At 42.2% G+C, this 144,179-nt stretch overlaps 3 protein-coding genes across 5 annotated transcripts; 2 read left to right on the top strand and 1 right to left on the bottom strand.

Moving 5' to 3' along the window:
- Positions 1 to 13,751: 13,751 nt before the first annotated feature.
- Positions 13,752 to 25,487, bottom strand: HAUS1 (HAUS augmin like complex subunit 1). 2 transcript variants are annotated; one of them, XM_052660533.1, is made up of 9 exons: positions 25,430 to 25,487; positions 24,272 to 24,446; positions 20,211 to 20,346; positions 18,532 to 18,666; positions 17,217 to 17,340; positions 16,645 to 16,710; positions 15,822 to 15,893; positions 15,428 to 15,475; positions 13,752 to 13,873 (listed from the first exon to the last, which is right to left on the bottom strand). In XM_052660533.1, the coding sequence occupies exons 1-9, from the start codon at positions 25,457 to 25,459 to the stop codon at positions 13,823 to 13,825; spliced, it is 837 nt and encodes a 278-aa protein (XP_052516493.1). In that variant the 5' UTR covers positions 25,460 to 25,487; the 3' UTR covers positions 13,752 to 13,822. The 2 variants fall into 2 exon arrangements, with proteins under 2 accessions (XP_052516493.1, XP_052516495.1); XM_052660535.1 differs by having other exon boundaries at positions 20,274 to 20,346.
- Positions 25,488 to 29,651: 4,164 nt separating this feature from the next.
- Positions 29,652 to 38,259, top strand: ATP5F1A (ATP synthase F1 subunit alpha). The gene is made up of 12 exons (XM_052660235.1): positions 29,652 to 29,778; positions 31,251 to 31,329; positions 32,545 to 32,714; positions 34,352 to 34,525; positions 34,614 to 34,780; positions 34,981 to 35,129; positions 35,467 to 35,618; positions 35,718 to 35,942; positions 36,455 to 36,562; positions 36,673 to 36,817; positions 37,752 to 37,902; positions 38,042 to 38,259. Exons 1-12 carry the CDS (start codon positions 29,719 to 29,721, stop codon positions 38,121 to 38,123), a joined length of 1,662 nt encoding a protein of 553 aa, XP_052516195.1. The 5' UTR covers positions 29,652 to 29,718; the 3' UTR covers positions 38,124 to 38,259.
- A 9,583-nt stretch (positions 38,260 to 47,842) lies between these two features.
- PSTPIP2 (proline-serine-threonine phosphatase interacting protein 2) lies at positions 47,843 to 143,716 on the top strand. 2 transcript variants are annotated; one of them, XM_052660240.1, is made up of 15 exons: positions 47,843 to 47,978; positions 90,094 to 90,194; positions 105,852 to 105,929; positions 112,500 to 112,534; positions 113,967 to 114,073; positions 119,632 to 119,694; positions 132,868 to 132,966; positions 133,484 to 133,529; positions 134,411 to 134,490; positions 135,871 to 135,969; positions 136,899 to 136,995; positions 137,117 to 137,198; positions 138,799 to 138,833; positions 139,869 to 139,929; positions 142,144 to 143,716. In XM_052660240.1, exons 1-14 carry the CDS (start codon positions 47,946 to 47,948, stop codon positions 139,919 to 139,921), a joined length of 1,008 nt encoding a protein of 335 aa, XP_052516200.1. In that variant the 5' UTR covers positions 47,843 to 47,945; the 3' UTR covers positions 139,922 to 139,929; positions 142,144 to 143,716. The 2 variants fall into 2 exon arrangements, with proteins under 2 accessions (XP_052516200.1, XP_052516199.1); XM_052660239.1 differs by having other exon boundaries at positions 134,411 to 134,568.
- Positions 143,717 to 144,179: the final 463 nt, after the last annotated feature.

Genomic DNA, 144,179 nt, shown 5'->3' with positions numbered 1-144,179 from the left:
GAAGCAACACATCAACCGTAGAATGGGTAAGTGAAGCAATGCAGCACTCTAAAGGAGAGCACTATTGACAGTCTGAGCGAGATAATTTTTTGTCGTGAGGGTTACAGTGTTTTTCTATTTTTAAAAAATTTTTAAAATCTATTTTTGGTTGCGTCAGGTCTTAATTGTGGCTTGTGGGACCTTTCGTGGCTGTGCAAGGGCTCAGTGTTTGCAGTGTGTGGGCTTAGCTGCCCCACAGCACATGGACCTTAGTTCCCTGAACAGGGATCCGACCCATGCCCCCTGCAGTGGAACCAGGATGTCTTAAGCACTGGATGCCAGGGAAGTCCAGGATTGTAGTATATTTAACAGCACCCTGGGCCTTTGCCCACTAGATGACCACGGCGCTCTCCTAGTTGTGGCAACCAAAAATGTCTGCAGATATTGCCAAATGCCTCTGGGAAGGACTACTCCCCCACTCTCCCCAGCTGAGACTCACTGCTCTATGCTCTAAAGCACTCAAAATAAGCAAATTTATGCAATACAATGACATTGTAGACAAATGTTAAATATGTAATGTGTCAAAACAGCCAAACACAAGGGTCCATGCTGTGTGACTTGCAAGACAGGGTGAATTCAATCTGTGACAGAAGCTGGGATTTTTGTTACCTTTGTGAGAGTAATGACTGGAACGGGGTACACAGAAGGGGTTCCTTGGTGATGGTCCATATATATCCTGATCTGGGTGACGTGCAAGTGAGTGTATGTTACTTTGAAAATTCATCAAGTTATAAAGCCTTATGATTTTGCTATATGCGCTCTGCTTCCAGAAAAGTTGCTTAACAGAAATACATATTTGCAAACCTAGAGATGAAGAGAAATAATTCTAGAATATACAGCAAATGTTAAGAAGAGTTACTTTAAAAATACAAACAAGGACTTCCCTGGTGGTCTAGTGGTTAAGACTCTGAGCTTCCACTGTAATGAGCAGGGCCCATTCCCTGGTCAGGGAACTAAAATTCCCACAGCCGAAACAAATGAGAAACAAAAAATAGAAGGGAGCCTGATGTCTTTAATTGGAAGGGAAAGAATAACTGGGCTTCGTTAGAACAAAACTGGCTGAATTAAAAAAAAAAAAAACAAACAAAGGAAATCTTATTTCCACAAAGAAGAGAATGGGAGCTAAAAGAAAATTCAGCCCAGGACTGGTAGGTAAAAGAGTTTCCTCCCTGGTAGGGGCTTCTAGTTATCCACTTGTTAATTCTCATTTTCCTTTTCACTCTTTCTTAACTAATAGAAACTCAAATTTATCCTGTGCAACAATGTTCCCCTGAAAATATTACATTTTCCAGCTCCCTACTGCTTGCAGCTAGGGTTGTCCAAAGTGATGTAGACATGAAAGTCGGTGCCACAGCAACCATCATATGACTGTGAGGTGACGCTGAGGATAGAAACCAGCACTAAAACATCGTGGACCACAAAGAAGAAGCCAGATTCCCTGCTAACCAGAAAAGTCCCCATCTCTACCCTGAAATGCCTGCCTCTGGCATTTTACAAGAAAGAAAGGTAAGTCATACCTTTGTGTTTTCTGTTATATGCAGCTAAATGCAAATCAAAAATAATACAATGGCTCAGAGGGACCTGCTGATCTATAGTTTACAGTATAAACTTGTGCTAATGATCCTTGGCAGCGCTAGAGCAGTGCTTACCTGCTTAGTCATGCCTGACTCTTTGTGACCCTCTTAACAAAGGAACAGGGGATGGGCCGGGGACAACAAAGTTATCAGAAGGACCCTGATGTATACACACAAACCGGAAAAACTGCAGGCCGCATATATACCCCGTCACACACACACGACAAATATTTTTCAAATATCTAGAGCTACTGATTGATGAATAAATTCAAACCGATATAAAAAGTCTTGGTTTCTGAATTCATGTTACCTTTCGTCACTGTATATTTTCTCAAGTATACAAATTTTACAACCCTAAAGGGTAATAGAGTATCTGTTAATTTTTGATGTTTATAAAGTATTTCAAATTGGAGCCATCTATCAGCGCTGGGATTTCTTTGGAAGGAATGATGCTAAAGCTGAGATTCCAGTACTTTGGCCACCTCATGCGAAGAGTTGACTCATTGGAGAAGACTCTGATGATGGAAGAGATTGGGGGCAGGAGGAGAAGGGGACGACAGAGGATGAGATGGCTGGATGGCATCACTGACTCGATGGATGTGAGTCTGAGTGAACTCCGGGAGTTGGTGATGGACAGGGAGGCCTGGTGTGCTGCGATTCATGGGGTCGCAAAGAGTCAGACACGACTGAGTGACTGAACTGGACTGAACTGAACTGAAAAGTCATAAAGTATAATATATCTGTATGTTGAACTACTACTGGTTTATGAAGAATATAAAAATATGTGTACATGTTTAAGTCTATGAAAATGATTGTAGACAGTAGTTGGTTACTCTTGGGAAGTATATTTGGGGACAGGAATATGAGAGAGCTTAGACTTTAAATTTTATATATTTTTGATAGTTGAATTATTTGTAATAAAGAAGTATTACTTTTGTGGTTAAAAGTACTTTGGAGCTGTTTGTTATTTTCTTTCTTTTTGTGTGTGTGTAATAAAGTTTTATTAAAGTATACAGGAGATAGAGAAAGCTTCTGACATAGGCATCAGAAGGGGGCAGAAAGAGTACCCCCTTGTTAGTGTTAGCAATGAAGTTATATACTCTCCAATGAATCCAAAGAATGTCTGGAGGTTGTAAAGACCTCACCAGACCTACTCCCATAATTTACATTTTAAGATAACAGAATTATCCAAAAGGTTTAATCCAGAGACTGTCATGCTATTTTCTTAAGGAAAAAACTTTCCCTAACCTTTAAAGAACTTGGGCACCCCCAATCTAGATTTCTAAAGTACTTAAAAGCTAAGCAGGGAGGCAGAAACATTACAGTTTAGCCAAAAGTAGGTGATACGGTGGAAAGATCTTTGGGTCAGGAAATAAGCAATCTGGGTTCACAGCCCAACTCCATCAGTGGCTGGGTGTGACATCTGGGCAATTATTTCATTTCTTTGGGCCTCAGTTTCCTTGTCTATAAGACTAAAATTTGGGCTGAACAGTCACTTCCAGTCTAATATACTGTGAATGCATAAACTGCCTCTCTGAGATTGAGGGGAAACTTATTTATCTTTGTAGTCTCACTACCTAACACACAGTATTAAATAAAACTTGATAATAAATAAGTGAATGAGGGCCTTCCTGGTGGCTCAGTGGAAAAGAGTGTGCCTGGCAATACAGGAGAAGTGGGTTCGATCCCTAGTCCTGGGAAGACCCCACATGCCTGTGCTCTAGAGCCCGGGGGCTGCTGCTACTGAAGCCCACGTGCCCTGGAGCCTGTGCTCAGCAACAAGAGAGGCCACCTCAGTGAGAAGTCTATGCACCACAACAAAGAGTAGCCCCCGCGCTCTGCACCTAGAGAAAAGCCTGTGCAGCAGAAAGGACTCAGCACAGCCATTAATAAATAAAATAAAAACCATTTTAAAAAGATAAATGAGTGAATGAAAGAAAAACAGGGAAGCTAGGGCAACTGTTACATCCATTCAATACCTGAGTTACATGATGTCTTTAAGACCACATTGCTAGGCAGTAGACGAATTAGGTTTTATGCTCAGTGTCTGAAGATGTGATAGAAAATAGAGCAATTCTTCCTCTCAGTGCAGTGGAGGCCGGCAGTCAGCCCACAGCCGCCACTGCAGAATGGAAAGGAAACTATAAATATGAGGTCTGAGCACTGTAAGATAAACCTGAAAATAAAAACCTGCGCAACATGAGGGGAAGCTGTGCCGATATGAAAAGCACATCCATGCATCAGAGCACTAAATAAAGCTGGCAGAGGCGCCCCTCTGGGTGGTGTGTCATCAAACCTGGACATCAGCAGTCCTGGCACAGGGTCGGAGCCAGGCTATGGGGAGCAGGCTCTTACGTGCTCCTGGGATAACACAAGAAAAAGCTCCCCTGGCAACCAGACAGGCTCCAAGGACAACCCCACACAATGCTCAGTCTTCTCTTAAAATAGCTTCAGACACTTTTAACAAGGGACATCTCTTCATTCAAGCTGACTTCTTACCCAATATTCAGTTTCACATTTTCCCCAAGGAGCAGAAGTTGTAATAGCTAATTCCATTCTACTGGTAACTCAAGCCCCAGCCGAGGTCATGAGTTCTTAATTTAGTATAGGCAAAGGCAGCTCTATGGACAGCACAGCCCCTCCAGCAGGGCAGAACTCCGGGCAAAGGAGAGTGATGCTGCAGGGCTTGGACCTCTACGTGCAATGGTCCCTACATTTGTGCCACCCTGACTGAACTCACTCAGATGAATTGGGAGGGAGGGATGGGAAGTTTCACAGACCTAGAAATGGGGGTCTAATAAAACAGTAAAGACAAGATGGTCAAAATCAGGTATCAGAAACTTCTGGACCCAGGATACCTGGCTTCCTAACCAGTTTTTATTTTTGTTTTTTTTTTTTTAATCACGAATCTTATTGCAACAAATAACCAAAGGGGATTCACTTTAGATTCTGGAAACAAGAGAATATTAATAGCAATGCTATATCTCTTAAGACAGACACAACTACATACAATGTATGATCTTGGATTGGAAAAACAATTTTTATGAAGCACATAAAGACAACTGGAGAAATTAGAGTATGAACTACATGTTAGATAATAAAATCAAAGTTAAATTTTCTAAATTTGATCATTTTGCTGTGATAATCCTAGAAAGTCTCTGTGCTTTGGAGATAAATGCAGAAGTATGTAGGGGTGGGGTTCTCATAGGCAGACACGCAGTCAGTATCAGAGATGAAAGAGCAGAGGGCCCCTCTCATTGACACACACCCACACATATAGGTATATTTGATATTTCCAAGAAGTATGCGGTAAGAGACCAAGAAATGGAATTAGAGCAAGAAGGCTTAATTAGGGACTGCTTTAGATGCTTGCTTGCCCACACCTCACATCACTCTTGCATATCTACAGATGGACAGGCTGTCGGCCTGAGCCAGGCCCCTGACCCCGGCCCCTGACCCCTCCAGGACCTCGTCCATTTTGCCCTCTGGACTTGGGTTTCCTGACTTCCTAACCAGCCTTTGTTTTTATTTTTTTAATTTTTATTTTTACTTTATTTTGCTTTACAATACTGTGTTGGTTTTGCCATACACTGACATGAATCAGCCACGGGTGTACATGAGTTCCCAATCCTGAACCCCCCTCCCACCTCCCAACCCATATCATCTCTCTGGATCATCCCCGTGCCAGCCTTTGTTTTTAAACCACTAATCTTATTGAAACAAAAAACCAAAGGGGATTCACTTTAGATTCTGAAAACAGTGGCTATTAATAACAATGCTATATCTCTATACTTAAAGATTTAGATGAGAGACTTTCCTGGAGGTCCAGTAGTTAAGCCTCTGCACTTTTAACGCAGGGGATGCACATGCAATCCCTGCTCTGGGAACTAAGATCCTATGAGCCACACAGTGCTGCCAAATTAAAAAAAATCAGATGACAAGCTAAATTTCCTAGTTGTTTTTTTTTTTTTTTTTTTTTAAAGAACCAGCTCTTGGCTTTTTGTTGTTCTTCTCTATTGTATTCATTTTCTGTTTTGTTCTTTTTTGCTCATATCTTCATTATTTGTTCCTGATAGCTTTGGGGGGTTTATTTTCCTGTTTTCCTATCTTTCTGGCATGGATGCTCACTTGACTATCTCCATCTGCAAATAAAAATAGTTTTATTCTTCCTTTATAATCTCTGTATCTTTTCTTCAACATCTTTATTGAGATATAATTCATACACCATACAAAATTCACCTATTTAAAGTACATATAATTCAGTGGTTTTCTATATATTCATGGACATTTGCAACAATTACTTTGAAAGGAACTCTGTACCCTTTAGCTATTACCCCCTACCCTTCATCCCTCAGCCCTCAGTTTGATTTCTGTCTCTATGTCTCAGTTCAGTTCAGTTCAGTCGCTCAGTCGTGTCCAGCTCTTTGCAACCCCATGAATTGCAGCACACCAGGCCTCCCTGTCCATCACCAACTCCCGGGGTCTACCCAAACCCATGTCCATTGAGTCGGTGATGCCATCCAACCATTTCATCCTCTGTCATCCCCTTCTCCTGCGTTCAATCTTTCCCAGCATCAGGGTCTTTTGGCCAAAGTATTGGAGTTTCAGCTTCAATATCAGTCCTTCCAATGAACACCCAGGACCCATCTCCTTTAGGATGGACGATTGGATCTCCTTGCAGTGCAAGGGACTCTCAAGGGTCTTCTCCAACACCACAGTTCAAAAGCATCAATTCTTTGGTGCTCAGCTTTCTTTATAGTCCAAATCTCACATCCATACATGACTACTGGAAAAACCATAGCCTTGACTAGAGGGACCTTTGTTGACAAAGTAATGTCTCTGCTTTTTAATATGCTGTCTAGTTTGGTCATAACTTTCCTTCCAAGGTGATTTCATGGCTGCAATCACCATCTGCAGTGATTTTTGAGCCCCCCCAAATAAAGTCTGACACTGTTTCCACTGTTTCCCCATCTATTTGCCATGAAGTCATGGGGCCGGATGCCATGATTTTAGTTTTCTGAATGTTGAGCTTTAAGCCAACTTTTTCACTCTCCTCTTTCACTTTCATCAAGAGGCTCCTTAGCTTTTCTTCACTTTCTGCCATAAGGGTGGTGTCATCTGCATATCTGAGGTTATCGATATTTCTCCCAGCAATCTTGATTCCAACTTGTGCTTCCTCCAGCCCAGCATTTCTCATGATGTATTTGGCATATAAGTTAAATAATCAGGGTGACAATATACAGCCTTAATGTACTCCTTTTCCTATTTGGAACCAGGCTGTTGTTCCATGTCCAGGTCTAACTGTTGCTTCCTGACCTGCTACAGATTTCTTAAGAGGCAGGTCAGGTGGTCTGGTATTCCCATCTCTCTCAGAATTTTCCACAGTTTATTGTGATCCACACAGTCAAAGGCTTTGGCATAGTCAATAAAGGAGAAATAGATGTTTTTCTGGAACTCTCTTGCTTTTTCGATGATCCAGCGGATGTTGGCAATTTGATCTCTGGTTCCTCTGCCTTTTCTAAAACCAGCTTGAATATATCTCTATATATTTCTGGATATTTCATATGAATGGAATTCTATAATACATGATCCTCTGTGACTGGCTTCTTTCACTTACCATAAAGGTTTCTGTTTTTCTAAGTATGTATTTTTGGCTGCTCTGGGTCTTGGTTGCTGCATGCAGGCTTTGTCTAGTTGTGGCGAGTTGGGGGTGCTCTCTAGTTAGAGTTAATGGGTTTCTTATTGAAGTGGCTTCTCTTGCTGCAGAGCATAGGCTCTAGGGTGCACAATCTTCAGTATTTACAGTGCCTGGACTCAGTGCTTGCGGCTCGGTGGCTCTACCTAGAGTTCTAGATCAGTAGTTGTGCCGAATGGCTTAGTTGTCCCATGGAATCTAGAATTGCCCCAGATCGGGGGTTGAACCCATGTCACCTGCATGGGCAGGTAGATTCTTAACCACTGGACCACCGGAGGAGTCGAGCAGAATGGTTTCGAGATTCATCCATATTGTAGCATGTCTGGGTACATCATTCCTTTTTATGACTCAATAATACTCCATTGTATGGATGAATGTTTTGTTTGTCCATTCGTCAGTTGGTAGGGATTTCGGTTGTTTTAAATAATGCAGATGGAAACATCCATGTATTATTTTTGTATGGATGTATTTAATATAATTGCTTTACAATGGTGTGTCAGTTTCTGCTGTACAACAATGTGAATCAGCCATATGTATACATATATCCCCTCCCTCTTGAGCTTCCTCCCAAACCCCATCCCACCCCTCTAGGTTATCGTGGAGCACCGAGCTGAGCTCCCTCTGCTATACAGCAGCTTCCCACTAGCTATGTTTTACATATGGTAGTGTATACATCAGAGAAGGCAATGGCACCCCATTCCAGTCCTCTTGCCTGGAAAATCCCATGGATGGAGGAGCCTGGTAGGCTGCAGTCCATGGGGTCGTTAAGAGTAGGACACGACTGAGCGACTTCACTTTCACTTTTTCACTTTCATGCATTGGAGAAGGAAATGGCAACCACTTCAGTGCTCTTGCCTGGAAAATCCCAGGGACAGGGGAGCCTGGTGGGCTGCCATCTATGGGGTCGCACAGAGTTGGATAGGACTGAAGCGACTTAGCAGCAGCAGCAGTGTATACATGTCAATGTCCTACACTCAGTCCCCCCAACCCCGCCATGTCCACAGGTTTGTTCTCTATGTCTGCATCTCTATTCCTGCCTTGACATATGTTTTCATTCCTCTTGGATATACAGCTGGGACTTAATTTGCTGGGTCATATGGTAACTCAATATTTAGTCATTTGAGACCCTGCCAAACTGTTTTCCAAGATGATTGTACCATATTACAAGCCTACCATTAGTGTATGAGGGTTCCACATGCTCACCAACACTTGTCATTATCTGTCTCTTTTATCCTTCTTAGTGAGTATGAGACAGTATCTCATTGTGGTTTTGAATTTTATTTTCCTGATAATCAATGATGTCAAGCATCTTTTCATGTGCTTATTGGGCATTCATATATATATATATACACACACACACACTGGAGAAATGTCTTTTCAAATCCTTTACCTATTTTTAATGGGGTTATTTGTCTTTTATTATTGAGCTGGGTTTTATAGATTCTGGATAGAAGTCCCTTATCCGACATATGATTTGCAAATATTTCCCCACATTCAGTAGATTGTCTACTCATTGTCTCGGTGGTGTCCTTTGAAACACTAAAGTTTTTGATTTTCAGGAAGTCCAATTTAACTATGTTTTCTTTTGTTGCTTGTGCTGTTGGTTTCATATCCAAGAATCCTTTGTCAAATCCAAGATCATGATTTGTCTCTAACTTTTCTTCTAAAAATTTTATAGTTTTCATTCATATCGAATGTTTTATTTTGAGCTAGTTTTTGTATATAATGCGAGCTAAGGGTCTGACTTTATTTTTTGCATCTAATTGTCCCAGCAAAATTTGTTAAAAACTGTTCTTTCCCCCAAATCATCTTCGGATGATTTTGGCTTTTTTATTACCATGCACTGTCCATCTTTATCTCCTGTTCTAACATCTATTTTGATAATACTGTAAACTTTCTTTTAAATCGTGCTTTTTAAATTTTTGCTTATTTACTTATTTTTATTTTGCTGTCTGGGTCTTTGTTGCTGCACACTGGCTTTCTCTAGTTGTGGTGAGCAGGGAGGGGCTACTCTCTAGTTGTGGTGTGTTGTGGTTTGTTGTTCAGTCGCTCAGTCATGTCCAACTCTTTGTGACCCCATGGACTGCACCATGCCAGGCTTCCCTGTCCTTCACTATCTCCCAGAACTTGCTCAAACTCATGTCCATTGTGTTAGTGATGCCATCCAACAATCTCATCCTCTGTCACCCCCTTCTCCTCCTGCCCTCAATCTTTCCTAGCATCAGGGTCTTTTCCAATGAGTTGACTCTTCGCATCAGGTGGCCAAAGTATTGGAGCTTCAACATCAGCATCAGTCCTTCTAATGAATATTCAGGGTTGATTTCCTTTAGGATTGACTAGTTCGATCTCCCTGCAGTTCAAGGGCTTCTCGAGTCTTCTCCAGCACAATTAGAAAGCATTGGTTCTTCGGTGTTCAGCCTTCTTTACGGTCCAACTCTCATATCCATACATGACTACTGGAAAAACCATAGCTTTGACTATCTGGACCTATGTCAGCAAAATGAAGTCTCTGCTTTTTAATACGTTGTCCAGGTGTGTCACAGCTTTTCTTCCAAGGAGCAAGTGATTGCAGACACCATCTGGAGTGATTTTGGAGCAGAAGAAAATAAAGTCTGTCACTGTTTTCATTTTTTCCCCATCTACTTGCCATGCAGTGATGGGGGCTTCTCACTGAGGTGGCTTCTCTTGTTGTGGAGCACAGGCTCTAGGACACTTGGGCTTCGGTAGTTGCAGTGTGTGGGCTCAGTAGTTACAGCTTGTGGGCTCAGGAGCTCAGACTCAGTAGCTGTGGCGCACGGGCTTAGTTGCCCCACTGGCTTAGTTGCTCCACAGCATGTGGGATCTTCCCAGACCAGGAATAGAACAGGTGTCCCCTGCAAGACGGATTCTTAACCACTGGATCACCAGGGAAGTTGTACTGTAAACTTTTAATGGCTGTTTACATGTATACATTTTCCATGATTTTACTTTTAATCTATCTGTATCTTTATATTTAAAGTGGGTTGGGACTTTCCTGGTGGTCCAGAGGCTAAGACTTCAAGCTTCCAATGCAGGAGGCCCAGGTTCAATCCCTGATCAGGGACCTATATCCTACAGGCCACAGCTAAGGGTGTCCATGCCGAAACTAGGACATGATGCAGCCATGTCGGTAAATAAATAAATATTTTTAAAAGAATAGCATTTAACTCTTTTTTAAATTAAGCTGAAAATCTCATTTGGAGTACTTATATCATTTGCATTTAATGCCATTATTGATATGGCTATGTGTAAATCTACCATCTTGCTTTCTCTTTGTCTCTTCTTTTTATTTCCTGCCTTCTTTTGGGCTGAGCATTTTTTATGAGTCCATGCTAACTCCACAACTGATTTACTAGCTATACCTTTTTGTTTTATAGCTATTGTTGTAGGATAGGAGTTTGCAAACTACTGTATGTGGGCCAAATCTGACTTGCCATCTGTCTTTGTAAATTGTTTTATTGGAATACAGCCATTTCCATTTGTTTATGTATAGTCTATGGCTGCCTTTATGTTGGTATGGGTTTTGAGCTAATTCTCACCACCAAGGCAAATAATCTTCTGAGGACACTACTGGTGTTCTATGGAGCAGGAAGTAGCTCCACCCTGCCTCACAGGAACATGAGATAATCTGTCTTTTGCATGTTCCAGGAATTTTTCAGCCTGCTCCTTTCCAGTGGCTCTTTCAGTGGCTCCAGGTGATTTCCTCCTATGTGTGCAAATCAGTTTAGACAAAGATTTGAATAAATACCTCTGCAGACCTGCAGAACCCTCTGATGTTTTCTGACATTTTCCTTTGATTTTCTCAATTCTCATCTCTCTCTCTTCAACTAGGCAAGATCACCAGGCTGTTTGGGTTCTCCTTCTCTGAGCTATGAACTTGAAAACCCTGTCCATCACTAAGCTGGGTCTATCACAAGGCTCACCTTGTTTCTTTCTCTTATGAGTTAATGTCCTAGGCTTCTTTGCTACTCAATGTCTGGACACTATAGTTTCCTGTTTTCGTTTATCTATTTAAAGCCATCTAGTCAGTGTGATCACTCTTATTTCAACATGGCCAAAAGCAGAAACCTTTAAGTTTGGATATATAGAATTTTCATCATTGCCAGTTCTAAATATTTTCTAATTTGCAATTTTCGATTCACAGTTTTAGACTGTATTCCTTAAATTCTAAACATGCAAGTTTTCAGTTATTTATCTAACTGCATTGTATTGAGAGAGCATGCTGTGTATGGTTTCAGTCCTTCTGTAATGGCTGAGATTTCTTTTACTGACCACTCTTTGGATGACTTTTGTAAATGTTCTGGAGGCACTTGAAAAGAACATGTATCTGTGGCAGTCTGTAACAGGATTCCTTATATATCCATTATCAAGTTTGTTAATTGTGCTGTTTAAATAGCCTGTATCCTTGCTGATTGGTATTTTTTTTTGCCTATTCTATCAATTACTAAGAGAAGATGTAATCCATCTTCTATGATTGTGAATCTACCTATCCTTACTTTTAAGACATTTTGTTCAAGTACATTAAATAACTGGAGGTGTTCTAAAAACCTATTCTTTCAATCTTTGTCTTTTATCTAAAACAATTTTCTTACTTACATGGAATATGGTTATTATCTATAAAATTATGTAGGTTTTAGGTTTCTTTTTGATTCTCATATTGTACATGTTTTGCTTTTTTCTCTGAACATAAATTTCAGGTGTTAAGTGTTAGTCGCTCAGTCATTGCTGACTCTTTGTGACCCTTGGACTGTAGCCAGCCAGGCTCCTCTGTCCATGGGATTTTCCAGGCAAGAATACTGGAGTGGGTTGGCATTGCCTCCTTCAGGGGATCTTCCCAACCCAGAGATTGAACCCATGTCTCCTACACTGCAAGCAGATTCTTTACCTGCTGAGCCATCGGGGAAGCCAAAAAATAAATTTCAAAGGTTACTTTTATCAACTAGCTGCTACAGCCAACAACCAGCCCCCAGTTTAAAATAAGCTTCAAACAACAATCATTTATTACTTCGTATGATTCTACAGGTTGACTCTGTGAGCTTCCATACTGGGACAGCATGGTTGATCTATGTAGTCTGCTAGTAGGGCTGGACAGTATAAGACCTCATTCATGTATCTGGCAGTTGGCAGCCTGGTGGTCTTGGGGTGGGAGCAGGGCTCAGCTGGAATTACCTTTCTTTGCTCATCCTCCAATGGTCCAGGATTCTTCACATGGTAGTCTCAGTGAGAGATGGCAAGCTCCAACGCATAACAAGTTTTTAGTCCTTGGTTTTGTCCTATTTGCTATTTGTCTCAGTGGCCAAAACAAATCATAGGGCCAAACCAGATACAGCAGGTGAAGAGAGACTCCACCTCTTGATGAGAGAAGTAGCGAGATTAGAGTAGAAAGAGGGAGAGCACAAGGGTGGCAGGGATTTTGGTGGTTATTTCCACAGCTGACCCATCAAGTCACCTTACCAAAAGCACTGCAGTTAAGAAACTAATGGCAACCTTGGAAAATATTCACAACTCCAAACTGTAAAACATTAATTTAGCTAACACACCAGAAGCACCCATAAACTGTTAAGAAACAGATGAAACAATCATACCTAAATGGCTAAAGGATATGGACAGTCTCCAAAAAAGGAAATACAAATGTCTTTTGCATTATATTTAGCCACATATTTGTGGGAAAGGAGAGGGAAATTTTTAAGGTCAATTAGGTAATCTTTAAAAAACTAATTGATTCTTGATCCCATGGTACAAAATTTTTAAAAGTACAAAAGGTACAAAGTGAAAAATCTCTCTTCTTCTTTAGACTACATTTATCATGCTTTGATTTTATTTATAAGAGATATTCCCATACAGGAAGTTTTAGTATTTCAAAATTTTCAAACATTCAGTCATAAGTTTCTGACTCTGATTATTTAAAAATCAGAATATTAAAATTCCTCTATGATTTCTTTTACTACATTAAAAAAAATATTTAAATCTTTGATCCCTTGAAATTATCCTGATATAACGGGTAAAGCATAGATTTAGCACCATGTATTAACTTATCCATCTCTCTATTACTGATTTAAAAGGTCATCTTTTTCATAAACCAAATTCCTGCATATATTAACATTTGGAATTGAGCAGGTAAATGGATCAGAAAAAACAATAGCAAATCCCAGCAGAAGGGGGCGTGGGAGGAACATAACTGAAGCTGCAGAATCTTTCCCTTTCATTTAGCTGACCTCGTGAGTGACTACATGATGACTGTCATGAGTTCACCTAAGAGAGCTACTGAAGGACATCAAGCCACTAACAACATCGAAAACCAATGTTTCTTCATATGAAAACTAGGCATTTGCACATAAAAATTCAATACACAACCGGACACCACTATTTCATCAATAATGACATTATTTCATCTAAGAACACAGCAATTAAGTTATAAGGAATGTCACAAGGAAAAAATTCTTTAAAGTCTATTCAATCTACTTTGTTAAGAAAGGTGAAATTTATTTGGCTCTGGTCACAGTTCCATCATGTTTACTTTCTTTGTAAGTTCAGCTTCAATAGTATCCTAAAGGAAGAAAGAAACACCATAAATATTATAACTAAGGACATAAAAAAAAACTGCTCTAACTTCTAAAGCTATTTAAAATAAGGGAAACAAAAAGGAAAACCACTAAAGCAGAAATTTTTAAAAATATCATTTTAAATGAGATTTTCCTTGCTTTTGTATCTTTCCCACTTCCCACACTCCAAGTTTTCAGACTCCTAATAAACATCTAAGGAGGGGGGGTGGGGAAAACCCTTTAGAGAGGTGAATGACATGCCACATGAATAGATTTTCCTGCCCTGTACGCCTTAAGCAACGTACTTTCACAATGTCTCTCGTATCGCTCTTTTCCAGTCTCACCATCACTGTTCTCATTACTTCTCATCTGGCCTAAACAGGCCAACTTGTTTCTGCAATTTTCTTTCTCTATCCTCCAATCCACCTTATACACTGATTCCAGAAAAATCTTCCTAAATGACTGCCCTGATCAAAAAGCATAACCTTGATCACGCATCACTTTAGCTTACAAAGCAAGGCAACTCAGAGCAACTTTCAGTGGTCCCCTGCAGCAGCAGTCCTCAATCTTTCTGGCACTAGGGACCAGTGGAAGACATTCATGGAAGACGTTTTTTCCATGGACAGGAGGTAGGGGGATGGTTTTGGGATGATCCAAGTGCATGACACTTACTGTGTACTTTATTTTTATTTTGTGGCAATCTCAGCATATTCTGCCTGCCTTTAGGGTTGGCGCTCATACTCCTATGAGAGTCGGATGCTGATGTGACGGGGGCAGAGCTCAGGAGGTGATGCGAGCGGCTGTAAATACACATGAAGCTTCTCTTGCTCGCTCACTTGGTGCTCACCTCCTGCTGTGAGGCCTGGCTCCTAACAGGCCAAGGACCAGTCCTGGGGACCCCTGCCCTACAGGCTCTACAGGCTCTAAGTTCAACCTTCTTTATATTTAAGGCCCTTCACCTCCTAAACCAACTGACCTACTTCAGTCCTATCTTCCACAGCATACCCCTAAGCAGGCAGATTGCCTTACTTGCAAAAGCTTGGAAAAGTCCTCCATTCTTCAGCTCTTATGTTTTTGTTATTTCCTGACTTCCCTGGTGGCTCAGACGGTAAAGCGTCTGCCTACAATACGGGAGACCTGGGTTAAATCCCTGGGTCGGGAAGATCTCCTGGAGAAGGAAATGGCAACCCACTCCAGTACTCTTGCCTGGAAAATCCCATAGACGGAGGAGCCTGGTAGGCTGCAATCCATGGGGTTGCAAAGAGTCGGACACAACTGAGTGACTTCACTTTCACTTTGTCTAGAATATTCTATGCCTCTCAACTCTCCTTTTCCATCCAGGAAAATCTATACAAAAATTTAAAAGACCACTATGCATTTTTTATTTAAAAAAATTACATATATGCCCCCCCCCCCAAAGTATTAACGATATACCTCAAGTTTGGGACTGTGCTTTACCTTTACCTCTGAGTAGAAAGGAAAGAAAGAGGAAGAAGGGAGTTTTGGCTTTATCAGCATTTATTTTTTAAAGTCTGAAGGAAAAAAATGGAACTACTTACTAATTCTCGCTTTGCTTCTTCAATTTTTACCTGAGCAAGAGATGGATTCTTTTAAAGAAAAATAGAATAAGGAAAGGTTATATTATCTCGGCTAGGAAACAAGGGGAAAAAAAATAAAACAATCCTTTTCAAAAGGTAAAAAAACTTATAGAAAGTATATCCCAAGTACATACAATACTGAAATTCAATAGAGACTTTTAACACAGACCCTTATACAACCTAAAACCCCAGAATTGCATTCTATAAGAACTTGGAGCTTATATTTTACTGAAAGAGAAGAAAGAGGAGGACCTAGGTCCTTAGACATGGACCCAGTATTTTCATGATATTTAGTGCCCTTAGAGAAAGCTGGAGGAGATAAACATTTTTTTTTTTAATTCATAGAAATAATTACCGGCATTAAATCTAAATAGGACTCCAATTTTTTCTTCAAAGGTACAGTCTGTCGTTTTAGTTCTGCCAATTTCTGAGGGTGAAAAAAAGCATACAGAATAATAAAGATATTCACAATGCAATTAAACACTGCCTATTTCTGAAAAAAAATGTGACAAAGCATTAACACTAGGACATTTTAAATAATGTAACAAATAAAAGAGCTTCAAAGGTAAATGGATAACAAATGGACACAATCCTTACAAGATGTTAAAACAGGAAAGTAATACTCCCATTTATTAAGACTAATATGCTGTCTGGGAATACAAAATAATGTGATTAAGAGGCATCAGAACATCAGGAAACAAGAGTCTCAAACACATATTTATGAACTGTCAATTTTAGATTCCAAAAGTCAAAGTACCAAAAAATCTTAAGAATAAAACCATAAAACAAATCTCCCCATTTCTCCCTCTTCCCACGAAAATAGATAAAACTCTTATAGAACCTAAACCCCAGAATTGCATTGTATAGGAGTTGGGAGCCGGTATTTTACTGAAAGGGAAGAAAGATGAATATTTAGGTGGTTTAGCACATAATACCTCAATACACTTATTCAATAGATAAATCAATAATCATTGACTCCATCAAATAAAGAAAAAAACAAACAAATGTAAAAATACATATAGATAAATAAGTAATAAAGATATAAATACTGGTAAACATAAAATACAGAGGTAAAGGAAAAGAAATCGGGTCAATAGTGAAAAAAGCTCTATAAAAAGAAACAAGTACATTGCACACTGACATTTTAAAGGAAGCTAAGCTGGGTAAAGTAAGCGAACCTCTGAAAGTGCCACCAGTGACTGATGAGACAGAGAAGCATCCATTCCTCGGGCTGCAAGCTGCTCCTACAATGACAAAAAAGGGAGTTCAGTTTAAACAACTATTTTGCAAGTGACCATCATTGAATATTTTCAATATACAACATAGTAAAGACCTATGTAAAGAGCTATAACATAAAATAGAGCTTTTGTAAAAGCTACCAAACAAATCATAGATGAAGAACAATACTTGCTTCTAAGCACTTTTATGTTGCATGTGAGTCATTTCAGACAGTCTGAGATTTGTGACAAGATGGCGACAATATGGGTGCAGGGCTTAAGAGCTTGAGCTTTGGGGCCTGCATGTGAACTGGGATCTGCTGCTAGACGGCTGTGCAATGGTGATGGACAGGGAGGGCTAGCGTGCTGCGGTTCATGGGGTCGCAAAGACATGACTGAGCAACTGAACTGAACTGAACTATCTTCACAGTATCCTTGTAGTGAAAAGACAATAACAATACTGCCTAGTTGTGAGGATGAAAGTTGAAAACAAGTCTGAAGAGAGCTAAATGTATTGAGTCTTTCATGCAAACCTCCGCAGTTCTAATTCCAGATCTGAACTCCTCCGACTTGGCTTTTAGGAAGTCCATGTTCTGAAGACGACTGTCAACTCTGGCCCTTTCCGTACACAGATGTAACTCTGCCTTCTTGAGATCCCTTAAAAAGGAAAGTTGAGAACATTTTCTTCTTGGTGAAATTATTATGAAAAGCAAACTACTACTTCTTTGATTCAAAGAGTAGATAACATACTTGCTGGATTTTCTAGCTTAAATTTTATATTCCAGACTGGCTACTACCACGCATTCTTCCAGGTCATCTTTCTCTCCATGTTGCCATCTGGGATTTTTCTCAAGGAATACTGAATAACTTTAAGATTAATCTATGCTGATTATTCTTGGAGAAAGTAGATCAGCTGCTCAAAAAAGTGACTTAATGGATCTAAAGACAATTTGAATTATGGAGGTCACAAAGGCCTCTCTTCTAAATGTAACATGGCAAGGTGCTTTGCATACACAGAGTTAGTATTTATTGGATAAATTTATACAACATCATATTACTTGTGCATATACATACTCCTGCTTCACAGCATCTAACCTCTGGGGCCATTGGGACCTAAAGAAGAGCCAGAACATCAAGAGGGATACCAGAGTTCTAGTAAGAAAGGGCAATAAAATGGAACACGACTTTAAGTTGTACCATAGTTTGTGACGCAGTGGTGGAAGGAGAGAGTGGGACAAATTGAGAGAACAGTATGGAAACATACACATTACCATGTGAAAAACAGACAGCAAGTGAGAATTGGCTGTGTGACACAGTGAGCTCAACCCAGCGTTCTGTGACAACCCGAGGGATGGGATGGGATGGGAGGTGGGACCAGGGGTTCAGGAGGGAGGGGACATATGTGCAGCTGCGGCTGGTTCGTGGTGATGTGTGGCAGAGGCCAACACAATATTGTAGAGCAACTGTGCTCCCATAATTGTATTTTGTTCTGTATTTCTCCATATTGTATAATTATAATCTTTGATAATTATTAGTTACTCAAGAACAGTTATGAGTATTGTTCAATTGTCATCACCAATAGAATGATATGCAGATGTATTCTTTCTGTAAAACTTTGTAAGTAATTTAAAAAAATAGGGAAAAAAGAAGCTACTATATAAAAGATAAAAGTATGTACCCAACCACTCCTATCTTCATCCAAGTCATTTTCTACCGAAAAACGCATTTTATCTTACCATTTCCTAATGTGTTGTTTTAAATTATATCTATCGGCCAAAACTAAATCTTACAATGTCCTGTTATTGCCTTTATAGTAAAAATTGTCACAACTTCAAACTAATTACTTACTCTCGCAGACATTTTTCTAATACTAAAGTTGCTGTTAGATTTTTCTCAAGTTTTGCCAATTCAAGCTTGATTTCTTCATTTTTGGATTTGGTGCGAAAAAGATCAGAGGTCAAATCATTCACTGCAGGGATAAAACTAAAAGAAGAATCTGGTCATGTAAACGGACATTAAGGACAATAATTACAATTATCACAATTATTCCTCACCTCTAAAAATGATTTTACTTCTATGTAAATTCTTCCTTAATCACGCTCTTTCATACCTCTGTACTACTTTACACACTGTGCTCATTGGAATACCCTTCCTCAGCTGGCAAATTTCCTTAAAAACTATATTTATTCCCATTCTGGAATTCACTACCCCTTTCTCTGTGCTTTCTATGTACAACTTGTACATTCCTATAATGTTGCAGCTGTCATACTATGTTATAATTTTACAAGTCCACCTCCTTCAATTTACCATGAGTGGAGACTGTCCTTGCCGGCATTCATTGTTCTATTCACTTCATTTCTGCTTCCCCAGTGCCTACATAGGTAGCTATACACACATATATATATATATATATAGGGAGGGAGGGAGGGAAGGAGAGGGGAACAGAGATATAGAGAGAACTAACATATATTTAGTATTTGGCGTCTGCTGAATTGGCTTAATTCAAGACAATTGATTGAATTAAGATTCCTACTGCTATACAGCTTATATGATCTCCTAGCTAAAACTCTTCTGCTTAAATATATATTTTCCAAGCTTTTGCATTAGCAGCTGAACAGAACAGCTATACAGTTCTCTGATTATAATCTGTAATGGTAGTCCCTAGCTAAGATTCATCCAGCAGGGATAGTCCTAGGACTCTGAAGTGGGGTTTGAAACCCACCTCTGTCATTTACTAGCTCAGAGAAATTATCTAACCCACCCCTCTGAGCCTCGGTTTCTTCTTAAGGTTGTTAGAAGAATAATGTCTTTATACAGGTAAAATGCATGTCAGAAGGAAACCTACTCTATCCAACAGGGTAGGAACATGACTGAAAATCATTACACTCAACAGTAGGCGATTTAGCCTACTGCTTTTCTTACTGTTTAAGGGAATAATCAGTCCTGAACATTCACTGGAAGGACTGATGCTGAAGATGAAGCTACAATCCTCTGGCCACCTGATGTGAAGAACTTACTCACTGGAAAAGACCCTCAAGTTGGGAAAGATTGAAGGTGGGAGGAGAAGGGGACGACAGAGGATGAGGTGGTTGGATGGCATCACCCATTCAATGGCCATGAGTTTGAGCAAGCTCTGGGAGTTGGTAATGGAAAGGGAAGCCTGGGGTGCTGCAGTTCATGGGGTTACAGAGTCAGACATGACTGAGTGACTGAACTGACTGACTGAGGGGAATAATGTGATACCTAATCCCTTTTCAAATATACATGAGAACCAACCTTCACAAACCTAATCCTGAAAGAAGAATACATTATAAATTTAACCAAGTTTATCTGAAATAATCAAACATACTCACTAGCAATGATAAGGAGTTGACTAAATTTAGTGTTTCTGCATATATTTCCTATATAATTATAAACATAAAATTATTTCCTATAATTTCTTATATTACCCTGACATACAAAAGCTCCTTAGGTTAACACCTCATAGCATACATGACTGCAGAAATTAAAACAATCACAAGAATTACCTAGCTAGAGAGGTATCCTTTGTTTCAAGGGCCACTGCACTGTCAACCAAAGCATTCAGATACCTGGAACCAGTGCTGGAGAGACTGGCAGGGGAAAAATTCACACTCTCCATGAGAAGGTCTTGAAGATGCTTGGCTGAAAAGAAATAAGAGTTCTATGGTGACTAAGATCTTTGTTTTGCTTTATTTAAATTTTTCAACAGCTTTATTGCAATCACCCACCTAAAACATATAATTCAATGGCTTTTACTATATTCAGAGTTGTGTACCCATCCTTGTAGGTGTGGAGTGGAATGCGGTTTTGATTTGCATTTTCTTGATGGTTACTGATGCTGTGCTTACTGGCAGTCCCTCTGATTTGCTAATATTTTCTCCCATTCTGTGTGTTGTCTTCTCATTTACTTGATGATGAGAAGAAAAACATTTTGAGATCAAAAGTTTTTAATTTTGATGATTTCCAGTTCGCCTACTTTTTCTTTTGCTGCTGCTGTTTTTGCTATCATAGCTAAGAAACCATAGCCAAATCCAAAGCATGAAGATGAACATTTATGCTGTCTTTTGAGTTTTAGATTAGCTCTTACTTTTAGGTTTTTTATTCATTTTGAGTTAGTTCTTGGTTTTTTTTTAAACTCTTTTTTAAAAAACTCATATATATATGTTTTATATATATATATATTCCACTTTCTCATATATATATATGAGTGTATATATATATATGTATATATGTATTTATTCATTTATTTGGCTGCATCCGGTCTCAGTGGCAGCACTCGGGATCTTTGCTGCTCCAGAGCGTGTGGACTTCAACATTTGTAGCGCACAGGCTCTCTAGCTGTGGCACTCGGGCTTAGCTGGCCGGTGGCACGTGGGATCTTAGTTCCCTGACCAGGGACTGAAACTGTGTCCCCGGCATTGCAAGGCAGATTCTTAACCACTGGACCACACAGAAGTCCCTTAAGTTCATTCTTATATATATTATGAGGCAGGCTCCAACTTCATTCTTCTACCTGCGGATATTCAGCCATCTACTCAGCAGACACCAACTTATAATTGTTGTTGCTTAGTCGCTCAGTCATGTCTGACTCTTTGCAACTCCATGGACTGCTGCATACCAGGCTTCCCTGTCCATCACCAACTCCCGGAGCTTGCTCAAACTCATGTCCATGAATTGATGATGCCATACAACCATCTCTGCCTCTGTCACCCCCTTCTCCTGCCCTCAATCTTTCCCAGCATCAGGGTCTTTTCCAATAACTCAGCTCTTCACATCAGGGGACCAAAGTATCGGAACTTCAGCTTCAGCATCAGTCCTTCCTATGAATATTCAGGGTTAATTTCCTTTAGGATTGACTGGTATGGTCTCTTTGCTGTCTAAGGGACTCTCAGGAGTCTCCTCTAGCACCACAGTTCGAAGCATCAATTCTTCGGCCCTCAGCTTTCCTTATGGTTCAACTCTCACATCCACATGATTACAAGAAAAACCATAACTTTGACTATACAGACCTTTCCCTTTGTCAGCAAAGTGATGTCTCTGCTTTTTAATATGGTGTCTAGGTGTGTCACAGCTTTTCTTCCAAGGAGCAAGTGTCTTTTAATTTCATGACTGCAGTCACAGTCTGCAGTGATTTTGGAGCCCAAGAAAATAAAGTGTGTCACTGTTTCCACTTTCTCCCCATCTATTTGCCATGAAGTGATGGATGTTATGATCTTAGCTTTTTGAATCTTGAGTTTTAAGCCAGTTTTTTCACTTTTTCACCTTCATCAAGAGGCTCTTAGCTCCTCTTCATTTTCTGCCATGAAAGTGGTGTTTTCTGCATATCTGAGGTTATTGATATTTCTCCTGGCAATCTTGATTGCAGCTTGTGCTTCATCCAACCCAGTATTTCACATGATGTACTCTGCATACAAGTTAAATAAGCAGGGTGACAACATACAGCCTTGACGTACTCCTTTCCCAATTTTGAACCAGTCTGTTGTTCCATGTCTGGTTCTAACTGTTGCTTCTTGACCTGCATACAGGTTTCTCAAGAGGCAGGTAAGGTGGTCTGGTATTCCCATCTCTTTAAGGGTTTTTCATAGTTTGTTGTGATCCACACAGTCAAAAGCTTTAGCATGATCAGTGAAGCAGAAGTAGATGTTTATTGGATAATTTAGTATGGAAAATTGTGTCAAAATTTTGTATATATTAGTAGAAATATTTGCAATTTAATACATCACCCTAAAAGGTGCTTTAGGACAGACATAAATAATCTTAACTTTTAAAATCCTTAGAATTTTTGTTACATATTAGTATAGACAAAAAAATAGCTTTTGCAAAATAAGATTTTTCTGGACTCAAAGCCCCTTTCTTCATACTGTATTTTATTTATTTTTCTAAAATTAATTAATTTATTTTAATTGGAGGCTAATTACTTTACAATATTGTAGTGGGTTATTGCCATACATTGACATGAATCAGCCATGGGTGTACATACTGTATTTTAATAACTACTAAAATAAGACTTCTTTGGTCCACCTGCCAATGCAGCGGACATGGATTCCATCCCTGGTCTGAGAAGATTCCACATGCTGTGGGGCAACTAAGCTCCTGCATCACAACTACAGAGCCTGCACGCCCTAGAGCCCATGCTCCACAACAAGAGAAGCCACCACAGTGCAAAGCCCATGCGCCACACCTAGAGAGTAGTCCCTGCCCACGGAAACTAGAGAAAGCCCAAGTGCCTCAAGCAAGACCCAGGGCAGCCATAAACAAACAGATTAATTAAAAACCACAGGTATCTTAGATGCTTCTTGGAAGAAAAGCTATGACCAACCTAGACAGCATATTAAAAAGCAGAGACATTACGTTGCTGACAAAGGTCCATCTAGTCAAAGCTATGATTTTTCCAGTAGTCATGTATGGATATGAAAGTTGGACTATAACAAAAGCTGAGCACCAAAGAATTGATGCTTTTGAACTGTGGTGTTGGAGAAGACTCTTGAGAGTCCCTTGGACTGCAAGGAGATCAAACCAGTCAAGCCTAAAGGAAATCAGTCCTGAATGTCCATTGGAAGGACGTATGCTAAAGCTGAAACTCCAATCCTTTGGCCACCTGATGCAAAGAACTGACTCATTTGAAAAGACCCTGATGCTGGGAAAGATTGAAGGCGGGAGGAGAAGGGAATGTCAGAGGATGAGATGGTTGGATGGCATCATCGACTTGATGGACATGAGTTTGAGCAAGCTCTGGGAGTTGGTGATGGACAGGGAAGACTGGTGTGCTGCAGTCCATGGGGTTGCAAAGACTGGACACGACTGAGTGACTGAACTGAACTGAACTGATCTTTTTTTTTTTTTTGAACTGATCTTATATGTCAGGCTAATAAGTTTAGACTTGTATTTTAGGGGTCAGTGTTTTACCATCCGAGTACCAATAAAATATACTAAATGACACTTACAATGTATTGTTATTGTTCTTTAGTCACTTAGTTGTGTCCAACTCTTTGCAATCCCATGGACTGTAGCCCGCCAGGCTCCTCTGTCCATGGATTTCCTATGCAAGAATACTGGAGTGGGTTGCCATTTCCTCCTCCAGGGGATCTTTCCGACCCAGGGATCTAACCTGTGTCTCCAGCATTGGCAGGCAGATTCTTTACTGCTGAGCTACCAGGCAAGCCCTGTAATATATTAGGTTGCTATAACAACGCAGTTTAAGACAAGTCTGGGTAAAATGAAGAAGCAATGCTAAAAAGCTGTCTACAGTAAATCAATCTTGTATACTCGACTGTTAGGGCTTTCTAGGTGGCACTAGTAATAAAGAACTCCTGCTAATGCAGGAGACATAATGAGATGTGGGTTTGATCCCCGGGTTAGGAAGATCTCCTGGAGGAGGGCATGCAACTCCCTCCAGTATTCTTACCTGGAGAATCCCATGGACAGGAGAGCCTGGCGGGCTACAGTCCATAGGGTCACAAAGAGCTGGACATGACTGAAGGGACTTAGCAGGCATGCATACTTTACTCTTTTAAAATCTGGTTACCTCTAGGTAGTATCTCATTCAAAATTCTGTAATTGATCTCACCTTCTGATTCATATTCCTTTGCTTTCTGTTTCAAGTCCTCTGTTACCAGGTAGACATCCCTGTCTCGGACCCTGTTGCGTTCTGAAAGGTTATATAAAATCTCTGTTGTCCGAGCATTCACTTCATATTGTGGAATGGGATGATCTCCAAATATTTTTTTCAGCCATGCAGCGACCTAACCATTACAAGGGACACGAATTTAATAATCCTTGTTTATTTCAATGGCATGAAGCAAATAAGACCAAGTCAAGTAATGATCAATAGCAAACAAAATGCTTTCTATGAATATTCTGGCATCCTACTTACTTCACATCCTAATTTGTCTTTAGGCAGAGAGATATCAGATGTCAGGAGATTAAAAAGTGAGCAGGCACAGCACCATCAACAAAATTACCAGAAAACAATCTGTTCTTCCCCAAAGCTACGAAAGCAGTACTAGGCAAGTATTTTCATAGGAAGCTCAATATGCAAGTGCTAACCATTATTATGGGCTCAAAGTCTGAAAAAAGAGTTGTCTCCAACACATCAGAAGTTCCTCAGAGCCGGAAAGCTCCTAGAGTTGGGATGCGAGATGCGGAAAACAGGTTGTGTGTGCTAAGTCGCTTCAGTCCTGCCCGCCTCTTTGAGACCCCATGGACTGTAGCCCTCCAGGCGCCTCTGTCCATGGGGTTCTCCAGGCAAGAAAACTGGAGTGGGTGCCATGCCCTCCTCCAGGCGATCTTCCCGACCCAGGGATCGAAGCCGTGTCTCTTACACCTCCTGCATTGGCAGGCAGGTTCTTTACCACTTGGTTAAGAGTGATAAATCCAGTAAAAAGCAGCGGTGAACGGCGAGGCCTGATTGGAAGCTGAGTTTGGGATCAGAAGTCCCCCTCCAGTGTCCAGGGAGAGGGTTCACACGAGAGGGCTCCTCAACCCCTCTCCAAGCCTGAGTCCCAACAGGGAAGGCCGGGAAAAGAAGGGAAACTCCCTTTTCAGCGTTGGGGTGGGGTTGGGAGGCAGACGGGGGGGAGCTCACAGATGGTGAAAGCCGGACTAAAGATGGATCATTAGAGAAACACAGTAAAAGTGCCTCGCCCAGGAGATCCGCCGGCGGGGCGGGTGTGTCAAAAAGACGCGGTTTCCCGGAGGCCGCAAAGCCCAGCTCCCGCCCCATCACCTGCGCCTCTTTCTCCTCTAGAGCTTCCATCGCCACCAGTCCCGCCACTTCTCCGGCAGCTCCTCGCGGAAGAAGCGCCCCGCTTGCTCTGACGGCCCCGCCCACACACCGTTAGGCCCACCCGCTTCTGGGTCCGGGATGTGTGGGAGTTGTAGTTTTTACTAGGACTTCAGGGCGCGGAGCTGTTGAACGAAGCTGGTCCAAGTCTTCAGCCCTGCAAGCCCTTGTTCCCTTGTGGCTTTCTTCGCTCTCCATGGTTATCACCTCCAGGAGAAGTAAGGCCGCATGGAACCAGGCTGTGTTTTCTTTCTTTTATATTTTTATATCTCACTTGAATCACTCATCTTAAAAAAAAAACCAAAACAACCTGGAACTTTTTATTTGATAGTGGATGTTTATTTCTTCCTCACTTAAAATTTTAATTTTACCTTGGCAATATGAGCTGGGGCAGTCTCACTCTTTTTATCCCTTAGTTTCCATTACTAAAGAGCTAAATGTGCTGGAAACTGTTTTTAAAAGGTTTACAGCATACAACTCCTACACAGTCACTGCCACTCAGCCATTCTTTCATTCATTTCTTTGCCTTTCCTAAAGTTCTCTCCTCCTTCCATCATTCTGTAGTTAACACCTTGAGAGGCTCTCTATATTTCTCTATATTTCTATAGTTTTCTGTGTTTTCCTATTTTTGTTTCATTCTTACAGGAACCCTGCAAAGTAGATGGGCACACATTATTTTACCTATTTTCACATTAAAACCACATGCATGGAGTATATGGCTTGATCAAGATTAGGTGGTGGACCTGGAATCTGACCATGGTGTTCTGACTCCAACTGGGTGTTTCAGCCTCCTCAGGTCACACCATACTGCTGTACACAACCTCCTGTAGTATACTATAACATTAGGAAAAATAGGCCATGTACTCAACTTTCTGTGGTGGCAGTGGTGTTCAGTCGCTGAGCTGTGTCTTACTCTTTGCAACCCCATGGACTGCAGCACCCCAGGCTACCCTGTCCTTCACTATCTCCTGGAGTTTGCTCAAACTGTGTGCATTGAGTCGGTGATGCTATCTAACCATCTTACCCTCTGCTGCCCCCTTCTCCTTTTGCTCTCAGTCTTTCTGTGACAGGTTTCAATATCAAATTGTGAATCACTTAGCACCAAATATCTTTCTCTTAAGTAATATGCATATTTTAAATGATTAAACTTTTCGAAGAAATTTTAGTAAGTAGCCTATATCATATTGTGTGGCTTTCTTATCTTTTTCTTTTTTGTTTCAGTCATATATGTATCTGCTCATTTACTAAATTCCAGATAAGGGTAGGGAAGTTATCTTTATGCCCTTTTCCCACTTTCATCACTACAAATTTTACAAAATATCCTTGAACTTTATTTTTACAAACCCAAATTTTACCTATTCTTACCCCTAATTCCCAGGAGGACTGTCATATTTACTCAAGGCTCACCTTGAAAAGGAAGTAGGATATTAGATAAAGGGATGGGTGATCATATATTTGCAAACTGTTTTAGGACATGACTGTTTTTAACCCAGATATTCATATGCCCAACCCAAATTAAGATTTGGGGTATAAGCCAGAATTTGGTGAATGAAGCTATAAGATCCTTCTCAAAACAGCTACAAGTAAAGTTAATGTAAATACTCTCCACTATCATAAAATGCCATAAAATGGCACAGTGGTAAAAAAAAAAAAAAATCCACCTGCCAATGCAGGAGACACAAAAGACACGGGGTTTGATCCCTGGGTTGGGAAGATCCTTGGGTCGGGAAGATTCCCAGGTCAGGAAGACACCCTGGAGGAGGAAATGACAACCCATTCCAGTATTCTTGCTTGGAAAAATTCCACGGACAGAGGAGCCTGGTGGGATACAGGCCATGGGGTTGCAGTCCGTTAGGACTGAACAAGCATCACAAAATACCTAACATTTTCCTTCCCAACCCAAATTCTGCACATTTCACAATTATCTCAGTATCTCTCTCTCTCTCTCTCTTCACACACACACACACACACACACACAGACACACACACACACACAGAGTCTCCTTGGGGGGAGCAAAAGTCCTGCCCTGATTTCATCAAGTAGGTATAGAAAGTTATTTTCATCATAGCCATTTTACTTCAAATGAAAAAGTAGTGTCTATACTATTATGAAAATAGCTACTTTTAAAGGAAAAATTGAGCCCTAGCTCACTCTGGAGTGATTCTGGACCATTCTTCCCAAGATTAGCAACCACTCTATTCGAATTTTTCCTTGTTAAACATTTTAATGTTAAACATTGCCCTAATTGGTGGGCATAATTCTTTCAGATCGAATCTAAAAGAACTACGATTCCTCAATTTGAGTGCTTATCACAGTGAGGGTGCTTTTCAAACGTTCAGCTTGCCCCCAGTGTTTGACTCAGTCTCTGGGGGTGTGGCTAGAGATCTGAAGATTCAGTTCAGTTCAGTTCAGTCGCTCAGTCACGTACGACTCTTTGCAACCCCATGAATTGCAGCATGCCAGGCCTCCCTGTCCGTCACCAACTCCTGGAGTTCATTCAAACTCACGTCCATCGAGTCGGGGATGCCTTCCAGCCATCTCATCCTCTGTCATCTCCTTCTCTTCTTGCCCCCAATCCCTCTCAGCATCAGAGTCTTTTCCAATGAGTCAACACTGCGCACGAGGTAGCCAAAGTATTGGAGTTTCAGCTTTAGCATCATTTCTTGCAAAGAAATCCCAGGACTGATCTCCTTTAGAATGGACTGGTTGGATCTCCTTGCAGTCCAAGGGACTCTCAAGAGTCTTCTCCAACACCACAGTTCAAAAGCATCAATTCTTCGGCACTCAGCTTTCTTCACAGTCCAACTCTCACATCCATATGTGACCACTGGACAAACCATAGCCTTGACTAGACGGACCTTTGTTGACAAAGTAATGTCTCTGCTTTTTAATATGCTGTCTAGGTTGGTCATAACTTTCCTTCCAAGGAGTAAGCGTCTTTTAATTTCATGGCTGCAGTCACCACCTGCAGTGATTTTGGAGCCCCCCAAAATAAAGTCTGATACTGTTTCCACTGTTTCCCCATCTATTTGCCATGAAGTGATGGGACCGGATGCCATGATCTTCGTTTTCTGAATGTTGAGCTTTAAGCCAACTTTTTCACTCTCCTCTTTCACTTTCATCAAGAGGTGTTTTAGTTCCTCTTCACTTTGTGCGATAAGGGTGGTGTCATCTGCATATCTGAGGTTATTGATATTTCTCCCAGCAATCTTGATTCCAGCTTGTGCTTCATCCAGCCCAGTATTTCACATGATGTACTCTGCATATAAGTTAAATAACCAAGGTGACAATATGCAGCCTTGATGCACTCCTTTTCCTATTTGGAACCAGTCTGTTGTTCCATGTCCAGGTCTAACTGTTGCTTCCTGACCTGCATATAGGTTTCTCAAGAGGCACGTCAGGTGGTCTGGTATTCCCATCTCTTTCAGAATTTTCCACAGTTTATTGTGGTCCACACAGTCAAAGGCTTTGGCTTAGTCAAAAAAGCAGAAATAGATGTTTTTCTGGAACTCTTGCGTTTTCAATGATCCAGCGGAGGTTGGCAATTTGATCTCTGGTTCCTCTGCCTTTTCTAAAACCAGCTTTAACATCTGGAAGTTCACGGTTCACGTATTGCTGAAGTCTGGCTTGGAGAATTTTGAGCATTACTTTACTAGCGTGTGAGATGAGTGCAATTGTGCGGTATTAATCTGCGTTAATTCTCACAGCAGGAAATGCTCTGCTCCCTACACGCCCAAGAGGAGTAACTATTGCACCCACATCACCAAGGTTTAATAGCTGTATCTTCGGGACCCGCCGCAGTCAACCTCCCTGATGGTCAAGCTAGCCAGCTGCTCCCCAGGACAAGGGGACGGCAGCATCATTTTTCTACCAGGATGCGGCCTGGAAACTGCTTCTCAGCCAGTTCCGCTATAACCATGTGGTCGCCCAAGGCAACCACAAGGTCGATGAGGAAGATAAAAGTAAATATGTAACCAGTGCCTGGGTCGAAGCTGGCAAACGTCTAATCAGTCATTTGGAGGTTCAAAATCTAAAAATTATACTTAAAGGAAGAAAGTAATTAACCCCCCACCCCCACCCTGGCAGATTCGCGTCCGGGGGTGAAGCGAGGGGCGGTACATCCGGGTCACGTGGGCTGACTGCTTTGACCTTCCTCGCAGCTCGGCCATTTTGTCCCAGTCAGTCTCGAGGCTGCGGCTGCGGAGGAAGCACCTGAGGAGGAGCTGCAAAGATGTTGTCCGTGCGCGTCGCCGCGGCCGTGGCCCGCGCCCTCCCTCGGCGAGCCGGGCTGGTGAGCACGGGAGGCTGGCTGGAGGGAGGGTCGAGTCAGCGGCGGGGGGCGATTGCACCGGCTCGGGCTCTCTTTCTGTGCGGAGGGTGAGGGGCTGTGGCGGGCGGCGCCATCTTGCCCCGCTGGCCGCTCGGCCTGGCCTGGGCTGTCGGCGAAGGGCTCTTTTGCTCGCCCGGTGCCGGAGGGTGCAGGGTGCTGCACGGGACAGTGACCTTCGTGCTGTCTGGAGATGGCGCCTCGGGACGATTCCAGTCTTCGTCCGAGAGGCCGGAGAGGGGCCTTGGATGAAGGTCAGGGCTGGGGCGCTAGTTTCCCGAGGCCTGCTCCGAAACGGGGAGCCTGGGTCCCACTGACTCCCCGGCCTTCCTCGCTGAAGGTCAGAGAACTGTTGTCAGCCCGGGTTGAAGCAAGGTAGGGAGCATCGCGTGAAGGTCAGCAGGCCCCGGCATTTCACCTCCTCCCGAGGTCGGTTCAGAGAAAAGCAATAAATGAAGGTGCCTTTCTTAGTGCTTCTATATGCGATCTCTTAGTGCCGAATAGCGAAACGATCGTGAAAACACCGTACAGGTGCAAATAACGCGTTTCAGTGCGGGCGCCACCCTGACAGCGGAGGAGCTGGCTTCCAGACTGTCTCACTGGGCAGACTTTCGTTGCTGGTGCTTTGACTTGTTTTAAGATTTCATCCTTGAGGAATGTTAGTGATTGAAAAGTAAAGTAGAACATAGTTTGGGAGAATCTCTTGAAGGTCAGTGCCCTTCATTACTTAAATCCCTTGACGTTAAGGACATAACCCCTAAAGGTTATGTAAACGCTTTGACATTTACTTGTGTTTTCATTTTCAGAGTAATCTCAGTTTGGAAAGCTAAATAAATTCGTTGGCCATTTACTGCCCTAACACAACCGCTGATAACATCTTGGATTTCTATTAACAAAAACAAAAAAGAAGTTCTCAAGGACATTCATCCTAGTCCTGTAGAAGGGAATGCCTTCAGAATATGCCTTGACCAAGCACAGTTGTAGAAGGAGGGTCCGGATTCCTGCAGGATTTGTTGAAGGGAGTTTTTTTGAAAACAAAATGCATATTGCCATATCTCTTAGTTTCTAACCAAACTCAACATTTAGAGGCTTTTTAAGATTAGAATAGAAAATCTATTGAGATTTGCCCCTTTTAGGAAGCAGTTTATAAAATTGAGGATTTCCACAACTCAATTGAAATACATTTAAAGTCAAAATAATATTTATCTGGTGCCTTTAAAAGGAAAGATACTTTGTTAGCAGTTGCTTTTTAGTGTAATTACAGTGTACCAGGAACTTCATTAACACATTTTCATGTATATCGATAAATGCTTTTTCACGTGATTAATATTTGTGCTGATAATTTGATCATACCAAGCCTGCATTTGTTTAAGCTTGCTAATTTTATAAAGGCTTTTTTTAAAAATCAGATTTTTAAAGAAAATTTCTTGCACTAGATCTCCAAAAATGCTTTGGGATCATCCTTCATTGCTGCAAGGAACCTGCATGCGTCTAACTCTCGTCCTCAGAAAACCGGTAAGTCATTATTTCTGTGTCTGGACCACACTTACTATCTTATTACTAAATGATAAATGTTAGGTAGGTTACATACCTGCTGGGAATATTTTTTGGATTTTTTTCCATTAGTGAATTTTTTTCTCTCAATTTTAGTTACTGTGGAAGTTTAGATTCTGAACCCATAATATGCCGTTTAGCTCTATTTTGGTAGGTTCCCTTCTAGTGAAATGAACTGTAATTATTTATTTCTCTTGATGGGAGCACAGGTTCTTTTTTGTCGTAATGAATACTTCTTGGTCCGTATCAGTATATGTCAGGTGGTAGGCTCCTTTCTGACCTATGAACCCTTTCCTAATAGACATTGGGAAAAGACGATGTGTTTAAAAACAGGAACTGGTAACCTATACCTGGCAGTCTGAATTTGCACATTGTAAATGCAATAGAGAAATGAGGAGGTACACTTAAGATTCTGTAGGTTGGGAAATTTTTTTGAGATGTGCATTAGGGCTTTTGAAATACAGTTAGGTATCGTCTGTATGCCAAGATGAGGAATATAATACATGCTTCCCTTGAAAGGGAGAAATAACAGCTTTTCATCACTATTTGAAAGTGGGCGTTCTAATGAATTTTTTCCTTGGCTGAAATGATTAAAGTGTGAAGAAGAAATTACCCTTTTTTTGTCAAAGTGAGGTGACATAAATGAACTTTCAAAATGCAGGGGCTATCAGTACTTATATTTTGTTAAACAGTTGGGGTGTTCTTGTTTTTGCCTGAGTGACTTGTGGGATCTTAGTTCCCCCAGCAGGGATTGAGCCTGGGCCTTTGGCACTGAAAGCACGAAGTCCTAACCAGTGGACTGCCAGGGAATTCCTAAGCGGTTGCATTTTAAGATATACTTTTTTATAGAATTTAGCCAAAAAATTCAAGTTTCAGATTTCTTAAGAAATTAAACCAAAGAATTAGGAGATAGAAAATATTCATTTTAGGGATATTGCTTAATTTGATTAGCTCCTTACCTGGTTTATGTTTGTCTCGTGAAGTTTTCTCTCAGTCACGTGGATTCGTTTTCATAGTGGTAGGTATCAAGCTTTTTTTAAAAAATGTTAATTTTAGAATAAAATTTTTTTGATTATTATGATCACAACTATAGTTTATATGTTGTTGGGGAAATGAGTTCTGAAAAGATCTTTGGGCCAGGCTGTTTTTTGTAATGAAATTGTCCTCTCTTAATAGGCACTGCTGAGGTGTCCTCTATTCTTGAAGAGCGTATTCTTGGAGCCGATACCTCTGTTGACCTTGAAGAGACTGGGCGTGTTTTAAGTATTGGTGATGGTATTGCCCGGGTACATGGGCTAAGAAATGTTCAAGCAGAAGAAATGGTAGAGTTTTCTTCAGGTTTAAAGGTAAGTTGTAAAATGAGATTTTATAGTTTTAGCATTGGTGTTTCCTCTGTTATTTAGTAATTCAGAGATTGTGTCACTTTTTTTTTAAACTTTGAATTAGAATCTGCTTCAGTGATTTTGTGTTTGTCATTACTATAGATTGTGAAGAGAATAAATTCTTTTGTTAACCAAACTTTTACCCTCTGGACTGATTTATGCATAAGTTGTAACCATTAGCACTGAAATACAAAATTGGGTAAATCTTCAACCAGATTGTGAAAAGCTCGTCTGTTCGTAGCTGTTAAGATCATTCTATACAAAAGCATTTGATTAGTTAAATTCATTTTTGGCAGAAAGTTGGAAGTCACTGACTTTGTATTTTTTGTAGGAGTAGACCTATGGTTGAGACATGAGCTAGTGGTATAGCTATCAAAGCACTAATAATAGAAGTGTCCTTTTTTCTATTAGATTATCGTAGTTGGCCAGTAAGATGAGAAGTCAGAGTTGTTGGAGTCATGGGTTCTCTGACAAAAGCAGAGTTATGATATCCAGGTGGACCAGGGGCAGTAGAATTACCCACTAATCACATAGATGGGGGAAGATCGTCTTGGTTCTCTTGCTGGTGTCCAGTATGGAAAAAGAACCTGTTGGTGTGAAAGACTAATTATGGAGCCAAGTGTTTTATCGGTAGCCCTCAGACCTTGGCTAAAAATTTACCCTTTTATCTATCGTGTGTATCTTTGAAAGGTTAGGCTGAAATAGAGGAACTCATTTTCATTTAACTTTTAAAGATCTAGGAGTCCAGACTGATACTGTCTGAAATAACTTTTGCCATGATGGAAATGTTTTATAGATATGGATGTGATAACTACTGAAGTTTCTCTGACTTGGGTAACAGGGCAATTACTAATTTCAATTTTAAATAGCCATATGATGTTAGTGGCTACTCTGTTGAACATCAGAGATTTAGACTAAAGGTTTTGTACTTGCAATGGTATTCCATGGTACTCCTCCATATTTATTCTGTAATTCTTTTTTTTTTACATATATATATTTACTCTGTAATTCTTGAGAGCTTTATTTATTGATCAGATTCAGTTCCTGGACTAGCCTTTTTGCATTGATTATGTATGAGCTAGGGACCTAAAATCTTACCATTTTGAAATATGATGAGATGACCCAGCACTGTTCCGTTGTACAGATTTGTTCTTGATTAGGTAGCTTTTAATTTCACTTTTTACTGATTTGATGGATACAGGTTCTTACTAGATAATCTTTAAAAAAAGATTGTTTATGAGTTCTCACAGATGTAAACCAAGTGTGTCTTCCTAGTTGACCCTGACACTTCACTTCATACTGGTCACCCCATTCAAAAACTGCAGTCAAAGGAAATGCAGTGGAAGAAGCTTAAGCAGTTCAGTTTCTTTGCTTGTTTTAGTGTTTAGAGGATGTGGTAAGGTGCATGTTTGGCTTATAATTTTAAACTCTGATTATTCGAGGGAACTTGACAAGTGTTTATCGAAGATTGGTGGAAAAATAGAAGTGAACCAGATCTGAAAAGTTGGTATTGCTCCCCCTTCCATTTTCACATGTAGTGTAGGTGTATGGGAAGAAGTGCCACTCTGGCTTCATGATGTTCATTTATGTCTTTTGTATAGGGTATGTCTCTGAACTTGGAGCCTGACAATGTTGGTGTTGTCGTGTTTGGAAATGATAAACTTATTAAGGAAGGAGATATTGTGAAGAGAACTGGGGCTATTGTAGATGTTCCAGTCGGCGAGGAGCTGCTGGGTCGTGTAGTCGATGCCCTTGGTAATGCCATTGATGGAAAGGTAGGTTTAACATTTATTGGATTTGGTTGTAGCTTCAAAACAAAGAGCCAAATTGATTGTTCTGGGGTTTCTTCTTATTGTTTAACAGGGTCCAATTGGTTCCAAGGCCCGAAGACGAGTTGGCTTGAAAGCCCCTGGGATCATTCCTCGAATTTCTGTGCGGGAACCAATGCAAACTGGCATTAAGGCTGTGGATAGCTTGGTGCCAATTGGCCGTGGTCAGCGTGAGCTGATTATTGGTGACCGACAGACTGGGTAAAGACTTAACAGCTTGTTAAAAGTTCTAACGAAAATTTGCTCTATTGAAAGATTACCTTTAGACTTGGAATGGTAGATGTTAATACTTTGGCTATATGACGAGAGTAGACTGTAATATGAGAGTAACTTGTAGTGGAATTTAAGTTGGGGAGTTTTTTGAAGTACTTTGTAAGGTTTATGTTTCTTTTTTCTTAAAGCAAAACGTCAATTGCTATTGACACAATCATTAACCAGAAACGATTCAATGATGGGACTGATGAAAAGAAGAAGCTGTATTGTATCTATGTTGCTATTGGTCAGAAGAGATCCACTGTTGCCCAGTTGGTGAAGAGACTTACAGATGCAGGTATTAAGGAATTTCAGTCTCATTGCAGTTATCTGGGGTGCTGCAGATCTTAGACTAGCTTATGCTTATAATGAAGTCTGATTTTAATTACTCCCTAATGAATTCAAATTTCTACTAATACAAGTCAGTACAAAAGTAGTAAGTAAAACACTGTATCAGTAGTATAAAGGAGCAGTAACTTAAGGTTTTGTTAGTTTCTTTAAAGTAGAAGCTATTAGACTGGGTAATCTTAATAGTAATGACAGTAGTAAAGTGCTTAATTTTTATTCTAGTAGTGTCTAATTTAAAATCACAGTATTAATAATCGTGTAAAACTTAATGTTTATTTTCTTCTCAGATGCCATGAAGTACACCATTGTGGTTTCAGCTACTGCTTCAGATGCTGCCCCACTTCAGTACCTGGCTCCTTATTCTGGATGTTCAATGGGAGAATATTTTAGGGATAATGGCAAACATGCTTTGATCATTTATGACGACTTATCCAAACAGGTCAAAAGAAATGTACTTTTATACGTGTTTATATGTTTGTATGTGGTAGTTGACAAATGTAGCTCCTGTCTAATAGATGAGCACTTTTCTATACTGTAGGCGGTTGCTTATCGTCAGATGTCTCTGCTGCTCCGCCGACCCCCGGGTCGTGAGGCCTATCCTGGTGATGTATTCTACCTGCACTCCCGACTCCTGGAGAGAGCGGCTAAAATGAACGATGCTTTTGGTGGTGGCTCCTTGACTGCTCTACCAGTCATCGAAACGCAAGCTGGTGATGTGTCTGCTTACATTCCAACAAATGTCATTTCCATCACTGATGGACAGGTATTATTTTTATGATGAAATAAGTGTGAAAACTTTGGTGATTTCAAGGCAGTAATTGAGACTGGTAGTTTTGAACTAATTTGTTAAATTCCTTTTACTTTTCATTATGGAAAAACCTCAATTGTAAAGAGAATAGTATAATGAAACCCCACACATTCCACCTGTTTACGTATTGATGGTATAGTATACTTCATTCTTGCTTTCTTTTTCCCCACGGTTCTCTTGTGTGTGTAATTTTGAAGCAGATCCTAGAGAGATCACATCACTTCACCAATTTAAGTTTTAATGTAAATATGGTACCTAATTTTTTTGCATCTCACCTCCTCATCTCAGCATTGGAATATACAGGATGATTTTGAGTTGTGAAACATTTGAGGAGCTCTTTAGGATAAGAAGCCATTTAGCATTCTTCAGTTTTAGGGCTTCAGTTTTTGCTATAGTGACTTAATTGTGAAAAATAATTGATTTCTTTAAGCTTGCTGATATGCCTCTCAATTGTCCTTACATTGTAGATCTTCTTGGAAACAGAATTGTTCTACAAAGGTATCCGCCCTGCCATTAATGTTGGTTTGTCTGTGTCCCGTGTTGGATCTGCTGCCCAAACCAGGGCCATGAAACAGGTAATTTGTATCACTTTGTCATTAGGTTAAAAATAAAAATGTATTTGTATGGTGGTCTGTGTCATTGAAGTATTTTTGTATTATTTGAGTTAACCATTTCTATGTTTCAGGTGGCGGGTACCATGAAACTGGAGTTGGCTCAGTATCGTGAGGTTGCTGCTTTTGCCCAGTTCGGTTCTGACCTTGATGCTGCCACTCAACAACTCTTGAGTCGTGGTGTGCGTTTGACTGAGTTGCTCAAGCAAGGACAGTATTGTGAGTTGTACATTTGGTCAAGTTCCTACTCTGTTAGGACCTGGGACTATCACAAAGCTCCTTACAAACTGTAGTATGTGTCATTACCTTTGATTAAAGATGTTGCCTTTTGAATGTGATTGATAACCTGTTTTAATTAAAGTACAGTCATTATTTCAATGGAAATGCTAGGAAGGGTATAATAATACCTTTCTTTTGGAAATTAAGACATAGTAGATTGTATGTCTCCCCACCATTGCCTTGGCTATATACGTGTGGAATCTGGCAGATTTAAAAGAACGTTGAAGGTGAAGCTCGCTCACTCATATCCGACTCTTTGACCCTATGGACTATACAGTCCATGGAATTTGCTAGGCCACAGTGCTGGAGTGGGTAGCCTTTCCCTTCTCCAGGGGATCTTCCCAACCCAGGGATTTGAACCCAGGTCTCCCATATTGCAGGCAGATTCTTTACCAGCTGAGCCACAAGGGATAACTAATAGATAACTAATAAACTAATAAATAATTAATAAAGAGTAACTAATAAAGAATGTTAGTGTTGGGGATTCCCCAGTGGTCCAATGGTTAGGACCTCTGTATTCTCATTGCCAAGGGCCTGGCTTCTATCCCTGGTTGGGGAACTAAGATCTCTCAAGCTATGTGGTGCAGCCAAAACTATCTTACTATAAAATTTCAGCAAGTTGTTTATACCCAAAACAATCCTGTTGGGTGATGTATAGTGCTCATGGAATAAGTGCAAAGATTGTACTTCAAGGCTTACCAATACGAGGAAAAAACTGTTTCTCCAGGGAGGTGGGAAGGAGTACTAATATGGAATTTCTACTTGTAAAGTTCCGTGATCTATGGAGACATGTTAATAATTTGTGGAAAAAAATAAGTCTCTAACTGGGAACAATGGCATGCATTTGTTGAGCAACTTACTTCTTTCATTTCAGCTCCCATGGCTATTGAAGAGCAAGTGGCTGTTATCTATGCGGGTGTCAGGGGTTATCTTGACAAGCTGGAGCCCAGCAAGATCACAAAATTTGAGAATGCTTTCTTGTCGCACGTTATCAGCCAACATCAAACCCTGTTGGGCAAAATCAGGTATGAACACAACTGATGTCTCCTTTTTTTGTAAGCTTTAAAATAAAAAGTCTTGTTAAAATTCTTTTGAATTCTGTAATTAGGTTAGTCATTGAATTTTTGCCCAGGTCACAACTGATCTGCTTTTGTTTGCAAATAGGACCGATGGAAAGATCTCAGAAGAGGCAGATGCAAAGCTGAAAGAGATTGTAACAAACTTCTTGGCTGGATTTGAAGCTTAAACTCCTGTGGATTCACATCAAATGCCAGTTTGGTTTTGTCATTGTTTCTTCTAGTTCCATTTGTAAAAGGATTACTCCAATACTGCAGATGTACAGTAATCATATTAAAATAAAGGTTCCATGTTGCTTGGTGGTTTTCTATAGGTTGATTCTTTAAAAGAACTGAGGTTACTTTGAGGAATTGGTAAATATGTTTCTTAGCTTTTTTTACTTTATTAAAGTTAGCAGGCCTACATAATATTTATGACTGAGTTCTTTGCACGATCCCAGAGTGTTTTGTGATTGATTAAAGAGAAATTCATTAACTGGCCATAAGAGGCAAAGTTCATATTTGATAATGTGGAAAGGCTGACTGGCTTCTCTGCCCAGAAGACTGATCTGCATGAAGAGGTACTGTAATCAGTAAAATAAAATAGGGCAACTAAGGTTTTCAAATAAATGAAAAAAAAATGCTAAGTGAAGAATAAAAGATTAGGGCAAAAATTGTGAAAGTAGGTATCAGAATGAATAAAATTGTGAACATGTCAATATCTTTGCTTTAAAATAACAAGTACACTGCAGTTCTTAATTATAAAGTGATCAGGTTTTCATGTTTGGTCTTAGGAAATCTTTACAGTCACAGAGAGAACTATATTTTCTGTTAAGAGTTATGAAGATTTGCTGTCACCTAAGAGCTTAATTCACATATTAGAGTTGTGTTAATCATCTAAAAAATACCTTCACATGGGACTTCCCTGGTAGTCCAGTGATAGATTGCCCTCCCCCCCCAACCAAAAAAAACCAAACCCTTCACAGCAATACCGAAACAAAAACTGGGTACCATAGGCAGAGCCAAGGACAGGCTGTTGATGAAAAAAATGGCAATCTGTTTGTCTGCCCCCAACTTCCTGCTCTCTAAAAGCAGCTGACTTTATTTCTTCTGTCAGTTGTATATTGCAGTTTTTATTGTGCCACTCACATTATGTATGTGATCTATTGATTTCACCCAGTAGTTAAGAATTTTGCATGTGGACACAGTACACACCCGTATTTATCATTACAGTGTAGATTATGATTTGGGATAAAGAGAAATTTTGCTTATATGACAGCTGAAGAAAGCCAAAATGTTTTTCTTTACCTTCCTCTCAGAATCTGTATACACAGAAAATTTTAAGATCTAGTTTTTAAAAACTGTTTTGACTGCGTTGGGTCTTTGTTGCTTGGCTGGGGCTTTCTCTAGCTGCCGTGCATGGACTTCTCTTGCACAGGCTCTAGGTGGGTGGACTGCAGAGCATGGGCCCACCTCTGCTGCATGTGGACTCTTCTGGCCCAGGGGTGGAACCCGTGTACCTTGCAGTGGCAGGTGGATTCTGATTTGAAGTCCCCAAACAGTTTAATTTGTCTGGTGGTAATGAGACAGACACATCAAGTATGCCATGTGAAGAGTGTGAGTTTGCTCATGTAGACCAGTCTCTGTGCATAAGCTGTATGAATTTGGAAAGTCATTTAAGTCTTTGATCATGTGGATTAAGAGTTGTGGCCCTTTCCCTGATTTTATTTACCTAAAGTTCAGCTCATTCTATTGCTGAAGCTCATGTCCATTGAGCAAGCCATCCGGCCATCTCATCTGTTGTCTCCTCTTCCTGCCTTCCATCTTTCAGGTATTCTTAGTCGCTGAACAACTATAGTTGTTCATCATAGTGGTAAGAAGAGTTCTGCCTGTGTGATTCAAGTATCACCTGTTTGTAAGTTCCAACACCCCTGAACTCAGTTTAAACTCAAGCCCCCAAAAGGCCATTATTTAACTGGAGCTGATTGCACACATCTGATAGGTATGGAACAGCTCCCAGGTATGCTTTGTGTTTTAGTCCTGTGCCTCTTACAAGTTTCTGAAGTGTTTAATAGAATTTATACTGGTGCCATGGAGGTGTGTTATGTGAAGACTGAGCAAAGATTCATGTTACTTCAGTAACCTGAAACCTAAAACTATCAAAATAGCCTGATACTTTCACAAACCCTAGAGCTAGGAAGGAATTTGAAGTGATGCGGTTTATCCCCTGGTTGCTGAAGACCTGTCATTCTATGCTGGAATCTCTGAAGGACGATGTGAAACTTGCCATGTGAAATGTAGTTTGCTATCGCTCCTCGTTAAGAAGCTTTCTTTATATCTTGCTGAAATCTCTATTGGGAAGGATCCAACAGAAACCATTTATCGTTTCTTTATAGGAAGAAAACTAGAGCTGTCAAATGCCTGTTCTAGTTAGAACACAGGGTAGGCTCAGTGATATTGAAAGAGGAATAGCTTATATATAATGCATTGTTTGTGATTGTAATGTTAGGTTGGCGCAAGAATAATTGTGGTTTGCATTGCTGAACTTTGCTCTTTGATATTGGAATACATTGTTAAATGTAGTTATGTTATACATCAAAAAAAATTGCAGCAATGAACCAGAAGCAACAAATTCTGAGACTCAAGTGCAGTTTTTTAAAACCAAAGTTACCTCATGGGCACCTGAATCTTCCGGACAGGCAGGCCTGAATACTTTGCCTAATGGCCTTCCTGTGTGGCAGCCAAATGGCCTGTCAAAATGTATTTTATACAGCTTATAGAGGAGTGGTAAATGTCTTAAAAGGTACTTGACCTTTGAAATTTGAGGTTTATGGCTTTCAGATTTAAAATCTGTTGATAATGAAGTCTTCTCATGTCTCTTTCAAGGGTATAATTTATGATTATAGGAACATTAAGATAGGCATATTTTAAATAGTGCTTAGTTTATTGAGCATCAGCTGTGAGATTAACACTATAAAGAACATGCAAAGTGAGCAAGACAAGTGCCATTTCATTTAGGTTATTTAACATTTAGAGTTAAGGTGGGAGGACAAAAGACATTAAATGACTATAAATATTGTACAGTTACTACACAGAAACACACTTCAAATGCAGTAGATAAAATACCTGCTGGTAGAACTGGAAGAGTTCATGGATGAATTGGCTTTTGGCCAGAGGAAAACTTGTTTTATGTTGTTCAGTTGCTTAGTTGTGTCTGACTCTGTGACTCCATGGACTGCAGCATGCCAGGCTTCCCTGTCCTTCACTTACCTCCCGGAGTTTGCTCAAACTCATGTCCATTGAGTCGGTGATGCTATCCAACCATCTCATCCTCTGTCTTACAGTTGATTTACAATATTGGTATTAATTTAGGTGTACAACAAAGTGATTCAGTTATATTTGAAATTCTGCACAAAAGATTTACATATTATTTATATATTCAGTTACCTACTTAAACTTCTATAAATTCATGGTTATTTTGTATTTTGAATTATAATCCAATATTATATATATATATATATATATATATATTTTGTTGTTCAAATTCAGCTTATTTCCTGCCCCAGCCCTGGAAAGTCTTGGTTTTTTATTTTTTTGATTTTACAAGTTTTACACACACACTCACCATACATGTACATTATGTACATACTGGATATGAGTTCTTATGGGATAAAAGTATCATAAATTTCCTCTTTTTTTTTGGCCATACTGGGTCTTTGCTGCTGCACTGCAGGCTTTCTCTAGTTGCGGTAAGCAAGGGCTACTCTAGTTGTAGTGCTTGGGCTTCTCATTGTGATGGCTTCCCTTGTTGCACAGCACTGGTTGTAGCACAGCACGGGTTGTAGCACAGACAGGCTTCAGTAGTTGTGGTTCTTGGGCTTAGTTGCCCCACTATGTGGAATATTCCTGGACCAGGGATCAGTCTGTGTCCCCTGCATTGGCAAGTGGATTCTGAACCACTGGGCCACCAGGGAAGTCCTCTTCTGTTCTTCAGCTTGTCTGTCTTAAAAGGTGGCTTTTGTTGAAAAAAAAAGCCCTGTAGACAGTAGGTTGTCTTATGTAACAGTGAATATCAAAGTTTTTCCGTCTTTAAGTTACTTCAGTCAGGAACACATCTGAGTTCCTTACCTCACTCAAGAAAATTCTAAACTTAAAAGATGTGAAGAAGGAGGAATTTTCCCCTCACTCCATTTGATTGGCCTACTGATAAAATTGACACCAGACAGATTAATGAGAGAAGTAACAAATTTTAATTCATGCACATGGAGGTCTCAGAAATGGGATATAAGACGTGGCTAAAGCAGGTAAGTTTTATGCTTTTTAGACAATAAATTTGAGAGGGCTTATCAGGACAAACTTAGGCTATGGGTGCTTAATAAGTGAGTCTAAACAGAGTTTGGATTTGGGGTTGTAAATAAAAGAAGCATAACAAGTTTTGTTTATACAGACTTCTTGGCCCTGAATTTCCTATCTCTGTGGATAAGGATGTCTTTCAACCTCCTGGTACACAGAGAGGACCTTTCAAATGGGAGATTTATTTCCTGATTTCAGGGAGACAGGTGTTATAGTGTCCTTGGATTTGCAATTTCTTAAGTTACTAATTCAAAATCATCCTGCTGAGGATATTTTGGGGGTGGTCTGCCTTGTGCCCCAACAGTGCAAAGGGCAGACCACACTCATCTGTGCTTTGTTGCAGACAGCTAGCCTCTGGGTACTGAAGCCTTCTGGAAGTTTTCCCTTTGTATACTATTCATGTCTTGTTCTGCTCCACTCATGAATCTACTCAGCTTCTAATCTTAGTGATGAAATCCAACCTCTCTGCTTTTGACATTGACTTACTGCTGCCCTCTGTCCCCTGCTTGACCAGGTCCTGCTTCTCAGATCCTGGCTTTAGCTCCTTGGCCAGGTTTGCCCCTGTCTCCTGGAAGGGAGGGATCAGGCTATGGGAACTGAGGTAAAAATTGGTAGTGACTGCTGGTTTTTTTAAAATTAATTTTTGGCTGCACTGGGTCCTTGTTGCTTTGCACAGGCTTTCTCTAAGTGGCAAGTGGGGGCTACTCTTCATTGCCAAGAGCGGGCTTCTCACTACAGGTACTTTCTCTTGTGGAGCAGGGGCTCTAGGCTCACAGGCTTCAGTATTTGTGGGGCACGGGCTTAGTTGCTCCATAGCATGTGGAATCTTCCCGAACTAGGGATCGTGTCCCCTGCATTGGCAGGTGGATTCCTATCCTCCATGTCACCAAGGAAATCCAGTACTGCTGTTAATGATCAGGGAGAGCTTGTTGAATTCCCTGTCGGGTACTATCATTGTCTAATCCATGAGAAAATAGCATCCTTATCTTGAGGGGCTTTGCAGTCTTCTTGAGGAGGTAAGCTATCCACGAGGAACAGAAACTAGAGAAAAAAACATGGATATAAGTCATATTTCATCAAGGGCTAGTTAGTGTAATAAGGATGACACGTTCTAGAAATTCAAGAAATGAGAAGACGCTAAGGGCTGGAGAAGGTAGGGGAAGTGGTGCTGAGATAGAATTTGAGAAAAGAGACGAGCTGCACCCAGGCAGCCTGCAAAGGAGCAGCACAGCTGGGGTGGCAGAAAAGCCTGGCTGCCCTAGGGTGGGGACAGGGGAGGAAGCCAGGGAGTGAAGTGGGAAAGGTCAGGGTAGGGACGGTCTCAACGGCCACAAAGGGGCATTTGGGACTTAATTCTGATGGGGAAACATGGCTTTGTGAGGAGAGCAGAGAAAAGCAGCAGCAGTGCTTCAAGAAAGAAAACTAAGGCGAGTTGGCAGAGGAGGAAGAGGAATGCAGACTGATTTTTCAAAGTGTGAAAGGAAAAGGGATTTTAGTGGGCATTTGTTATTTTTGCCACTCACCATCCATTTATCCTATTTCAAGGGAAAGGTCCCTGATTCCTTCTGGGGAAGCCTCCCTTTCCTTTATAACTCTTGTGGAACAATTTGACAGCTTACTTTCAAAAACCTTAAAAATGTTTATATTATTTGACCTGTGATTATGAGGAACTTTTTTGAGGTATAGTTGATTTTCAGTGTTGTGTTAATTTCTGCAGTACAGCAAAGTGAATCAATTATATGTGTATATCACACACACACACACACACACACATACATTCTTTTTAAAAATCTTTTCCATTATGGTTTATCATAGGATATTGAATATAGTTCTCTGTGGTATTCGGTAAGACTTTGTTGTTTATCCATTCCAGTATAATAGCCTAAATCTGCTAACCCTACCCTCCCACTCCATCCCTCCCCAAACCTTTCCCCCTTGACAACTACTAGTCTGTTCTCTATGCCCACGAGTCTGTTTCTGTTTTGTAGATAGGCTCGTTTGTGTCATATTTTAGATTTCACATATAAGTGGTATCATACTTGTCTTTTTCTTTCTGACTTCAGTTGGTATGATAGTCTCTTAGTGGCATCCATATTGCTGAAAATGGCATTACTTCATTCTTGTTTATGGCTGAGTAGTATTCCATTGTATATATGAACCACATCTTTATCCATTCATCTGTCATTGGACATTTAGGTTTCCATGTCTTGGCTATTGTGAATAGTGCTTCTGTGAACATTGCATTACGAGGAATTTTAATAAAAATTTATGTAAAAGATATTTATCACAGTGATATTTCTAAAAGCATTAAGAGAATGCTAAAAAGTATTGGTATATCCACTTAATGGGAAATTATGCAAAAGTTAGAAAGTGATACTGAAGATTTTTCTTTTTAATTTTTGGGAGGTTTGAAATAAACTCATATTGTATAAACTCAGAGGTCCAGAGAGCATGAAGTGAAAAGTAGGTTTTCTTCCCTCCTATGTCCCTCTGCCCCATTCACCCCCGTATAAGAGGAATATTTAAAACATGTGTGTCTATTCTTTTTCCTCTGTACCCAAACAGAAGTTTGTTTCGCATCTTGTTTTTTCCCCGCTTTATAGCTGGTGATTGTTCCATATCAAAACACTGAGCTTCCTCATTTTTTTAATGCTTGAATATGATTTAATTGTGTAGATATATTACAATCTATTGAGCTAGTCCTCCACTGATGGCATTTAGTTCTTTCAAATCTTTTGCCAGAATAACCATGCTGCTATAAATAATTATATACATATTTCACTTTGCACATATGAGGATATCTGGAGGATAAACTCTAACATGGAATTGTTGGATCAAAACATAGGAGCACTTAGGAAATTCCTTGGTGCTCTAGTGGTTAGGACTCAATGCTTTCACTGCAAGACTTGTGGCCAAAAAAAAATAAAGGGAGCATTAAAAATTTTGGCAATATGGCAGAATTTCTTTTCACAGAGATTTTCAATTTTCTCATGAAAGAGTGTCTGTCCTGTCCATTCAGCCAGCATCATGTGCTATCAAACTTTATGTTAGGAAAGGTGTATTAAAGGATTTTAGAAAATACTAATGAAATATTGTTAAGTTACAAAAGCAAGACTCAAATATGTACAGTACGAGCTTAAAAATGCAAATGTAGGACTTCCCTGGTGATCCAGAGGTTAATAATCTGCCTGCCAACCATGCAAATGCATATTATTGAAAGAGATAATGCCACTGAATTAATAATAATGAATGCCACTATTAATGGCATTAATTTAATGCATTAAATTCAGATAATGCCACTGAATTTAATAATGCCATTAAATTATCCACTGTTAACACAGTAAATGTGTTAATTGTGGTTTATATTAAATGTATTGATTCATTATTCCATAATTGCTGTAGTCCAACTCTTTGTAACCCCATGGACTGTGGCCTGCCAGGCTCCTCTGTCCATGAGATTCTCCAGGCAGGAATATGGGGGTGGCTTGCTATTTCCTACTCCAGGGATCTTCCTGGAGTAGTGTTATTGCTATAGTAGTGTTATTTAACTTCATTAGTAAAATATCCCAAATTTGTTATAGACCCTTGGTGGCATCCTTGGTGGTGCAGATAGTAAAGAATTTGCCTGTGATGCAGGTGACCCAGGCCGATCCCTGGGTTGGGAGGACCCCCTGGAGAAGGAAATTGCAACCCTCTCTAGTATTCTTGCCTGGAGAATCTCCATGGACAGAGGAGCCTGGTAGGCTACAGTCCATGGGGTTGTAAAGAGTCAGACATGACTGAGCGACTAACACACTTCTGCTGTAAAAACAATTCAAAGCAAGGCCCATGGATATAGTACAAATATTACTTGTCTTTTTATTCCCAACACCTGTTGAGGTGATGAGGTTTATAAATTAAGAATGAATGAGGAATATTTTCTGACTGTGTGGACAACCATTTGAAATTTCCAATCTTGCCACCAGGTGGTGGAAGAGAGTTAAAATTCAGGGGACCTCGTGGGCTCTGAGCCACGAAAATCAAGTACAATGTACCCTGAGAGGTTAAACAAAATGTTAAAATGAAAATTTAAACAATTAGAATTGATTTAAAATATTTGTTCCAAAATATTCAAAACTCCCAGGAAAAACCTTGATGCTATCTGTGGCACTTCAGCATATTTCCTCAGTTGGCACTATTTCTTACCCCTCCTTCTGTTGAGCCTGTCCTCCTGGTGCCCCTGATGATGCTGTCAGGCTTCCCTTTTTCCTTCTGACCTCGCTGCTTTCCAAAGAGTTGAACAACCTGATGAATGGATGCATGTCCTGGGAGTAACCCAGAGCTGAAGGCCACCTCTCCATCTCTGTTGTTGCAGATGACTCTTGGTGGGATTCCATCACGGGGGTGGGTGAGGGCAAACCTTCCAGCTGCCCTTCACATCACCCCAGCTGCTATCTTCACTGTGTCTGTACCAAGCTAGAACCTGGTCAGAGGCACAGTTTGCCTCTCCAGGTCTGAGGCTGGGGGCTGGCTCTCGACCTGCATCCTCCCCTCCTTGAGTGGATCTGCCTCAGGAATGACCTCTATCTTTGGCTCTGATTCTGTTTAGAGGGGCAGAGCTGTAACCGAGCTCCTCACACTTTAAATACCTGTGATCTTGGCCATGTCAATCAGCCTCTGTAGGCCTCAGTTTTTGGTTCAGGGCAGGTAGCTCAGGGCTGTACTTTGTCTTAGAGTGCCTTATCACTGCAAAGCGGGGATGGGTCTGACTTGCCCTCGGTTATGTTTATGAAGGTGTTCTACTAGGAGAATGCAGGAAGAGGAAGGACGCTGGGACATCATACTTCTGGAGGGATTTGGTAGAGAAGGGTCTTGGGTCTGGATCCTAAGAATGCGGAAGGGTTGGGGAGAAGCTGAGTTCCTGGACACCTTGAAAGAACCCCACTGAGGGACATGGAGTCAAGGGCCAATGACCTTTCCATGACTTTTGGACTAAAACATGCTTACCTGTGGCGGGTGCCTCTGAGGTCCCGCACTTGACGAGCTGAAGCGTCCACACCTGACGCGGCCGTCAGTGTTGTCAGTGGAGGCCACGCGCAGTCCCCGCGACCACCTCGGATCCGACGGGGGCTCCGTCCACCAGCGCGCAGAGCCTGGCTGTCTCCGCCAGGAACTGGGTCAAGGGAGGAGGGAGCTGTGGGCAGGAACCGAGCCGAATTCAGGGAGGGGACAGAATCGGTTCCTTCCGATCTTTAAAGGTCTCCCGAAGGAGAGGGACGTAGGGCTAACTGACTGACGCCTGACGCCGCAGGGTCTAACCGGCGGGCCGCCTCTCTCTTCCGCGCGGGACGAGTGCAGGGTGCAGGCAGACCCGGGACGTGGCTCGGGCAGGAGTGGGGGTGCTGGGTGCTGCGGACCGCTGAGGGGTGCGGGGAGCGGGGCGTGGTGGGGGCGCGGGGCGGGGCCGAGAGGGGGCGGGGCTCCGGGGGCGGGGCCGGGCGGTGAGGCTTGGGGCAGGCGGGGCGGGCAGATGGGTGGTGTGTGGGGCGGGGCGGGCGTGGGCGGGGCGGGCGGTGGCGTGGGCGGGGCTTAGCTCCGGGTGCGTGGCGGGGCTGGCAGGTCCTGACAGTCCTCGTCCCCGCGCGCCTGCTCTGGTTCTCCTCGCTGCTCGCTAGCCAGCCATGACAGGCTCACTGTTCAAGGGGAACTTTTGGGTAAGTCAGCGAGGCGAGGAGCCCATCGCCCGGCTTGGGAGATGGGGGCCCCGAAGGGAGCCGTGGACCCCTGTCCGGAGCAGAATCCGATCGGACTGGCCGCCGCCGCCGGCCCCTCTCTGCGCTGCCCCCAGCCCGCCGCGCGTCCTCGGGTCCACGGGGTCCGGTTCGCAGGGTTTCCCTCGGCCGTCCGCGCCCCGGGTCACCGCAGACAGGTTGTAGCCTTATAGCTGGGACATTCCCCTCTCACCTCACACCTGGGGAAACCGAGACCCAAAGGGAGGAGCCACTCGTCCTGGGACAGTCGCAGGGTGGTCCCGGAGGCTGCACTGTGAGCAGATTTGGGGGGTAACGTGGGTCAGAGAACGTGCGGTAAACTTCGCCGGGTTGTTTGGCTTTTCCAGGTCCGCGGAAATGTACAGCCTGTCCGAGCCTCCAGACATTAGCGGGGTTCTCTAGCAGAAGCTTTGCCCGTCTCGTAGCCCCGTTTCCTGAGCCCCTCCCAGCCTTTGCCTCCTGTCCCCCTATCCAGGGGGAGGCTGGTGCGTGTGTGAGATCCTGCGAGCTGGTGGGGGCATCTGAGCCCGAGGACGGGCCCAACCAGGAGGCGTCAGCTCAGTTCTCTTCTCTGTCCAGTCCTCTTCCCCCCGTCCTCTCGCTCCCCAGGTGCCCCTCAACAGTCTGTACCCCCTCATTTGGAGGAGCCACCCTCATCCTTTTAAGGCAGGAACAGAAAGTCAGCTTGTCTCCAGACTGAGCTACTGCTGCCAAGCCGCCCCATCTCCTTACCTGCAGTCCCGATGTGAAGTGAAAGTTGCTCCCTCTGTCTGACTCTTTGCGACCCCATGGACTATACAGTCCATGGAATTCTCTAGGCCAGAATACTGGAGTGGGTAGCCTTTCCCTTCTCCAGGGGATCTTTCCAACCCAGGGATTGAACCCAGGTCTTCCACATTGCAGGCAGATTCCTTACCAGCTGAGCCACAAGGGAAGCCCAATACTGAAGTGGGTAGCCTATCTCTTCTCCAGAGTATCTTCCCGACCCAGGAATTGAACTGGGGTCTCCTGCATTGCAGGAGGATTCTTTACTAACTGAGCTATCAGGGAAGCCAAAAGGAAAGCAACCCCTGATGGCTCCCTGTTTAGCCTCATAGCGCCTAGCAGGTTCCTTTCCCCCATGGAGAGTGCTACAAAGAGAAAACTTGGCCCTGTGACCTGGGGGACACAGTTTAGATCCTGCCTTGAGAAGTCCCTTTTCCTGGAGTTTTTGGGGTTCTCCTTGAGCACTGCCCACCTGTGGGGTATGGTCCTCTCACCCCAGGCAGCTTCACAGAGAGGGTGCATGGCCTTGGAGCTGGCCCCTGGAGGAGGCCTGTGAATTCTTTGGGTGGAATAAAGGATCTCAGGGTCCCATGCCAGGCACTGTGGGAAAAAAACAGCACAGAGAGCCCTGTTTTTCTTCCCCTCAATATGTAGCATTCAGTTTTCAGGTCTCTGCCCAGTGTCTTCTCTTCAGGGAAGCCCTTCCTGATTGTGCCCGATAGTGCATGTTGTATTCCTTCATAGTTTTTGTCCTTTATGGTTTTGAGGTTGGGGGCCTTGCAAGCATGTGAGCACCTTGTGGACAGCTGTTGTCTGGCTTTCAGTGCCACTGCCCCTTGCACGGGCTGTTGCCAGTGAGATCTCAGCAGATAGCTGTCGAATGAGTACAGTGGATCTATGAAACGGACAGGGCATGTAGTGGGTTGAGAGCTGCGGCCTCCATCCTCAGAGGGCTCCCAGGCGACAGGAAGGCAGCCCCCCAGCGGCTCCCAGAGGCAGTCTTGCAGGAATGTTTAGGGGAGGGGGCAGATATGAGGTCTGTGTTGGGAGTTAGAGATTTGGTAAAGGTCCAGGGTAGAGAACTTTCTGAGTTTTTACTTCCCCCTCGCCCCTCCCCGAGCTTTTACTTTCAAAACATAGAAGATCCTGAGTGATAGTTTGCAAAGATATCTTCTAATTTCATATGATTTTTATGTCAAGTAATAAAAACAGTAATAGCTAACATTACTGTGTATAGAGTCTGTGGCAAGCACTGTGCTAAACACTTTACATATACCACTCATTTACGTCTCAGCTACCCTATGGGGTACCTTATTGACTATTCCATTTTGCAGATAAGGAAACTGAGTGGCAAACAGGTTGAGCAACATTCCCAAGATTGTAGAGCTATTAAACAGTGCAGCAGGACTCTGCACAGACCAAGTGTTCATCGAGTGCTTTCAGCGAGGCTGGTGCTCAGTGAGAGTGTCCTTTGGCACTGTCAGATGTAGATGCTGAGACATCATTTGACTCTTCACGTGCATATCTTTCTCCTTCAGCTCCAACCATGAGTTCCTGGGGTGTCTGCACTGAGTGCCACCACCCACTGAGCCTCCAGCACTGCGATGGTGCTTCTCATACGGATGCTCAGGAACCAGGCAGACGGGACAGTCAGCCCAGATTTTAAAGAAAGGGGGCAGAAGGGAAACTATTGGAGACCTTAGGGGCTGACTGAGATGCTCTCATATTCTCAGGGATGGGTAGAGAGTGGGGAGCAAGGCTGTTGTTATCACTGAGGGGATGGCAGCAACTCACGCTTCAAGGACAAGAAGGTTGTGATGGTATAAGGTAGAAAGCTTTGGAAACCCGAGTGGGTATCAGCTGATTGAATTGAACAAATATTAGAGAAAATACATTCTCTGTATAGAGGTGGCATTTGCAGGGATAAGAGCACTGTCTTGGGTCGAAGGTACACTCATCATTAGGAAGCCAGCAGGGAGGGTGGGCTTTAGTCTTGAATGCCTGTCCTCACGGATATAGAGGATAAAGGGGTTGGGGAATGGGAGAGTTCTAGCAGGGGCCGAGGGGCAGAAAGGGTCTGTTCCAGGATGGAAATCGCGGGGAAGGGACAGGAGGAGACCAATGAAAGGAATGGCAGAGGGTAAAAGAAGTCAAAGCCACGGGACAAGGTCACCAATTGAAACCGGGCAGTGGGGGAGAGGAAAGAAAGGCTCGGAGCAGGCTCTGCGTAAGGTGAGCAGGAGAGTGGGGTACTGGCCCCAGAAAGCAGGAAGTCACATGAGGAACTGGTTTGTGGGGAGAGAAGGAGGAGGAGGCAGAAGCGATACTGACAGTATTAACTACAGGGGTAGCACTGGTGAAGACGGAGACTCGCAGCATCCTGAAGCCCCTGCAGCAGCCCTCAGCTTTCAGGACAGTGCCAGGGTTGCTGGATATGGGGAGGTCCTGGGGAAGGAACAGGGGCCAGACAGCAGGGTTTGGGGATATTTTAATATTTGAACAACCAGTACAAACAATGAGTGTGCTCTGATCCTAGGTTTGAGGACTTGGTAGAGGGGGCCCCAGTAGGGTGTCCAGGGAAAGGGTGTCCAGGAAAGACAGTGCCTGGAACAGCAGAGGCTCTCAGGTGGCCTCAGTTCAGCTCAGTTCAGTTGCTCAGTCGTGTCCGACTCTTTGCGACCCCGTGAATTGCAGCACGCCAGGCCTCCCTGCCCATCACCAACTCCTAGAGTTCACTCAAACTCATGGCCAGGTTTAAATCCCCATCTGCCCCTTATAGCTGAGTGACCTTGGGCAGATAACTTCAACTCTCATTCTGTTTTTCCGTGTTGAAAAATGAGGATAATACCAATGTTGGTGCTCTAGGACTGTTGTGAGGATTAAATCAGAGTTCTGTGCATGCCTGGCACATAGCGAGCACTTGTGATTGTCAACTATTATCAGCACAGAGGTGATAATTAAAGGAAGTGGTTGACAGTTACTCCTTGAGAATCAAGAGATAAGAGGACCCCAGAGAAGCACTCTTGGTGACTACCTTGTTTTGGCAGGAGTAGAGAGGGGTCAGAGAAAGAGAGGTAGAGATATAGGGATTCAACCCTCACAGGAGCCATCACAGGCCCAGGAGAGGAATGTTCCATGGAAGTTGAGAGGCCCATGGTCAAATTAGGTAGATGTTCCTGAAAAGGTAGGAGTCAGCGCATACTGTATAAATAATCTTCAGATGCCCCGTGGGAAGTTCATTTAAAGGAACCTTTCGGTGGATCTATTTGAAAAGGGAATGCTCTTTAAAACTGGGATAGTCCCCCACTGTGTGTGCTTTTCCCTCCCAGCAGTTGTGTGGTTAAGCCGTGCTGTTATTTATCCTGGTTAACATTGATGGTATCTTGTTGAAATAAGACAGGGGCTGTGGGTGTGGTTTCCAGGGCTCCAGGGAAGGTGGCCACATAGGGACGGTCCCAGCCTTTGGCCTGTGGTCAGAGGGGCCTTGCACAGGTGACCTGTTCCAGGAGAGGGAGATGCTCCCCGCCTCAGGACAGTCCCACATTCCTCACGAGGGTGTGACCCCAGCCTGACCCTGTGTATCTTCTAGATCCTTATGTTGATGGTCTTCCTGATTCTCACTGCTCTAAGCCCAGACCAGCCTCCTATTGCCTGTCCTAACCTCTCCCACCCCTGTGCCTACAGTGGGCGAGGCCTCTCTCCTCTGCTTGGGGAGTGACCAGGGGAAGGCTTGGGGCCCCCTGAACTTGCTCGTTGCGCCTGACCACCCAGGGCTGTCCCTCTGCTTCAAACCTCTGACCGCTTTGGAATCTGTTCTTTCTGGGTCTTACCAGATCTTGAGTTGGTACTGTCCTGCCTTGTGGCAAAATGCAAGATAAAGGCGTTGACTTTCGTCCCTTCCAGTTCATTCTTTCTAGAGCAGCCACTGGGGTCTAGCTTTAAAATAATTATCACAAATCTTATTTTCTTGTTTTAGCATTGTAAGAATTTAATAAGAAAGTCATGGGATCTACCTTCTAAGGAAACAAGAAATTCTTCTCTTTTTTTGGCCATGAGGCATGTGGGATCCTAGTTTCCTCACCAGGGTGCAAACCCAAGCTCCCTGCATTGGAAGAGCAGAGTCTCAGTCACTGTGACTGCCAGAGAAGCCTCCAGAAAAATAGGAAATTCTTTTTGAAATATATGAAACAAAATCTGAACAAGTGGAAAGAAAACAAAAGTTTGTTAACAAACTTTAAAAAAGTCTAGGTGTAAGCATATTCTTTAAAAATTCAAATATTCCCAAATGACTTATAATGAAAAACAATATAATTATTATTTATGTTGTCACAATGTGTAAAGACTGTTTTTTATTTCATTTTTCTTTGCCATGTGACTTGTGGGATCTTAGTTCCTTGACCAGGGGTGGAACCCATACCCTCAGCAGAGAAAGTGCATAGTCCTAACCACTGGACCGCCAGGGAATTCCCACAGCATGTAAAGGTTTTTATTTTTAAAGCTAAGTGTGTGTGTGTGTGTGTGTGTGTGTGTGTGTGCATGCTTAGTCATGTCTGACTCTTTGCAACCCTTCGGACTGTAGCCTGCCAGGCTCCTCTGTCTGTGGGATTCTCCAGGCAAGAAGTACTGGAGTGGGTTGCGATTTCCTTCTCCAGGGGATCTTCCCAACCCAAAGATGGAACCCGTGTCTCTTGCATTGCAGGCGGATTCTTTATCTGATGAGCCATCAGGGAAGCCTGAAGTAGTATATTATAGTTAGATCTCCATTCTTATTTTTCCTGGACTTTCTAATTCTTTCTTTGAGGGAAGACATTATTTACCTTTATCAGAAACCCTTTTTTAAAGCATTTATTTATTATTTGATTTTGGCTGTGCTGGGTCTTTGTTGCTGTGCGGGCTTTCCTCTAGTTGCAGAGAAGCGTCGGCTTCTCTTTGCACTGGCTTCTCTTGTTGTGGAGCTCTAGAGCACAGGCTTAGTTGCTCCAGAGCATGTGGGATCTTCCTGGATCGGGGATCGAGCCCATGTCTCCTGCATTGCAAGGTAAATTATTTACCACTGAGCCACCAGGGAAGCCCCAGAGACCCTTTTATTTTCCCTCAGTGCTTCACTCTATCAGTTTTTTCCCCTGCACAAACAACAGTTTGTTCGCAGATTAGATTTACACAGTGAAGGTAGAATTCTCAGTTTGGTGTCTCAGATACCCATTACAGGAACACATACATAGATAATACATAGTTAAGTTCATTCTAAAGTCAAAAAGACTTGGTGTGTGCAAACTTGGTATAAGTGTGTATGGATGCATATTAATTTATGGATTTTTCTGGTAAAAGCAACTATAGATGTCATTAGCCAATCAAAGCAAAATATCAGTTACATCCAAACATATACGATATCCAAAGTACCTCTGTTCGTACAACCAGTAGATGTTTTTGCAATTAACTTCTGTAATTTTCATTTATCGTCTCTTAAGTATAATCAGAATGTCCATTTTTGGACATATTTTATTACAGCATAAATATCCAAGTTTCAGTGTTAGTAAAAAGCTCATCTGAGTAGGAAGGGGCTGACATTTTTCTTTCCTCCGCTATACTAGAAATCTCCAGCTTTGACAAAAGAAAAGGGGGAAAGAAAGTGAAGTTGCTTAGTCGGAGTCCGACTCTTTGCGACCCCATGGACTGTAGCCTATCAGGCTCCTCCGTCCATGGGATTTTCCAGGCAAGGGTGCGGGAGTGGATTGCCATTTCCTTCTCCAGGGGATCTTCCCGACTCAGGAATCAAACCCGGGTTTCCCGCACTGCAGGCAGACGCTTTACCGTCTGAGCCACCAGGGAAGCAAGAAAAGGGGGAGGGGCGGTGTTAAATAATAGGAATTGTTGGTTAGCTTTATAGAATGACATGTCACTGAAATTAAAAAAAAAATTATTTGCTTATTTATTTATATGGCTGCATTGCTCTTTGTTGCCACATGTGGGATCTTCGTTGCTGTGTGCCAGAGCTTCGTTGCAGTTTGTGAGATCTAGTTCCCTGACTAGGGATCGAACCCAGGTCCCTGGTCTTGGGAACCTGGATTCTTAGGCACTGGACCATTGGGGATGTCCCTAGCCGTTGTAACTTTTTAAAATATAAAACTATTAGACTTTTCCAACTATATCAATGGGACTATTTAAGATATGGTTGCCAGGAATTTAAGAACTCTTGCATGTTATGAAAATCCATGAAGACTGAGAGCTGTATGATCTCACTCTGGAAAAGCCAGGGAACAGGAAACCAGATACTTTGGACACTGTTCAGATAGCTGCTGTTGAGTCTCACAACATTCAACACAGGCTTCGGAGCCTCTTCAGAATCAGGAGCTTCTAGCTTCCCAAACAGCCTGTGTGTAGGAAGGTAGGAAGAGCAGGCTTCTGAAAAACACAGTAGGCTCTTGACATGTTGGTTTACAAAACTTGTCTTCTAGCTGGACTTACCTGTATCTTTGTGTGAAGGTTAGACAAAGGTCAAGCTGCAGATTTCAACACAGGAGATAACAGTTTGTTCTTCTTGAGAAGAGGAAAACTTTTCCCTAGCTGACTCTAATGCTCCTGTCTTAAACACTTTACACATTTGTATGTGTAAAGAGGTTCAAGGTAGTTCAGGGCAACTTAAATCCCGGTGCATAGACCCATACCATTCATCAGTATCTGTCTGTGGAAACTCTTATATGGCCTCCTAGCTTACCAGTCGGATATGGCTCTATTGTATTAGCATTAATCAGGTCACACCAGGTGAGGACTTTATTTTTTTAAAGTTTGTTTATTTGGCTTAGTGGGTCTTAGATACCGAGTACTCTCTAATTGTGACCCGAGGGCTCAGTTGCTCCAGGGATATGTGAGATCTTAGTTTCCCGACCAGGCATCGAGCCTGAGTCCCCTGCATTGCAAGGTGGATTCTCAACCACTGGACCACCACGGAAATCCTAAGACTTTCTTTTTTGACAGAAATGATCACAGCTGAAATATTTGGGAAAGTAAATTAAAAGAAAATTCTTTTAATTATTCTGTGTTTTTTTTTTTTTTAACCCGCAAGGCCATGGCGCTTTATACCCTCTCACCAGCCCAGCACTATGCCTCCAACACACAGTGTGACATAGAGTACCGTTTTTTTTTTTTTAAGGCTGCATGATCTTAAATATTTTTTTTCATAGATCACTGTTCATCTTTTAAACATATTACTATTTGTGCCTTTCAGATCCCGAAGAGTGGTACTGTAAGGGTCACATACCTCAGGGACATCACTGCTTTTACAACTGTATTTTAGGAGAGGGAGACACACACAGAGAATGAAAAATAAGGAAAGTTGGAGTGACAGAGGATGGCTGACCCTGCCTCATACCCTCAGCGTTCACACTGTGAGGTGCAGCCACACAAGACCCCCAAAGGGCTGGAGGTCGGGGAAGGAGGTGGGAGGTTTTAGCTGACTTTGCACTGACCTCTACTCCTGCCTCCCCGTCTTGGGGAGGAGACTTTTTCTACAAGTCTAACGATATTTCTAAACAATACACGTATCACTCCATGTTTGTTTGTTTTTCTTCCTTGGTAGACTATGGCCAACTTCAGTATTGTTTACCTCTGTGTCCCTAAAGCTTGACTCAGTTCTGAGGACAGAATATGTGCTCAATAAACATTTAACAAGTGAATAAATGAACACTGAAGTCTCAACTACTTGATGTTAAGAGGCATCCCCCCACTCTCTACCCCCTGTACAATACGTAATATTCAGGGGCCATGCAACTAAATTCCACATATTTAACTAATTTTTGTTGTCTTTTGAAGTGTGATGCCACATTAAAAAAAAATTGTGATAAAACGCACATAACAACATTTACCCCCCTAACCTATTTTGAAGGCAATGGCACCCCACTTCAGTACTCTTGCCTGGAAAATCCCATGGACAGAGGAGCCTGGAAGGCTGCAGTCCTTGGGGTCGCTGAGGGTCGGACACAACTGAGCGACTTCACTTTCACTTTCATGCATTGGAGAAGGAAATGGCAACCCACTCCAGTGTTCTTGCCTGGAGAATCCCAGGGACAGGGGAGCCTGGTGGGCTGCTGTCTCTGGGGTCGCACAGAGTCGGACATGACTGAAGCGACTTAGCAGCGGCAGCAGCAACCTTTTTTGAATGTAAGGCTAAAACTCCAATAGTTTAGCCACCTGATGTGAAGAACTGACTCATTGGAAAAGACCCTGATGCTAGGAAAGATTGAAGGCGGGAGGAGAGGGGGTCGACAGAGGATGAGATGGTTGAATGGCATCACTGATGCGATGGATGTGAGTTTGAGTAAACTCTGGGAGTTGGTGATGGACAGGGAAGCCTGGCGTGCTGCAGTCCATGGGGTTGTAAAGAGTTGGACGTGATTCAGGGACTGGACTGAACTGAAGGTTCAATGGTATTAAATACATTCACGTTATTGTGCAACCATCACCACCGTCTGTCCTCTAAATTCCTTTCATCTTGTAAAACTGAAGGTCTACGTCCATTAAACAATTACTCCCCATTCTCTCTTCCCCCAGTCTCTGGCAACCACCTTTATACTTCTGTCTCTATGATTTTGACTGCTTTGAGTACCTCACATAAGTGGAATCATAGAGTATTTGTTTGTGACTGGTTTATTTCACTTAGTGTAATGTCCTCAAGGCTCATCTGTGTTGTAGCACATGTCAGAATTTCCTTAGTTTTTAAGTAGAATATTCTTCCTTTGTGTGTATATACAACATTTTGCTCATCTGTTCATCCATCAATAGATATTTGAATTGCTTCCTTGTTTCAGTTATGGTGAATAATACTATGAACACGGGTATACAAATATTTCTTCAAGACCCTGCTGCCAGTCCTTTTGGCGTATGCCCAGAAATGTAATTGATGGATCATGTGATAATGCTATTTTTAATTTTTTGAGGAACTGCCATATGTTTCCCATAGCAGCTGTACTGTTCTACCTTCTCACCAACAGTGCAGAGGGTTCCTGTTTTCTCATATCCTCACCGGTACCTTTTATTTTCTCTTTTGTTTGCTTTTGTTTTCCACTCTACTCAAACCTCCACCTCACTTCCTCATTCTTTCTCTGTTTTTATGATCTTTGCCTCCTGCTCCATTAAGAAATCAGACACCACCTGGTGAAATCTCACTTGTCTTCTGTATAAATAAGATGAAGTGCAGCCATGAGTAACAGAAAAACCCAAAACAACAGTAGCCTCAACAAGGACAAAGTTTTTCTTTCACCCACACAAAGTCCCCAGCCATTCATTCCAGGGATGGCACGGCCACCCACAGCGTCAGGGCCCACACTTCTGTCTCATTCCTCTGGTGGTACTTAGGTTAACACCTGGTACATAATGGATTCACAGTAATAGCTCTTGAATGACTGAAAATAGGGTTAATTAATAATAGGACATTTAAAAACTTTTGATATGTAGCACCGAACTGATTTCCTAAAGAGCAGACATAGTATAAGTGTCCCTGATAATATGTGGAAATAATCAGTTTCACTCCATCAGCCATGGCCAGTTTAATAAACAAAAACAGGTGCCTTATTAAATTATTGTTTGTTTTTATCACCAGGGAGAGTGAACATTATTTTCTTGTTGTATTTCCCCATTTACAAATGGTTTTAATTCCTTGCTCATTTGTTACTTATAAATCTACACAAGTTTTTTGAAATGATAAATATATTCTTTGTCATTTAATATAAATATTTGAATGTGTATTCTTGTATGTGTTGTGTGTGTGTAATTCACATGTTCTAGCCTCCAGCAACTAGTGTGCAGCAGGGAAGGACTTTCCTCATGCCCTCAAACTTTTGCTTTGGGCATTTCTGAGTTACAGTCCCAGCTCTGCTCCTTTCAAGCTGAGGGATGTGCCCTTGTTCAAATTACTCAACCTTCCTAAGCTTAGTATCCTTGTCTGTAAAGGAATCACTGTACTTAAACATGTATAATGTATTTTGAAAACACTTAATGCAGTCAAGTTTGCTGTAATTTTGTAATTTCATCTCAGCTCAGTTCAGTTGCTCAGTTGTGTCCGATTCTTTGTGATCCCATGGACTGTAGCATGTCAGGCTTCCCTGTCCGTTACCAACTCCCGGAGCTTACTCAAACTCATGTCCACCAAGTCGGTGATGCCATCCAATCATCTCATCCTCTGTCCTCCCCTTCTCCTCCCACCTTCAGCCTTTCCCAGCATCAGGGTCTTTTCCAGTGAGTCAGGTCTTCCTATCAGGTGGCCAAAGGCTTAGAGCTTCAGCATCAGTCCTTCCAATGAATGTTCAGGACTGATTTCCTTTAGGGAGGACTGGTTTGATCTCCTTGCAGTCCAAGGGACTCTCAAGAGTCTTCTCCAACTCCACAGTTCAAAAGCATCAATTCTTCAGCTCTCAGCTTTCTTTATGGTCCAATCCTCACATCCATACATGACTACTGGAAAAACCATAGCTCTGATTAGACGGACCTTTGATGGCAAAGTAATGTCTCTGCTTTTTAATATGCTGTCTTGGTTTTTCATAGCTTTTCTTCCAAGGAGCAAGCATTTGTTAATTTCATGGCTGCAGTCACCATCTGCAGTCACCCAAGAAAATAAAGTCTTTCCCTGTTTCCATTGTTTGCCCATCTATTTGCCATGAAGTGATGGGACCAGATGCCATGATCTTCATTTTTTGAATGCTGAGTTTTAAGCCAGGTTTTTCACTTTCCTCTCTCACTTTAATCAAGAGGCTCTTTACTTCTTCGCTTTCTGCCATAAGGGTGGTGTCATCTGAATATCTGAGGGTATTGACATTTCTCCTGGCAATCTTTATTTATTTTTTTCCTCCTGGCAGACTTGATTCCAGCTTGTGTTTCATCCAGTCTGGCGTTTCATATGATGTACTCTGCATATAATTTAAATAAGCAGGGTGACAATATACAGCCTTGATGTACTCTTTTCCCAATTTGGAACCAGTCTGTTGTTCCATGTCTGGTTTTAACTGCTGCTTCTTGCCCTGCATACTGATTTCTCAGGAGGAGGAAAGGTGATCTGGTATTCCCATCTCTTTAAGAATTTTTCACAGTTTGTTGTGATCCACAAAGGCTTTGGCATGGTCAGTAAAGCAGAAGTAGATGTTTTTCTGGAACTCTCTTGCTTTTTCTATGGTCCAGCAGATATTGGCAATTTGATCTCTGGTTCCTCTGCCTTTTCTAAATCCAGCTTGAACATCTGGAAGGTCTCTCTTCATGTACTGTTGAAGCCTTGCTTGGAGAATTTTGAGCATTACTTCGTTAAGAGTGTAAGATGAGTGCAATGTTGCAGTAGTTTGAATATTCTTTGGCATTGCCTTTCTCTATTGCACATCAAGGTTTCAAAACTCCTCTGCATGCTGAAACTCGATAAACATTCAGGTTCTTTTTTTCTGAACTCTTTTTTTATGGTTAGAGTTTTACTCAGTATTTAATTGTCTTTTTCTACGAGCCTTTGGGGCTTCCCAGGTAGAACTAGTGGCAAAGAACACACCTGCCAACGCAGGAGACATAAGGAACGTGGGTTTGATCCCTGGGTCGGGAAGATCTCCTAGAAGAGGGCTTGGCAACCCGCTCCAGTATTCTTGCCTGGAGAATCCCCATGGACAGAGGAGCCTGATGGTCTACAGGCCATAGAGTTGCAAAGAGTTGGACACGACTGAAGGAACTCAGCATGCACTCATGCATAAGCCCTTAGGTGTTCCAGCATTTGCAGAAGCTAGAGATCTGTGTGGACCTGTAAAGTCAGGAGAAGACTGATCCCTGCTCTCGGGGGGCTTTGTTGCTGTTGCCATTTTGTCACTCAGTCATGTCCGACTCTTTGTGACCCCATGGACTGCAGCATGCCAGGTTTCCGTGTCTTTCGCTATCTCCCAGAGTTTGCTCACACTCATATCTATTGAATCAGTGATGCCATCCAATCAACTCATCCTCTGTCATCTCCTTCTCCTCCTGCCTTCAATCTTTCCCAGCATCGGGGTCCTTTCCAATGAATTGGCTCTTTGCATCAGGTGGCCAAAGTATTGGAGCTTCAGCTTCAGGATCAGTCCTTCCAATGAATATTCAGGGATGATTTCCTTTAGAATGGACTGGTTTGATCTCCTTGCTGTCTTGTTAAGGAACAAACACATGTGTATGATACTGATGGGAAACAGACTCACCTATTCTGCTCATGTTGCAAGGAGTAGGTTAGCCGGACAGGGTTATGGGGCAGGCTTAGCTGGAGCACCGTTTCCTAAAAAGTGCTGAGATGGTACCGAGCATGTGATAAGACGGAGAAATCTGTGTTTCCAGAACACCTCAGAGAAGGCAGTGGCATGGCATAGGGGTAGAAGGAATACTTGAGTGAGCTACTTAGGGTAGGGGGACTGGGACTCCACCTGCAGGTCTTGCTTGAGTGAAAATAGCTGATAGTCTGGCCATCCCCTGAGGGGCTGGGGTCTGGCTCATTTTCAGGCTTAGTTTTGCTGTGTGACAGATGCCAGCCGAAATGCTGAGAAAAGTCACCTCTGTCTTTCCTCTCTGCTCTGGCCCTGCACTGCTGAGTCCCCACTCCTGTATGAACATGACTTTTTCTATTTTAAGAAGCAGGACCCGCTTAAAGCGACAGGTTCAAAAATGGCTACAAACACAATTCCTTCACTGCACCAGGCCTTGGTTGCCCCACATTTTGGAATCTACTCTGCAACTGCGCTCTGTTGTCAGAAATAAACATGGCTTTCTTGATCCTGTGTCACTGTCTTCATAGACTGGGACGTGGGGACTGGAGTCAATGAGAAGAGGGATGCAGGGGACCCAAGTCTCTGCTTTATTTGCAGAAACACATGTTTATATATCTTCATACAAGGCAGCTTTAGGCAGTAAAAAAATTGAGCAAAAACAAAGCCAAGCAAATAACAATCTTCAAAGGGCCAGAAAGCATTCCATATCCTGAGTAAAAGGGGCATAACTGAATAGATTACCTTTAAGTAAAAGGTCACTGAAGGGAGTCACTGAAAGGAATCCAAGCAGGTGCCCTTCTCATGATCTCAGTCCTGAGAACTTCTTGCAGCTCTGCTCGCTCGTTTTCCAGGAACTGATAAAGAATAGAGAGTCCTTGAGAAATGGCCCACAAAAGAAGAAAATAACATATTGGATCCCTTAAAGTTGAATGTCCCCTGACAATCCTGTGAGTCAGCTCCTGAACTAAGGGTGCAGAAGGACCTAAGCTCTGAGGCATTCATCAGTACCTCTGCTGCTGGCCAGATCTGGACAGTTGATGAGTCCTATGGGCTATCTGCCCCTGATCAGGCTTCCCCCTCTACCTGTCCGGTGTTTGCGTGTACCTGTGCAAATCAGGATTCCCATGTTAATTCCTGCTCAGAAGGTTGGCCAGCTTTGATTCTGACCAGCCGTGGCTCAGGGCTGGTGTCCTGGCTGGCAGGCCTCTCCCTGGCCAACCCTGGCTGATGCTGCCCTTTCCTGGGGAGTCTGTACATGAGGGACCCTCCTGTTCCTCCCGGCCATCCTCAGCTCTGAGTCACAGGGGGCAGACTTGCTGAAGATCCAGGCACCTGCGTGTGAGCTGTGCGGCCCCTTCTGCAGAAACTAAACTGAAAGGTCCCGGAGTCCAAGGGCTCAGGAACCCACGAGCCTGTCTGCTGTCCGAGAGCAAAGGAATGAGTCCAGTCAGGGGTGTTGCAGAGGGGGCAGCTGGAAGCCTGAAAAGATGGGGGCCCTGAGAGAGGCTGAGTGAACAAGACCGCAGCTATTCAGAATTGTGATTGATTCCGAGAGCAGAGGATGTGGGGAGGGAGAGGCCGGCAGCTGCAGTCCTCCCGGCCAGGGCTACATATCATTTGGGGTCTGCACCCCACTCTACCTCAGACGAAGTGGGTGACTCCCCAGAAGCCACCCTGCTAACCACTCTGGTTAGCCTGGGCTTCCTGTTTAGCAATGTGGATAATACTATCTGGCCGGCTCTCTGCTAGCTAGGGCCACCGTGTCTCGGATGGAGGAGGTGGAATCATCCGGGATATGTTAATGTCAATAGTATAGTGTTTTCACGTTTTGTTTGTTTCTTTGGCCATGCTGTGCAGCACGCAGGATCTTAGTTTCCTGAGTAGGGGTGGAACCTCTGCTCCCCTGCAGTGGAAGCCCAGAGTGTTAACCACTGTGCCAGGAAGTCCCAATATTGTCGTGGTTTCTGCAGTTAAATTAATTTTAAAAATTGAGACCATGAATGAAAATGATGAGTGGAAATCCCTTGAAAAAAATCTCAAGAATTGTTAGAACAAGTGGCATATAGTCCCTAGTCCCTAAAAATTATGATTTTTAAACAAGCAGGGGTCCCTGTACTTCTGTTATGAGGCTAATTCCATAGTGTTATCCTCAGGGCTCAGTGGCACAGGTTTTAGCACTGAGTGAACATGGCTTTGAATCCCTGCTCAGCCTTGTATGCTTTTGCTGTATGACTTTGGGCCAGTAGTGTTACGTCTCTGGGTCTCTGTGTCTGCATCTGTAACTTCTGGGTGATAATACCTCTTGGATATCATCACCTGGATGATCTCTCCATCTCAGGGTCCTTAACTTAATCACAGCTGCAGAGTTCATTTTGCCATGAAAGATAACATGGTCACAAGTCCCAGGTATTATAGCTTGGCCCCACATAAGGTGGTTGGGTCGTCACTGGACATGTGTGTTTTCATTGGGGACTTCTTTGAGAAGGTGCCATTTGAACTGAGATGTGAAGGGTAAGGTCCACCTACCCTTGAAGATGGCCAGAGGAAGGGGAGGGAAAACAGCAAGCCTGGAAAGGGCCTAGTGTGTTTGAGGGATAGAAGGATCAGCGCTTCAGCAGGAAGCAGGCTGAACTGCTGAAACTCAGCTTGACCAAAACCCGTTTGCTGAAATGATCATGTCACTAAAAACAAGTTTTTAGTGATTACCCAGAAATCTAAAGCATATTGTATTATTAAAGGGTAGTAGTAGTTTGTCACTCAGTCGTGTCTGACTCTTTGCGACCCCATGGACTGTAGCCTACCAGGCTCCTCCTTCCATGGGATTCTCCAGGCAAGAGTACTGGAGTGGGTTGCCATGTCCTTCTCCAGGGGATCTTCCCAACCCAGGAATCGAACCTGGGTCTCCCGCATTGCAGGCAGACGCTTTAACCTCTGAGCCACCAGTGAAGCCTTATTAAAGGGTAGTTTCAACAAATTTTTAATTTAATAGACTTTATTATTATTATTTTATTAATAGGCTTTATTATTTTGAACAGTTTTAAGTTTATAGAAAAAAACTGAACAAGGTACAGGATTCCCATATCACCTCTGTCTCAGTTTCCTCCACTATTAATGTGGGGTGAGAAATCTTGCCTTTCATGAATGTTTACTGAGCAGCTACTCTGCGAGACACGGCAGCAGATTTTGGGACTTCATACTCTAGTCTGTGAGATCCAAGGTGGCCAAATATTACATACGTTATACACTTAGGGATTTTGGTGACTTCAGTGAAGGAAATAGTGTATGAGTTTCCTATTGCTGCTTTAACTAATTTTCCACAAGCTCAGTGACTTAACACAAATTTACTGTCTCACAGTACTGGATGGCAGAAGTCTCACTGGGCTAATGTTGAAGTATCTGTAGGGCTGCATGCCCTCTGGGGCTCAAGAAAAATCTGTTCCTTGCCTTTTCCTGATTCCAGAGGCTCCCCTCATTCCTTGGCTAGTGGCCCTCTTTTATCTTTAAACCCAGCAATTGCATCACTCTGCTTCTCTCTTTTAAGGATTCTTGGGCCCACCGGGATATCTTGCATTACTATGTGACTATTGCTGCTCCAATATCACTAGCTAAAGTCCACGCTTTACATTAAGGTTCACTCTTTGTTTTCTGTAGGTTTTGACAAATGTGTGATGCCATGTATCCACCATTACAATAGAACAGTTTCACTGACTTGAAAAATCTTCTTTACATCCTTCCTTGCTTCCCCTGAACCCTGGGCAACCAACAACCTTAATTTATTGTCTCCATATCTCTGCTTTTTCCAGAATGTCATGTAGTTGGAATCACATATGGTATGTAGCTTTCTCAGACTGACTTCTTTCATTTAGCAATATGCTTTTAAGATTCTCGCATGTCTTTTGGGGGCTGGATAGGCCATTTCTTCTTATCAATGAATAATATTCATGGTATGGACGTACTACACTGTTTATTTGTTCACCTATTGAAGCACATCTTGGTTGCTTCCAATTTGGGGCAATTATGAGTAAAGCTGCTATCCACATTTGTGTGTAGTTTGCATGGACATACATTTTAAACTTGATTTAGTTGAGATTTAGTTTCACTGATTCAAATTTATTGATCTAGTTCAGTTGGATGTCATTTTAACATGTGTTTCACATCTCATATGCCTGAATATCCTCTGTGCTTCAAATTCATGCAAGATATTCACTGGATCTACCAGGATGAGAAGTCAATGAGTTAGAGAAGGAGAAAAGGCAGTGGGCTCAGATGAACATGTAGAGAGAACTACTTCTTATTTGCTTCTAAAATTTGCTTCCAAAATCCTAACATTAATTATATGCATATATCTGAAATTTGAATATGAAAACATTCTCATGGCCAAATGTCATGAACAGAAAGTGTAGAACACTTGAAAGATGCTGAACTTGGGCTGGTGTCAGCGAAATGGCAGTCATGAAACTCAAACTAACTCTAAAATGTAACTGCATTTAAATCCAAACTCTGAAAAAGCTGCGAGGTCAACAGAAATTGTCTATTTTATAGCCAGCAGGAGCACGTAGAAACAAGAGTCACATGTTTCAGAGGTGAGAGAGGGCTGAATCACTGAGACACAGAGGATGAGTAATTTCGGAATGGAAAAAATGGTATTGATATTATTCCTCAGACTCAAAGTTAATCAGCCTGGTCTGCAGATATGGAGATTATTGCCTTTATTTACATGGTGCTGGTTGAGTAACACGTTTTGCATTCATGTATCCCTAGTCATGTTAAGAGTATAGTGATCGGGGCTCAGTTTCTTCATTAGTTGCAGGATGGAGACTGCTTTCGTGGTTGAGTTCTAAGATGTCTTCTGATACCTCAGCATGCCAAGGCTGGAACACCACGGGAGAGTAAACAGACTCTGACTACCTAGACTGTTTAGGAAATGGGATAGATATTCTGACTAGCAGTACTTTCTCTTTTTTAAAAGCTTTTTATTTTGTATTGATGTTGTTGTTCACTTGCGAAGTCATGTCTGATTCTTTGTGACCCCATGAACCACAGTACACTAGGCTTCCCTGTCCTTCATTATCTTCCTGAGTTTGCTCAAATTTTGTATTGGAGTATAGTCAATTAACAATGTGATAGTTTCAGGTGAATAGCAAAGGGACTCAGTTCAGTTCAGTTCAGTTCAGTCGCTCAGTCGTGTCCGACTCTTTACGACCCCATGAATCATAGCACGCCAGGCCTCCCTGTCCATCACCATCTCCCGGAGTTCATTCAAACTCACGTCCATCGAGTCCATGATGCCATCCAGCCATCTCATCTCAGTCGTCCCCTTCTCCTCCTGCCCCCAATCCCTCCCAGCATCAGAGTCTTTTCCAATGAGTCAACTCTTCGCATGAGGTGGCCAAACTACTGGAGTTTCAGCTTTAACATCATTCCTTCAAAGAACACCCAGGGCTGATCTCCTTTAGAATGGACTGGTTGGATCTCCTTGCAGTCCAAGGGACTCTCAAGAGCCTTCTCCAACACCACAGTTCAAAAGCATCAATTCTTCGGCGTTCAGCTTTCTTCACAGTCCAACTCTCACATCTATACATGATCACTGGAAAAACCATAGCCTTGACTAAATGAACCTTTGTTGGCAAAGTAATGTCTCTGCTTTTCACTATGCTATCTAGATTGGTCATAACTTTTCTTCCAAGGAGTAAGCGTCTTTTAATTTCATGGCTGCAGTCACCATCTGCAGTGATTTTGGAGCCCAAAAACATAAAGTCTGACACTGTTTCCCCATCTATTTCCTATGAAGTGATGGACCAGATCCCATGATCTTTGTTTTCTGAATGTTGAGCTTGAAGCCAACTTTTTCACTCTCCTCTTTCACTTTCATCAAGAGGGTTTTTAGTTCCTCTTCACTTTGTGCCATAAGGGTGGTGTCATCTGCATATCTGAGGGTATTGATGTTTCTCCCAACAATCTTGATTCTAGCTTGTGCTTCTTCCAGCCCAGCGTTTCTCATGATGCACTCTGCATATAAGTTAAATAAGCAGGGTGACCATATACAGCCTTGACGTACTCCTTTTCCTATTTGGAACCAGCCTGCTGTTCCATCTTCAGTTCTAACTGTTGCTTCCTGACCTGCACAGCCATACATACACATGTATCCATTCTGCCCCAAGCTCTCCTCCCATCCAGAGCAGTACTTCCTGGTCAACTGATAATTGACCTTGATTTTTTTTTTTTGTTTTGGCTGCCCTGGGTCTTATTTGCTGCTCGAGGACTTTCTCTAGTTGTGGTGAGTAGGGGCTACTCTCTAGTTGCAGTGTGTGGGGCGGGCTTCTCATTGCAGTGGCTTCTCTTGTTGTGGAGCACAGGCTCTAGGGTGCAAGGGCTTCGGTAGTTGTGGTGCAGGGGATTAGCTGCCCCACCACATGTGGGATCTTCCCAGGCTAGGGATCGAACCCATGTCCCCTCCATTGGCAGGAGGTTTCTTAACCACTGGGCCACCAGGGTAGTCTGACCCTGATTAATTTTTAATTCAAAATTTGTTAGAATTTATAAATCTACATTTGCTTTGGATAATCAAAGTCCAGAGAATATAAGGGAATTTTTTTTCGAGGACTTTTATGATTATGTATTGGGGTTTCAGAAATGGAGATAGATAAGATGGAGGAAACTGATTAGGAATGGATGTACTAAGGCCAGGTTTGTCCTTAAAAAGTTATTAACAGTAAATCTTTTCTACTGACCTGCAGTTTCTTTACTTCAGATAAATTGTCATGGAAAAAGACCCAGGCAGTTGAGTATCTGGATGACTTAAGTCAAGGTTTCCCAGTTAACTGGAGCCGTTATTTCTGCAGGGATGAGACTGCCTGAGTCTCCACAGTGGTGTATTGTTTTGAGACCAAAATTTATTCTCCTTTGAGAATCTGGTTTGCTTAGTGGGTCAACCAGAAGAATAGGAGAGATTCAGTCAGTTTTGTCTCTCAGTTGTGTTCAACTCTTTGCAACCCCATGGTCTGAGCACGCCAAGCTTTGGAGCTTGCTCAAACTCACGTCCATCAAGTCGGTGATGCCATCGAACCACCTCATCCTCTGTCGTCCCCTTCTTCTCCTGTCTTCAATCTTTCCCAGCATCAGGGTCTTTTCCAATGAGTCAGTTCTTCGCATCAGGTATCCGAAGTACTGGAGCTTCAGCTTCAGCATCAGTCCTTCTAATGTATAGTAGAGCTTAAAGTCCTTCAACATTGTACTGCAGTGTGATTGTGTCAGAGGCTGTTGGGAATTTCTGTGGATTGGACCCAAACTTTCCAGTGAGAAGGAATACAGGTCAGCTGGTGCAGTGACTGTGGATGTTCCCCTGGGTTGGACCTCCTTTGGATTCCTGGCTCTATTTGCTTTTCTTTTTTTTTTTTTTTAATAGTGGTGGCAGTACATTTGGTTTTTGAACTGGCCTGTTTTCTTGGCTTTTCTGGCGGAACTGCTAGAGTTTGTTGTTCCCTTGAAGTCTGTTCGTCCCATAGTTGAGGACTTACTTTCAGTTTTAGGAACAACCTGTTCATCCTGGTACTTGCTTGCCTCCCAGGCCTGGGCAAGTGTCTTGGGCATGTCTGGGAATTCTCAGGAATGCTGTGGGTGAGGAAGACGACTTTGGGGTCTGTATTTCTGGTCATTGACATATCACTGGTTTTACCCTGTGATGTGTAAAGTCATGCATCTCGTAGGGGTAAGCTTCAGTCCTTCAGCTTATTTTTATTAACTAGAAAAGTCATAGCACTGACATTAGCAGGGCTCTTGGGAAGTAATCTAGTGTTCCTTGTGAACTGAGATTCTCAAAGTTTCTCTGCCAAGAGATTTGTATTTTCCCTTAGGGTTGTGTGTGTATCTGTGTCTTCTGTGTATGTGCATGCGTATGTGAGAGATTTGGATCATGTTAAAGGTTAAATGAGTAATGCTGGACATGAGCCAACTTTCTGAATATTATCTTTTAAATCTTTTGCCTTCTATGTTAGATTTACAGGGATAAGTATCTTTCAAAAAGTCATGATCTCACCATTGCCTAATATGAATTAATCTGTATTTATTAAAATAGAACTTGTTTCTAGTTTTACACCAGTTTTGTTAGAGCAGTCCAATCAGTTCAGAAATAGAGGTTGCCAGTAGTAAATGTGAGGTATGGCTCTTTCTAGACTTTTATCTTTGCTGTTATATATAATGTAGCTATACATTTTCTTAACATATATAAGCTCACCTATTATGGGCTCATATATGCAACTTTCATTTTTCTTGTAATGACATATTGTGGATATCTTTTTATGTTTCTGTGTATAATTCTGCTTTATTCTAGTGTCTATTCAGTTTTCCACTGTATGATGATCAAATTTACTTAAAAAATTTTTGTTGGATATTTAGGTTGTTTCCAGCTCTTTGTCATTACAACACCTTTGTATATGTATCTTTTCAGATCTGTGTAGTTATAGAGAATGAATTTCTACTGGAAGAAGCTATACACATTCAAAATTTTCATTAATGTTGTCTATTTGCCTTCCCAAAAGGTTGTACTAATGTACAATCCGGCCAGTAGGATATGCCAGTGACTGTTTTGCTGTACTTTTCTTTGCCAGTGCTGGGTATTTTCAACCTTTACCAATCTGATGGGTGAACATTTATGTCTTGTTTTTTGTTTACATTTTTTTGATTGTTGATAATATTGATTCTCTTTTTACAAAGTGCTTATTGGCCATTTTAAGAGCACTGTCTCTATATCTTTTACCTATTTGAAAAAAAATTGGTTTTGCATATTGTTTGGTTGCCCTGGGTCTTCATTGCTGCACATGGGCTTTCTGTAGTTGCAGTAAGTGGGGACTACTCTATAGTTGCAGTGCATGGGTTTCTCATTCCTGTGGCTTCTCCTGTTGCGGCGCCTGGGCTCGAGGGCACTTGGGTTTGGTGTTTGCAGTGTGCCGGCTATATAGCAAGGGCTCAGTAGTTGTGGCGCATGGATTTAACTGCCCCGTGGGATCTTTCTGGACAAGGGATAGAACCTGTGTCCCCTGGATTGGCAGGTAGATTCCTAACCACTGGACCACCAGGAAAGTCTGAAAGACTGTTTAAGATTTACAGAGAAGTTGTAAAATAGTACAGGGAATTTCTAGAGACTTTTCATTTGAATTCCTCAAATGTTAATACTTTGTTCTTTCTCTCTGTTTGTACCTAAAATACATATGCACACATTTATTTTTCATTTAAAAGTAAATTGCAGGCATGATTTCCCTTTGTCTAGAAATTCTGCATTGTGTATTTCATAAATATAAGGATATTTTCTTGCATAATCACAGTATGATGATAATAAAATACTGTTAGCTAATGTATAGACCCTACTCAAATTGTCCCAATTGCCCTGGATAATGTCTTCATAGCAAAAGAAGAAACACTCCTTTTAATCCAGGGTTCTGTGTTACATTTAGTCATCTTTTCAATCTTCTTTAATCTGGAACAATTCCTCAGTCTTTTGTTATTTATGACTCAGATTTTTGAAGCATATAAAACAGTTATTTTGTAGAATGTTCCTCAACTTGAGTTTGCCTGTTTCCTTATAATTAGATTCAAGCTATTTTTGGCATGAGCTATACAGAAATGGTGCTGTTTTATTCTCAGTATCAGGGGCATGTGATATTTATTTGTCCTGTTACTGGTGGTGTTAACTTTGACCCTTTACAAAGGGTTCCAGTGGTTATGTTGGTTTCCCGTTGCTGCTGTAACAGATTGCTACAAATTTAGTGGCTTAAAACAGCACAAATTTATTATCTTATAGCTTTGGAGGTGAAAAGTCTGAAATGAGTTTCACTTGGCTAAAAATCAAGGTGTTAGGAAGGCTGGCTGGTTCCCTCTGGAGGCCCTGGAGCCTCTGCTTGCATTGTCCGGCTTCTAGAGGCTGCCTGCGTTCACTGGCTTGTGGTCTCTTCCTCCCTGCAAGTCAGCAGCACAGCCGCTTCCAGTCTGTCTCTCTGACCTTTGCACCTGTCATCACATTTCTGACTGAGTTTTCTGCCTCCTTTTTATGAGGAGCCTGGTAATTACACTGGGGCCACCTGGATAATCTAGGATACTCTCTGCATCTCAAGATCCTTAATTTAATCACACCTGTAAAGTTCTTTTGTCATGTAGGGAAACATACTCACAGATTTGGGGATTAGGTTGTGGACATGTTTCAGTTCAGTTCAGTTCAGTCGCTCAGTCGTGTCCGACTCTTTGCGACCCCATGTATCGCAGCACGCCAGGCCTCCCTGTCCATCACCAACTCCCGACCCAAACTCATGTCCATCGAGTTGGTGATGCCATCCAGCCATCTCATCCCCTGTTGTCCCCTTCTCCTCCTGCCCTCAATCCCTCCCAGCATCAGAGTCTTTTCCAATGAGTCAACACTTCGCATGAGGTGGCCAAAGTATTGGAGTCTCAGCTTTAGCATCATTCCTTCCAAAGAACACCCAGGACTGATCTTTAGGATGGACTGGTTGGATTTCCTTGTAACTCCAAGGAACTCTCATGAGTCTTCTCCAACACCACAGTTCAAAAGCATCAATTCTTCGGCACTCAACTTTCTTCACAGTCCAACTTTCACATCCATACATGTGGACATGTTTAGGGGGCCATTATTCAGCCTACTGTAGTGGTGTTTTCTCAGTTTCTCCACTGTAGAAGTGCTGTTTTCCTCTTTGTAATTACAGGAAGATACTTTGAAAGTATGTAAACATACCACTTGGCTCAAACTTTCATCCATTAGTTTTAATATCCATTGATTATTCTTGCCTGAATCAAATATTACTAGGATGTTTGCTAAATAGTGATTTTTAAATGTTAGCAATTTTATTGAAGAATAATTTACATATAATAAACTGCCCATGTTTAAAGTATACAGTATAATAATAGGTTTTAACATGTGTGTACCACCTATGAAATTCAACAGTTGAGATAGTGGATAGCAAGCAAATCCATCATTCCCAAACTTTACTCTTGCCCTTTTGAAATCTCTCCTACCTCATCAGTCCTTTTCCAGGCAACCACTGATCTGCTTTCTCTCACTATAGATTAGTTGTATTTTCTATTATTTATATAATTGGAGCATAGTAAGTACTCTTTTTTGCCTGGCTTCCTTCATTTATAATTATTTTGATATTCGTCCCAGGTGCTGCTTGTGTTAATAGTCTGTTCTTTTTTATTTTTTTTTTAAATCACTGAGTAGTATTCCATTTTATGGACAAATCAGTTTGTATAATAATTTACCTTTGACGGACTTTTGGGTTATTTCCAGTTTTTGAAAATTACAAATAAACCTTTGTGAACATTCAAGTCCAAAGTCTTAGTGTGGTGATTTTCTAACTCTATCTACATAATAAAGTTTGCATTCTATGTAAGGAAGAGCCTTTCTCTCTTTCTCTTTGCCTCTCTGCTTCTGTCTTTGTTAGTATGGATTTATGGATTCTTATTTTGTTCAATGGATTATAATATGTTACAGTTATAATTTATCTTCATGTTTGAATCATCCTACATTTGGACTGTGGGGATCCCCTTTACACTGGATCCTGTGTCCTTTTGATATATCCCCATCATTCTTTGAGCACTTCCATGCTTTCTGGCACAGGATGCTATAGGACATTTCTCCACCCCAGTCCTGGAGATTCTTGTTTCTCCAAAGAGACTGGGTTCCTTTTAGTAGAGAGCAGGACTTAGAAACCAGGATTCCAGTGCTCTAGCTATGCCTATTGCCCCTTATTGTTATTCTTTCTAGGCTCTCTCCACACACAGAGTAAAGAAATACGTATATACACATGATACCTCCATTTCCATTCCAGCGTCACAAAGTTTTTCTTAAAGATAGTTTTATTTCTTGGTTGCTATATTTCTCAGTCCCTTCCAGTGGTGGGCTGGTAAATGGTTAACAATTGTTTCGCTAGTGGATAAAACTCTAATTTGCAGCCTTTTGCCCATTTCTATGGTGTAAAAGCTTGCCCTTTACTTTTTTCACTTTTAAATAGGAGATCATATTAATTCTAGAGATATTCCATGCTAATTCATAGAGATATTCCTCACTAATTCATAGAGATATTCCTCATTCTTTTCATAGGTGCATGTAACTCCATTGTGTGGATGTACCATAGTTTATCAAACACTCTCCTGTGTATAAGTACTTAGCTCATTCCCAAAATTTCCCAGTTACAAATAGCACTGCAGTGAATAACCTGTGCAGATGTATTTTGTTTTTGCTGGAGGTGTACCTTCAGGGTACATTCGTGTAAGCAGGATAGCTAGATCAAAAGATAAACATGTATGTGATTTGGTTAGATATTGTTGAGTTCCTACTCTTTGAACCAATTTTTCTTCTCACCAGCAATGTATGGGTGGCTGTTCACACAGTCTTGTGAACAGAACGTGTTGTTGCACTTGTTAATTTTGCCATTCTCATGGGTGAGAAATGGTATTTCAGCTTTCATTTGCATTTCTCTTTTCTATGGGTGAGCTTATTTATTTTTTCATACGTTTAAGGAACACATACACAAAAAGTAAATCATCTGTTCATACTTCCTGCCCATTTTGGGGGTTCTTCTCCATTAGTTTTAAAGAATTATTTATATATTAGGTATATTAGTCCTTTAGCTATTGCATAAAAGTTAGCTAATTCTCTAATGTTTGTCAATTATCTTTATGTTGCTAATTATCACCTTTGCTATGATAATTTTTTATTTTTAGATGATAATTTTTTTTTTTTCTGCTCAGTGCCCTGACCAGAATCAAACCCATGCTCCCTGCATTGGAAGCATGAAGTTCTAACCACTGGACTACCGTGATCAAACTTATGAAACTTATTGAAGTTAGATTTTAAGTTATGATTAGAAAACCTTTATGAATGTTTATTTCTAGTACTTGTATGCTTTCATGTTTTTCCATTTAGATCTCTGACCTATTTTGAAATTCTTGCATATGGGGTTAAATCTATTTTTATAATCTTCTAAGTAGCTAACATTTGTCCCAGAACCCACTTATGAAAAATTCCATTTTTGCCCCAGTGATGTGAGAAGCTACCTTTAGCATATATTAAATTTCCCTGTGTAGTTGGGTCTATTTCTGGACTTTATATTCCAGTCTGCTGGCTTGTTGACTGTTTATGCACCGGTACTGCACTGCTTCAATTATGAAGGATTTATGATATGTTTAAATGTCTGGAGGGCTGGCTTCCCTCATAACTTTTGTCAGTTTTTGCCTTGCTATTTTTTCATTTTCATGTTTTCCATATAAACTATGTTCACTATATAAAAAATGACTTGTTGGTATTTTTATTGAGATAGCATAATTTTTTGTTTATTTTTTCTTTTTGCTTTCTGGGTGCATGGCACTGCTTTAGGGATCTTAGTTCTTGGACCAAGAATCCAAGCTGGCCCTGGCTGTGAAAGCGCCAAGTCCCGACCACTGGTCCACCAGGAAATCCCCCAGCATTATGCTTTAAAATTGACTAAGAACTGATATGTTGATGACAAGGAAAATCTCTGTATTGTATTATCTGCAAGTAAAGATGGTTTTCTTTCTTTTCTGTCTCTTATGTTTCTAACTGGTTTATCTTCTCAAATTGCATTGGTTAATACCTCCAGTATACAGTAGTGGAAATATGAGCACAAATATACATGCACATGTTAATATATATATAAATATGTAAATTCCCATTTTCTCTACTTTCTTTTAACATCAGAGATGGGTGTTGAATACTGTCAAAAGCCTTGAATTGCTTTTCTGTGGCTGCTGTAACAAATCATCACAAACTTGGTGGCTTACAACAACAGAAGTGTATTCTCTTACGGTTCTGGATGTCAAAACTCCAAACTCAGTATCACTGAGATGAAAAGATGCTCAACATGACTACTCATCTTGTAGGCTGTCTGCATTTCCTCTTTTGAAAAACGTCTATTCAGTTCTACCTGTTTTTTATTCTTTTTCTTTTATGTTGAGTTGTATGAGCTGTTTACATAGATTGGATATTAACCCTTCATTGTTCTCGTCATTTACGAATATTTTCTCCCATTCAGTAGGTTGTCTTTTTGTTTTGTTGATGCTTTCCTTTGCTGTGGAAAGGCTTTTTAAGTTTAAATAGGTCCCATTTGTTTATTTTTGTTTTTATTTCCTTTTCCTTAGGAAACAGATCCAAAAAGATATTGCTAAGATGACGTCAAACAGTGTTATGCTTCTGTTTTTCTCTAGGAGTTTTAAAATGGCAACCCACTCCAGTGTTCTTGCCTGGAGAATCCCAGGGACGGGGAAGCCTGGTGGGCTGCTGTCTATGGGGTCGCACAGAGTCGGACACGACTGAAGTGCCTTAGCAGCAGCAGCAGCAGTCTTAGGTTTTCAATCCATCAGTTTAGGTTTTCAATCCATCTTGAGTTTATTTTTGTATCTGGTGTTAGAGAATGTCCTAATTTTGTTCTTTTGCATGTAGCCATCCAGATGATTTTTCTTTTTATTTATTAATATGATTTTTTAGGTTAGTGGGTTTCCTTGTATTCAGTAACTTTCCTTTCTTGGAATAAATCCCACTTAGTCATGGTACAATCTCTTCTTAATGTGGTATGGATTATTTTTGCTAATATTTCATTTAGTACTTGATTAATATTCATAAATGATATTAGTAACTATATTTTTATACTCTATTGGTTTTATGTATTATTTTATACTTGTTTTATAAAGTGAATTAATAAATTTTCTTTCATTTCTGATCAATTTATGGACCTAAGGAATACCTTTTTTTCCCTGAAGGAAAAAAAGTGTTTCATTCTCCTGTGAAAACATCAAGTGCTTTTTTCTGCTCCTTAATCACTTTCTCTGTTTCTTCTAAGGAAATTGGCCTGTCTAAGCTTTTTATCTCAAGTGGGGTCAATTTTGGTAAACTATTTTCAGAACAGGCTAGCCTGTTAATCTTTTCTTCTATGTTTGGAGTCAGACTTAGGAAAGAAACTCTTACCTCAGATATGTTTAAAACTCTTACCTTAATATGTTTAAAATATATACATTCTATATTTTCTTAAGTGTTTATGATTTCCATGTTTACATCTTTAATTTATCAGATATTTATTTTAGAGTGCTATGTTAGAAAGGACTCCATATTTAGTTTTTGGCAGAATGAACAGTCATTGTTACAATAATATTTATTGAACAAGGCATTATTTTCTTTCTGGTTGTAAATGCTTCCTTTATCATGTTAAATCCTCAGAGGTACATAAAGCCATTCTTGGACTATTGTTTGTATTTTATGTATCTGATCATTAATTCTCAATATAAATAACATGGACTTAAATATTTTTTTGGATACTTTGTAGTGTTTTTTATATGGCAGGGTAAGTCTTCACTTATCTTTTCAACATCTTAGGGTCTGTTTTCATTCACTTACTCTTTTTATTTTGGTTTTAGAATGAACTGAAACGTAAAAAGAAATTCCACTAAAATTTTGATTGAAGTCATTTTAACTTTATAGGTTTACATGGGGAGACTTGAATCTTTCCAATATTGGACTTATGATATATTTCTTGATGTTCTGAAATCTTTGTATTTTTTTAAGTAGTGTTTTATAGTTTTCCTTCAAAAAGCCTTATTCCTAGATATTTTATAGGTTTTATTGATATTGTGAATAAGATTTTGTATTTTAGACTACATTTTTAAGTGATTATTGTTGATATATAAGAAAACTGTTGATTTTTTAAAAAGTATTTAATTCAGTTCCTAGCTTTTCATTTGATAATCTCTTGTTTTCAGAGTAAGTAACTATATAGTCTAAAAATAATGACAATTTCTGATTTTTTGCCTCTGTCTGGAGTGACAGAGTGGAAAGGTGTCACTCTGACAGTGAAGGGCATTTACAGAACTTGAGATCCGCGCTGAGCCTCTTTTTTTGTCAGTGTTTACTGTGCGAGCTTTGACAGCGCCTAGGGACAAGGGCCTGTTGCTGTTCTGGCCATCGTGTCCTTGCGAGGAGCCTGCTGCAGGGTGGAGTTCTCGCCAGCTGTGGTTTTGGCACAAAAGTCAGAATTAACTGCTCTGGGGCAGGGCACTGGCTGAGTTCCTGGTGTCCAACAGTCACCCTCCCTGTATTTCTGTGTCTGCTCCAGTTTCAACCCCTGCTGATTTGAGCTTAGGGTTTTCCATGACTCTGCTGGGAAAGTTTGTGGACTGTCTTCTGTTTTGTGGAGGTTGGAATACTGACTTCTGACTTCTATCCTCTGCCCATCTAGTCCTATCTGCTTTTTGTATTATAGAAATTCCTTCAACGTGCACCTTCCTCCTCAGTGGGCCCTTTCCTATTTTTTCGTTGTTGCTGTTGATGGTTTGTTATTTTAGTGGGGCCTGGGAATAGATGAGACAGAAACAAGACTTCAACAAGACTTCGTGTTTAAGGGATGGACGTAGGGAGAAAGGGGACTTCCTAGGTGGCGCAGTGGTAAAGAATCTGCCTGCCAATGTAGAGAAGCAAGTTCAGTCCCTGAGTTGGGACGATCCCCTGGAGTAGGAAATGGCAACCCACTCTGGTATTCTTGCCTGGGAAATCCTATGGACAGAGGAGCCTGGGTCACAAAGGGTAGGACGCAACTGAGTTGTACACATGTATACCCGTAGGAAGAAAGACTTCAGATTATAAAATCTGTGTAGTATATTCTAGAAAATGTAGAAAATATAGAAGCATGCTAAGAAAAGAATTGCTTTTAACTTTTGGGTGCCCATCCTTCTAGTCATTTTTTCCCCCTTATTCAGAGTTTTTGCATTGTACACTTTCTCAGGTTTTGCTTTCACTGAAAATATTTTCAGTTGAGTGAAGTTGCCTTTGTAATTGACCTGATGACTTGACAGGAGGAATGCTTAGACATGTAAAAACATCATGTGGACCCAGGCTAGACAGAGGTTGGGCTGTCTAATTGAGGATTACAGGGGGCAAGGGAAGCATGCTGTCAACTTGTAGAACAAGGCAGGTGTGGAAACTGGGGTGGGGTTTCATTCTTGGCTTCACAATCCATTATTACTTCTTAAGAGAAGGCTTAAGGGCACAACCACTGTAGTGGCTTTGATTTTAGGTTTAGGAAAATGACGCTGAAAATGGCAGTTTCCATATCCTTTGCTGAGGTATCCCTGACACTTTTCCAGTTGCTTTCTCAGATGACGACACACTTATTTTTGAATAGCTAACAGCTATATTTATTTCACTGTTGTCTGCTTTCAATGAAAAAAAATCATGTTGTTCAAACACATATGCTTTTTTGCTTATGTGTCCTTTAAAAATCTGATGTGCCTCCCTCAATTCCTTTAGTTTATGAAGCACTTGACGAACTCAAAGTTCATGATCTCATTTGGTCCTTCCAACATCCTCATTTTATAGTCTAGTAAGGAGGGGTTGAGCTATTAGTTCCAAGTCACATATCTTGTTTGTGGTAAACCTGGGGCTCAAACCTAAGTGTGGCATTAAAGCCTGCGAGTGTCTCATTTAAAACTGTAGAGAAGTAAGCCAACTGGCAAAAAGTTAGATTTGGTTCTTATCCTCAAACAAAAGAAGCTGTGTGGTTGAGTGGTTTCAGAATACAGAGCCATTGCTTTTTATCCTGTAAAATGAAGATAATTAATTATACTTACGTCGGTAGGATTGTTATAAGAATTAAGCAAGATGTCCCATGCTAAATACTTGGTGTGCTGTTTGGAACACAGCAAGCATTTGATGTATATTAGCCCAAGTTATTAATATTAATTAACAATCTTAATCTATGTTTGTAGATAAGGTGAGTTTGAGCCATTTAGCTTTACCTCTTCTGATAAAAGATATAGAAAAGAAGGACCAAGGTTGAGAGCAGAGAGAGGTAAAATGAAGTGTTTGGTCTTTTCCTGTCTTCTGTTACCATATAGCTTTTAATAAATAGTGAAGATTTGGTAATATTGTTAGTTGAGAGTTAAAATCTTTCGTTGTGGTTGGAGGAAGTGATAAGGAGAACTTCTCTCCCTTGTTTCTTGTTTTCTTCAGCTGTAAACATGGAAATAGCTCCTGATTCACTGTGTTTACATACAGCATGTTGTGGTCCGTTAATGCAAAGTATAGCACATTTACACATCCCAAGGCCAGTCTTCAAATAAATGCAGCCTTTGTGTGTAATGCAAAGTTAGTGCCTTCTCCCCATTCTAGGGGGCTTTCTGGGCTTCCAATGGGCATTATGCCAATTTGCACTTTTTACACAAAATTGGAGGTTATAAAAAGAAATGCAAACCATGAGAGTCTTCTCTGGCCTCTTCTCCTTTGCATTTATTGATAAAAACATTCTTCCCCACCCCATTCTGCTGTATTCTCTAGTTTCATGTGCAAGTATCCTGCTTTCCTTGAGGCAGGAGCCATGATTGCTCTTCCGTCTTTTGTAATTTCTATGGCGGCAGTTCTCAAGCAGCGTTATAGTCCTTGGAGTGTTACTGAGGCCAAGCTCTCTCTGCTTGCTGCACAACAGGCCAGTGAATCTGAGAGACAAGGAGTTGAGGCAGGGAACACAACTTTATTCAGAAAGCTATCACACAGAGAAGATGGTAGACTAATGTCTCAAAACAACCATCTTTGGGGGTCTGGAAGCCAGGCTCTTTTATAGAACCAGAGAGAAAAGCGATGAGGAACCAAAGTCAAAAGGTAGACTAGAGAGGTTGAGGCAATGAGAAAGTAAAAAGGGCCATCAGTCTTGTAAAACATCTCTGTGAATGGCCAGCATCAGGGAAGGGTTGTGTTAATCTCTTCTTTCTTGCAGCCATTCATAGGTGGGCAGGGTCAGATTATCTCTCTGTGAGCTGAAAAAAGGCACTTTAATAGTCATGCAGAGGGGCAGCGTCTTCTGAGGCATGCCATTATGTATGAGTATAGTAACAACAGCAACGAAAAGCAAGTCAAATAAACAGTTCCAACATGGAGTCACAATTGGTTCTTCTCTGCAACAGGAGTATAAAAAGTGAGATTTCCCCACCGCAGATCAGAATCAGCAGGTCCGGAGTAAGACCTGGGGGTCTGCCTGTTTACCATGCTGCCTCGGTGATTCTGGCATAGGTGGTCCTTGGAGCCCACATCTAGAGAAACTGAACCTGTGTAGCAGATGTCATGATAAGAGGGATGTGAGAAGCACCGCAGAACTGAATGTGTGGATGCTCTGTGTGGTAGCACGTGTCATTCCGATGATGGTTTGGAGGCTGCAGGTATCCTTTGCTTCCCCTCTGCCTTGTCTTTCTGCCTAGCATCCACATGGTGGAAAAAGATCACTAGGAACAAATTCTCAGAGGTCCCTGCAGAATGAGCCTTAGGCTTGGGCACAGAGGAGGAGTACATATACCTGGATTCATTGAGACCAGACCTGAGTGTTAGGGGTGGATTTGAGGAGCTGGCGCCAGTGGAGTTACCCTCCGTCAGGCAGCCCATGGAGATTTCCTTCTCCTCTGAACCCACACGCCACCTGGACTGGACTGCCCACTGGGGTCACAGCAAGACTGTTTTTTAAATTATTCTTCAGCTCACACATCTCCTGAATATGGCACACTTGTGCTGGCAAATTTTTTTGTCTTACAGAAATTGAAGTGGTTTTATGATTAAAGTACTAATCCATTGATTAAAACTTGAATACTTTCTGTTATGGCTGGCAATTGTCATTATCTTTCATTTTTTGTCTGGCTGTTAATTGCAAAAACTGATAAACATCTTTTACTGTTGTGATTATGTAACTAGTGTTCATTTTAATATTATAGGAAGGGGAACCCCTTCCAAGGCCTGAGAGTGGGCTCTTGTCTGAGAAATGAATTGTCTGAGGAGACACACCTGCTGATGAAGCAAGAGACTTTATTGGGAAGGGGCACCCAGGTGGAGAGCAGTAGCGTAAGGGAACCTAGGAGAAGTGCTCTGCCATGTGGCTCACAGTCTTGGGTTTTGTGGGGATGGGATTAGTTTCCAGGTTGTCTTTGACCAATCATTCTAACTCAGGGTTCTTCCTGGTGGCACACACATTGCTCAGTCAAGATGGATGCCAGCAAGAAGGATTCTGGGAGGTGGCAGGACATGTGGTGTCTCCTTTTGACCTTTCCTGAACTCTTCCTGTTAGTGGTGGCTTATTACTTCCATGTTCCTTACCAGGACTTTCCGCTGTAAAATAACTCACGCAAATGATTACTATGGTGCCTGGCCAGGGTGGGTGGTTTCAGTCAGTGTGCTTCCCCTAACATTAATACCATTGTATCATGATTGGTCAACAGAAAATCGTAGAATTCTGTATCACTAAGTTGGTGATGGACAGGGAGGCCTGGCGTGCTGCAATTCACAGGGTCACAAAGAGTTGGACACTGAACTGAACTGAAAGCTACCATTTAACAGAAAAACCTGTAACCACTTTTTAAAATCCAGATGCACATTAAAATTATCTTGGAATATTTTGAAAAATATATATGCCCAGGTATTGTTTTTTTCTCCAAACTCCGGATGTGATTCTGATGAGCAGCCACATTTAAAAGCAACTGGAAAAATATTGGACTATATGATGATCCTTTACCTTTATCTAGTCAGTTTCATTTTTTCTGTTTCGTATTCAGTGCTCCCATTTCATCTGGGTTTCCCTCGTAGCTCAGTCGGGAAAGAATCTGCCTGCAGTGCAGGGACCCAGCTTTTGATTCCTGGATTGGGGAGATCCCCTGGAGAAGGAAATGGCAACCCACTCCAGCATTCTTGCCTGGAGAATCCCATAGACAGAGGAGCCCGGTGGACTACCGTCCATGGAGTTGCAAGAGTTGGACATGACTTAGCTACTAAATCAGCATCATCACCATTTCATTTAGCTTATGTTTTCCGATTTTTCTGTCTGTTTTTGTTGTTCTTTCTCAAACTTTTATCAAGTGTAGTAGAAAAGCTTTTGTATACATATATGTGCTCGAGCTCAGCCATGTCTGACTCTTTGTGACTCCACGAACTCTAGTCCACCAGGCTTCTCTGTCCATGGGATTTTCCAGGCAAGAATACTACAGTGGGTTGCTATTCCCTTCTCCAGGGGATCTTCTCAACCCAGGGACTGAACCTGCATCTCTTCAACCTCCAGTATTAGCAGGTGGATTCTTTACAACTGAACTGCCTGGGAACCCTACACACACACACACACACACACACACACACACACGGGCGCGCGTGTACACACACGCTATGAAAGTCACTCAGTCACGTCCAACTCTTTATGACCCCATGGACTATAGCCCGCCAGGCTCCTCTGTCCATGGAATTTTCCAAGCAAGAGTATTGGAGTGGGGTGCATTTTCTTCTCCAGGGGATCTTCTGGACCCAGGGATCAAATCCCAGTCTCCTGCATTGTAGGCAGATTCTTTGCCATCTGAGCTACCAAGGAAACCCATATATATTATATAATATATATATGTACATGTATAGTAAGTATAATATGTATATATACTTAGAAAACATGAATTTTTGCTTAGCTAAAAAATTTATGACATTTTGGTTCCACTTATTTGACTAAGTATGAATAGAATGCCAGATTTTTAATTTATATTCACTCAAAACTTTGATATAGTTCCATTTATTCTGGCATCTCATATTACTGCTAAAATTCTAGAAAGCTTATTATTTTAGTGATTTTTAAAAAATTTTGAAAGAAGCTTGAAACTTCTAACCCAATTCTGAAAATGTAAAGAAATATTATGTTATAAAAAAAACAGGAAATTAAAATGTGATACTGTATTATTAACTAAAGTACAAATTTTGTTCAGATTTCACAAAATTTTATGCTAGTGTCTATTGCTTGGTTTCAGACCTCATTCAGGATTCCACATTATATTTAGTTGCATTGATCAACTTTAGCTGCATGCAACAAATTCTGATAAATTCTCTTCTCATTTTTATTCTGTTACAAATATTTTCTAATTTTCCTTGTTATGGCTTCTTAGATATACTCAACATTTAAAAGTGTACATTTAATTTCCAAATGCATTTAAAGTATCCTTGATATTAATTTCTCATCTAAATGCTTTCTTCTCTGCAACCACTCTCTGTGATTTTTTCAGTCTTTTAACCTTCTTGAGGCTTTCACTGGCTAGGTCAAAGATCTTTCTGGATAAAGTCACATTGCACTGGAAAATATGGGGGTTATTTTCAAATATCTTTTGATATTGATTGCTAACATCATTATACAGTGACAAGAGAACAGACTCTATGATCTCAGTACCTTTAGACTATGATATTTTTGCACCTTGTTTTATGTCCCTGGATATGTTCCAGTGTCTTCTGGTTTATAGCCTATGGGAACTTGGGTAGAATTTGTACCCTGATGTTGTGTGAAACTTGTATAAATCTTAATTATGTGGAATTGGTTCATAGTGCTTTTCAGGTCTATTATATCCTTCTACATTTCTGTCTATTCATTCTATTAATTTTTGAGAGTTTGATATTGAAATTCTAACTAAAAATCTTAATTTATCTACTTAAAAATAATTGAAAAAAATTGTAATATATAGTGGAACTGGTGCTTCCTTGGTGGCTCAGATGGTAAAGTATCTGCCTGCAATGCAGGAGACCTGAGTTGGATCCCTGGGTCAGGCAGATCCCCTGGAGAAGGAAATGGCAACCCACTCCAGTATTTTTGCCTGGAGAATTCCATGGACAGAGGAGCTTGGCGGGCTTCAGTCCACAGGGTCGCAGAGTCAGACATGACTGAGCAAGTCACCCACATAGTGGAACTATATGTAACTTTGTTCTGTCCTTTCCAAATCTCCTGTAAATGCATTATCGTGCTTTTATAATTTAAAAAATAAAAAAATTTAAAAAGTTGAATGCTACTTACCTCTATAATTTGAGCATTTTCAACCTTATATTCTGGATCTTTGGGAGGTTGCTGGGTTCTTGAATCTGCCCCTCCTTTTTTTTCATCTCCTGCCTCACCTGAGACTCCAAGACCATATCCATTTTTAAGGCTTACCCTCCTCTGTTCCTTCTAGTGACTGCCTCCTCCCTCCCATTATTTTCTGACTCCTAATCAATTTTTATTTTCTTTTTCTTTTTGTTTTTAAGTTTTTGAGGTGTCATTTGCCTAAGATGAAGGGCACAGGCCAACAGGTTTGAAAACTGCACATACCGGTACAACTCACACCTCCACGGAAAAATTGTTTAAACAATTAAAAATTTTTTAACCTTATTGATTTTAGTTATTTATTGCTGGCTGCTCTGCGTCTTCCTTGCTGCAGGTGGGCTCTCTCCAGTTCTCTAGCTGTGGTGCGTGGGCTTCTCGCTGTGGTGGCTTCTCTTGCTGCAGCGCACAGACGCTGGGGTGTGTGGTCTCCAGCAGTTGCAGTGCACAAGCTCAGCAGTTGTGGTGGACGGGCTTGATTGTCCCGAGGCATATGGGATCTTCCCGGGCCAGAATCAAACTGGTGTCCCCTGCACTGGCAGGCAGATTCCCAACCACTGGACCACCGGGGAAGTCTGGGAATATCTTGATTGGATGCATCGCTATCATTCCAGGAAGTTCCCTGATGTCTCTTCCAGTCCACCTTCAATTTCTCCCCTGAATTAGGCAATCCCTGTTCTTACTTCCTTTTATCATAGAAGTAAATCCTAGAATGCTTGCCTGCCCTAGAACTTCATATAAATGGAATTACACAGTAAATACTGTTTGTATCCAGCATTTTTCATTAACATAATGTTTTTGAGATTCATCCACATTGTTTCACTGTCAGTAGTTCTCTCCTTTTTATTGCTGAGTAGTATGCCATTGTATGAGTATACCACACATTGTTTATCATCCATCCATTGTTAGACACTGGGTTATTTCCAGTTTGGGGCTATTGTGAGTAAAAGTCCTGTGAACATTCTTGTATAGGTCTTTTTGTGACATATACTTTCCTTTCACTTGAGTAAATGCTTCAGAGTAGAACTTTGGGTCATAGAGTAGCGCATGTTTAGCTTTTTGAGAAACTGCCATTTTTCAAAATGACTGTACCATTTTCACACTCCCAGCAGGAATAAATGAGAGTTCTTATAGTTCAACATCCTTGCCTACATTCAACGTTGACTTTTTGATCTCAGCTGTTCCAGTGGGCATGAAGTAGATATCCTTGTGACTTTAATTTGAATTTCCCTGTCATGTTAAGCAATTTTCCATGAACTTTTTGGTCAAAGGAATATCTTTTATGAAAAGTTTATAAAGTTTAAGTATCATGCCCAGTTTTTACTGGATTGCTTATATCTTTATTATTAATTTGTTGAAGTTATTTGTGTACACTGGTTACAAGTCCTTTGACAGACATATGTACTGTGATTATCTTCTTCCAGCTTGTGGCTTCCCATTTACTTTTCTTAATAATCTCCTTTATGTAGGCTTTTAATGTTGATTAAGTCCAACTTTTCCATTTTTTTCTTTACCAGTATGTACTTTTGTCCTCTCTAGGAAAACTTTTCCTGCCCCAAGGCTTGAAAGGTTTTGCCTGTATCTATAAACCAAAGCTTTTTATTTTGGTTTTGCATCTGAATCTGTGACCCATCTCATACTAATGGTGTGTGCATTAGTAAGACGTAATGTTACTAAACCTTTTAAGCATTAATTTTTGAATATTTTATATCTTTAATGTTTAAATTTTTTGCTGTTGGTATATGGAAATGTAGTTGACTTCTGTGTATTGATCTTGTGCCCTGCAATATTGTTTAATGTATTAGCTCTAGTAATTTTGAGGGGTATATTTCTTAAGATTGTCTGAGTACACAATCATGTTGTCTGAAAATATAGGCAGTTTTACTATTTCCTTTCCAACAAGTACGTTCTTTGTTTTTTTTCTTGCCTTATTTCCTCTTTATTAGAAGGAAAGTATTCAGTCTTTCACCTTTAAGTTGTTAGCTAGGTTTCTGTAGATGCCCTTTGTCACAGTAAGGACATTGATAATTTGTGTTCTTTTCTTTCTGTTTCACTTATTTTTTGATCAACCCAGATATAGGTTTTCTGATTTTATTAAACTTTTCAAGGGACTAACTTTTGGTTTTACTAATTTGCTTTATTGTTTGCCCATTTCTGTTTCATTGTGTTCTATTATTTTAACTTTCTTCCTTCTACTTACTGCAAATTTAAATTTATTCTTCTTTTTGTGGTTTCGTAAAGTAAAAGTTTCTGAGAAGGCGATGGCATCCCACTCCAGTGTTCTTGCCTGGAGAATCCCAGGGACGGCAGAGCCTGGTGGGCTGTCGTCTATGGGGTTGCACAGAGTCGGACACGACTGAAGCGACTTAGCAGCAGCAGCAAAGTAAAAGTTTAGATCATTAATTTTAAAACCATTTTTTTCCTTTTCTAATATTAACCTTTGAAGCTACAAATTTCCCTGTAAGCACTGTTTTTCTGCCTCTCATAAACTTCGATGTGTTGTTTTCTTCACCATCAACTGGTTTGAAATATCTTTTGATTTCTTGTGTGAATCCCAATCACTTTAAATGACTCTATTTAAATCTTATATCTTCTCCTTTCTGATGACCCTAATGTGTTTTCTCTTTTCCACCTCATTTATTATATATTTTCTCTGGGGTGTTGGTTTAGTTGCTTAGTTGTGTCCGCTTCTTGTGACATTATACACTGTAGCCCATCAGGCTCCTGTGTCCATGGAATTTTCCAGGCAGGAATACTGGCTTGCCAGTTCCTTCTCCAAGATATTTTATCTGTGTAGTCTTATATTCTGTCTCAGTCTCTAATTTTTTTTATGCATACACATTTTTGTGTGTGTGTTTTTTACTGACTCCCAAAGAAGGCAATGGCACCCCACTCCAGTACTCTTGCCTGGAAAATCCCATGGACGGAGGAGCCTGGTGGGCTGCAGTCCATGGGGTCGCTAGGAGTCGGACATGACTGAGCGACTTCACTTTCACTTTACGCTTTCATGCATTGGAGAAGGAACTGGCAATCCACTCCAGTGTTCTTGCCTGGAGAATCCCAGGGACGGGGCAGCCTGGTGGGCTGCTGTCATTGGGGTGGCACAGAGTCGGACATGACTGAAGTGTCTTAGCAGCAGCAGCAAATGAACACTAAGGGACTCCATCTTTGTAACCTTTTTAAGTACCTTGTCTGTAGTTGGTATAAAGTTAACAGACATTTCTTAAGCCATTGATGTAGGATCTATTGTGGGTGATGAAGTTTGGGTATAATCTAGATATGCTTAAAGTTGACTAATTTTTTAAAAAAATCAACTAATGATGCAAAATAGTATGTAATAAGGGCTAAAGAAGAGGAATCATCATTAAACACATCAGGTATTCAGAAGAGAGAAGGGAGACTGTAGGATAAATTGTCTGAGGAGGACCTCAGAGCAGACTTGGGATTTGAATTGGCCCTGAAGTGAGATGGGATTTAAGTGAAGAGGAGGAGATGCCATTCCCATGGTAGGAAAGTCATGTGCAGTGGTCCTGGGGTATAAATGTACACTGCCCATTTGGAGACTGCGAAGAGAGCAGCATGGGGAGGGCTAGGGGAGAGAAGTCAGGGTGCTGGAAGGCAGGACATGAGGTTACGGGTTCAGCACCTTCGTTTCTGACAGCAAACCTGCTATGTTATCCTGGTGCTCATTGCTGCTTATGCAACTACATCGCTTCTTTTCTCCTTGGCCTTCTTATTCTGCACCTGCCAGTCAGGGCTTCTCAGCAGTGCTTTCTGAGGAGCATGGGAAGGAGTTTCCAGGGCATGCCTCCTGCCACTTTGCACTTGGGCTTGGACAATCTTTGTTTTCTCTTGGAGATTTTCTTTCTTGGGAGCCTCTGGAGTCCAGTCACTCCTCTGAAGCAGCAGTTCTGTTTTTTTTTAAGGCTGGTGGCCAGGAGGCCTGGTAATTTGGTTTGTTTCCAGGAAATCCTAGTCTAGCTCCACCCTCCCTACCCAGCTCAAAGAGTGTCCGCACCCTTAATTGAGAAAAAGGAAACCTTTTCCAAATGAATATCATAAAACAGAGAACCCAAGAGTACTTCCCTGGGAAGACCAAAGCACTTCTGACTACAAATCAACATTGACATTGACCCTTTGTACCCATCTATTCATTCCCTCAGGAGTCTTTGTTTTCATTGTTCTAGTGCATCTGGCTGGGAACACAATAGGCATTTTCATCCCACAGAATGTTACTGTAGACCTTTGGTGTGCAGAATATTAAGCTAGATTTTTGGGGTGTGTGTGTGTGTGTGTGTGTGTGTGTAGGACCTGAGACTCAGAAGAAGCTATAGGCACTTGGAGTGGGGTTGGGCCCGCAAGGCTACTCACAAGGAGGGGTGGCAAACAGCAGATTCAGGAGCTGGACAATCTGAGAGCCCAGAGGAAGAAGCCTTAGGGCTACTCAGGGAAGGCTTCCAGAAACCCTGGGGCTGGAGGGGCTGGATTTGGACCAAGACCAAGCATCGTCTTGGAGTTGCCATTGAGCACTGCCCTCCAGGGGCAGTCAGAAGTCTGCCCTGCTGAGACAGAAGAGTGTGTGTGGAGCAAGGAAGGCAGAGAAATGAAGCTTTGGTGGAAGCTATTTCTCTAAGCTTCCCAAGGCCTAAATCTATGCTCAAACAACAGCCAGAACCCATAGAACTAAATGTATTTCTAACTAAGATTGATTTGTATGTCCATGTATAAAATTTACTATACTTTCAATAATCCATGTTTTAAAAATGCAGTGTGAGTTATGACCAGTTGAGCAGTTGAGTTTCTGAATCCATGTTGAAATCAGCCTCAGGCCTTGCCCTTGCTGGGTCTCTCCGGGCCCCTGTTTGTTCAGCCAGGCCATGAGGAGCTGCAGTGAATGGAAGAGAGAAATTCTGCTTCTCCAGTGTCCTGGGCTGAGCAGACAGGAGAGAGGAATCTTCAGGAGCGCCCCCCCCCCCCCCCCCCCCCCCCACTGGCAGAGAAGTACTTTCCTCAGCAGACAGAGGGTTGTGGGGCTGGGCTAGGGGTGGCTCATTTCAAAGCTCCCCAGGACACACCAAGAGACCACCTAACCAAGCTCCCTAAGGGCCTGGAGTCTGGATCAGACCGCCTGTTACATGCCCTTGTGGAGTAGGAACCAGAGAGCCAGCTGCAATAGGAGACACTTTAGCGGGTATTCTTCAGAGCTCCTGGTTTGTTGGTTTGGGGAGCTGAGGAGACTTTGATTTTTAAAAGACACTGCATCCAGGGCTACTGCTTTGGGAGACTTAGGCAGCTTCCTCCAACCTCAGAGCACATAGTAGAATAAAATGGGAATAAACGGCTCACTCGATAGACAGGAGTTTGAGCAAGCTCCGGGAGTTGGTAATGGACAGGGAAGCCTGGCATGTTGCAGTCCATGGGGTCGCAAGGAGTCAGACACGACTGAGCAATGGAACTGAACTGAGTTGAAATGGCTTGCTTAAAATGTAAAAAAAAAAAAAAAAGAAAGAAAAATTCCTTTCCCCCAAATTGAGGCCAGGCCATCCGGGGCCTGCTGGCTGCTGGTCTTCCCTTCCCGCTACAGTGGAAAGCCAGCCCCTCCTCCCTCTCCTGGGGCCTGGCTCAGTGATGCCCTTGACCCTCAGACCAGGCTTCTTGGCTGCGGGAAGAGCTGTCGGGGTGAAGCTCTGAGACAAGGGGGAGGCCAGAGTGAACGCTGTGTAGCCCTCGTTACGAGGACCAGTGGTGTGAGTGAGTTTCCCACTGCAGGATGGAGCTCACTCAGCAGAAGGCTGGAGGGGGGCTCAGTTCCTGCTGCCTGCCTGGCCTGATCAGAGCATGGTGGGGACCCAGGGAGGGGCCCCGAGCCGGCCAGCTCCCTCGACCATGTGCCTCTCAATGCTCTGTCACTTCCTTCCTGTTTTGTGACCCTATAGTTTCATAATTCTAAAAAGTCTTCCACAGCTACATGAACTCTGAACTTCTGTTTTGTTCTTTTTGGTCACATGTGCGTTGGAGGTAAGCATCTCAAAAAGTCCCCGTGGCCGGCTTCCCCGGGTCCCCCCGCCCCGTCCTCGCTTTAGGCCTTGGGGCTGACATCACCCAGTTCCCCATCTCACTCAGTGTTGTTTTTCCCACCAGACTTCAGACATCCTCAGCACCATTGGCTACGACAGCATCATCCAGCATCTGAACAATGGCCGCAAGAACTGCAAAGAGTTTGAAGACTTTTTAAAAGAAAGGTACATGCCGTTACTTTTTCCTCTGAAGACATAGTGGGCAGAACGCTCCCACACAGACAAGGACAGTTTACGGGTTGTGTTTGTTTTCAGTGGTTTACAAGGCCCGCTGCTGTACATTACAGAATGATACCCAAGAAGTAAAGGATATCTTGGTCCTAAAGCACTTAGGAACTGGTGGGAGAGATAAAGTTTATGAATGAAATGACAAACAAAATGTAACAAAGTGCTGTGCTCTGTGATACCCGTGATACTGAAGGACCTCATGGGAGAGGGGGAGATTGTGGAGGACTGGCTAAAAAGGGGGGCAGCTTCATGGAGGAGGAGATCTCAAAGTGTCCCTCAACTCGAGGTGGCTTGGATGAGTGGAGGATCACGGGGGGACTGCAGGCTTTGCCTGTGCAGTGGAGGGAAACAGAGCCTGGTTCAGAGACCGCTGAGCTGGGGGATCAGGGAGAAGGATGCAGGGGCAGGCCCCTCTGGATGGTGATGGGCTTGGAGGTCTGGGGGGATCTGGCATGGTTTAGAGGATTCCCTCCTCTCCTCTTCCCTTCTCTTCCTTTCCTTTAAGATTAAAAACATTCTATACTTAATGGCTAAGTTAGTTTGTGGAATATCTCATTCATCTGGAATCCTCCATTTCCCAGTGATTCTGGATGGAGGAGTGGTTTAGGGGGATTTTTGGTCAAAGATCTGGGTTGTTGCCAGGACCCAAACTAATGAACCTGTTCTGTCTGTAAGGCAGTGAGTGAGAGATCTGTAACTTGGAGGTGCAGACAGCAAAATGTTTTCAATCAAGTCTTTTATTTTCTACTCAAGAAGACATTGCTGCTGTTTAGCTGTTTGCAACCCCATGGACTGTAGCCCACCAGGCTCCTCTGTCCACTGGATTTCCCAGACAAGAATACTACAGTGGGTTGCCATTTCCTTTGCCAGGGGATCTTCCCGACTCAGGGATCAAACCTGCGTCTCCCGCATTGGCGGATTCTTTGCCGCCGAGCCACTAGGGAAGCCCAAGAGAACATTGTTTAGTAGCTAACTTGTGTCCAGCACTTTCGTGACCCCATGGACTATAGCCCACCGGGCTCCTCTGTCCATGGGATTTCCCAGACAAGAATACTGGAGTTGGTTGCCATGCCCTCCTCCAGGGGAGAACATTAGGGTAACAAAGCTCACACTGGTTATCCATGCTCTGATGGCAAGGCGTCTTCCTCTTAAACTGTTTCAAAGGTCCTGGGGAACTGAGTTCTGACATACTATGAGTCTCAGGAGAGGTGGACAGAGAGAGGTCTGTCTACTGTCAGGCTCCATGGAGCTGGTCACTGTGCCTCCTTTGAGGGACCAGCCTCCGTCTTCTACCCAAGCTGGTAGAAAGTGGTGACGCCGTTACAACTTTCCTTTCTCTGGGCAGGCACTGGGGGTGGGCTTCCTCCTTTCTGCCGCAGAGCTCTGACAAAGTAGCAAACACACAAGATATTCCCCACTGCACAGGGTATAAGGATTGCAGAACACCCCTTGCTTTTGTATTTCTCCTCCAGTAGGGCATTTATAAATTTTCTCCTGGAAGTGAAATAACTTTGTCTCACATACACGAAGGAAGTGTTGGCTACTAGTCTAAGCTTCTGCTGCCCAGGCAGGTCGAGTCAAGGATCCCCTGATACAACCAGGATGGTGATGTGTGTCAGTGGTGTCTGCATTTTTTTTTTTTTTTGGACTGTACCCCTCAGTAAGAAAAAATCATTCCCAGGTAGCTTAAATGGTAAAGAATCTGCCTGTAATGTCGAAGACTTGGGTTCCATCCCTAGGTCAGGAGATCCCCTGGAGAAGGGCATGGCAATCCACTCCAGTATTCTTACCTGCAGAATCCTACAGACAGAGGAGCCTGGTGGGCTACAGTCCATGGGATCACAAACAGTCAGACACGATTGAGTGACTAACGCACACTCCGTAAGAAATACATTTTACAGTGCCACCCAGTACACATATGCATTAAATAAACGTTTGATTAAACATTAGCATCCTATTATTTTGTTCAGTTCTATTTAATTAAAAACTGCTGGTCATAATCCATTGAATTGATTTATAGTTTACAAATGGGTCATGATGACCCACGGTTTGAAAATCACAAGTCCAAACAGAACTCAAAAACTAAGATCTCACTTTTAAAGTGTTTCACAGAAATATGTGGGTAAGAGGAGAAAGCATGTGCAAATTAAACATTATTAAACATTCATGTGGTACTTCTAGTATATGGTCATCTTGCTTCAGAAGTTTCATAGCAAAAGAAGCCAGCCCTGTATCCTCCAGTCTGAGGGCAGAATCTGCTGGCATCAGGTCAAGGTGTCGGATACATCTGCCCTGGGTGAGGGGCTTGAGGCCCCTGATCAAGGAGGCTGCTGGCTTTGGGCCTCCTTTCCTGCTGGTATGCTTGCCAGAAGGAGACTGCTCCATTAAGGGCGCATGTTCTGTTCATGGTTAACTCAGCAGGGGAGGTGCCATCCTCTTCAGCTTTGGGGGTCCAGCCTCTCTTTTTTGCTGTCATAGGTGCGGGGTGTGTTTGGGGCCTGGGCCTCAGTCTGGGCCGTGGTCTGATATTGCTGAAACTCCCTCCTCGGGTCTTGAGCATTACTTTACTGAGCTGCTATAAATTTCAGGTGGAACCCTGGGATGTTTGGTATTCATATAGACTAGAGTAAAAAACACACACATGGAAAAGATAACAGCAGTTTGTCATGTATTATTTATTATTTTACCCCTGGATTGGGAAGATCCCCTGGAGGAGGGCATGGCAACCCACTCCAGTATTCTTTCTTGGAGAACCCCATGGACAGAGGAGCCTGATGGGTCCATAGGGTCACAAAGAGTCAGACACGACTGAAGCGATTTAGCATGCATGCACATTTGTTATTTTGTTCATGAAGTGTGAAAGTGAAACTGTTATTTGCTCAGTGTCATGAGGACTAATCACATACATTTATAACATATCTACGATACGGGACTAAATATGCCCTATATCTAAGATGGTGGCCTTCTATGCCCCCAAAATGTTGAAGCCGCACCATGAACCTCTCTGGAATTTCTGGTAGGTAGCTCTACCTGCCCAGGGGCAGCAAGGGGTAGGGAGAAATACTGCATTCCCTGGGGGACCTCCCTCTCCCTCTCTCTCAGATGCAACTAGGACTGGGTCCCTGCATGCTGTGTTTCAACCTCCATCTTGGAAGCTAGGAAGTCTCCTTGTCCTTGGTTGTACCAGATGGATTGCAGTAATCCGTCTACACTTGTTTGTGCATGGACAGAACAGAGGCATGTCACACTCTCCTCTGGAGTGGGCAGGAATGCTACCTTTCTTGCATCTGTATGGCCAATCTGGAAGCAGTGTCTCAGTGTGTGCCCTGTAGTTAACGAGTCCCCAGTAAGTCCTGGATGACTTACTGTAACACAGCAAATAAGTAACAAAGCAGAGAAACAAATAATGTATCGGGTAAATTGTAAATTGCCTTATCTTCTATCAGTGATGGTATAGTTGATGACAACCACAACCAACCTCTGAACAGCTACAAAATAACAAATCACACATTGAGCACTTGCTGTGTGTTGCTCTCAGAGTTTTGTCTCAGGATCTTTGTTACAGTTGGGGTTTACAAATCCCTGTGAAATGGCCTCCTTTGACACAGTCAACTGCATAAGGTATTATTATTTCCATTTTCTTTGCATGAAAATGCAGCTTTTTGAGATGAGATTGGATAAGTAACTTGCCATGAGAACCTAGAAAGTCACAGAATCCAGAACAGCTCCAGAGGCATCTCACACAGACCCTGTGTTGATGACTTATCCACTGCAGGCAGAAGGGCAGGTGATTTCCAGGAGGCTGGGCTTGTTCTAAGCACAGAGATTTCTCTCTCTCCCTTTTCCTTCTGTTTCGTATTCTCACTCACCACACCCACTCCATCTGTCCCAGCCAGAGAGATTATTAGAGAGTGTGTTTTGGATGTCTCTGCCTCTCCATCTTTACTCCATATTTCCCCACCTAGAATGTTCTCTTTTTTCTGCGACTCGCAAGTAGATTCTCTCCATTCTTCAAAGTCCAGGTCAAATTTCCTTCTCCTCTTCTTTTTTTTTTTTCCTTTAAAGGCAGCATTCTACATAACACTCCAGCCTGAGGTCTTCCACTGGCTGGCAATTAAAATGAGCTTGTCTTATCTCTGGTAGCCCAAGCTTATGGACTCTCCTGCCCCTGAAACCCTCGATGGGGCCAGACATTACGTACTGAGTTCCTGATATGAGCAGGAAATGAGAAATATAAAAATGAGGATAGGGACTTCCCCGGCAGTCCAGTGGTTAATAATCTGTCTTCCAATGCAGGGGATGTGGGTTCTTCCATCCCTGTTCAAGGAATTAAGATCACACATTCTGTGGGCAACTAAACCCATGTGCCACAACTTCTGAGCCTGCATGCTCTAGATAGAGTCTGTGCTCAGCAACGGAAAAAGCCTGCATACCTCAGTGAAAAACCCTTGAGCTGCAACAAGAGAAGCTTGTGTGGTGCAACTAGAGAAACCCCACAGGCTGCAACAAAGAGCCCAGGGGCCTCAATGGAGACCCAGCGCAGCAAAAATGTTTAAAAATGAGGATAAGAAGAAGGCAATGGCAACCCACTCCAGTACTCTTGCCTGGAAAATCCCATGGATGGAGGAGCCTGGTAGGCTGCAGTCCATGGGGTTACACAGAGTCGGACACGACTGAAGCGACTTAGCAGCAGCGTGCAGTTACAAGCATAATGTAGATGGATCCTAAACTACATATCATGTGTAATTCATAAATGAGATTGTGCTTACATAAAGAAATGGTCCTCTTAAGTGTAGAATTAATGGACTTTTAGATATGCAGATGACACCACCCTTATGGAAGAAGTGAAGAGGAACTAAAAAGCCTCTTGATGAAAGTGAAAGAGGAGAGTGAAAAAGTTGGCTTAAAGCTCAACATTCAGAAAATGAAGATCATGGCATCCGGTCCCATCACTTCATGGGAAATAGATGGGGAAACAGTGGAAACAGTGTCAGACTTTATCTTTTGGGGCTCCAAAATCACTGCAGATGGTGATTGCAGCCATGAAATTAAGACGTTTACTCCTTGGAAGGAAAGTTATCACCAACCTAGATAGCATATTGAAAAGCAGAGACATTACTTTGCCAAAAAAGGTCCGTCTAGTCAAGGCTATGGTTTTTCCAGTGGTCATGTATGGATATGAAAGTTGGACTGTGAAGAAAGCTGAGCGCTGAAGAATTGGTGCTTTTGAGCTGTGGTGTTGGAGAAGACTCTTGAGAGTCCCTTGGACTGCAAGGAGATCCAACCAGTCCATTCTGAAGGAGATCAGCCCTGGGTGTTCATTGGAAGGAATGATGCTAAAGCTGAAACTCCAGTAATTTGGCCACCTCATGCGAAGGGTTGACTCATTGAAAAAGACTCTGATGCTGGGAGGGATTGGGGGCAGGAGGAGAAGGGGACGACCGAGGATGAGATGGCTGGATGGCATCACCAACTCAATGGACATGAGTCTGGGTGAACTCCAGGAGTTGGTGATGGACAGGGAGGCCTGGCATGCTGTGATTCATGGGGTCGCAAAGAGTCGGACACGACTGAGCGACTGAACTGAACTGAACTGACACAATATCCTTTCTGTGTTGGTGCTTGTATTTAAGACTGTTAATCTCATCAGCTTTTGCACAGTTAATGTCTCTATTAGACTCTTTAGAAAAGTATCTTTTATGGTTAATAAAATGCAAAGACTGCACCTGCCATTATGCTAGCTTTCACTCTTACGTATTTTCACAGGGAACCTGTTTTAATGAATTTATTTTGAGAAGTTTTAAATCAAATTCTATGTCAGGATTTTACATTAATGTCCAATAGGTGGTTAGATTTGTTCAATATTAAAATAGGTATTATGGTAACTTCCTCATCAGTTAAATTACTAATTTAAAGTATAACATGTTTTTTATTAAGGGAAACTAACTTATAGAGAAGTTTGGCTGAGAATAGACAACTGTTAAGGCCTTTTGTTGTACAGAATCCTGTGCTTTAATAAAATCATGATGTTGTAATAGAATTGTATCTTCCTGAGTAATAATTTTTAGTGTTTCTCTAGTAAATCTTGAATAGCTTATTTAACTTCTGTGGTCAAAAAAATGTTCTGTTTCCAGTCACATGTTCTCTAAATCTTCATGTCACTTATATGTTTTCCATTATTTTTGCTTTACTGTATTTGCCTATATGGATGCTTGAAATTTTAGCTTCAAAGTCGCAATGAATCTGGTTTCTCTTCATTTATTTGCATGCGTCTATCAGCCTAGTGATTTAACGAAGCAGTGTCGAAAGGTAAACTATTTAGTAATTTAGCAGGCCTTTGTTTCTCTGTGAAGTATTAAAGAGTCCTTATTGTTTAAAAAAATAAAAAAATAAAAATAAAAATGAGGATAATCCTGCTGCAGAGGGTGGCTAATGTGACTCAATGAGATTATATCTATAGTCGCCATTTATTGAAGGCGTATTAGTTCTAATGGACAGAGGAGCCTCGTGGGCTACAGTCCATTGGGTCACAAAGAGTCAGCCATGACTGAGCGACTGCACAACAACAGCTATTAGTTATAAACTCCAACATTATTTAAATATATTATCTCATTTAATTCTCAAAATACCCTGTATAGCAAGTTTTATCATCATTATTTTACAAGTGAAGAAACAGAGATTCAGAGAGGTTAGGTAACTTGCCTAAAATCAGACAGGTAATAAAGGGCTAGATCTGATTTCAAACCTAGGAAAGTTGGACCCTGGAATCTGTGCTGTCAACTCCTTCAGTTGAGTATAGTACCTGGTACAGAGTAAGTAGTGGGTGAAAGGTACTCATTACTAATGTTGTTAGATTAAGCCTAGAAGGTAGATAGAGAATATATCAACTCCATTTTACAGCTGAGAAAGCTGAGGTTCAGTGGGGGCTTAAATGACTTGTCCAAGATTATGAAAGCAGTAAATAGTAGAGCCAGGACTTCTTGACCCCACATCTAATTTTTTTTCCACTTTATTTAGTGGTCTCCTAAGAATGTTGTGCATATATTCTTTGAAAAGAGGTTTCTCTGGGAACTGGGTGGTCAGATCAGCCCTCTTAACTGTGTGTTGCAACATGATGCTGAATGGGGAGGAGGGAACCGTGCTTGTGAAACCACTTTGTGAAATTAGCAGCTGTAACTATGGATCCTAGCCCCAGTGCTTTGGGCTCTGGGCTCTTTCCACAAGCTCCTGTACTCCCTCTGTTCTTTTTCAGGGAGAAGTCAACCTATCTTGATTACAGCTCTCCTTCTGGGGTCCTCACTATGGGCCAGCCATCTCTTAGGATGGGCTTGAGAATGATAGATTGCCAAGGTGGGCGTGACCAGTTCCCTTAGATGTCAGCTTCTCATGGTCAAGTTATAGCCAAACCATTATTACTGTATGAGTTTCCCAGGGCTGCTGTAGCAAATTACCGTGAATTGGGTGGCTTTAGACAACGGAAATTTATTCTCTCCTGATTTTCAAGGCAAGAAGTCCAAACTCAGGGTCTGCAGGCTCATGTGCTCATAAAGGCTCTAGTAGAGAGACCGTGTCTTTTTCTTAGCTTCTTGTGTTAAATGAATCCTTGGTTTGCAGCCTCTAACTCCACTCTCTCCTATCATCACTTGTTTTTCTTCTCCTGTGTCTTCCTGTCATCTTCATACTGAATTAAGTGAAAGTGAAAGTTGCTCAGACGTGTCCAACTCTTTGTTGGACTATACAGTCCTGGGAATTTTCCGAGCCAGAATACTGGGGTGAGTAGCCTTTCCCTTTCTCCAGGGGATCTTCCCAACCCAAGGATCGAATCCAGGTCTCCCGCATTGCAGGTGGATTCTTTACCAGCTGAGCCACAAGGGAAGCTCTCTTCTGTTACGTATATATTATTTTGTACGTTTTTATTATGGCCCCTGTTATGTGGACCTCATATTCAGATGAAAGTACTGGTTTACATTCCCTGCTGTCCCTCACCCATGAGCTCTTCTAGGCAGGCCTCATATTTTGGTCACCTCTACGTTCTCCCAGTGTGATGCCTGGCACATAGTAGATGTTCAGTAAATGACAAATTAATGAGCAGATGAGAGGGAAATTTTGGATAGTTGGTAGAAGGGTGATCTAGATAAAAGCCTACTTATTTGGGTGTGATTTTTGCAAAGTCCTAGTGACTCCTTCATTGGCTGCAGGTCCCTGGATTCCACGGCTTCCCATTTGCAGTGTTTCTCAATCTTGTGGTTGTTCACCTGATTTCATGAAGATGAAGTTGTAGTTTCATTTTTATCAAAGCTCCTTGTTTTCTTCAAAGAGCACACTGTTGTGCCTGCTGGAACTCACTACTGTCATCATTCAGTATCTGTGGGGGATTTTTCCAGGACCTCCCAAGATCCACAGCTGCTCAAGTCTTGTATAAAATGGTGTAATATTTGCATATAACCTACGTACACCCCCCTGGATACTTGAAATCATCTCTAGGTTACTTATAATACCTAATGTAAATCCAATGTAAATTCAAGTGTTTTTTTAAGCTTTCTGGAATTTTCCCCCCAAATAGTTTTCATCCTCGGTTGAATCTGCGAATGTGGAATCTGCAGTTGCAGAATCCAGGGTTGTACAGGGCTGACTATACTTGTCAGATTCTAGGACTCTCCATGGGGATCAGATGCTGTCTAAGGTGAGTTCAGATTCCTGGTGCCTTAGTGCTAGAAGAAAGGAATTGAGTAAATTCTGCTCCTAGAAACCACAAAGGATTATCAAGAAATCTTCAGGATATAATTCTGAAAAGATAAACTATATGTACTCTATATAAATATTTTTAATGAAAATAGCCTTAATTCCTTTCTACATGTAAAAATACTAAATGTTCATTGCAGAGGATCATAAAGAGCCTCATCCAGGTTAAGTTAATGAAAGAATACTTCAAGTATCTAGGAAAGGAAACAAGCCAAATTCCCAAAACAGTAATGGACAGCAGGGAAACTGGATCGCCTTGGTCTTCTCTTCAACGACAGAAGCCAATGGAACAAGTTTAACAGAGTTCTGAGGGAAAGTTTTAGAACATGCATTACACCAGCAATATATTTAAATATAAACGCCACACCATCATCAAAAAGTCTGCAAATAATAAATGTTGGAGTGTGCAGAGAAAGGAATTCTCACACACTGTTGGTGGGAATGTAAATTGGTGCAGGTACTATGAAGAACTGTATTCAGTTCAGTTCAGTTCAGTCTCTCAGTCGTGTCCAACCCTTTACGACCCCATGAATTGCAGCATGCCAGGCCTCCCTGTCCATCACCAACTCCTGGAGTTCACTCAGACTCATGTCCATTGAGTTGGTGATGCCATCCAGCCATCTCATCCTCTGTCGTCCCCTCTTCCTCCTGCCCCCAATCCCTCCCAGCATCAGAGTCTTTTTCAATGAGTCAATCCTTCGCATGAGGTGGCCAAATTACTGGAGTTTCAGCTTTAGCATCATTCCTTCCAATGAACACCCAGGGCTGATCTCCTTCAGAATGGACTGGTTGGATCTCCTTGCAGTCCAAGGGACTCTCAAGAGTCTTCTCCAACACCACAGTTCAAAAGCATCAATTCTTCGGAGCCCAGCCTTCTTCACAGTCCAACTCTCACATCCATACATGACCACTCGAAAAACCATAGCCTTGACTAAATGAACCTTTGTTGGCAAAGTAATGTCTCTGATTTTGAATATGCTATCTAGGTTGCTCATAACTTTTCTTCCAAGGAGTAAGCGTCTTTTAATTTCATGGCTGCAGTCACCATCTGCAGTGATTTTGGAGCCCCAAAAGATAAAGTCTGGCACTGTTTGCACTGTTTCCCCATCTATTTCCCATGAAGTGATGGGACCGGATGCCATGATCTTCATTTTCTGAATGTTGAGCTTTAAGCCAACTTTTTCACTCTCCTCTTTCACTTTCATCAAGAGGCTTTTTAGTTCCTCTTCACCTTCTGCCGTAAGGGTGGTGTCATCTGCATATCTGAGGTTATTGATATTTCTCCTGGCAATCTTGATTCCAGCTTGTGCTTCTTCCAGCCCAGCGTTTCTCATGATGTACTGTGCATATAAGTTAAATAAGCAGAGTGACAATATACAGCCTTGACCTATGGAGGTTCCTTAAAAATCTAAAAATGCTATATGATCCAGTAATCCCATTCCTGAGCATATATCCGGAAAAGATGAAAACTCTAATTTGAAAAGATACATGCCCCCCAGGGTTCATCGCAGCACAATTTGTGATAGCCAAGACATGGAAGCAACCTAAATGTTCTTTGACACATGAATGAATGAAGAACATATGGTACATACACACAACAGAATACCACTCAGCCATAAAAAAGAATGAAATCATGCCTTTTGCAGCCACAGGGATGGACCTAGAGATTATCACAGTAAGTGAAGTAAGACAGAGAAAGATGAATATTCTATGATATCACTTACATGTGGAATCTAAAAAATGTGATACTAATGAACCTATTTACAAGATAGAAAAAGACTCACAGATGTAGAAAACAAACTTAAGGTTACTGAAATAGAAAGGGGGGGAAAAGGCAGGGAAGAAGATAAATTGGAAGTGTGAGGTTAATAATTATGTATTACTACTTATAGAATAGATAAGCAATAGTCACCTCCTATTTAGCACAGGGAACTATATTCAGTATCTTGTAATAACCTGTAATGGAAAAGAATCTGCGAAATAATATATAGGTGGACGTATAAGTAAATCACTTTGCTGTATGCCTGAAACTGACACAACATGGTAGATCATCTGTGCTTCAATAAAAAATAATAATCTCAAATATGAAGGCCATAGGTAGATGGCCTCAAATATGAAAGAACTCAGGAAATACTGATGCCCTCCCTTCTGAGCCATTTTGGTAAAAGATCATGAATTGATGAAATCCAGCCAACCAGGAAATGAACCAGAAGGCAAATCTTAGGGATGGAAAAGCTATGGTAACAGGACTGGTCGTCAGCATCGCATTTATTTTAATAGAGTTAAGACTAAACGACTAGGGGAATTATGATTGGAGAAGAGTGTGTGTTACAGACACAAATTAAGTAAAAATAATGTGAAATTATTGAGGAGGAGATGGAGGTACAATAGTGTTAATCCTTTCACCACAGGCTGTCGAGTGTCTGAAACTGACGCTGAAATAGATCATCAAAACATTTTAATGTCTCCATCCCCTTAATTATTTTCATAAACTCCTTTTTAACTTTGGAAGGGTCTTTTAGGAATTTATTTTTCCTGTGCTAGAGAAACACTCGTTTGAAATCCAGCAATTCCTTCAGCTTCCTTTCAGTTTCCTTTTCTTCTGTGAAATTTAGCTAAAATTAGGCTTAATACCTTATTTTTATATTATGTTATTTATTTTTAAAATTTTTGCTGTGCTGGGTCTTTGTGGTGGTGCATGGGCTTTCTACTAGCTGCAGTGTGCGAGGGCGTCTCCTGTGGCGGAACACGGGCTCTAGTGTGCGCAGGCTCAGTAGTTACGGCCTGCAGCCTCTCTAGTTGAGGTGCGTGGGGCTCCGTAGAAGTGGCATACGCGCTCAGTTGTCCCGCACCATGGGGGATCTTAGTTCCCTGAGCAGGGATTGTACCCATGTCCCCTGCATTGGAAGACAAATTCTTAACCACTGGACCACCACGGAAGTCCCAGTACTTTGTTTTTAAATAATGTATAGAATATAGCTTTTAGAATTGATGCTTTTGAACTGTGGTGTTGGAGAAGACCCTTGAGAGTCCCTTGGACTGCAAGGAGGTCAAACCAGTCAATCCTAAAGGAAATCAGTCCTGAATATTCATTGGAAGGACTGATGTTGAAGCTGAAACTCCAATACTTTGGGTACCTGGTAAGAACTGACTCCTTGGAAAAGACCCTGATGGTGGGAAAGATTGAAGGCGGGAGGAGAAGGGCATGACAGAGGATGAGACTGGATGGCATCACCGACTCAATGGACAAGAGTTTGAGTAAGCTCCCGGAGTTGGTGATGGACAGGGAAGCCTGGAGTACTGCAGGCCATGGGGTTGCAAAGAGTCGGACACGACTGAGCAACTGAACGGAACTGATAGAATATAGTCTCATTCTTTTAAAATTACTCATGCCTATCTGTCCATCCATCCTGCCTGCATATCTGTGTAAAGAAATGCCCATTACCATCATCACCGAATGTTAATACTAATTATTTTTAGTTGGTGGATTTTGGACAGTTTGTTGCTTTCTTCTTTGTATTTTTCTTTTTGTTCATTTTTGAACAATGAGCATGTATTATTTTAATAAAGTGGATAAGATTATTTAGAAAAGACAGATGAGAGTGGGAGAAACTATATAACATGTAAGAATACAAATTGAGATGCATAATATATGAAGAACTTCTACAAAATAATAGGAAAAAGGTAAAATGTTCAGTTAAAAAATTGGGGTGATATGCCCATGTAACTCATAAAATAACATATAGAAATAAATATATAAAATGCATAATTTTATATATTTTAAATATATAAAATGCATAATCACTGAAATCAAGGAAAAGTAAATTTAAATCAAGGAAAAGTAAATTTAAATTAAAAGTAAATTTAAACTTTTTTTAAACCTCTCTTGCTGAAGACTAGTGATGACTGATAATATACAGTGTTGGGGAGGGTTTTTGGGAATGGGATTGCTTGCACACTTTTGGTGAAAATATAAATTGAGAAGGCTCTTTTGGAGAGCAATTCAACACTGTTTTCCAGCATTTAAAAGATATATTCTTAACATCTTGTGACAAGACCATAGTGGAAAAGAATAAGAATTTATATATGTATAGTTGAGTCACTGCTGTACAGCACAAATTAACAACTTTGTAAATCAGTTGTACTTCACTAAAATTTTACAAAGAAAAAAAAAAGAAAAGAAAATATAATGTAAAAAAAAAAAGATAGATATATTCTTCTGATCTAGTAAATCCACTTTCTCAGAAGTCCTAGCTTAGCTAGAGAAACATTCTCAGAGATGCCCGTGAATATCTGCCTGAGGATGTTCATTTAACTCTTCTTGGCAGTAGTGAAAAGCAAAGCAATTAGGGTGACCTTGAACTGTGGGAAACGCCTAATTACAAACACGGTAGTTGGCGTGTACTGATAAAGAAAGATCTATGTGACCGACCTATTACTAGGTGAAAACAGAACAGCAAGTAATAGAATGACCTCAGTTATGTAACTATGAAAAGCTGTGTGTTTGTGAGAGATGGCTATGAAAATGCAGAGAAAGGACTGGAAGGATACATAGCAGTTTCAGCAGTGGCTCCTCCCGGGCAGGGGCGTGGGGTTGGGGGAGAGCGTGAGGGGAGGCGTTTGTGTTTTATTTCGTAAGACTGTGTTGTTTGAATCTTTTGCCGTGAGAATGTATTCATACTATACTTAAAAAAATTTTTTTAGCTGGGATATATGAACCTAAAGGTCCATAACTTGATAGTAGGATTTAGATAAAACTGGGGCTAGGACACAAAGTGGAAATGGTGACAGAGGCTGTGGGGAGCAGGAAAGGGGGAAAGGGGATATTTTGTGCTTTAGACAGACCCATAATACCACACCAAGCAACAATGTGAGACATGTGACTGCAGGGTTTCTACTGTGAAGTTCTCATCTCCTTGGTGCAGTTTAGCTACATACTTGAATTGACCATGAACAGAGAACTCTAAGGGCTTCCCTTGTGGCTCAGCTGGTAAAGAATCTGCCCACAATGCGGGAGACCTGGGTTCGATTCCTGGGTTGGGAAGATCCCCTGGAGAAGGGGAAGGCTACCTACTCTAGTATTCTAGCCTAGAGAATTCCGTGGACTGTGTAGCTCTTGTGGCCACAAAGAGGTGGACACGACTGAGCAACTTTCACACATAGTGAAAGTGAAGTCGCTCAGTCGTGTCTGACTCTTTGCAACCCGTGGACTGTAGCCCACCAAGCTCCTCCATCCATGGGATTCTCCAGGCAAGAATACTGGAGTGGGTTGCCATTTCCTTCTCCAGGGGATCTTCCCGACCCAGGGATTGAACCCAGGTCTCCCACATTGCAGGCAGACGCTTTAACCTCCGCACCACCAGGGAAGCCCTTAAATACAAGAATACAGTCTCTCAGAAATCCTCCTATAGAGACACAGAACTTCAGATCCGAGTACTAACATCAAAGATTTCAAGAGAGGAAAGGAAGCCAGGTTGAAAGAAGAAAGGGGAGGAGGCGGGAGGAGGGGGGTGAAAGGGGTGGCCTTACAGACGTCTCCTGCCACCTACAGATACCCAGGCGTTATGGGACTTGACCCTGGGCCTCCAGAGAAGGGAGGACTGAAACTCGACCCTACCAGAAATCAGACCCGGCCAGAACCAGAATTCGAGTTCTCTGCCAAGAGGAGGTGATCAGTCTCCAATCCTCAGCTCAGGCTGAGGGCCCTTCGACCAGATTCCTGCGTCCAGGACCAGGGGACTAGAAAAACACGGAACGATAGGAAGGGTTAAGGAGAGGAAAGAGAGAGGGAAGGGGAGAGAGGTCAATAAAGTCTCTTGTTCCTTACCGGTCGGGGCACTCTGGCCAGTTGTCCGCGTCACGAGGAGACCAGGGACAAAACGGTCCCAGTAGCGGCCGCTGGGTCTGGTCCATTGGCAGGCAAGCTGGCCCCTGAGTACATCGAGTGGTCAGGATGTCAGTCTCAGCAAAGAAGAGTCCCACCGGAGTCTCCATTTGTTGCAGGAAGGCAGACCCCTTCCAGGGCCCGTGTGGCCACAAAGAGATGCACACGATTGAGCAATTTTCACAACATAAGATGTCCTTCAATAGGTGAACAAATAAACTGTAGTACACTCTTACAATGGAATATCATTCATCAATAAGAAGAAATGGGCAATCCAGCCACAGAAGAACGTGAGAGAATCTTAAAAGCATATTGCTAGGTAAAAGAAGTCAGTCTGAAAAAGCTACATACCATGTGATTCCAACTACATGACCTTCTGGAAAAAGCAGAACTATGGAGACAATAAAAAGGAGAACGCTATGGGGCTTCCCTGGTGGCTCAGGCAGTAAAGAATCTGCCTGCAATGCAGGAGACCTCTCAGGTTGGTAAAAGGATACTCATAGAGAAGATGGGAGGGGTAGGCCTAAGGAGTGCAGCATTTGACGGAAATATCTTTTACTCCACTTAAAATGTATACATTTCATATCTGTATAGATTTGTGTAGACTATAAACATATATATATATATATATATATATATATATATATATATACACACACATATATCTTTTTGGATCAGAGTTTTGAAAATTAGTCTGTAATGTAGTAACCTGTGCTGGTCAAGGGACTGTACTTGGTTTGGCCTTAATTATTCACGCTATAGACTTTTTGCTGGAGAAGAACACCATAGAGATGGAGGTCACTGGTCTTTTACAATTCTTCCTGGTTCTGTAGTAGGAGTTTCACATTTTAGAGAATTGTGAACTTCTGTGTAAAAGATGCAATTTTGCCTTCAAGGGAGGTGCCATGTGTCATAAATAAGAATCAGCCCTGAGAAGGACTCAGAACTCTCTCTCCTGTTTTCCTTAGGGCATCAATTGAAGAGAGATATGGCAAAGATCTGCTCAGCCTCGCTAGGAAGAAGCCATGTGGACAGTCTGAGACCAAGTAGGTGCCATGTTTCTTTCTGGTTTCCAGGTTGTCTGATACCACTCAGGAGCCCCGTCACTTCATCAGACAGACCTGGCCAGTAGAGTGAAATGTGTGGGGTGAAAAAAATGTTTACTTTTTTTCTTATTTCTAGTTGTGAAAAATAGAAATACAGAAAGAAATCTAAAATGAACTATGAAGCCATAACTCATTATTAATATTTTCTAAATTTTCCTTGAAGTCCTTTTCTGTGTATACTTTTTATAATAAACTGTGGAAAATTCTGAAAGAGATGGGAATACCAGACCACCTGACCTGCCTCTTGAGAAATCTGTATGCAGGTCAGGAAGCAACAGTTAGAACTGGACATGGAATAACAGACTGGTTTCAAATAGGAAAAAGAGTACGTCAAAGCTGTATATTGTCACCCTGCTTATTTAACTTATATGCAGAGTACATCATGAGAAACGTTGGACTGGAAGAAACACAAGCTGGAATCAAGATTGCCGGGAGAAATCAGATATGCAGATGACACCACCCTTATAGCACAAAGTGAAGAGGAACTAAAAAGCCTCTTGATGAAAGTGAAAGAGGAGAGTGAAAAAGTTGGCTTAAAGCTCAACATTCAGAAAACGAAGATCATGGCATCCGGTCCCATCACTTCATGGGAAATAGATGGGGAAACAGTGGAAACAGTGTCAGACTTTATTTTTTTTGAGCTCCAAAATCACTGCAGACGGTGATTGCAGCCATGAAATTAAAAGACGCTTACTCCTTGGAAGGAAAGTTATGACCAACCTAGATAGCACATTCAAAAGCAGAGACATTACTTTGCCGACAAAGGTCCGTCTAGTCAAGGCTATGGTTTTTCCAGTGGTCATGTATGGATGTGAGAGTTGGACTGTGAAGAAAGCTGAGTGCCGAAGAATTGATGCTTTTGAACTGTGGTGTTGGAGAAGACTCTTGAGAGTCCCTTGGACTGCAAGGAGATCCAACCAGTCCATTCTGAAGGAGATCAGCCCTGGGTGTCCTTTGGAAGGAATGATGCTAAAGCTGAAACTCCAGTACTTTGGCCACCTCATGCGAAGAGTTGACTCATTGGAAAAGACTGATGCTGGGAGAGATTGGGGGCAGGAGGAGAAGGGGACAACAGAGGATGAGATGGCTGGATGGCATCACTGACTCAATGGACCTGAGTCTAAGTGAACTCCGGGTGTTGATGATGGACAGGGAGGCCTGGCGTGCTGCGATTCATGGGGTTGCAAAGAGTCGAACACGACTGAGCGACTGAAGTGAATTGAACTGAATGCATAATTTTATGCTAGAAATTCAGTAGAGTGTATTATTGTTTTATATATATATTTGTAAATGTGTATATGTTATATGAAACACATAGTTTGTAATAGTTATGAGAGACTGTCTTTGCATCATTTCATAGTTCTCACCATTGATGTTTGGATTCTGTACCTCGATTATTCATTCTTCCATCATTCATTGAACACTCTTGAGGATACAGAGATGTCCAGACATGGCACCTACTTTGGGAACACAGTCCTTCACGTGCAGGGCTGACTTGGGCAATCATATGGGATCATATAGGATCATATGGGATCATATGGGATCGCAAATGCAGATCGGCTTCAGCACTGGTTTCATACTCTTTGTACTGATATGTGCTCCGTCACCAGTCATGTCTGACTCTGTGCGACCCCACAGACTGTAGCCTGCCAGGCTCCTCTGTCCATGGGATTCTCCAGGCAAGAATATTGGAGTAGGTAGCCCTTTTCTTCTCCAGGGGATCCTCCCGACTCAGGGATTGAACCCACATATCTTGCATTTCCTTCATTATCAGGAGGATTCTTACTCTTTGCTGTCACTATTTGAAATTCTTAGTGATTTATAAACAAAGAATGGCACATTTTTGTTTTGCATTGGGCCTCACAAATTATGTAGCCAGTCCTATGCACATGGAAATTTCTCGATTCCTTCTGTAAGGTAGCACATGGAGGGAGACTTGGGGGAATAGTTTAGGCAGACCTTTGTAGATCTCTGCAGATGAAATCGTACCTCATGCTGTCGTGCACACTGCTTTGTGCTGTAGACAGCAGCAAACCTGCCCTGAGGTCTGTGTCCTCTCAGAAGCAATAGTTGGAGGCAGACAAGACATTGCCCTTCCTTTTCTCTTCTCTTGATCCTAAGACACACACACCCACACCCGCACACGCACTCATCCCAGATTGCAAAGTACTGGATTACTGAGGAGGAGGAAAACACTGGGAGATATTTAAAGTAGTAATAGTTACATAAGGCTTTAAAAGGGGCTGCTGCACCTGTGGCTCAGTGGTAAAGAATCTGCCTGCCCATGCAGGAGACTCTGGTTCGATCCCTGGGTCAGGAAGATCCCCTGGAGAAGGAAAGGGCAACCCACTCCAGTATTCGTGCCTGGAGAATCCCACGGACAGAGAAGCCTGGCGAGCTATAGTCCATGGGGTCACAAAGAGTCGGACCTAACTGAGCGACTGAGCACGCTGCAGGCCTTAAAATACATGTTACCCTCAGACATAGGACATTAGTGCATGGAGAATTTATTTGTTGATTATATTATTTATATTTCTGATGTTTTAAATGTAAAAACACACTGAAAAGTAAAAAGCAAACATAACGAATGGCTGTGAATCCATCACTTAAATTTAACAATTATTCATACTCATCATATTTTCTTAATGTAATTTTTTATGAATTTAAATCTGGAGTCAACTAGATTTTACTAAGGATTTCTCCAAGTTTTCCTAGTAATTAGCCATATTTATTGGTGAAACTCTGAGTTCTGGCGTCGGTCATTGTCACAGAGATGTCACCATTTCTAGGCTCTTTCAGGGGACAGATTTTATTTTGTTTATTTTTTATTTATTTTGCCATCTTGGGTTTTAGTTGCAGCCAGCAGACTCCCTAGTTGTGCTGCACGACTTAGTTGCTCCCTGGTATGTGGGATCTTCGTTCCCCAACCAGGGGTTGAACCTATGACCCCTGCATTGCAAGACATATTCTTAACTGCTGGATGGGTTAAGTCCCAGGGGACAGATTTTAAAAGCTTGAGTTCATATTGATATGTCTAATTCCAATTTAATTTATAATTCACTTATTTTATATTTATTTCCTCTTACATAGAAAATCTTGGTTTCTGACAGTATTAGCATAATTATTGGCTTTCTATGACAATATATTATAATGTTTCAAAATGATATTAATACAGCTACTAACAATGAAACTTCTGAATGAAACATTTCTTTACAGTGCTTTTTGCAGTTCCTCTTGCAGTTCCTCTTGACCTTGTATACCACTAAGAATATTGTTTTCTAAGGTCACTTAAAATACTATTTTCTCTGTGTGGTTATGTAAGCAGTTTCATATACAGTTAAGCTTATTTGTTTTAAATGTTAAGGATTATTTGTTTCTTACATGATTTAGCTTCATGTTTTTGAATATGCAAAACATTTCTATATTCACATGTCAGACCTACATAGTATTAGGGTTAGGTAAGTTTCATTGTCATTGAAGGACAGTTTCTGTAGTTTCAAGGAAGATTAGTGGGTCAGTGGATCTAAAGCCTTGTTTATCATAAAGAAAGCATAAGTCATTTGGAAAGATATCCAAAAAGTTTTTAGGTGATGTGAGGGAAAATAGCCATGTTCTCTCACATAGTATTGCTTGGAAAACATATTTAGCAGAATAAGTCTGATGTAAAGTGGTATTTCTTATATTCTTGGATGTTTGATTTATAACTTGGTAAATTTTTCAAGAGACTCTAGCACCAATCTCTTCTGTGAAAAAAGCTCGTCAGTTTTTCTTCTAAGAATTTCTCAGAGAGGAAGGTGAATAGGATATGAGACCTGCGGACTATGATTCCAAGGTTGAAGTGAAAGGCTGTTCAGGTACTTCTGGTTTTGTGACCTCCAGGATGCTCTTTAGAAAGATGCCCTCAATGAACGTGCATGACTTTGCTTGTTCAGGGCCTAGGTAGGATTTTTTCCACCTCATTGACCACTTTGAGAGACTTCATAGCTTCTGGTGGTCCCTTTTAGGGTTTAAGGCCAAAGTGTTTGTAAGAGTGGCAGGATATTTTCTCTTCCCACAGTTAAGGAGAACACCTGGGAGGAGGGGGCAGGGACATTGTGAGAACACCATCCCCAAGGTTCACATTCAAACCTTGGATTGTTGTCACCATCTAAACGCGGGAGCAGCAATGAAGTGATGTTGTGGGACAACAAAGCTGATGAGAAACTAAAGAGAGTTTGGGCTGCTCTTTTAGTGGCCTTTTAACCAGTCACTTAGGGTGGGGGAAAAATTTTAGACTCTGAACAGACTTCATCTCTGCCACTTTCCAGCTCTGCAGCTCATTGTGGGAAAAGACTTCCAGTTCTATCTGAGGCCAAGACCAGCTTTCTCTCTCACTAATTTCAGTCATAAATCTGCTCTTGAGTGAGGCTCATGCATCTTACTGGACCCGTTGTGCATTTGTTTAGATATAGACACTTTCTAGTGCATTTTCCTTGAGAAATTGTATCATAAGGCAGGGAAAGTGTACAGAGACTGTGCAGTTAATGTTTTTCTGCTTGATGTGTTGGTAATAATTGGGAATGTTTATATGAGAAAAGGCAGGGAGACATAAGGACTTTTTGTTTGAAGATAAATAAACAGAATGGGAAAAATGAGGTGTAGTTAAAAAGAAGGGGCCAAAAAAAAAAAAAAAAAAGAAGAAGAAGAAGAAGAGGCCAGCTGAAAGATCCAAGGCTTTTTAGTTTATAAAATAGCAGCACTTGCCACCTACATGTATATGTGTAGAATACAATCCATGATCCTACGCTGTTGTGGCTTAGGGCTGGGACCATGACTACACTTAGTCCCATTTCTTCTTGAGTGCCTGGAGTGATCCCAGTGAGGTCTGCATTCGTGAGGGTGGCGATGAGCAAGAGAAACCCGAGAGCCACTTCACCTCAAAAGGAAGCTTGTTAAGGAATTGTAGGACGGGAAGAACTAAAACCACGGGCAAGGGGAGCTATAAAGGAGGAGGAGCCGTGGGTTATGAGGGAGAGAAGGGAGGAGATTGAGAGAAGGTATGAACAATGAGTCATGGTCTTCCTCACAGAAACTGTGAAGTAAGAAATGTGTCTTGTTTTAAGCTGCTAAGTCTGTGGTAGTTCGTTCTTCTGTGATAGAACACTGTGTTCACGACTGTCTCTTCCGTTGAGACTCTGAAGTCTATGGCCATGTCTGTCTTGCACCACTGAATCACCAACATCTGACACCATGCCCGGCCCGTAGTTTATGTGAAATAAGCATATGAGGACTGAAGAATGGATGAAAAAGGAAGTGGTTGGGAATCATAGTTTGAATCCCTCTTTTATTGGCTTTTATCCATATTTGGGGCTGGATGAATCACAAGCTGGAATCAAGATTGCTGGGAGAAATATCAGCAGCCTCAGACATGCAGATGACACCATGGCAGGAAGTGAAGAGGAATTAAAGGGCCTCTTGATGAGAGTGAAAGAGGAGAGTGGAAAAACTGGCTTAAAACTCAACATTCAAAAAACTAAGATCATGGCATCTGGTCCCATCACTTCATGGCAAATAGAAGGGGAAAAAGTGGAAGCAGTGACAGATTTTATTTCACCGTGGATGAAATAAAGGCCATGAACTTAAAAGACGCTTGCTCCTTGGAAGGAAAGCTATCACAAACTGAAACACTGTATTTAAAAGCAGAGACATCACTTTGCAACCAAAGGTCTTTCTAGTCAAAGCTATGGTTTTTCCAGTAGTCATGTATGGATGTGAGAGCTGGACCATAAAGAATGCTGAAGAATTGATGCTTTCAAACTGTGATGCTGGAGAAGACTCTTGAGAGTCCCTTGGACTGCAAGGAGATCAAACCAGTTAATCCTAAAGGAAATCAACCCTGAATATTCATTGGAAGGACTGATGCTGAAACTCCAATACTTTGGCCACCTGATGCAAAGAGCCAACTCGTTGGCAAAGACCCTAGTGCTGGGAAAGACTGAAGCAAATGGAGAAGAGGGCAACAGAGGATGAGATGGTTAGATAGCTTCACCAACTCAATGGATGTGAATCTGAGCAAACTCTGGAAGACAGTGAAAGACAGGGAAGCCTGGCGTGCTGCAGCCCATGGGGTTGCAAAGAGTCGGACATGACTTAGCAACTGAACAACAAAAACAACATCCATATTTCTAATTATCATACTTTAAAGAATATTTTGTATCCTTATGAGAAATGGATCATAACTCCTATATCATCCTTGGGGACAATGAAGCATAAAGAATTTTGGCATCTGGCTCCTCCCAGATGAACAGTAAAGCATTTATGATGCTTGGGCCTGGGACTGAGGGGCAATAGAGAGGAAACTGGACTGAGGAAGCATTGATCTTTTGTTGTCTTCTCAAGCTCATGGGCAAAGATCAGATCACAGTCTATCAGTTAAGATGTGGGCTGGGAGAAACATGCAGTGGCATTATAGTAAGGTTGTACAGCCAATTTTCAGAACTGAAGCTACACATGTGCTTTTATTTTTTTTAGCACCCTGAAGCGAGCCCTTGAAGTCTTCAAGCAGCGTAAGTGATTCCTTAAAAATGCATTTGCTGTCCTTGGTGAGCTCTGTGTTTGTCATCACAGCTGCGTTTTAACTTGAACAGCTCATACTGGTTTAAAAAAAAAAAAAAGAGCAACTTGGTGATAAATAGCCCTTCAGAGTTGAAATGAGTTGGAGAACTGTCTACACCCATACTTCATGATGTGCGTTTGACTCATTTCAGGCAGTGGTTCTCACACTGGGAATCTAGGGTGAGGCCCTGGCACTGGTCTTCAGGGGGTCCTGTCCATTTCTAGCATTCCCTGGGCCTGTGACTCAGAGTTTAAGGCCTTTAAATTTTCTGTTCTTAGTGCCTCCAAGCTAAGAACTTTAACATGGCACACTATGTGCTTAACATGTTTCTGTAGCTAGTTGAGTGGTGCTAGATATCTTTCCATTTCATTTCATATAGATCTGCCTCATTCTTATATTAACATTTTTTATTCTACAAAATGCCACATTTTTTCTTGAAAAGTGGTAAATTTCCCCCCACCCACAGTACTGTTTTTTTCCCGCACTTGCCAATACCAAGAATGTTCGAACTTTAACACTTTTTTTCCAAACTGAAGGATAAAAAGTGATATATTTCTGAATTTTAAAAATTTTGTGTTGGTTTTTTTTTCAGTAGTTTTAAGGCTGAATATGTTTTCAAATGTTAACTGGCCATTTTTGCCAATCTTTTTAAAAATTTCATGCTCTTTAACCATTTTAAAATCCTGGAATATATATATTTATTTTGATTTGAAGTTCTTTTAATATAGCTGTTTACTCTGTTGCGTAAATTGCAATTTTTTTTCTAGTTTTTTGTGTCTCTTCTAACCTTATTCTAAGTTATTTTGACACACACAAGTTTAAAATTTTTTCTTAGGTCATATCTGTCAATCTTTCTATCTTTAATGCCATCTATAATTTGTATCCTTGGAACAAGAAAAATAAAAATTTCAGTTCTTTTATTAGAAAGGTAAGTCATGCTCTTTACAAAGTTCTCAGAAAATAAAGGGAAAAATACCAATAATCATTCTATCCAGAGAGAAATTTCTTACAGGCTCATGAGATGTTAGAGATGGCAAGAACCTTAGAGTCATGTACTGAGAAATAGGATTGAATTTGAAATTGCAGTGAGTTTAGTAATGTGTGCTAGCATGCAAGCTCTATGAGCTTCTCCCCTGCCTTGGGTATACACTAGGTTAGTGCAGCTAGTGGTGGAAAGCTAAACTAAAGGTTTGCTGGCTTGGTTGTAGTGGTCAGGGCAATGCTGGGTATGTGGAGGGGCTTAATAAATATTGGTGACCAAGTGAAGCAGGTTAACTTTACCACGTGCCCAAGAATTCTGTCTGTATTTTAACTTTTTATATGGTTTCTTTGATTTGAATTCAGACATGTAGGGTTTTGTTTTTTTTAAATTCTTTTTGCAGAAGTAGACAATGTGGCACAAAGTCACATTCACCTTGCCCAGACTCTCAGAGAAGAAGCCAGGAAGATGGAAGAATTCCGGGAAAAGCAAAAGTTACTACAGAAAAAGGTTAGATTTATGTGTTACATGGTTTATGTGGTTGGGTTGGGTTTATGTGTTATATCTTACATGTATTAAGATGTTGCCTTTCTTCCAGCAGAAAACTCCAGGCTTGTTTTCTCACTGAACTCCTTAGCTCAGCTCCCAATCTCCAGCGCGCACACTCGTCTTTTAATCTTTTAACCTATGAGATTATTTATCGGGAACCATGTGGGCACTCAGTCTAGACAGGGATGCCTCTGTGCCCATTTACATGCTAGAGCAGTTCTTTTTTAACTTGTTGTGAGAATCAGAGGTCCAGCTTGCTTTCCTGTTCTTTTTCTATCTGCTGCCACTGTTTAAACTATGACTGGAAAGGAGAAGCCCTGTTTTCATAAGGGTCTAGCACATCCAAGGTGGTGGATTTTCAGTTCACATTCCTCATCCTGGTCAAGGCGATACGGATGGGTAAGAAGTGGAGGGGACTCAGTTCTCCCTGGAAACCAGAATGTAGTCCAACCGCCCTATTTTACAAATAGGGATACAGAGGTCCCGCGAAATTCAAGTCCTTTTGGCTTCAAAACGGATGTTATACAGGCTCTTTTTCCTTGATGGGATATATTCTGGGCAATTATGTGGCAGGAGGTGGGAGTGAACAAGAGTTAATAAAATTGGCGAACATTTAGGAAGTTACAAGGATCAAGACAAGAAGTGCAGATTTATATTAAAGTGTTGCTTAGACGAGACCAGCCTCTGTTCTGTCTCCCTTCTGTTTTGGTCCTAAAAGCTTTGGTTTTTTTGGCTGTGCTCAGTCTTTGTCGCCGCAGGGGCTTTTCTCTAGTTGTGTTGTGTGGGCTTCCCATGGCCGCGGCGTCTCTCGTTGTCGAGCAGAGGCTCTAGGGCGCAGGCTCAGTAGTTACAGCTCGAGGGCTCTAGGGCGCAGGCTCAGTAGTTGCAGCTCGAGGGCTCTAGGGCGCAGGCTCAGTAGTTGTGGTGCGTGGGCTTAGTTGCTCCAAGGCACAAGGAATCTTCCCAGACCAGGTATCGAACCTGTGTCCCTGCATAGGCGGGCAGATTCTTATCCACTGTGCCACGAAGGAAGTCCCCACAGAACTTTCTTTTAATATCTGGTCTCCAAGGTTGGCATGAACTTCATGTGAGACATAAACTCTTCCCTATGTAGCACTTGGACACACCCACCCAGGTCTCTCCAGACAGCTCTGCATGGACTTCTTGGCGACCTTTCTTCATCCTGGCCCTTTACTCTCTGGAAGTCATTGTCCGCAGTGTGTATATCCAGTTAATAGCTGATTTTACCCATGCCTCAATCCCAGCAACTTGGCCTGTGGTTCTAAATCAGAGTCTAATTCCAACCTCCCTTGTGGCCACTTGACATTTGGAGTGGGTGGAGGCATCTTAAGAGCCTGACGACCTTCCATATACCGTCATTTCATAAGCTGCCCTGACAGCTGTGCCTCTTTTTGGAAGGAAGGGTAGAAACTAACAATTAAGGAACACTATGTCGGGTGTTTTCAGACAAATCCAAGGTTCATGTATCGGGTTTGAGGGGCACATCTGGCCCAAAGTATATGTGTATTACACCCATCTATCTATTGGATTTTCAGACTCTTTTTGTCTGCCATTGCAAACCCTGCCTGTTCTCCAAAGGGTTTACAATTTTTCAGCCTTTGACAGCCAGGGTCTGTGCACACATGATTTCCACTAAGAGAAGAGACTCGTTTCCTCACAGTCTTAAGTGCCCTTGGTTTCAGGGAGAGTTTTGTTAATTTTGCAAGGCTTCTGAAACTTCCCTTCCTAGCAAGTTACAAAGACCAAGTTCTCACAGCTGGAACTATTTTGAATTCTCTTAAGCAACAGTGGAGCCTGGGCTCATTCCACTGCTGTCATCAAAGTTCCCCACATTGTGTGCTCTCAACAGCAGGAAAACAGCTTCTGAGCTTTCTTTGCCAAGCCCAAAGTTTATTCATAAATTTACAGTTACTTGTATCACAATGAACTATGGGTTGTTCCACTTCTGTATTTAGATACTTTGAAAAAAAATCTTGGAGAATATGTGTCAGTGTTAACTTCTCATTTCTACTGGTCAAACCCTGCACGCGTTGGTCTCTCACTTCTTGGAAATTAAGCCATTTCTGTTTATCAAGGAAATCGATCAGTTGGTTTCTTTTAGTGAACTGGGGCAGGGGAGGTATGGCTGGTAGAACTTTTCAGTGAACTAGTTTATAGAACTAGGAGAAAGCAATGGAAACCCACTCCAGCACTCTTGCCTGGAAAATCCCATGGACGGAGGAGCCTGGAAGGCTGCAGTCCATGGGTCGTGAAGAGTTGGACACAACTGAACGACTTCCTTTTCACTTTTCACTTTCATGCATTGGAGAAGGAAATGGCAACCCACTCCAGTGTTCTTGCCTGGAGAATCCCAGGGATGGGGGAACCTGGTGGGCTGCCATCTATGGGGTCGCACAGAGTCGGACATGACTGATACAACTTAGCAGCAGCAGCAGCTTATAGAACTAGTTTTCTGAGGGTGGTGACAAATGCGGCCGTGGCCATCCCTCCCCCAGAGCATAGAGCTGGGCCAGAGAGACTGATGTGACAGTGATCATGTCAGTGGAATGAGCCTTAAAAGATAAGGAAGTGAAGCTGCCAGCCGAACCTGCAGTGGGCACACCTAACCTAACTGGTAGGTCTGGGGAGCCTCCTGGAGGCAGTGACCTTGAAGCTAAAGCCAACAGAGTGAAAGATGGTATGAGTGAGGGCAGAGAGAAAGAACGTTCTCAACCCTGGAGGCGGCAGGCAGGGAGGGATCTTTGGAGCCACGCTTAGGAGGTTTGACATTTTAGGTGCTGAGGTGCTTTCCCAGCCCAGAGCATCCTAAGCCGAACAAAGGAAGCACGTGGTCAATCACTCTGTCCTCTGGTGCCTACATTATGCTTTACTGTCTCAACTAAGACAAGGATGATCATGGCAGAAGGCCCTGTGTCGAGAGCAAGCTCCGAAGAAGGGAACCTCCTTGGTCACATAGGTTGTCACTTCCAGTTTTCAGAGTATAGTCTGAGTGTAGGTAAACAGACAAACAGACCATTCAGCAGCTCAGCCAGCAATTTACTGCAGGCCATTATTACACATCTCCCCTTCCTTTTCCCCTTCCTCTTGCCTCTCCCCACTTGATAGCTTGCAGGGCTGTGGCTTTGCGCTATTTTGTGTTACTGATAAAACATAATCAAATTTCCACAAGAGTCAGTCTAAACAGAAAGAATGAGTCTAGAAGAAAAACATCCCTAAGGAGCCCTGGAAGAGGCTCCCTGGTGGTCCAGTGGTTAAGGCTCTGTGCTTCCACTGCATGGGGCGCAGGTTTGATCCCTAGTTGGGGAACTAAGATCTTGCATGCTATACAAGTCCTGAAAGAGGACTCGTGACATACTGGGGTTACCATGAAAAGGCCACCTTACAAGTGAGTGTGGACATGAGGAGACTTAAATCAAGGTGGCAGCAGACAGAGCTGGACTGGGTGTCACTGAGTGGTCTTGAGCTATAGCACTCTGTGGGCTCCAGGGACCACACCAGTTAGGTTAGAGCTAGACTGCTGCTAAGATCCTGCTGATATACAAATATAGGAATCCTTGAAGCCAGAGAGAAGAATGGCATGAAGTATGATAGAACTTTGTAGCCACATGAGAGGCATGATGCTGGTGTTACGTAGAACTTGGAGATAAGGAGGCCTGGCTTGGGCCATAAACTATAAAATAATAACATCTCCTGAACTGAAAGAATGGCACTGTGTAAATTTGGACTAGAAAGGACCATGGACAGACCAGCATTGCTAACTGATCTGCTCTGTGGAGCCTGGGAAATCAAGAAACATTATGAATGTTTCTTGTCCTCTGCCCTCGTCACAGAGGCACACAGGTGCTCACATGAGCCACACAGCTCTCTGTCTGCAATGGCAGGGATCTGCCTGTGAGTCTTTCCCCGTGGGGTCACGTTTCTGTACTTCGTTTCTTTGGAGCCTTAACCTAGTTACCTCCTGGTCCTTCCATTTCAGCTGGGCTGGGAGATGGGTGCTTCGTTCTCAGAGGGGCCCTTGGGGGCTCTCCCAAGGGAGTTTCATATATTCTACAAAGTTCATATCTGAAGTGAGACCATCCCAAAACTTATATCCAGATATCTTGAAAATCCATCCATATTTGTGCATTATGGTAACGGACAAAAACTTAGTTTTCCAGAAGAAAGAGACATATTTTAATATTCTTAGTATTATTTTGCATTATATAATTTTGTACAAGGGCAATGCCATAACTCATTTTGTTGCATTTCTTGGCTTTTATATACCCATCTGATTTTAGAGGGCTATCATGTGGATAATGGTAGTTTTGGGTAAAGATTAGGAACAAGGACACGGGAGTCTGACTGTGCCCAAATCCCAACTCTGCTACTTGCTGAGAATATCACCTTGGGTGAGGTTACCCAGGGGATGGGGATGAGTACTCACAATCGTGATGCATGAAAGTCACTTAGCCCATAATAGTGTGGGAGCTGCCATTATGTCTGGGCTGTGCTCAGTCTCAGTCGTGTCTGACTCTGCAACCCCATGGACTGTAGCTCAGGTTCCTCTGTCCATGGGGATTCTCCAGGCAAGAATGCTGGAGTGGGTTGCCATGCCCTCCTCCAGGGAATCTTCCCAGCACAGGGATTGAACCTGTGTCTCCTGCATTGCAGGTGGATTCTTTACCATTTGAGCCACCAGGGAACCCCAATGTTATGTCTGAGAGTTGCATTTTTATTATCAGTCCCATTGCTTTGACTAATAAAAGTATTGTCACAGCCACAGCAAAGAAATTGCTCCCAAGTGATCTCAACCAAGTAGCTTACCTTTCTGGATTAGATGGTGTACAATGTAGGACTGATCAGCTGTTCCACAAACATCTCTTCTCTTCATACTGCCTGGGCTCCTTGCCTGTGATGGGAGTGCCTTTGACAGATGCCACAGAAGTGAATGTTTCTGAGTCCCTAACTGCGCTGACGCAGGCTTACAGAATAAAGAACCCTTTTAAAATGAGCAATATTTTAAAAATCCCTTTTTGAAACCCGAGCCTTCCCTGGTGGCTCAGATGATAAAAAATCTGCCTAGTGTGGGAGACCTGGGTTCAATCCCTGAGCCAGAAAGATTTCCTGGAGAAGGGAATGCTACTCCCTCCAATCTTCTTACCTGGAGAATTCCATGAACAGAGGAGCCTGGCAGGGTCACAAAGAGTCAGACATGACTGAGTGACAAACACTTGAAGCCTAAGTTTCTTGATTCCAGATTTACTGATGAGAATACGCTAAGGTGATCCATGATTCTCAGTAGTGGCTGGTGGCCACCCAGGTTCAAAGGTAGGCAAATTGTTCAGCCTTTCTGTGTTGCACTCTCCTTATTTGTGAAATGGGAGTGATAATAAATAGCACATCTACCCTTCTGGGTCGTGTGAGGACTAAACGAGGTAAGCCACGTCAAACACTTAGCCCTCAAAGTAAACTGGCGTTAATAATTATCTTTATTAATAGTGCTTGTGCTCTCTTTGCAGACGGAGCTTATAATGGATGCTGCCCATAAACAAAAGAGCTTACAATTCAAGAAAACCATGGATGTAAGTCTTACTATATTGCTTTAAAAAAAAATGGTGACATTTTATGAAATCCTGCGCTGTGTATCAACATTTTCCTGGAAGTAACATTTGTGAAGTCTTTTAGAGAAAACAGCCTTTAGTGGTTTGACTTTCTTTCCGTTTAAGGCCTTGGAAAGATTGAGGATGAAATTAGAAGAAATACAATGATGTTATCTTTCCAGCAACCTGGGAAAATATAGCAAGTCAACTTAAATATTTCAGACCAGAGCATGTATACTATATACCTTTTATCCTGTTGGATTTGAACTTCTTCCCTGTAAGACTGTTTTGAATCTTGATTTCTTACCTTTTTTTTATTGAGTTTTAGGATATCTGCAAACTGTAAAAGCCACCTTTGCTTTAAGTAATTTATTTTAAAAAGCTTATCAAGATAGAACTGAGACAAGTTGCTGGGATCTCACACTAGCTTTTCATGAATCCTCTACTGTTGAATTGTGTTACTGGAACATCTGTGACTCCATCTTTGTACAGAAGTATCATCATATATTTTGTGACTATGACATCATACCTGGTTACCTGGTCAAAAAAGAAAATGCCACCAATGTTGATGGCATATGCAGTCTATTCTGCATTTTTTTTTGTCGGGAAGTGTGAAATTTCCTCGGTTCTGTCTTGCCACAGCAAAGATTTGAAACGGCAGACCAGTGTTACAGCTCTGTTACAGCTCAGAGTTTTATTTGGCAAGCAAAGGAAAGTACACCCTTGAGGCATGAAGGTGGACTGACCCCAAAGGAGAGGCCTCAATCCATCTTGGCTTGCTTCTTTTACACGCTTGTCTCCTCCCTACCTTGAGCCTGCCCTGTGCAAACTGGGCTAGCCAAGAAGAGGGTGTATTTGTGTGTGAGAACTGAAGTTCTCACTCCAGTCTGCAGATATTCTTTTGTTTCATTTTTGCAGGATTTTTCCTTTCTTTGTCTTTTAGCCACTGCCACTTTGGACTCCTTTTTCCTATTCTAACTACCTAACCTTCCCCCCCCCCCCACCGCCCCCAAGAGATGGGAGGCCCATTTCTCTGGGAGTAGGGGCGTTGAGGTCTCTCTGGCTACTTCCTGCTGAGCTGGGATGGCGAGGGGCATTGGGCCTCCCCCTCTCTTGCTAGTCTCAAGCCTCAGAGTCCTTAGAGCTGTGTCCATCTAAGGGTGAGTGATATTTTCCATGGTTGGGTGTAGTTTTACATATCCTTGTTGAACTGGCACTGCATACTGTAGTTTGTTGACCTGGGCAGAGACAAGACAGGTTAGACAACTGATAATACATGGAGCAGTCACAAGCAGCATTAATATGGTGATAACAGGGATTAGTAGGGATATTAGCCGACTCCAAATTCACCCTTGCCAGGAGAAGGATCCCCCAAAGAGAGATTGTAGCCACCCCAAGAACGCTTCAGCTCATTCTTTGAGATCCTGTAGGATCTGAATGTTTTTCTTGAGAACTGTGACTTTCTTTAACTTGGCTGGAGGTATTTACCAGAAACAACATGTCTCAAGTCCCTCCTTGTTCAGGGATCAGGAGCTCTATCTCCTGTCAATTTTGGGGTACAGCCGCTTCCAAGCTGTGTTGGCTCTTTAGAGCTATCCTGAGAAATCTTGTCCCCAGAAACTTAATTTTGGGGGTGTTCATTAGAATGGCACTCATTTGTAGTCCTAAATAGGCATCTGAGATCTCCCAGGTGTATTGAGCATCCTCCTCTGTTTTCTTCCACAGCTTGACTTGTGAATAGTGAATCCAGGAGTTGTGCCCTGGTATCTTAACTGTGGTGGGGGTAGAAAATATTACAGGGTAGGGGCCCTCCCATGTGGGCTGGAGTTGAGCCGTTGGGGACCCATCTTTCCAGACTTTAATTAGGACTTGAGTCCCTGGAGCATATAGTGGTGGCTCTTTAGAATCTTTTGGGTCCTGCTTGACACCCCACAAGCGTGTATCCTGTTGGAATTGCCCAATGGCCATGGTATAAGACCAGAGAGTCAGCCTCTGGATCTAGGAAGAGGTCATTGATATAAACAAAGGTCTTCCATATAACACCTCATAAGAACTAAGACCAACCTGTTCCTTAGGGGTAATAGGGGTGCAGAGGAGAGCTATTGGTAAAGCCTCCTTCCACCCCAGGGAGGTCTCCTGGGTTATCTTTTTTATCACTGATTTTAAGAATTGGTTGGCTCTTTCTACTTTTCCTGAAGACTGAGGCCTCCAGGCACAATAGAGGTACTAAGTAATGCCCAGTGCTTTAGAGACCCCTTGGGTGACCTTAGAAGTAAATGATGTCCCATTGTCACTTTGTAATGACCTGGGCAGACCAAATCTTGGAATGATTTCATGGAGCATTGTTTTTTACCACCTCCTCAGCCTTCTCAGTCCAGGTGGGAAAGCCTTCAATCCATCCTGTGAATGTGTTTATCATGACTAGTAGGTATTTAAACCCTTGAGAAACTGGAATCTGGGTGAAGTCCATCTGCCAGTCCTCTCCTGGGTAGGTCCCATGCCATTGGGTGGGCTGGGCCAGCTGAGGTCTTTGAGCTCTTTAGGGGTTGTTTAATTGGCAAGTGGATGAAAGGAGACCACTTGCCTTATGGTTATTTGGAGGCCTTTTCCTCCGAAGGACCTTTCTAGTAATCTTTGGAGGGCTTTCTCCCCTAAATAAGGGGATATAATAACCAACTTCAACTGGAGCTTCCCAGGCAGAAAAGAGTCCCTCCTCTTGGAACCATTCCATATGATCTTCTTAAAAGCTCTCACTCTTAGCTTTAAGAGTCTTACCTTCAGTATATGAAGGAGTTTCTGGCAAATTAAGTCTGTGGAACTAAGGTGGCAACCCCTGTTAGGTCACTGTTCTGTAATGCTGCTCTTAGCTGCCTGATAGGCTGCTTGGTTCCCTTGTGCCACTTCCGTGCTCCCTTTTTGGTGTCCTTTACAGTGGGAGACTGAAACCTCAGTGGGCAGATGGACTGCCTCCAAGAACCTAAGGATTTGGTCACTCTACTTGACTGGAGACCCTCGGGTGGTCAAGTGGCCTCTTTCTTTCCAATAGCAGCATGTGCCTGTAGCACCAGAAAAGCATGCTTGGAGTCAGTGTAAATGGCTACTCTTTTTCCTTTTCCCAGCTCTAAAGCTCAGGGCTATGAGCTCAGCCAATTGGGCTGAAGTACCTGGTGACAAAGGATTAGCCTCTATGGTCTCAAAATTGGAGGCTACTTCATATCCAGCTCTTCTTTTCCCATCTAAGACCAAGCTACTTCTGTCAGTGTACCAGATTTCCTCAGGATTGGTCAGAGGAGCTTCTGACAATCCCTCTCAGGGTTTTGCCCAATGGTCCAAGGTTTCTAGGCAAGAGTGAAAGGGGAGAGAGCCCTCAGGGGTAGGCTGGAGGGTAGCTGGGTTAAGAACCTCACAAGGGGTTATAGTTTGGCCTGGATTTTCCATCAGTACTACTTGGTACCTGAGGATCCTTTGATCAGACATCCATAAATGGCCTTTCCCATTAAAAAGTTGTTTCACTTGGTGGCTGGTAAAAATAGTTTGCCCCCAAGAGAGAGTTTTAAAGCATCTTCCATCAGGACTGCAATAGCTGCAAGATTTCAAAAGCAGGGAAAGATCTCTTCCCAATAAGGGAGTAGGACACTTAGGGACCCCCTGAAATTGGTGGGAAAGTATTTGCCCATCCCAGCAACAAAGATGTGCCCAGGTGAATCTTTTTGTAATTGTTTTTCCTGTAGCACCCCAAACCGTACAGGTTTGGGAGGAGAAGGCTCTGGAACAGGAGGTCAGGAAGAGTAGGTAGCCCCTGTGTCAACCAAGAAATTCTTGGACCTATCTGCCACATCCAGTTGCACTCTTGGTTTCATCCCTGTTGATGGTTATCTGTGGCAGGCGGGCTGGCTGGAGCAGGGTGCTTCAGTCCTGTTGAACCATTGTGAGGGAAGGCTTGGCACTTGACCTTGAGGCTCTTGGGTCCCAAGGGCAAAGTGCCGCCCAATGTCCCAATTGATGGCATTTGTAGCAAGCCATTTTAGGAGACTCACCACGGTTTGAATACTCTTTGGCCCAATGTCCTGCCTGTCTACAGATTAGGGATTTGTCTCATGCCTTGTCCTTCAAGGACTTGGGGTTTGCCATAGGGCTTCCCTGGAGGGTGGCCAGCATCTGGGCATGGCTTGTCTCTTTCATTCTCTCCCTTTCCTGGGCCTTGGCTTCCCTCTCCTGTTCTCTGTTATGTTATTGGTGGCTGTCTGGACCATCTCATCTAAAGAGGCAGCAGAGTCCAGCTGCTATAGCTGTTGTAACTTTATCCTGATGTCTGATGCACATTGGGACAGGAATTTGTCCTTTAAAATCACCTGTCCCTTGTAAGAGTCTAAGTCCAGACTGGTAAACTTTTGGAGGGCCTCTTTTAGACTTTCCAGAAAGGCAATGTGGTTCTTGTTGGGCTCCTGAGTTATTGCTGAGACTCAGCACAGTCCCACAGTAACAGGCTTCCTTCTATTCCATGGGTGGACTTCCTTAGGGGTGAGTCTTTCTGAAGCTTATCCTACCCAGGACTGTTGCAGCCTGAGAGCCAGGCGTCCCCAGGTCAGGGTGCGATCCCCAGGCAGATTGAGGCATGACAGCCTCTTGGAGCTCAAAACCCTGGGCAGGTCAAGGCATATTGACTTCCCTGGACTGGTGGATTCCCAAGCAGGTTGAGGTGTGATAACCTCCCGAGGACAGGAGGCAGGTTGACCTCCTGGGATCCTACGCTGGGTGAATCCCCTAGCAGGGTGAGGCGTGACAACCTCCCAGGGAACAGATCCCTAGGCATGTTGCAGGAGGAGGGACCCCTTCCAGGGCTCTTATCTAACACTCAGAAATGAATTGTCCAAGGAGACACATGTGCTGACAAAGCAAGAGATTTTCTTGGGAAAGTGCACCTGGGCAGAGAGCACTAGGGTAAGGGAACCCAGGAGAACTGCTCTGCCATGTGGCTTGCAGTCTTAATGTTGATAAGTTCTTATGTTGCAGTTTTATGTTGATAGGATTAATTTCCAGGTTGTCTTTAGCCAATCATTGTGACTCAGAGTCCTTCCTGGTGGTGCATGCCTTGTTCAGCCAAGATGGATGCCAGGAAGGATTCTGGGAGGTGGTCGGACATGTGGTGTCTCCTTTTGACCTTTCCCGAACTCTTCCAGTTGGTGGTGACTTATTAGTTCCATGTTCCTTACCAGGACCTCCTGTCACGAAACAATTCACGCAAATGGTTACTATGGTGCCTGGCCAGGGTGGGCGGTTTCAGTCAGTGTGCTTCCCCTAATAGGCAGGTCAAGGCAGGTTGACCTCCTGGGACCCCCAGGCTGGAGTTGGGCATCCCCAAGGTCTCCAGTGTGACTAATGCTGGGTAGGATTAAGGGGTGTAATCTTAACTCATTGCCGGTTTGTCCATCATGGATGGGAATAGATACCATGATGTAAAGCAATCTAAGCCTGTGCCCTGAGACTGGGAACCTCCTTATCTTCTTATTGCTCTGAGGGAATGTAAGTCAGATTTCTTTCCTTAGCCCTCCCATAAGAGTAGTTTAGGGTGTTTCCAATGGTAAACATTTTATTGTCATAGACCCATTTTAGGTGAGCTTCCCTGGTGGCTCAGAGGTTAAAGCGTCTGCCTGGAATGCGGGTGACCAGGGTTTGATCCCTGGGTTGGGAAGATCCCCTGGAGAAGGAAAATGGCAACCCACTCCAGTACTCTACAGTCCATGGGGTCGCAAAGAGTCGGACATGACTGAGTGACTTCACTTTCACTTTGTTTCACTTTCATTTTAGGTAATAACAGAAGTAATGACATAGGAGTGGGTTATCTGGTCCTGTAGGGGCATTAAGAGTATTTTAATAATAAGCAATGTTGCCTACAAGGGGGCAGGGTCCTAGTAGTAGGAGTTAGTTAGGCTTAAGAACAAATTGATAAGAAGCAACAGACCAGATGTTCCATAAAAGTGGAGTGGAGATTTGATCTGGGGGTATGTTTGTAACTTTAGGAGAAGGGTGGTGAGGGTTTGGGTCCAAATGGCCTGAAGGGCTAACTCCCAAAGAGGCAAACATTATCCCTGGAAGCCCAATTGCCCTTGAAGGGATGCCACCAACAGATGGACTTTTAGCAGGCATTGTGTGCCTGTCACCTGCCTTAGCGGGTTCACGGAAAGATGCTGTTGCTGCACATATAGTAAGAAACATGGAAGATGAAGGCCTGAGTCTCTAGAGGGATTGGATAGTATATAGTATTTCCCTTCCAAGGGTCAGTTGTTTTCTGGTTGTCCCTCCAGAAGATTGTAGAGGCAACATTGTGGGCCCACACTGAGCTCAGGAAAAGAGCATGAAACAGGAGGGAGGGGCCAGGGCACAACTGTTGAAAGAATGACATAGCCCAAGGGTATAACATAAATCGATTAAAATCAAATGGGTCCAAGATGGCAGACAAGTCAAATTCTACTAAACTTTGATCCTCAATCTGCAAGCTAAACAACACACCCAGAGGCTCCATGACACATCCAAGGCACTATCAAAAAGACCAAGGAGTGAGTGGTTCCCCAATTGTTGGAATGGTCGTCCCATTCACCCAGCCCATAAAAAACTAACCACACCACATTTCATGGCTGCCTCACCCACTCTCTGTGATGGCCCACTCTTGGAGTGTGCATCTCTCTGAATCTGAACAAATCCACCTCTTACCTATCGCTGTGTCTGTCACTGAATTTTTTTGGCAATGAGACATCAAGAGCCTGAGCTTCAGTAGGTCCTAAAACCAGGCACCATGGGTTTTGGCTGGGCTCAAGTCCCAGTTGAATATGACTAAGTGACTACGCATAGCACAGAGTCCCTGCCACGTGGGCTTGAATCCCAATCTTAGGTATAAACAGTTTCAAACACAATTTTCAGAAATGGAAAGATGATGACCTGCCCAATACTTTGTAAGCAGTGGGATAGTTGGAGAGAGGAACTGAAGGACAGGAGGAAAAAGCAGCGGGAAAAATGTGCTGAGGAATCCCCTTCATAACCTGCCGGAAAGTCTGCTAAATACCTGACCCGTGCTCACAGTTTTCATTGGCCTGATCCTTGGCACGAAGATGATTAAGGACAGAAGAACCCTCACCCCCTTGGGCAACAGCTACCAGGGCGTAGCAGAGAGTAGAGCCTTTGTGACATACTGGGGAGGAGTCCCTGCCAGAGCCACCCAGTTGCACCCACTGCTGCTTGCCTGTGGGGGGTTCAAGGAAACAAGAAACGAGAGATTATAAAGGAATTAAGATTTTGTTAGCCATATATCCTTCCAGCCATAGGGATGAGTACCTCCTACCTTAACTGGAGGTCTGGAATCTGAGGCTGAGCTGTGTGAGCTTTCTGCTGAGTTTGTTTTTTGCTGTCCTGGTTTCCAGCACGCTGGGCTTCTTGTCACTTCTGTTTCTTCATGTTCAGCTTCCACAGAGAGAGCTTTTGCTGAGTTGGGCTTCTGCTGTGCTTAGCCTCCACCTCGTGAGTGCTGAGCTGAGGTTGTTTCAGCCAGGTTAAATCCAAGAAACGGCACCAGATATGTCGGGGGAGTGTGAAATTTCCTTGGTTCTGTCTTGCCGCAGCAAAGATTTGAAATGGCAGACCAGTGTTACAGCTTAGTTACAGCTCAGAATTTTATTTGGCAAGGAAAGGAAATTACACCCTCGAGATATGAAGGCGGGCTGACCCCAAAGGAGAGGCCTCAATCTGTGTTGGCTTCTTCCTTCTATATGTTTGTCTCCTCTCCACCTTGAGCCTGCCCTATGCAAATTGGGCTAGCCAAGAAGGGGGCCTATTTGTTTGACCTGAGGTTCTCTCTCCAGTTGGCAGATATTCTTTTGTTCCGTTTTTGCAGGCTTTTCCCTTTCTTTGTCTTTTTGCCACTGCTATTTTGGACTCCTTTTTCCTATACTAATTACCTAACACTTTGATGCTGAGCACCTGAAAAGTGATTGATAGAGAATGATGTCAGTATAATGCAGAAATGGTGTTGGTTGATATATGATTACTCCCAGAATTTTTATGTTTTGAGAAATCTAGGGAAAGCTCTCTTACAAAGAGAAAGTCTTATTGAAATATAAATTTCCTACTTCTTCTGCCTACATTTAGAACTGTAACATTGTTAAAATTTTTGCTTCAACTGTCAAAAATTTAGAAAACACAAGAAGAAAAAGGAAGAGTATTATATTTGCCCACTTTTTGCTGAGTGGTTTTTTTTTTTTTTCTTCTAATGTTTCAAGGTTTCTTTTTATAATTTTGTTTTGCTTAGAGAACTTCTTCAGGCATTTTTTTAAAGGTAGGTCTGCCAGTAATAACTACTTTTGTTACCGAAAACAACAAGCCCAAGTGTCTGACACACACTGAGGGCAAACAATACTAAAACATTGGAGTTTGGAACAAAGATTTATTGCAGGGCCATGCCAGGAGATGGGTGGCTCATGTCTTAAAACCCCCAAACTCCCTGGAAGCTTTTAGCAAAGCCCTTTTATAGAAAAGGTGAGGGAGGGGTGTGGCTAGTTGTGGCAAACTTGTGGGTGTCAGATCCTTTATTCTTGAAGTCAGGTCACGGTCAGGTCACAATGTACCTGTAAGTTTCTGCCAAACAAATGTTATTCTCTGTCCTGACAGGAAAGGGCAGGGTCCCAAGGCACAACTTTCAGCCACCAAGGTCCCAGTCCTGGCTAACAGGAGGCAGATCTCAGTTGGCAGCTCCCTTGGGGCCAGGTTCCCACACCTTGCCCAGCTACCATCACTGAGGGAGCCAGATGTCTAAACTAACTGGCTCTCAGGCTCCTCCGGCTGCCCGAGGGGGCGGGGCAGGTCCCACAGACTGAGACCCACACAAACTGCTGCTGATATTAGGTCACAGAGACGAGGATGGGGGAGAGGTTCAACACTGCTAAAGGCCTGGGCCAAGGCTATTGGGTGGCCTTGGTGAGGGCTTTTGAGCCCTGGATGACACAGTACCCACCCTGTTTCCTTGGTCCCCCATCACCCACTGGCCCAAGACCAGGGAACAGGCTGGAGGGCCCAGGGGAGAAGGCAAGCATCTACCTCTTACCTCACTCTCCACCTGATGACCACCACCCTACTGACCGCTGGCTAAATCAAGTCCCTAATGGTCTCTCGTTGATGGTTGCTTGTGGGAAGGGCCCACTGTGGTGCTGGCCAATGGCTGAGCAGGACCCGTTGCCTGGTAACAGTATGGAGTAATGATCCACAGTAACGTCTGTGTGCTAAGGGCTGCCCTGCTACGCTCTGTTACACTCTTAGCTTTCCTTTAGTGAATTCCCTTTCATTCTTGAAGGATGTTTTCACTGGATATAGGATTTTGTGTTGACAGTTTTCTTTTAGTACTTGAAGAATGTTGTGTCGCTTCCTTGGGACCTCCATAGTTTCTAATAAGAAAACTGCTATAATTTGAACTAATTTTCTCTTATGGATAAGGTATCATTTCTGTTTTAAGACATTTTCCTTTTTTTAGTTCTCAGACTTTCACCTCTGTGTCTTATCATGGATTTCTTTGGCTTTATCTTGTTTTCAGTTTGGTCAGTTTCTGGAATCTGTAGGTTTATTTCTTTTGCCAAATTTGGAACATTTTCAGAATTTATTTCGTCAGGTACCTTTTCCGCCCACTCTCCTCTCCTAGGATTCCAAGGACATGAATGTTAGATCTTTTGATATGGTGTCAAAGGTTCCTGAGGAGTTGTTCATTTTTTAAAGCCTATTTGCTCTCTGTTTTTCAGATTAGATAATTTCTGTTGTATTGTCTTCCTGTTCACCAGTTCTTTTTTCTGTCTCTTCCATTCATAAGTCTATCCTTTCAAGTAGTAAATTTTTCAGTTCTTAAGTTTCCATTTGGTTCTTATTTAACCTCTATTTTTTTGCTGAAATTTTCTTTTTCTTTGCCAAGACTTTTTTTCATTTTCCCACTGTGTTCACAAATGTTTATTGAACATTTTTATGATGGCTGCCTTAAAATCTGTCAGATAATTGTAACATCTCTGTCATCTTGATGTTGAAATCTCTTGATGGTCTTTTTTCAAGCAGTTTGAGATCCTCCTGGTTTTTGGTATCATGAGTGATATTCAACTGATATTGGACATTTTAGGTATTCTGTTGCAAGACTCTAAATCTTATTTAAATGTTCTGTTTTAGCTGCCTTAGTCTGATAGCACTCTAGCAGTGAGGTATGAGGGGGTAAAATCCAGGGTCCTTTCCACCACCCACCAGCCTCTACTGACACCATAGGGTCAGTGTTACTACTGGGGAGTGGTTAAAGCTCTTACTCTCCACTAGAACACCTCTGATGCCACTGCAGCAGGGAGGTGGTGCACCTCGTTACTGCCAGGTGGGGATGGTGAAAGTCCAGGCTCCTCACAGAGTCTCTGCTGGCCCTGTGTGTGCCGCTTCGTTATCTCTGGGTAGGAACGAAAGTCCAAGTCTGATATTTGTCCTTCTCTGATACCACCTTAGCAGGGGAGTTGGGAACCTCAGTATAGCCTGGTGAGTGTGGAAGTCCCCACTTGGCCTTTGCTGGATGTGTGGTGGGTGGGAGAGTTTTTTCATGTGGTGTTTGGCTGCTGTGGAACTTGGAGGATTCTTCCTGTCCTACTGTGCTGTCCCGTTTCTGGCCTTTTGGCCGGAGAGAGCAGGTTTCCATTGGGACTATTTTTTGTTCATGCCCATCAGCATTTCTTGGTTGTCTGCTGCTTTGGCACCCATTCTGTGATATATGAGGCCAAAAGAAAACTCAGGGCACTTGTTTCTAGGTTACTGTCTGAGACCAAGGACGTTAGTCAATCTGTCTTCTCTCTACCTTTTAGCATCTTGTGTTTGTTTTATGTAGAATGCTCAGAGGTTTTAGTTATACTTGTGTGGAGCAATAGGGAAGAGTAAATGTGCTCTGTCTTCCCTGGAGCCCATATACATTTTTAAAAAGACATTTAATGATATGCTTTTAGAGTCATAAATGTGATCATACCCCATCTAGTTTATGCAAAGAATCTAAGACTATAAAATCATCCAAAATGAGAAAAACAAAATGCACTACTGTGTTCAGTACTTATAAAAAAACTGGAAATGATTTAATTACTGAAAAATGAAGAAAGGTTAAATTGTACAGCCTTTAAAGATATGATTATGAGGACTATGTAGCAACAGAGAAAAAGTCCCTAATATGTCATATTAAAAAATAATACAGAACAGAGAAAGATTGATCACTGACAGCCTTAAAATTTAAGACTTCTTTAGAGCAAAAGAAAAAATATCATATGATGAGAGAAAGATATTAGTACCACACGGGGCTTCCCAGGTGGCACTGGGGGTAAAGAACCCTCCTGCCAATGCAGGGGACATAAGAGATGTGGCTTTGATCCCTGGGTTGGGAAGATCCCCAGGAGGAGGGCATGGCAGTCCACTGCAGTATTCTTGCCTAGAGAATCCCATGCACAGAGAAGCCTGGCAGGCTACAGTCCATAGTGTCACAAAGAGCTGGACATGACTGAAGTGACTTGGCATGCATTAGTAACATGTAATTTACAGCCAGTTAGTGTTACTAGTAGGAGAAGGCAATGGCACCCCACTCCAGTACTCTTGCCTGGAAAATCCCATGGACGGAGGAGCCTGGTAGGCTGCGGTCCATGGGGTTGCTGAGAGTTGGACACGACTGAGCAACTTCACTTTCACTTTTCACTTTCATGCATTGCAGAAGGAAATGGCAACCCACTCCAGTGTTCTTGCCTGGAGAATCCCAGGGACGGCGGAGTCTGATGAGCTGCTGTCTATGGGGTCGCATAGAGTCGGACACGACTGAAGCAACTTAGCAGCAGTAGCAGCAGCAGTGTTACTAGTATAGACTGAGCTTTTAAAAATCAATTAAAATTATAATGCTCCAAAAAAAAAAAAAAAGGTAAAAGACATGGAGTAGAAAGGATATACCACCTTAGCAATGAGATAAAATGCAAATTAAAAAGGGATATGCTTCTAGTATTAGAAAAGGTTAAAAGCATTGTCTTATTTTAGTGTTAGTAAGAATATGAGCCCACCATACCCTCACATATGTGTTTATAGGAGTATAGATGAGGGCAACCATTTTGGAGGGAAGTATGTATATATTCTTTTATCAAACAATCATGCTTCTAGGAATTTGGTCTGTAAATTCACACTACCCACAGTAAAAATTGGAGTGTTTTTATGTAATAAAACTAGGAAATAGGATAAATGTCCACCAGTAGAGAGTAGGTTAAGAAAATTATGGCATATATGTATTATATGTATGTGTGTGTGTGTTAACCCCAATTGAATTGCAGGGGAAGCTGAGAAGTGTAGGAAAGCATGTGAGATATTTGACGAGCACAAACCAGCTCTGCAAAGGTGTCTTCATTCTTAGTCAAGCATTTTTGGGGGGTTTATCATTTTTTATTCATTAGCCAACTGATTCACAGCTTTGCTTTGTTTGAACAAGTTAAGTCTTGGCTTCAAGAGTTGAAACACAATTATTTGATTCAGTAAGTGTACTTTGTGAACTGATTACACACTGCTAATAGTAATGGTAGCACAGGAGAGACCACACCTACTTTTAAGCTACCAAAAACAGAATTCTTTAAATCAAGAAGGAGCATGACCACCTTGAGCTACAGAAATGATGAGATTGGTGCCCTCCCCACTGCCCACATGCTGTCACGAGGCACATGAGAATACTGAAGCATTGTTAGTTATAGTTATCAGGACCAAATCATTGCATCTCAGTTCTGAGTGTAATGAATAAATGTTGGATTACACATCCTCTAGTTACATCAGTATTTGATTTTGCCTGATTCATATTCAGTCTTTTGTTTCAGTAAATTTTTAAAGTTCATGGACTTCGTTTTTGCCAAATAGGAGTTGTTAGTTCCTTGATCAGGTTGCCACTACATACATGATTTGGAAAGGGGATGGAGAAATCTTCCAAAGATAGACTAAAAAGAGCAGCTGCTCTGAGCACACACAGTCTAGAGGTGATCACAGCCCTGATCAGCGTGCCCTCTTATTTGCTGGCTGGGGTGGGGGCGGTTAGGGCGGCTGCTCCTCAGAGTCACTGTCTGCTTATCTGTTTTGGTCCTCTTTTGTCTCATAACTACAAAGGCAAAGAAGAACTATGAGCAGAAATGCCGAGACAAAGATGAAGCTGAGCAGGCTGTCCACCGCAGTGCCAACGTGGCAAACCCGAAGCAACAAGAAAAGGTACCTGGGAGAGCCAATAGCCTGAAAAATCCAAGATTCGCATATGTCAAGCTAGAGCCAATGAATAATCTTAACAAACAGACAAAAAATGGACTTGCACTCTAAGCTCCTGGCAATACCCTCCTTCAGGCTATTAGAGTCCTCTGAGCCAGAAAAACCCATGTTCTATTTTGAGGGTTAGGGAAGAGCTAGAGAAACCTGGTCATGGGGGAGGGGTTCTGATGTTTTCATCTTTCTTCAAAACTCCATCTCATCTGTTCCTTATAACGAGGCTGCCTCCTGCTTGGGTCTTTTATAAATTGAATTTTATGAAATCTGGATAAAGATTGTTAGCAATCAGAAGGTAGGGATATGTTTTAGGAAGATTAGAGGGCAAGTTGAATGATTAACTTACAAGAGAAACATAGGTATGACTTAGAACTTGTCTCTTCGCAGACTTTGCTTTTAAACCTGTTTTGCCTTTAGAAGCCTGGCCCAGCATTCCTGACTTCTTGTTGTTTTTTCCTGGTCCTCACAGCTTTTTGTGAAACTGGCAACTTCAAAGACTGCAGTAGAAGACTCGGGTGAGGGGTGTGCTCCAATGGATGGGGGAGGATGGTGGTGGGGTTAAATCTGTCTGAGAAAGGTAGTTTATATACCTTACAATAATGAATATATGCCTGTACCATAGGATTAGCAAGGTATCTGAAGGAAAGAAGAGAGGGACAGAGGGAAGGAAGGGAGGCGGGGAAGGGGGGTATATCAGAACCCTGGAAAGTGGGAGAAGCAAAAGAGGCTGCGGTTTCTGGCCCCTGCCTGCTTAGCTCATGCTAAGCACCTGACAGGTGACTGAATGGCATGGGGGCATGGAGGGGTTGGGTCATGTGATAGCTACTTTGAAATCATGTACTCATTCTTACTTATTGGGTACAATCATCTTAAAACCCCATTTCATCCCTGATACATCTTCTCTGCTGTGAAAGAAACAGCCAAGTTGTGAGGTCTCATCATCACTGAAATCTAAGGATCCAAACCAAGAGTTTGCAAAGGCTTCTAATTCCCAGAGTTTCCTGCAAGAGACAAACCTCTCATGACCGTGGTCCCTTAAGTCTCTAAATCCAAAACTGAAGTGACTTGCTAGTTCACTTTTCTGCCTGCCTCATTTAATTTTCCTCAAAATAAAAAGAGGTAGAGGGAAACCCTGATGAGGTCTTTTTCTTTTTCTTTTTTTTGTCAGCCTTTAGTTCTCTTTCTTTGGAACATATCTGGCTTTTCTTTGGAAAGAAAGTGATGCCTGCCTTTGCTTATTTTTCACAAAGCTATGATGAGGGTGAGATGTAATTATGGCTTGCCAGCCTTCAGAGTCCCCAGGAGCCCTGTGAGCTCTCGGGAGGGGCCTGGGTGCTAGGTCTGCGAGCTCCGCTCCTCCCAGTTTCCAGACCCAGGCCCCTCCCCTCCATTGCAGACAAGGTGTACATGCTGCACATCAACACGCTGGACAAGGTCCGGAATGAGTGGCAGAGCGAGCACATCAAGGCCTGCGAGGTACCTGGAAGCGCACGGGCGGGTCTTTCTCCCTCTACTTTCATAGAATTGCTTGAAGGCAAATTAGAAATGTGGACTGTAAGTAGAGGATGAAAGGACTGGAATGTTTGCTTGCAAACCTTGTCTTTCTGCTTCTTGCCCATCTTGATCGTGCTGTCCCATTCTGTCAATGGCCTTGCTCTGTTTGGTTCACAGGTATGAAGCAGCTGAATCAATTAATGCTTGCTTTAGTGACGTCCAGGGCTTCCCTTGTAGCTCAGCTGGTAAAGAATCTGCCTGCAAGGCGGGAGATTTGGGTTCGATCCCTGGGTTGGGAAGATCCCCTGGAGAAGGGAAAGGCTACCCACTCCAGTATTCTGGCCTGGACCATTCCATGGACTGTATAGTCTATGGGGTCACGAAGAGTCAGACATGACTGAGCTACTTTCACTTTCACTTTCTTGGTGACTTCCCACTGAAAGCTTCGCCTTTCTCTGTGACAAAGGGGTGCAGGGAGCAACAGAGATGATTTTAGAGATTTTTATTCTCACACCTTTGTTTTGCCGTGGCCCTCCTCATTTTCAACACGTGCCTCACAGTGTCCCGGAGAAAATAAAGACTCCACCTGAAAACTTCCTCAAGTTTCTGTCACCCTGTCTACACATTTTTCTTACCAGTGATTCTCAAAGGGAGGTCCTGGGACCTGTACCAACATCCTTGTTAGATGCAGCTCTTATTATCAGACCAATTCCAGGCCTCTGGAATCAGACTTTCTCAAGTCGAGGCGGATGGGGGCCATTCCTTAGTTTGTGGTGCATGGGCTTCTCTTGTTGCAGAACACAAGCTCTGGAGGGTGTGGGCTTCAGTAGTGGTGGCTCGTGAGCTTCAGTAGTGGTGGCTTGTGGGCTCCAGAGCGCAAAAAGCTCAGTAGCTGTGGCTCACAGGCTTAGCTGCCCTGCAGCTGGTGGGATCTTTCCAGACCAGGAACTGAATTAGCATTGCAAATTCTGCATTGCAATGTGTCCTGTGATGCAAAGCACATCCCCAACCACTGGACCATCAGGGAAACCTGAGGGCAAAACTTTGCATTGGAAGCTCTGGCAAGCTACCCACATGCAGATGTCCATTAGGCAGTGGGAAATGTGAGCCACAATTCAGGTTAGAACACTGACGGCTGGGTTCACTATCACCTCTTATGTGCAAAACTGTATCCAGTCCTATTTGTGTTAGTATGTTATTAAAATCCATTTGCCGGAGTTAAGAGTGTATGAGCTTCCTCAGCGGTGGGTGGGAGTACACTAAATGAGACTATAAGCTTACAGATAATTCAAGCTTGAAATTGTTTCTTACATCATAGCCAGTCTAGACCCTTTCTCTGCATGTATGTACATGTTTCTACAGGTGTTTGAGACTCAAGAATGTGAACGAATAAACTTCTTTCGAAATGCACTGTGGTTACATATGAATCAGCTCTCACAACAATGCGTCACAAGTGATGAGGTGAGTCAGAGTTATCCACGGAGGATGCTCTGCATATTAGATTTGTAGAGTGGGAGGAGTCAGAGACATTTGTTAGTTCATCCCCTGTCATTAGAGGCCCAGGTAGGTACAGTGACTGCATACACAGTGAGTAGGGACCCAGATAAACACCTAACTTGCCTGACTCCTGGCTCACTTTACCATCATGAGTCTCTCACTGAGAAATTCACAATTAGGGCAGGAGAGCAAAGAAAGGACCCAAATGCAGTTTAATTTAAGGAAAACTGAGAGGTAACAACATGAACGTGAGTCCCAGGGACTGCTCCAGTCTGGAACGGAGTCACTCCAGGACAGTAAGTACCAGGAACTAGCAGGCTGAGCCACGCCCAGGCTAATGGTTACTCCAGGGCTCAAGGTTTAACGTCAGCAGTGTTAGGGCCACTAGTGACCCAGGTTTAACTCATGCACAGCAACTGTCCTGGGTTCCCAGGTCTCAGAGGGACCAGAATCAAATTATCACAACCTTCTTTCCTGAGAAATAGCCACTCTCACCTAGATGGGACATTCAGTTTTGAAGAATAACACCCAGAAAACAGGTAGGATTGACTGACTTTTCTCCAGTTGTCTTTGCATTTGTATGTAGGATTCGTCATGGGACTTGGTATCTATTCTCTTCATCCCATCCATTTTTTAAAAAGTCTTTCTGCCAAGATTACTGTGCTGCTACAAAGATATTATTTTTTGTCATCTTTAAAAAAAAAATGTAATAGCAGCTATACATCAAAGAAATCCCTCTATGTGAGTCCAGGACATTGTGGTATCTTTTTTTTTTTTTTTTCTTTTGAAGACAAAATTTGGAAAATAGCCATTTATCAAACCTCCCATTTTAATACTCCATGCCACCATTTTTATGGACGTACCTCTACCTTGATTATCTTCTTTTTTGTTAGATGTATGAAAAAGTCCGTAAGAGTTTAGAGATGTGCAGTATCGAGAAGGACATTGAGTACTTTGTGAATCACCGCAGAACTGGACAGACTCCACCAGGTGAATGGAGTGATAGGCTGGGGGATGCTATTCAAGCAATTCTATCAGTCTTTTGTATCACATGTCATTGAGAATGGAAGTCATCAGCTTCTTAATGTTTTATGTCTTGATGATTCCCTAGCACCCATCATGTATGAGAATTTTTACTGCCCCCAGAAGAATGCAGCCCCACCAGGAAAGGCTACAGGGCCTAACTCGGCAAGGTAATATCCAGCTTTCTTTCACATGAAGAAAAGTGCTTTTAGGGACTTCCTGGTGGTCCAGTGGTTAAGACTCCACACTTGCACTGCAGGGAGTTCAGGTTTGATCTTTGGTTGGGGAACTAAGATGCCACATGCTGCAGTGAGGCCAGAAAAGGAAAAGTTCTTTTAATGAGCATTTTTATTTTTAGTGTTCAATTCTAATACGAACATGTTAGAATCAGAATGTGTCTACCATTGCATTTGCTTAGAGAGGTTTCTGGATTTTTGGAAATAGTGTTTTTAGGACAAATGTTAAATGGACTGTACTAGTCATAGTTCAAGGAGGATTGTGTCATGCTTGAGTGTGATTATTATTACTTATGCATGAATCCTATACTTTTCTATTAATAATATTTATTGATTTTTACTTATTTATTTATTATTTATTTGGTCATATCGGGTCTTACTTGCGGCACACAGGATCTTTAGTTGCAGCATCTAGTTCCCTGACCAGGGATTGAACCCACACTCCCTGCATTGGGAACTCGGAATCTTAGCCATTGGACCACTTGGGGAGTCCCAATCCTAGACCTTTCCTGTAGAAAGCAAGAGTTGGCAAACTCTGGCTCCCTGTGAGTCAAATCCAGCCTACCTGTTTTTGTAGGGCCTATAAGTTAGGAACAGTTTTCACATTTTAAATGGTTGAGAAAAATGTAAAGGAAAGTCTTTTGTGCCACGTGAACATCACATGAAACGTGAACATCCGTGTTCGTATGTAGAGTTTTGCTGCTCATCTGTTTCCCTTCTGTCTATGGCTGCTTTCATGTTGGAGATGGGTAGCACTGAGATAGAAATGCCATGTGGCCAGCAAAGCCTAAATCATTTACTCTCTGGCCCTTTACAGAAAAGATTTGCTGCCCCTGATATAAAGGATTCTGAGGGAAGAGAAGCTTCTCTTTTACATACAGTCACCCTGAAATCTAAGCTGTTGAATTTTCAGTCCAAATTTTAAAAAGATAGGGGAGTGTTTGAGTAGGGAGAAAGCCAAGCGCAGGACTTCCCTGGTGGTCCAATGGTTAAGAATCCACCTTCCAATTCAAGGGACAGAGGTTTAGCCCCGATTGGGGAACTAAGATCCCACATGCCACGGGGTAACTAAGTCTGCGTGCCACAACTAGAGAAGCCTGTGTGCCACAGCAAAGACCCAGCGCACCCAAACACATAAATAAATAATAAATATTTATGAAAAAGAATGCTAAGTGCTGCTCAAAGCAGTTACTAGGAATTGTTTCCTTTAATTCTCAAGGTGAGGTAGGAGCTGTTTGACTTCCTGTTTTGCACGTGAAAACTGTCCAGGGTGATCAGGAACTCTGGCCCACACAATAGATTTCTGGGCTGTGGAGCAGAACTCTGGGCATCCTGCTCCCTAGCATAGGGTAGTATTTGCAGCCTAGATACAGGAGGTCAGTGCTGCAGAGCTTTTGTTTCATCTGAAGTCTTCTTAACCCTCCAGAGCAGAAACCCAATGTGACTAGCATGCAGTATGTTTGTAGAGTGAAGTAGAAAATTAGAAAAAACATCAAGAACTTATCTGAAAGATTTTGGTTTCCATTTCTTACAGGAGAGGACCTCTCCCAAATCCTAAAAGCCTACCAGGTATGCCACCAAGAAAGATCATTTGAAATCTTAGGTCAGGTTTTATTTAAGGTTGAGTAGCTAGAATTTTGAAATAAAAGGAGGGAAGGGAATAAATAGAATAAAATTTCCAAGAGAATGAACTTATTGTTAGAAACTATAATACTCTTTGTCAGAGTGGAATTTGGTAATTTGTGTTCTGTTTTATAGCTTATCCAAGAGAATTCAGTTGCTTAAGTACCAAAAGAAACTTATAAGGGATTTTTACTAAGAGACTAGTTTAACTTAGGCCACGAAAATGGCAAAACTGAGATATAGTTTCCTTTGGATGACACTGAAATATAATTTATAGAAGATGTCTAGAGACATATAACCTAATATATTTTGTGCACTGCCCACAGTTGGATCTTTTAGGAATCACTCTGGTGTCTTTTTCTCTCTGAACTCCTATAATACCTCTGGGAGAATGAAATATTCAGTGCTTTTTGTTAGTCTGTGTTCCCTGGGTAATTACAAGATCCTTGAAGGCAGACATTCTGTTTTCTCCTGAATCAATCACAAAATGTAACACGGTACTGGGCACATAGCCAGTTCTGAGCAAATACCTATTATTTGAATAAAAGATATACCTACCTATGTTCAAGGGAAGAGGGAGGAGACATCTTAGGCTGCATTTAGCATCTTAGCAAAAATTTAGTGGCTGAAATTACATCTTGGAACTCTGTAAGGATGTAAGTTAATTTATTTCTCATAGCCTTTTAATTACCACTTGATAATATGGGACTTATTTTTGTCCATTTCTGAAGATGACTTTACTGTGGGGAATGATAGCTGGGCAAGGATGAAAAAGGGCAAAGAAATGCTAATAGAAATTTCCAGTATGTTTTCTGGCTTGTAGTTATGACTATTATTTGTAGGTTTTGTTGCCAAATATGTTTTCTTCTTACAAAATAGCAGTCACCAGACTCAGAGTGGAATGGTTTGATTTGAAAAGGGCTGAGATCTTATCATGAAGAAATGTTAACTTAGTGTTGCTCTCTGTTCTGCCCTTTGCAGATGACCCTGATTACTCTTTGCTTGATAATAACTACAGTTTGATCTATCAGTAACATCAGTGGTAAGAACCTTTCATCTTCGCAGAATCAAGTTGCATTTAGACTAGTGACTGTTGTTTTGGAGTCTTTGAAGCTTCCTTGCAATATGACTGCAAACAAACAACGCCTTGCGTCAGGTCTTACACTGGTGGGCGTGGTGCACTTGCAGAATGGACTCTCTGGTTCCCACAGCTGGGAGGGTACCAAGACCATTCCATACCTACTTGAATGAGGACATTTCCCCTTTATTCTTGAACACTTTATTTGCTCTTGTTAATCTCTTTTGTGGCTATTGCATACCTATACTTAAGGCACTGCTACAAACAAATATGAGCTTCCCAGGTGGCTCAGTGGTAAAGAATCCACCTGCCAATACAGGAGACACGGGTTCAATGCCTGGGTGGGGAAGAGTCCCTGGAGGAGGAAAAGGCAACCCACTCCAGTATGCTTGCCTGGGAAATCCCATGGGCAAGAGCATCATCACACACCAGGTGATTAGTACTCTGACCTTGTGAGTAAAGCACAAAGGCTCCTGGAGCAGAACTGCTAAGCCCACGGTGGCTGCAAAGGTGATTCTTCCTGTATGGCACTCAGGTGCTGGCACTGGCACTCAACATGCCCCAAGGCAATATCAACTGGAGGGAATGTCTCTGAAGACAAAACATTACCCAATGAAACTCCTCGTGAACTGTAATTCTTTTAACCCAAATGGGCATATACATGTATACGAGCAAAGAAAACCTCTGAAAGGATATCTTCCTAAACAGATCATAGGTTTTCTTTTCATCTATCCATGTGTGTAATTTGTCTACAGTGCTAATTTATTGCTTCTTTCATTAAAAACTCTTTTAAAGAGTTGATCTTCTTGCATGTTACTGATCTTAGTGTCTTCCTGGGAGTGATAGGAGGGCTGGGTAGGATTCAGAGAGTCACAGTGGAACTGGAAAAGTCTCTCTCCCACGCTTCTCGGTTTGGTGTTGGTGAAATTCACTGTCTCTTATGAAACAAAATTGATTAGATAGAAATACTCAGCTAGCATATTATGCACATTTACATGTAAGTCTTTAAATTGCTTAAGAAGTATGTGTAGTATTTAAAGACCTTTGCTGTGAAAGATAGTGAATATTGAAGACATAAAAATCCTCATCCTCTAACTGTATATAAATTTTTGACCTACAAACAAATTGTAGTCAGCCAGTTATCACTTTTTCATTTCATAAACCTCTCTTCCTCATGGAAAGAGGCCCAGTGCATTTTAAAGGTAGAGTAGGAACATGGGAAATCAATGACTTGGCATTCAAAGGTGGACCCTGCTCTCTAGAATACCAGGCAGTAATGACTGTATGGCAGGGCATTGGCAATGCCACAAACTTCTTTTTTATTTTTTACCTTCCTTTCTTCCCTCCCTCTCTTCCTTTCTCTCTCATTCCTCCCCGGCCCTCCCTCCTCTCTCTTTTCTTTTCCTCCCTCCCCTGTCTTTATTTTTCTTCCTTCCTTCTTTCCTTTCTCTTTTCTGCTTTCTTTCTTTCCTTCACCTCTTTGGATAAAGCATACATTCTAGCTGCTCAACAACAGCATTTGACCCAACAACTCTAGTTCCTCAGAGCCCAAGAATTTGCCGTTTGAATGCAAGATGTCCGTACCAACACGTTTACTCAAGTTAGGTCATTTTACTGGGCCTCATTAGTGTCTGTGTCGGCTCAAGGAACAGGAATCCAAATGTGTAATTGACTGAATTTAAGAGAATTTTAAAGAGAGAGTCTGCCTTTATTAATAACTTAGTTAAATGACTTACCACAACATTTAAAATAGTTTGAATGAAACTTTGGAAATGACACTTAAATAGGAAGGTTTAAGGATTTGCATTTTTTCTGCAGTTGTTGATTTTAGCTGCTTGCTATTCTTGTTTTTAATCCTAACATGTTTAGGTAAAAACATTATAACTTTTGAATTAAAAAATATATATATCAAAAATATAAAATTTTATGGGACTTCCCTGGCGATCCGGTGGTTAAGACTCACTGCAGGGCATGGGCTTGATCCCTGTTCAGTGAACTAAGATCCCACATGCTGCTTGGCCAAAAAAATTCCATTTTTCATCACTTGAAATACTCATCTCTCAGTATTTATTCTCCTTGACCAAGCACATTGTTCTCGTTGAATAAAATCACAATGTAGGAGCAGGGTGCTGATGTGAATAGTTGATTCAAATGAAATGTCTTTGTTATTTCTTTCAGAAAACAAAGCTTTTCCTGGCTGGTGCTTCTAAGGTGTGGAAGGAAGCACTTAAAGCAGCAGAATCTATAGAAATTATGTCAATCATGAAGACTTTGAAGTGAACCCTTGCTATGATTTTTTAATATTTTTAAATTTATGGCAGTCATTTAGTTCAACTTAATCTAGTAGAGTTCTGCAGTTTTTAAAAGCCTGTAAATTGCCCAAGACTGAAGAATTATCCTTTCCTAATCAAGTTACTAAAATTGTATGTTTTCTACTTGATTCAGGAAAGTCTTTGGATTTAAAACTTTGACTTGGGGTTTGGGAAGGGTGAAGAGGAGTCTGAGCCAGCAACCTGCTCAAGAAGCTCCTTTGCCTTTGAGGGCAGCGTGGCTATGGAATTTCCATAGTGACACGTAACTCTCAGTGGTGCAAGATTCAAAATCACCTTCCTTTTTGGCTGGAAGATTTAAAGGCCATCTGATAGCACTTTCTCATTTTGCAGATGAGGAAATGGGGCCCAGAAGTGTGAAATCAATCTCCCTACAGTTAGGGACAGACACAGAAGTAGAGGGCAAGCTCATCCCACATTATCGTCCTTCTAATGCTTCCTGAGGCTGTGATGCTCATGTTGAAATTTGAGACACCAAAGTTTTTGCTGGCATCTTTTCAGCTGAAGCAATTACTAGGGTTTAAATGTCAGGTTTATTTTTATATGGCTCACTATGTGTACTGAACTACAGAGCACCATATTTAATCTAAGAAGCAATTCATTGTAAAACATCCCATTATTTATATGCCGCTAAGAAAGTCAGTAGAGGAGCTGATGCTTGTGACAATGGCCAAGCCCACTGGAATTTGAATTTCTAAAGTGTAGGGGACAATACATCCTAGAATCAATGAAATATGGTGTTTTGACTCTATCCCCGAAGAGAATTTCAGACTTACAAAGCCGGTACTCAATCTTGAGTCTTCACAGAGAAGCTTCTCCTTGTTAGATCCTGGAATTTTTAAAGTGTCAATCTTACCCCCTCACAAGTATCTGAGTCTTGTTTGGTCACCCACAAACAGCCCAGAGATTGTGTACCTTGGTCTAAAATTCACACTGAGTAAACAGTGCATTTTAGGTAATGACAAGTTAAAATCACACTGGCATGGTTGTAACATTCTGGTACCACAAAGAGCAAACACTTTCCTTTTCTGCTCTGTGCATAGCTTTCCCAGAAGTATGGACAAAGTGATTGAAGGAAGGCTGATTATTTCCCCTTTTTGCATAAGGTGCTGCTGGAAGAGGCAGCTTCTCGTCATGGCCGGACACTTGCATCAGCTGGATATCCTTTTGAGAAACTGAAGTTTGCAAAGGGCCATTGACTTCCCCAAAATGAACAGGCTCAGGAAATTTTCCTTTGAACTCGGAACATTCTATTTTTAAGTATTTTATTTATTATTAGCAGGTCCTCAGGGATTTCAGTTTTCTCTCTATTGGTCAGTGTAACTGATGTAAAATGTTTTAAGAATTGAAAATATTTTTATTTTATTGCTCTGCCAGTTTGATATGAAGTGAAATAAAGATTCTTGGTGATTTGGTGTTTATTTTGCATTTTCGTGTTCATTGTACCTCTCTTCGAAACTCTCTTTCACTCCTTGTCACATTCGCTACCATTAGATCATGGAAGGACAAACTTCTAGTCAGGGAAGCCAGACAGAGACTGGCACCATGCCACTTCCTACTAACCCTTCAGGAGCCAAATGTAGGGTCCCTTTCTTGGGGAGATAGCTTCCCTGCCTCTGGGCTTGGCGGACTTCCACTGACGTCTCCTTCCCCACTTTCACATTTTCCTTGTTATTACAGAATTCCCTCTTAAAATTAATTGTTCAAAGTCTGGCTTCCCTCCTAGACTGTAGTATCCATGACAGCAAGGTCCCTCATTGTTTTTCTTGCTTATATCCCAGCACCTGACACACGGTGGTAAATATGTAAGAATTAGTGGCCTAGAAGAAGCTAACGTAGCTAGAGAAATGATCAGGTGACAGAGGAGTGTCAAGAAAGCCAGTT

The sequence above is a fragment of the Budorcas taxicolor genome, chromosome 22, assembly GCF_023091745.1.
Source record: "Budorcas taxicolor isolate Tak-1 chromosome 22, Takin1.1, whole genome shotgun sequence".
NCBI lineage: Eukaryota > Metazoa > Chordata > Mammalia > Artiodactyla > Bovidae > Budorcas > Budorcas taxicolor.
Note: the sequence above shows the minus strand (reverse complement) of the source record. Positions and strands in the feature narration are given on the sequence as shown.

Coding starts and splice junctions, on each gene's coding strand:
- PSTPIP2 (XM_052660239.1), top strand. CDS start 47,946: ATGACAGGCTCACTGTTCAAGGGGAACTTTTGG. Junction 90,195..105,851: donor GAAGACTTTTTAAAAGAAAG/GTACATGCCGTT, acceptor TGTTTTCCTTAG/GGCATCAATTGAAGAGAGAT. Junction 114,074..119,631: donor AAAAGTTACTACAGAAAAAG/GTTAGATTTATG, acceptor CTCTCTTTGCAG/ACGGAGCTTATAATGGATGC.
- HAUS1 (XM_052660533.1), bottom strand. CDS start 25,459: ATGGAAGCTCTAGAGGAGAAAGAGGCGCAG. Junction 20,347..24,271: donor AAAGGAATATGAATCAGAAG/GTGAGATCAATT, acceptor ATTTCTTTTCAG/CCAAGCATCTTCAAGACCTT. Junction 15,894..16,644: donor CACTGGTGGCACTTTCAGAG/GTTCGCTTACTT, acceptor TTTCACCCTCAG/AAATTGGCAGAACTAAAACG.
- ATP5F1A (XM_052660235.1), top strand. CDS start 29,719: ATGTTGTCCGTGCGCGTCGCCGCGGCCGTGGCCCGCGCCCTCCCTCGG. Junction 35,943..36,454: donor TTTCCATCACTGATGGACAG/GTATTATTTTTA, acceptor CTTACATTGTAG/ATCTTCTTGGAAACAGAATT. Junction 37,903..38,041: donor ACCCTGTTGGGCAAAATCAG/GTATGAACACAA, acceptor GTTTGCAAATAG/GACCGATGGAAAGATCTCAG.